The sequence below is a fragment of the Neodiprion lecontei genome, chromosome 3 (genome assembly GCF_021901455.1).
Source record: "Neodiprion lecontei isolate iyNeoLeco1 chromosome 3, iyNeoLeco1.1, whole genome shotgun sequence".
Classification (NCBI taxonomy): domain Eukaryota; kingdom Metazoa; phylum Arthropoda; class Insecta; order Hymenoptera; family Diprionidae; genus Neodiprion; species Neodiprion lecontei.
This window is the reverse complement of record NC_060262.1, coordinates 6041031-6170991: the sequence shown is the minus strand read 5'-3', so window position 1 is coordinate 6170991 and position 129961 is coordinate 6041031. Positions and strand designations below refer to the sequence as shown.

Below are 129961 nucleotides of genomic sequence, written 5' to 3'. Positions count from 1 at the left end.
CGTTTGTTTTGTTATTGGAATTAGGCGGTATTGACTTGAAATTATGCTAAAATCCTGACACCCCAAGGGCTGAAAGCTCGCAGTGCTCGCCTTTTGTCATGATTAATTCGGTGGCACCTCCTCCTCCCGAAACTTTTTTACTCTCGCATTTATTTGCAAACCTCAACCCCCCGCCGGATTAGATGAGCATTGGGGGCGTTTCAACGAGCTTACGGTAAACTTGACCGGATAAATATTTCATTTATGTTAAAATCGGTAAAATCAGATGCAGAGTATGAATCTGTGTGAATTAAACAAATTTACAAGAACTCAAGCCAACGATAATCAGCGTGTTAAAACTTTTCTATTCTCCTATCAATGAATTCACGCTCTTTTCTCGATTCGTATAAAAGGAAAGATGTCGCTTCAACGAATAATTGTATGAAATGCAATGTATTCGTTTAACTGTTCATAGTGCAGATTTCTCTCGATAAACTTTGACACAAGTCTCGCCATAACACGGCGACCGGAATTATTGCAAGAATCATTTCTCCATCCAAGAATTCCCCGATCAATGTTATCGCACATTCGCCGGCCCGTTCCAGCAATAACATAATTTGCACCGCAGAGCAAAGCTGTGGTCGCGATTCAATTGATCGCACGGGTTATCGCACATTATTTTTTATTGCCATTTGAGATAGAACGTTACCCATTTGTTGATGGTATAAACCACGAGACTGGGGATTGTGAAAAATTCTGCGATATATTGCAACGTTTGGAAATAGTCGAGGGTGATAGAAATGATGGAAAAACGAGCTTTCCATCGATAATAAAAGCGACACTCGATCAACGGCGTGCGGAATCGAAGCCATGCGGTTGTTCCGGTCAGGAAGTTGTAAGCATGGTAAAAGTTTCGATGGAGATTCTCATACGACCTCCTCTAACGCACTAAGTCAGTGATGAGAATTAATGAATAAATAATCCGACCGAATATTGCACGGCAACTTCCCATTTAGGCTGGCCAAACAAGCGGGAGGGCTGATCTCCTACCTCGTTTCGGTTGATAATATATAGGTGTAGTTTAACCGTCGTTGCCTGTTACACGCAGCGTTAAATGCCTGACTAGAAAACCGACCGGACGACGGTTGCCCGCATTGCACCAATTTGGCATTCACCAACTATACGTGGATTAATGTCTCAAGGGGGTTAAAAATTTTACTGGTGAAGATGAAATTGTGAACTTTCATTAGTGCATAAACATTCTTTGAAATAAACGGAAACCGATCAAGATATGTTGACGAAATGTGTGGAAATCATTGCGAATCACGTGAAATCACATGACAGCGGTGAAAGAATCGCGCGATAATTTAAATCGTTTTTTTAAATCTTGGCATGAGCGACAAACCGATTCTGTTCATTGACATTACACGGACTTCTTTCTTACCAAGTGATTTCATTGATTTCTAATTAATCCAGTGATTTCCATCGATTTTTAATGATTTCCCAGAGTTCCGCATGATTTCCAGTCCTGTTTTGTGATCGCGTTTGGTTTGGCCTAATTCGGAAGTGACTGAAATTGCCTAGAAAGCTCGGAAGATGTTTGAAATAAATGGGAATCACTTGGTAGACTGAAAACCATCAAATCTCAGACAGAGATGAATAGAAATCATTCGAAAGGTATGTTAATAAAATGTAATCATTCGTTCGATTTCCAAGTAAAAAATTACAATTCTCTCTTGTCCTGATGAAAAAAATACATTTGGTTTTCTTACGGTGAAAATTTGCGACATTTAAATTTACAGATACGACCACAGTTCGTTACGTTAACTCTCAGATCTGACAGCCTTGAACTTTTTCTCATCCAGAAGTTTGTGGAGAATAAAAATTGCAATCGACTAAAATTCCGATCGCAATTCCCGGTGCATTCTATATTTTTTCAGAACACTGTATCAGAGAAATATTTCCATTACCAGGTTCCGTCACGGTTTATACATACGAAAGACCGTCAATTCTACAGCGATGCAAAGTGCGAAGCCACTCAATTACGAAGCCGTGTCTGCTGCCGAGAGACTTGCGACGTGCATCGATGAAACGCAATTAAAAATATGAAAACACTCGGCGCTAATTGCAAAATGTCCTTAAAAGAGAAAAAAAAAAAAAAGAGAAAAATAAAACGAAGAGAAGAAATTGAATAATGTTAGATAAAAGAGGCAAAGAAATTGACGATTGAACTCCAAACTTGATGCATCGATCTAATTGGAAACGATAAATTTCACGAACGATCTTAATTTTTCACGCGAAAATATCGATACGAAGTGCGTTTGAAAAGCACGTAATTTTTCCCCCGTGAATTATCAAGGGGGGAAAAGCACGAAACGCGACCGGTTAACCACATAGCGAGGAGCAATTCGTTACTAATTGCTAAATGCTAATGCCTGCATAAATCTCACTCGTTCATTCACTCTTAACGCATTTTCCAAAGGACAATCAGCAGGCGGCATTGATGTCTGATGCATGTCGCGAAATCTGCATGCGGAAGGACGCGCCTATTTTACATCCGTCAGACAAACGCGAATAGTAATTAACTTTTCGCTCGATCTTTGTACCGATCACGCTCTCGCTGTAAATCCACAACCCTTTTCACTTAAACTGGTGAGGAGATCTCTCGAGCTCTATTCTTCACTTATCATCACCTTCGGCGATACGAGGAAAGGATTGATTTCGGTCGAAAATCACTTTTTCTAATTTCAACGGATCTTTACGTTTTCGTACCTATACAATCCGAAAAACACGTTCTTAGAAAATTTTCGTCCAAACGTCGGTCTGTTCGACAAACTCCCGCGATGATCTAGGAAAAGCTCGATAAAAAAATTTGGGACTTATCGAATAATCTGGAACAATCAAATAATGGACTTGAAAAATTGCCATGTCCATTTTAATTTGAACTTGCGGTTCTACCGGAAATTAATCGATTCTTAATATATCATCCACAAACTTATACTTTTCCTTCTCAATTACTTTCTGTAAATAATTCAACTAATTTTCTTATTTTCCATTTTTTTTACAAAAACTTTTTCACTTCCCTGCCAAGTCCTATTATTTTCGAAAGTTTTCGAAAGTTTGCCCGAAAGACGAAAAATTGTTTTTCCAGCTTGTTTTCTTTCTACAGCATCATCTTTGTTTTTTCTTGAAATTTTTCGACCCAGTGTGTTAAAAACATTATTTTTTCATGCGCCAACCAAGCGAGGGGAACAAAATTAGTTTTCCATCGTGTCCTTTGAATTTCTGTGCGTTGGAATAAAAAAGGGGTGTGCGTGTGAAGAAAAAAAAAAAAAAAGAAAGAAAAGATAAAGAAAAAAAATGAGAGGGATCGGAGTACCATTAAGAAAATCTAACTTTTGTTCGAAACAAACTATCTAGCACGTTATTTACTCTTCGTTAATACCGTGCGGATTTACCTCTGAGCCGCTCATTCCGAGTGCAACATCGCCCTCTTTATTGTGTCGCTAACTTCGTAGCGGAGTAGCGCGGTTCTTCCAGTTTGCGTGTGCATTTAAGTAATTGCTTTTGCATTCAACTTGATGAGGCCAGAGTGATTTGCTGAGACTGGGCTTGTACGATGTGAGCACGCAGTGGCTCTCGGGTGGTTTGTGCGGGGGTGATTCCGACTGCGAACGTCATCGCGTCCCAGAATTCCATGCGAAAGAGCTTTCGGCGGTACCGCGATCGAAAATGTTTGACGAAGGCATTCCGGGGTAGAATTTACTTCGGAAATAGAAAGCTTTTGCTTAAAAGTATTTGCACAAATTTCGGGGTAAACACTGTTCGGGATATTTCAACAACTGTTTACCGTTCTCTCAAGAGAAACTGAATGTACGTTTTACTTCCCAGGAGAATAACATCGTCGTTTCCGCAATTCGCTTGCGGATTTCGCGAGACTCTCACTGGACCTAATTTGCAGTCAAGTTTTCCTTTGAGTGACGAAAGATCATCAGCTGAGAGTGTGCACTGAGAGAAATTTTTATTTCCGGTTACCGCTCAGTCCTTAACTATTTTCATTTTTTACCACAATCGAAAAATATGGTTCTAGGTAGAAAATATAAATTAGTTTTGTAGCTGTTACCGGAAAGTTTAGTATCCGTTACTATTCTTTCTCATCACGATCACTGTTACTAGATTTTCTTGCAACTGTTGCGAGAATTTAATGCTTGTGCAAGAATAAATTGACGTTCAAGCTTTATTTGACGAAAAAAAGTAGAGTAAACCTCAGATACTGAAAAAACGATCGATAATAGCGCAAAATGTTTACGCGTATCTCGTTTTTCGTAATTCCAACAATATTGAACCAGTTTTTTTAACGATCTCTATTTTACTGAATTTTTACTACAACAAATGAAATTTATCTCGGTGTGGGTTGAAATGTTGAACACTCGGAAATTATACTGATAATTTTATTACCCAAATGGCCAACGCTCCGAATATTCGAAATTCCGAACGCGCGAATTTCCGTGTACGTAAAGCTCTGAAGTTTTGAAAATTCCAAACCAATAAAATTTTCCAAGTTTTGTGCTATTTTTATGGTTCCATAACGTCTTGTGCAACAGTTTTCTAAACAATTTCGAATCGTAAGTTGTTTTGAACCATAAAAAAATTCAATCATGAAACGTGATCGTTCGGAGTTGAAGCTATTAAAAACTGTAACCATTAGAAATTTTGACCTTCTCTGATGATAAATCTTAATATTGATTTCTCGAAACTCGAGTCGATATCCGAGGTATTCTCACCACCGGAATATCCCCAAAAAGACAATTATCGCACTTGCTGTGCAGAAGCAATTAAACTGATTGAAAAAAAAAATACCGATTATTATTTTTTCCATTACAGGTTTCACCCCCTGATGGGGTGGAAAATAGCTTCCCAAACAGCACTGGAAAACGGTTATAATTTTTTTCTCTCTTGAAGAGAGTCGCGGTCTTCCGGCTGTCGACGTTCAGTTGCGTTGAGGTTTATACCGGAGTCAATGGCTTGGAGTGAAGCGAAATGGGGGATGCGGTGTTTAGCCGGAGGCGAATGGCGTCCGCGGTGTCGTCGAGAATCGCGAAAAGGTGTTTCACTCCATCCCTCCTGGTCCGACAGGCGGAAAATTCGCCAGCCACAAGCGAGCGAGGAATCCGCAGGCAAAAAACAAGGCAATCTAAAAGTTCTTCTAAGAGAATACTTGCACGAGTAGACGACTTGAAAAATGTTCCGGGAGTTTTGTGAATAACTAAAACGACGTGACCAATTATTGAATCCGATCAGAGTTTGTCTTATCCAATAATACAACTTAGAGAGCGCTTCGTGCATACGTTTCTTTAAATTGAAATTGATTAATGAGTATCATTTCTTAATCACAATAATGTCAACCATTTCACTCGGTGACATGTTTTGCGGTGCCTGTGACATGGCAAAAATGGCTCAACCGATTTGCGTTAAATTTGAAAACAGTATTTCTGGAAATTCGATTTTTCACACAAATTGTACGACAATTCAAGATTACTGTCTTGAAATTTCAATTCAATTAGTTTAATAGTTGTTGAGATACAGTTGGGGTTGTAAAACATATCACCGAGGAAACGGTTGACGTTGTTGTCAAGATCAATGATTTCTATTAAACGTTTCTAGTGAAAAATTGTGTAAATGAATATTGATCCACATACTCTTGAATAAAATAAGTCCCGAATCAAATTGAATAATTTGTTATCACGGCCTAGATTCGCAAGATTCACCAACTTTCTTAACTATTCTATCGTAGACCTCGTTTTCCATTCTTGCGTAACCGCGTACTTCCGAAGGATTAATATGCATCTCGAAGCTGTCTTTAAGCAAAACAGTAAAATGAGAAGTCCCGTCAGCGACATCAGCAGAAACGTGAACAGCAGCTGCGTGAACTTATCTCGTTGCGAAAAATGTTCTCGCTGCACCTTTTGTTACACGTTCGAACGAAATTGCTGACACGAGAAAGACGCGGCAGCAGCACCACGGAGCTCGTGTACATTGCCCCCTTGGTAACCGGAGAAATGTTGGAGATAACGTCTTTAAGGCGAAGGTTATAGGTATAATTCGAGCCGACTAGACGGACCATCAATCACGTCATTCGGGGTGCTTTGCCCGGCACAGTTTGTACTTTTATACTCCCAATTTATCGCCCCGCGTATCCGTATCCGGTCATTGATTTACTGCGACATTGGACAAGGCTAATGATCCTATAATTTCGACACCGACGAGCACTGAGCGTCGTATGAGCTGCAATGTCGGTGATGGCACGTCGACCCTAAAAACGTACTTTCGGTACTTGCATAGACGGAGGTCCATTAGGGTGGTCCTCATTTAGAATGTCGACGAATTTATTCCCGATCATCCCACCAAATCAACTTTAAATAATTCAAAAACAATTCGCAATTTTTTCAGACTTTTATATCTACTGTAACCCGTGCCTGTAATAGGAACGATTTCACAATTTAAAATACACGTGTTTCGGACACGTTTTTAGTAAACATTTTACTGTAAGAGTAACAATGACACGATTTCAAATATTACTTACGATAGCCTGAATATCGAGTGAATTCGAATTATTTCTCGCCTTGTCGAAGATCATTTATCAACCGTCGATGCGTTTCTTCGATCTTTTCGATCTTCGGTAAGTGTCAACGCTTCGTTGAGTCTGATTCCTCTCGCCTCCAAGTGTCGCAGAATCAAATTTTTCCAGGCTGCAGAATCGCATGGAGACTTGTGCATTGGCTTGTTCCGCGTTTATTGAAATTTGCGACAATTGCAGGAGGGTGCCAAAGAGAGAGAAAGAGAGAGAAAGAGAGAGAGAGAGGGAAGAAGAAGAAGGGAATAGAAGTGGACTGCAATTACACTCGACGCGATGGGCGCGATTTGAATTCTGTGCTGAATTTCTTATACTTCGAGTTCTTTGTCTCGTTAATCGTGGACCCCTTTCTCCGTCCCCATAGCCACCCTCTTCCATCCCCTTCCGCCCCGTGACGGATTGAATTTCAAGACGTAGCTTTGGCCGGGGGACAAAACGAACAATAAACGGTTTTAATAAGTCCCGACAGTAAAATAGCGATTTGCCATTTTGCCTGCCATTTTATTACGGGATCGTGCCGGAATCGATCAATTCGTCTCGACGCGCTCGGGTGTTTTTCCAAATCCATCCGCGGTGATATTACAATCGAATTTACTCCCTCGGCGAGGCTGGGAGTCTCGAACCTCAACCTACACTCGATTCCTCTTGTGCTTAACCCACGTGGCCCACGCACACCTAAATGATTCGTATTCCGCGCATTTATACCTCGGTGCACCGCTCCGGGGATCGTAAAATGCAGCTTACGGGAACGAAGACACAACAGGGAGCTCGGATCGTGTTTTATTGCCGCTAGAGTTTTATCATCCACTCAACTTCCACGCTGATTTTGCCACGAACTCGGATCCCCGACCCTCGACTTGAGCTTCAAATCGATCTACGAAATTGTGCATAACATTGAATTCTCACCTGCGCAGATTATTCGCTAATTACTGGATCGCGTTCACACCTTCGTCATTCAAACCGTGCTAAATTGGCGCTAAGTCGAGTATGCGATTCGCTTCTTACACTCGCGGAAAGTAGGGTACCGATTGGTCGATCGATCACAGGCTTCTTTACGTCACACTAGTTTTAATCCAGACTCAGAACTAATTGTTTCTCGCGAAATTCAATGATCGTTTTTTTTTATGCATTTAATACGTTTTATAGTTCAAGATTTATATGGTATTTCAAGCCAAGTCTTATGCGAAAATTCTCCACTGAGAGAAATTTTTAATTCCTGTTACCGCTCAGTCCTTAACTATTTTCATTTTTTACCACAACCGATAAATATAGTTCTAGCAAGTGTTGCGAAAATTTAATGCTTGCGCAAGAATAAATTGACGTTAAAGCCTTGTTTAACTAAAAATGTAAAGTAAACCGAGCAAACTGATTTTGCGTTGCAATTATCAAAAAAGGATCGACAATAGCGCAAAATGATTACGCGTACCTCGTTTTTCGTAATCCCAACAATATTCAAGCAGTTTTTTTTAACGATACCTGTTTTATTGAATTTTTTTTTTAATTACCATTACAGATGAAATTTCTCTCAGTGCGTGTTCTTATTTCTTAAGTATAATCAATCAGAGCATAAAATTATGAAAAATCGAAGCGCTTCAAATTTTTCAATTATTTTCTGCATGGGACTGACTTTCTTATAAAATAGAAACATTTTTATGAAACATTTGTGCATAATAATGCGATAGAAATATAAATATCATTATATGTAATAACCGATAAAGATTGAATGCAAGCCACCAAAATATTTAAGAAAATTAAAAACCGTACAAATGAAATCTCGATAAAAATTTTGATTTCAACTACGGAGTTCATTTCGTGACTATTGACAAAAAATTTTTATACAAGCAATCAACCACTAGAGGTAAAAGTTTACAACTGAACGTAGAAGTTATCAGATTATCCTCCGGAACAATAGAGGGTGAAATTAACGAGCAGAGGTGAAGTAAAAAATGAGTGTTTCACGTAATACAGGGAACGTGTTATAAACATGAACCAACCGACGCGTTTTGCTCGAAACAAAACATCGGTCAAAAAGATTAACGCGATATCTCGTGGGCCATTAGTCAGATTAATAACTGAAAAATTTGGTACGCAAATTTCTGACTACACTTGGCGATGAACGGTCCGTGAATGACAATGTCAGAACCGTCGGCCTGTTTTTTTAACGTAAAACTCCAGATTTTCAAAAATCTCTTTTCATTCGTATTTTCAAATTATCGGAACACCTCCTCTCAGCTCGAGGCGCGGTGCTCTTTGCTTCGGCCTTGTTCTTCCCCCCTTTCATCCTTTCTTTCTCTCTCTAACAATTCCTCTGTCTACCTCTTCCTGCCTCCGAGGGTTTAACCACCGAGCGTATAACGTTCGCTGGAAAATTAGTGTTTCCGACTTCGATGCACATACAGGTATACCTTGTACACAACCGGAGTTGAATGCTGATTGAAAAACGCCGGGTGGATTCAGGACGCGGTTAAAAAGATTGAAGATTAATTTACCCCTCTGCAAGCCTATGCCTTATACCGTTATAAGTCATGTGATTCAAACGTCGTTGCAAATTGCAGAAATTAGAATTTCAATCCTGTCTCTCCCTCTCTCTCTCTCTCTCTCCCTCTCTCTCTATGGATCGATTCTACAGTCTAAGCAATTACACGTGTCGAGACAACGGGAAGCGTGCACCAGAAGCTCAAAAGCTCAGACCGGAGGTAAATTTGATTTGAAAAATAATACCTTGGCATATAGAAATGGTGATATACACGGCGAACTTCGATTAGCAACATCAACTTTTGTCTGATATATCGGTTTGAATTATGTCTGTTTTTAAATATCAAAAACGCAACGTTTGTTCAATTTTACCAAATAATAGCTGATATTGTTCGCGAATAAAATCCCTATGATCGGCCTGAAGGGATTTCCGAATCCTCAACTCTAAAATCAATACCAAAACCGGCAGATATTTACGTAAGAATCGGTAAAAGATTACAACCGACAAATTTTGCCTGTATCGAAAAACGCATCATCGATGTACAAAATTTTTTACTTCAAACAATTTATCGACAAGTAAATCTTGAACAAATGATTCTTTTCGATTCGCTTCTATGCGGTTGAAATTAACGATTCTCTTTATCGAGGAGAAGGACTTCGTATAAAACTGAACACATCGGTTTACGTTGAGTTTAGTCGATCATTTTTTTTATTTCTTCTCGCATATATGAGCAGATGTCGTGGTCTCATGCAGCCCCATTAGCCAGGCATGCCCCATGTCTGTACCTACGAGCCGTTTCCGCCTCCTAGTGAAAACATCCCCCAGACGGCACCATCCCCTAGACAAATAACGAAGCGTGCCAACCCGTGCACGTGCTTTTTTCCACCCCCCCTCCTTGTTTTTACTGATTCCTCGAGTGACAATCCCGTCGTGGTATATAAACCACTCATAACACGCTCTATAATCAAATCCATTCCCGCAATGCGTATTAAAAATTACACGGGGTTGTTTTCACTTCGTAATTCAGGGGTACACTGTACGTACAGTGCTGACGGAAAATTGGGGAGTTGGGATATAGAGTCTAAACTGATTCCAAAATCAGTAATCATCATGTTTTACACCGGTTTAAAATTAATCGTTCATAATTTTGTCCGGGTTGTTGTAATTTGAAATTTACTGGAAATGAATAGTCGATAAATTCGTATTATAACATTTATGAATTTAACTATAACGAGCAAGTTTAGACTGGCCGTGAGTGCAGATTCCAAGTTCACAAAACAAAAGTAATAATATTCGTGATTAACCCTTCGTTGACCGTCTATATTTTTACACACGCCGTTGGCTCCCTAGAAACGATTCGTTTAGGGCTGATTTTTTCAACCACTTAGGAGTGAGCAAAAATTCTAAAATAATGAGGTCACTAGTTTCACGTTTCTTTTTGATATTACGACAGTCAGAATAATGAAATATTTTTGGAGTCTGAAGCCACTTGCGAGATACCAAGGTACACTGAGAAAAATTTCACTTGTTACAGTAACTAGAAAAATTCAGTAAAACAGGTATCGTTAAAAAAACTGTTTGAATATTGTTGGGATTACGAAAAACGAGGTACGTGTAACCATTTTGCGCTATTGTCGATCCTTTTTTGGTTATTGCAACGCAAAATCAGTTTGTAAGGTTTACTCTACTTTTTTAGTTGAATAAGACTTTAACTTCATATTATTCTTGCAAATCCATTAAATTTTTGCAACAGTTATAAGACAATATAGTAACAGTGATCGTAATGAGAAAGAATAGTAATGGATACTACACTTTTCGGTAACAGCTAGAAAACTAATTTTCATTTTCTACCTAGAACTATATTTTTTGACTGTGGTAAAAAATGTAAATAGCTAAGGACTGAGCGGTAGCCGGAACTAAAAATTTCTTATAGTGTACATTTCGAATCGTCGAATTCAGTAGATTATTTTCTCTGTAAAAATGTGTCAATTTTCGAAGACGATTCATCGCAAACACGTTGTGGCAATTATTAGTAATGAATAAGAATTACCTTAAAAACACCATTGAGAACTCTGGCTTCAGTGTTTGGTTGGTTAGTCGAAGTCGTGCTTCGGTTCATCCGCAGGTCACTTCGGGCCGTTTTGCGTTTAGTCGCAGCTATCGTGGAAAACAACGCGTATCACTTTCACAAACGTCGAGTGAAACCACAGAAATTCACACATAAATTTTAATCGTTTGCATCGCGAATCCGAACAACGTGTAATCACCGCGCCGCGTCTACCGATCGACTGACTCTGAATCGACGCTGAATCGTCAGCCCTTATTTACCCAAGATCTCAAAGTCGCTTCGGACGCCTTGTTTCCAAAACAAATGGGTCGTGTCCCGAATAACCTGATACGCAGATTATCTAAGCTTGTGTTCCTAGAGTCGATTTTCGCGCTACTACGTCAATTTCTCACAGGTTGAAATCGGAACTGATTCGTTTCAGTTAAAAATTTGCCTATAGAAAGTGTCGAATGAAAATGAAACAAAGTGTTATTTTCTGTCACCTGTATTCTGACTTTCGGACGACGAAGAATAATTTGATCGAATTTTTATCAGAGAATTGATAAGTGTTTAGTGAAAATCTGTTAGTATGATTAACATGTTACAAGTCGTCCTACAAGTCAAGGTACAAGTTTTCGAGTCGTTCGTCCATGTTTACACTAGCTTCTGAAACCGTTCAGAGCTGTTTCTCTTCCATTAATTTCATCTTAAGTCACGAAATAAAAATCGCCCGTAAAAGCGATTTCAGCAATTGTTTTCACGCACGCTATTTCATCCAATCGCCCCGCTATTTCCATCCTCCTGAAAAATTTTCCGCTCAATTTGCAGCGGATGACCCGAAACCACCTCCTAAAAATTATCGGCGTTAAGGTAAGCGTCAAATTTCTTACCCCCGGGATCCCCGGCAGCGTTTTAGTCTCGTTTGAGCTCAAAACGTCTGACCTCAGCCTCCCTCCTTCGTCCCTCTTCTTTCCGTTGCACTGACGGATATATAACATTTCGTATTTCACCCATCCTTGGTCTGCGTTCAGGTCCATGCGACCCACGGACAATTATTCCGGCGTAAAGTTTTCTGCCAGGATGTGTTGACGGCTTGCAACTGGCCCTGTTGACAGCGAGATAATCCTCAGGATACCGTATATATCCTTGACGCTTCGGGTTTAACCACGATTCAGGCTTTCCCACGTGCAAAGCGGTTGAAACGTGTTTCGGAACATCTTCCGGGAATTTGGATTTCTCTGGGATGCACGAATATCGCAGCTTTGTAAATACAGCGGCAGGAATTTCATTCTTATTCAGGTTTGAACGGAGAGTGACAAAGTCTTTTTCCAACTAATATTTAGATAGTACAATTTTAATCTTTGAAAATATTATTATTCGTTTAATAGATAATTCTTTTTAAAGATCATCTCGAATACCGGTGGAAACTTGAGTCATTCTGAAACATGGTTGAGAGTTTTTTGTTTTCGAAGAAGAATATCCGCCGAAATTTTAGAAAAGGAGACGATAAAAAACTGAAGAGAGTTGACTGTGTGGAATTATGAATTTTCTTTAATTTATGATTGAAAACTATTTTTGAAATCATTGAAAAATTTACTCACCACTAAACGAAAACGTGTCTGTTATACCTGCCTAAGGATCCGTGAATATTTATTCGAGCTTCATTATTCGCCGTTCGATCGACGGCTAGTAAATACAAAATGTAATGATCAAATAAAAAAAGGATAAGAAAAAACCTGGCTCGATACAAAAAATGTGATATCCGAGTGTATCTATTAAGCTGTTTGGCTAAAGATAAAATTCCCCGTAGCCACATCTCAATCATTTCTTCCGAAGCCAATTATCCTACTCGTCAAATTTTTTACAACACCGATTCTAAAAAGTCGTCGATTATTTGTACTGAAATGCATTTTTTTTTTTTTTTTTTTTTTCCTCTTTTTAAAAAAACATTGCGCTGCAGGGCGCCAAGAGCTTACACCTCGTCTCCCGCGTCATCGTCACGTCGTAAAAGCTGTCCTGGTCCGGAACAGCATCAGCATCGGCATCAGCATCAGCAGTAGAAGCAAGAGGGAGGGGGGGGGGGGGGAGAGAGAGAGCCGGGTGTCATCTTGGAATAATATTGCCGTTCGTAGAGTTTGATGCCTTGAGATAATATTTTTCTAACAACGACAACGACGACGACGTGTTTCTGCCGGGATACAGGATCGCAGCACGTGGTCAGAACGAGCGTTCGGTTTCTGGTCAACAACCCTTCCTCGAGAATTAATCAATCTCTCTTGAGAACAATAGATCGTTGGCCTTTGAATCGTCAAAGTCTGTATCGCGCATCACAAGCCACCGCAACCCCGTTAATGGATTAACGTTCTAATGGACTTGGCTAACGGGAAGAAAGAAATCCCTCCAGGCACTGAGAAAAATTTCATTTTTTGTGGTAACTAGAAACATTCGGTAAGTGAGATAACGTTGAAAAAACTTTTTGAACATTGTTGGAATTACGAAAAACGAGGTACGCGTAAACATTTTGCGATATCGTCGATCCTTTTTTGGTTATTGCGACGCAAAATCAGTTTGCGTGGTTTACTCTACTTTTTTAGTCTAGTGAGGCTTTAACGTCAATTTATTGTTGCACAAGGATTAAATTTTCGCAACAATTGCAAGAAAATATAGCAACAGTGATCGTAATGAGAAAAAATAGTAACGGATACTAGACTTTCTGGTAACAGTTAGAAAACTAATTTTCATTTTGTACCTAAAACTATATTTTTCGATTTTAGTAAAAAATGAAAACAGTCATTACATTTTATGCGCAGAGAATCAGGTCGCCATGATGAATACTTCAGAAATTAAAATCGGAAAACAGAAAAGTGTTTACGTAGTTTCGCAGGTATTGATCCTCCGATGTTCCGACTGTCTATTCGTATGAAAGTCAATCAATTCTAGAAGGAAAATTATCAGGCTTGAATAATTCAAAAAAAAAGGGTTGACTGGTACTAGATTGGGTCGGAGAGTGCTCAAATCTCATTCTGACACAAACATTTATTAAATGGCAAAGCTCTTCGAACGGTTTTTTTCAATCTGTACCATAAATACAACCTTACATAACCTAACTTGACCCTATCTAATTATAAATATATCGCAGTGATTCCGTAATTAATTACCATCGCATCGAACAATATTCGGTGACTCAACTATATTCTTTCAATAACTTTGAATAGAACTTGAAAATATGTCATCCGCAGTGAAGATCATTGCCTCGAACTGCACGTACGATTCAACAATCCAATTTTGCACAAATATTCATATTACAGATAAAATGAATACAAATTTGATACGAATAATGCATACAATTATATTCGCTCACTTTGTCACTCTCTGTGAAAATCCATAAATTGAATCTTGTTTAGAGATTGAGATCTTGAATAACTTTGCCACGAATTGCCTGCCAAACTGTTACAAAGTAGTTCTTCGGGACAAAACGTTCAACACTAGACGAAAATTCACGTGACCGATGTTTCAAAAGTACAGACAACAATTCGGATTAGGACGAAATGAAAAAAAACTTACTAGATACGATTGCAAGTGACTTGATTGATTTTTTTCTTTTCCTTTACTTAATAGATACCGATTTACAAGGATTTACGAGGAAACTGTAAAACTTCCGAGTTCTCGTTTAAGAAAAATGCAATATTGAATCATAGCTAATTAGTCAACTTTTCAATCTTCAGGTATTTTTCACATTCTTGACTGCAATATTGGATTGAATTTTCTCTCTTTGCCGCAAAACAAGAAAAAAACAAAAAAAACTCCCAGTTATAACAAAGTTGAATAGTTCTTCTTTTTTTTTAAACTTGAATTCAGATCATTGTTCCTTTCGTTTCGTGACTTTCTTACATTTCATCGCTCGTGTAAATTTCTCAAACATCGATTTGCGGAGATTCTGTTTTTCAACTCTTAGAGCCAATACGACAAGCCTTCATATTTCACCATACTCGCAGATAAACTAATTCTACACTTATTCCTAAAAGCACCCTCAGATTCACTGTAAGCGAACTATTCGTTGTCGCATTCGTATTCTGCTTGTAATCGAGCTGAGAACATATCCGAGAAGTACAGCACCGTTTGAGCAGAGCGTGGAGTGAGGTGGAAAAGAAAAGAGGGCGGAAAAAACGCACGGAGAAGATGAGGAAGGAGAGGAAAAATTAACGTCTCAAAGAGAAGTAAAAAGGTTTCGGTGGGGCATATAACCATGGCGTTACGACGTAAAGTTACGTTTTGTTTTTTCTATACCCTACCAGCTCCACGAACCGTTGAGAATTATATCGCACGATTTACAACCCGCAAGCTCTATACTTAGAATTTGAAATGACAGTTTGGCTCGCGAGTTCGTTTTACACTCAGGGCTTCATACGAATGTGCAATGCGGTCCAATTTTTTCCCCTATAACCTGAGCTCGCGCGTTTCGCCGTGTAAAAATTGGAAAACTAAATTATTCACCGATAATGAAAATACTGGGAAAATTAAGTTGAAATAACGGGTTGAGAATAACGTCTAATAGCTGTGCCTGTTAATTTACAACTTCGTGATATTTAATTTTTAATCTGCTGAGATTCTTGAACAAGTGAAATATTGATCGAACATATCACACGGTGAATGTTTTTTAGATATGAATTATACAGGATGTTCACTATTGTAACAGTACAAATGTTTAAGATTAAGATTTTTCGTATTGGTTTTAAGTTCTAGCTTCAATCATGTACCGATCATGTAAATGAATAAATAAATAAATAAATAAATAACCGACTCCATTTTTCAATTCCTATTTCGCAACGTTTCGAAACAAAGCTTCTATATTATAAATTTAAGCTTTTGTTTTTAATTCCATATCGTTTTATATTTTTGTATTTTCCAAAGAGATAAGAGCTTAGCAAACCAATTATTCGATAAATATTCGAAGTACGATTATCTCGGCATAAAATTGATGAAAAGCATCGATATCAGGCCAACTGATCTCGTCAAGTTAAGCTCGAGTAATATTTTTACACAAGTATTCTCATAACTAGTGTTGTTTCGTCTCAAGTCATTTTTCTTTGCTAAGCTGGCAGCTTACTCATCCGTGTGACGAGCACACAACCATAAACGACGCACGCACCTCGTGTTGTTTGGTGCTTTTTCTATATATACACGTTTTTTTCTATTCCCCGTCTTTACACGAAGGCAACAACTGCAACTCTGACGACCGAGAGAGACTTTTTTCGCCGAGGAGATTGAATGTATTTATATGGAGCATTCCCCCGAGCGCTCAAAGTGACTGTGACTCCAAACATTTTTGATTGCCTCTTCCCGATGACAAACGTCCTCGTGAATCAGTCCGGCAACGTTTAGTGTTTTTTTATTTTTTATTTATTTTTTTTTTTCTTTAAACACATTCATCAACAATCAACAGCTGTTGACGACAGCCTGAGTATGTAAAAATGAACAGGCTCCCATTTCCTGATGAAATTACTCTACATTTTTTCTCTCTTTCAATAACTGAACCGGAAAGTTTTAATTTACGATTTGTTTCAGGGCTTTCGGAGCGTGTTTCAGAGAAAATTTCTGCGTTTTGATACAGATTTTAAACCCACGATTTAATAAACTACCGATAAAGGAATCAAAAAGGTTTCTGTTATAATCGCATTTACTCAGTCTTTGAAAAATTCACTTGAAGGAAATTGGTGCATTCTTGAAAAACCCATTGATTAAAACTTGATTAACAGGTTTAGTGCGATAAATAAAAATTTGACTTGCACGCTACATACCGACCACGTGTTGATACTCGAAGCGATTGTTGAAAAAATTTATAAAGCGGGTCACGTTGACACGGAATGACCCTTACAGACTCATAAATAAGGACAGATTACAGAGGAGAGGTTGACAGCCTCTGGCGAACGTAATTCATCTCAGCAGCGCCTGAAACCTGTACCCCAATATGAAAAACGTGTATCGCCGTGTGCATTTTAGCATTATGCGCAGACAATATGTAGTCGATGACGTGATCAAAAACCGTGCCAAGTCGTCCGTTGCTGAATCCCGAGCCTCGTTCACGGTTTCATTAAAATTCGATCCTCCTTCAGCAGGAGTTGCAGAGCCAGAGTTCAGCCGAACTAATCTCTATCCGAGAACAGCTGCGAGGGGTCATCGATTATTTACGTGGGATTAAACCATGTGACGAATAGATTTGATCCCGTGTTTGATACAGCAGCCGCGCCTTCCAAATTCCTCCCTGATCTGAAAACTGGTGTGAATTGATACGAATTTTTAATGTCGATCAATCGGACAAATGTTCTTGGCAATTAAGGAAGTGAATGAAAGATGTCTGTGAGTGCCATTTTTTTTTTTTTTTGGTTCTTTTTTTTATGCATAAACAATTTTTCTGGTTATAAAGTGTGCGTGTACCAAAGCCAAATTTTTTTCAAGAATTTTTTGTTTTTTCTAAATTACACTCACTAGCTTTTTTATATCTCCTCGTCAATTCATGTTCGTGAAATCAAATCGTGCGATGGAATCAAATTGTTTACATTTTATCACGTGCGAAAGTCAAAGAATGTCTGAAGGTGTGGACTTGATGTGTGTAAATTTTAAAAGAGATCTCATTTTAACAAATTGAAAAAGAGAAGTATTTTACATATGTCTACTACCTTGAAAGAGTAATTGAATATGAGATTTCAAATTTTTCAACTCAAAAATTTATGGTGGAAGAAAAAACGATGACAAATCGGTTGAATATGTACATAATTCGTTGAATTGAAGGTCTGGATTTCCTTAATAGCGAAAGGGATAGGAAAATTCGAAAATCACATAAATAGAAAGCGAATGGTAAGAGTGTGAAGATTTGAATTTTTTATATGTAATAATTAATCGCTTTTCTCGGTTCGAAATCATTTCTTTCTGAAATTTTTTTCTCGTCTTAGTTATTTCGTTACACTCTGCAATGAATTACACAGATACAAAGTCGTCTTTTAATTTAATATCGAGACATATGAGACTCGTATCATCGCGTTCGGTGTCAGGCGACGATAATGCGCACATCGTAAATCGTTTGAAACACAGATTACACGTTGTTCGTAATTAATACGGGCATTGAGTTATTGCAACATCGAAATGACCTTTGGCACCGGAGTGACGGATGATGACCGCGTTAAGCAGAACCTATAGCGTGATGGGGGGTGTATAATGTGAGAAGAAAGAGGTGGTGAAGAAAAGGAAGAAACGGTGAATGGAAGAGAGAGAGAGAGAGAGAGAGAGAGTAAAGAAGGATGGAAAGAAAAAACCGGAATAATAATGAAAGAAGATATCAGCTGGGAACCAATTTATTTTCAATTTTAATAAATATCATGAGGGGATCACGACCGTCATGGAAGATTAAAAACCGTAACGAGGTGTCTGCTTCAATTTCAATAAGAAATTTCAATGAAATTACAATTCACGATATTCCTTATTTCATCCGTTGTATTTTATTTCTCACGCTGAATTATCCTCTGATAATCGCTGTCCGGATAATAGATGATAATTGATATTCCAAAAACGACGCATGGCGACCAGGCATTTTACACTCCGTCATTAATTATCTAACACAACTTTTTTTAACGTCCCGCCGATTCTCGGCGTTCAGAGAACAGAAGAAATTGTTATTATCGTCGTAGAATAACGCTTTTGCTTTCACTTGACCTCAACGTCTTTATCGTCTAGAGTTATCTGCTAAATTGTTTGGAAAATTTATCAGGATCGTAATTCGAAGTCGGACACGACGAGTTGGCTCCGAAATTTTGCGCTTAATTTCACTCAAAACTGATTCAATTTTAAACAAACTCAACGACGTCCTCTTAGTTTTTTGAAAAACTCAATATCTTTCGTTCCGAAATTTAAATCCTATGAATAACTTGGGCCACTTTGATATCTCAACGTTACAAGTCGATGCATTGGAATTTGCTACACGTCGTATACTATTTTAATCGATTAAAACTGACGATTGAAGCTGCAAACAAATCTCCATGACAGAGTATTCTCGGTTGCTCATAGTCGATAAAATTTATCTAGGTCAGCCTAACTCAGAGTTTTTATAATCGTTCTGATTGATGTGAATGTATGTGAATTATTATATTTATAATAGAAAAACTAGCTCTGAAAGATCCGTTCGCGAGTTCAAAGCTTCAAGTTTTTGAAATCCGATTTAAAACGAGGAGGGTTTTTGTATACTACTGTGATTAAAAAATAAAATTCCGATTAATTTTTTTTCAATCTACTCTTACTTGCGTTTTTTTTTTTGTTCATCGATATACGCTTGTTGTTAGTAATAATCTGGATAAAAAGTGAGCGTAAATATCAAATGGCGAAAGGTAGGGAACGTGATTTTTTAGTTATTTCTTCTTTTTTTTTTTGCTTTCATTGCTTTTTTTGTTCGGTTCATCGCTTCTTTATACGGAATGAAGGCGTTTCTGCAACGTCGAGTATGGCTTGACATCCGCCGGTTCGGGAACTCTGGCGCCCGCGGGTAAACGAGGGTGTCTATTTACGAGCCACTAGGAGTGATAAATTAGTATTAAAATAAACGGCATGGAAGCGCGATAGCGATAACTACTCGAGTCGGAGTAAGATGCTGTGAGTTACCCAGATTCGAGATCTGCCCGATGCCCTAAAGGCTTCGGATCCGCGCCCGGAGATCATTCGTCATTGCTTCGTGGTAGACCACGCGGTCTGATAACGTCAAAACCGTCGTCGTCGCACCCCACTTCAAATTTCAAGATAAAGTTCAACCGGCTAAACGAACTTTCAACGCCTGACGCTGCGCTTTTTCCACACCAAGTGTTTCCGATCATCCGATTCATTTGCGTAATGTGAAATGGACGTATAAAAAGAAAATCAGACACGGTTATGTTACAGAAATTTTTCTCTACAAAACGCGAGCATATTTCACGCCGTTTTTTGCGCGTGTTTTCCGTTCACAAAGTGCCCGGCTCTATGACTGTAGATCGAGGCTGCGAATGCGCATGCGCGGATTTTGTGCGCGCATGCGCTGTCGCAAGAAAATTATACTTTATGCGACCCTAACCTCAATTTCGTGCTTCTCGAAAAAACTCGTAACATACTCTTGTTGTATAAAAAATCGTGTGTAACAAGGAGGCAACGGTCTTTTCGCCTTAACTTATGCTCGGCTCGAAAAAACCAAGTTCTTCTTGTAGCTACAAAATATATTATTTCCCGTTTGAAGTGACTACCATCGAATTTTAATTCTCCAAAAAGTATTCTTAGCACTGTGAGCTTTTTTTTTTGTAAATCGAACTTGAAATATCGATCAACATACTTTTTAGTGTACTCATTTTTATTATTTAATTATTTGCTTTATTTTTTATTTTATTTTATTTTTTTAAATTTTAATTACTAGAACGCGGAATGTACTGACGTAGAGTGATCGAACAAAATTTGAAGCCTGGCTAGCAAATACTTACAAAACAAACAATAAGTTAAAGCTGCAATGCAATTCGCTTTGGAAATTATGTAAATTTATGTATCTAGCATATTCTAATTTTTCAAGTTTATATTCCGTAACAAAAATAATGGCGTGAAATGTGTTTTTAGCACACAATTATTTAGCCAATTTAGAATAACAATTATATGCTTTTTGAAATGAAAATTTAAATTTTCATTCAACAATTTGTGAGTGCTAGTCGCATCTCACTTTGACATAAACCAACTTGAAAAAGTTTCTAACGTCTCATTGATGTCGAAATTTAAGACCAAATGCAAGAATCACAATATAAGTCATTAGAATCATTCTGAATATTTAACTCAAAGTAGTACTCGAAGTTTTTCAATTTCAAACTTGATTTATAAACTGACTGTGGTAAATCAATTAAATCTGAGTACGAAATCATTCATAAATTGTTGATTATCGTCTTTTATAGAAATTCTTGTTTGCACAAATCATTTTTATTTTATTTTTTTATCAAATTTTTAAACTTCTTTTAATAGATTCGTCAATACTCTGCATAATCCGCCACACAAAATTCGGAAATAATATATTTCATACAGTCTCTATAGAATCACTCAATAAAGTGTCCAAAAAAAAAAAAGACTAGAGATATTGTTATTATTGTGCGATTAATCGATCAACCATGGACTTCGGTTAGTCGGTTCTTCAAGGTGTTTTTTGGATAAACCTAGTAATAGAAAAACCAATTGATCGAATTTTTTTATTAACACAGTCATACGATAATCTATACGTTTTTAGACTCGCTGAATCCGAATCTAATGCCATAATTGCTCCATCACGCTCAGATTTTAATTGGTTCGTCGATTTCGAACATTTAAAAAATTTTCGATTCGCAAGTTAGAGTGGAATACCCCATACATTGCTCAAAATCTGGGGGTGATGGAGCAATTATGACACCGAATTCGGTTTCAGCATGTTTATAAAAACATGTAGGTGTGGTGGTCTAGTCTACCTGACAAAACACTTTCTTGCGTGCATTTATAATCAATCAATCACAGAGTCCCGTTAAAAACGTAAATCTCGATTTTTGGTCTCCGATCCCCCGCGGCTACGAGTCTATAAATAATTCCCAGCTGAATATATCCGTGCGAAAAGTGATTTCAACAACCCCGACAACGAGGTTCACGCACAATTCCCCAGACCGTGGATCATCACGTGGCGAAGGGGTGGAACGAGGGGGTTCGGGGGGCACGTACCCCGTGTGACGAGAGTGACACGCGTCGCATGCGTCGCCCTTTGCCGAGGGATCAGCCCCCCAGTGACTCTCAAAATTTTCCCCGAGATCCGGGAGTCCATAACCAGCTGCCAGCCCTCCGATTTAAATTAGATATCATTTCAACCCCTTCTCTCCTTCCTTCCTTCCATCCTTGATAAGTCCCGCATTCAGGATGTACGAATTTCACCAATACGTGGAATACATGTCCCAGTGCTCGGAACGCAGCTGACGATGTGCGTCGGTGGCAAAGGGGGACCTGCGTGTATGCAGGGGGCGAGTGTCGCCACCCGGGGGGATGGATCACCCTGCGGACATTTACTGTCAAAAATCACGGTACCCTGTGTCTGGTAATCCGCGGTAACGGAATACTTATCGTTCATCATTATCACCCACATGGCGCCACTCTGTATATCGAGGGGGCGTTGCTGCCCCCCGACGTGTTTGCGAGGAATCGATTTTTATAGGTTCTCACCCGCCATTTTTTACGGATAATGTTTTCCAATTATATTGTACTTACGTTCGCACAGCCAGGAGCGAATTTCTTTTGGATACGAGTTAGTTCTTCTCGTTTAAAAAGATGCGATGATCAGCTTTTACCGACTGAGTAAAACGTCACTTGTTTTGATTATTATCAAAACCGCTCGTCGTGTTTATGAGGAATCGATTTTTCTAGATTCTCACACGCTATTTTTTTGGGGCTAAAATTTTCCAATTAAATTGTGCTCACACCTACTCAGCCAGTAGTGAATTTCTTTTGGATACGAGTTAGTTCTTTTCGTTTAAAAAGATGCGATGGTCAGTTTTTACCGACTGAGTAAAACGTCACTTATTTTTACTATTAGCAAAGCTTTTAAGCAGCGCTGATACTGAAATCCCGCAGTCGGCGCAATTTTACAAAGAATGTCGAACGAAACTATAAGCACGTTAGAAATTGGTAACAGAAATTGAAATCATTGCAGGTCGGGTGGCCAAAAATCGATACATTGTAATAATTTCATCAAGAAATCTTCGTGAATTGAGTATTTATCAAATTTTTGTGTTAAGCTACCAAAATTTTTCTAAAACTTGAATTATAGAAAATATACTCGAATTATTATAAAGCTTAGATATCGATGCCTTGCTTCAAGTTGTTAAAGAATCATCGAAATTCTGGTAAATCTTTTCCATTTCACTGTCCTACGCCTTATTTTATTGAAAATACGATTTTTGACAGTCACCGGTACGCTTTTTCTTTTGTCATGTTCACATTGTAAAATATGTAGTTTATTTCACAACATTGGGCCGACATGCAAATTATTATTAACAAACTGAAAAAATAGTACAAAATAGTCTTCTGAATAAATTGAGCCATCGTAGAGTAAAATCGAACGAATCTATCAGATTTTTAACAACTTTTTCATGTATCAATTTTTATTTATAATTCCTTTATAACCTGTTTTTGTATTTTTGAAGAGATATTGATGGCTTACAAATACAATAATCTAACAAATACTCGATATGCGATAATCGATTAATAAAATAAAATGAATAAATATTATTGATTTTTGGCTAAAGAACCTCCTCAATCGTATGGCTGGCCAGAGATAAGAAACTAGATAATACCCACATCCATAAATTGAATTCGAACAACCAACAACTCGACTGAATAAGAAATCTATACGTTTTCCATAAATTACGTAAATATAATATAGATAAGTAAAAGTAATGGGAATAAAAGAGCAAGGGTCAGCGGAGATTTTACTTCACTTTCATAAATAAAATGTGTTTATGTTTATGAATACGCGGTAATTATCCCAAACATAGTATGTTACTATTAAAAGCATAAGTTTATCACAATTAAATATGAATAAGAAACGTTTTTCGATATGGTGCAAGAAAAAAGATTAAAACGGTTATAATGTTCGACAGAGGTATAAAAAATCCGAAACTCTTCCACGCCAAAATAGAATTAAAAAAAAAATCCAGTTCCCACATCACAGATATTGTAATTAAGAATATATCGATTTTACTAACTCGCTTTCTTGTCTGTCTATTTGTTTGCTTTTCTATTGACTACAAATTTTGCAATCGATTTTAAACTATACATATTCGAATAGAAATCAAGGTTTGTGCAGAATTAAATTCGACACAGTTTCAGTACAGGGAATATTTCAGTTAAATTGTCAGCAAATTATGCATCGTTAATTGATGAAAAATAAATAAATAAATAAATAAATAAAAAATATCGTAAGCCAGCCCGTTTCACTAGAAAATAATTTTCCACGGTTGAAAACGAAGGACGATAAATAACGCTCTCTACTCGTAAGACTTGGCAAAAAATTACTTACACCTAGAACGGAGACAAGGAGCAAGTTTTAGGGCTTCAAGGATGTTACGGATACGTGTAAAGCGAGGCTCTTACAGGAGGTTGGAATTAACGCCGTGAGCCGTGGCTGCCAGGTTAGCCTAATGAGGGAGTGACTAAGTGATCGTTATCTCTCCTCGCTAGACCAGCTCAACACAACTGTGAAATCGTAAACGTCCAACGCATGGTTTTGTTTATGGTGTTGATACCGGCCTCCGCTATACCAAATGTCATATAAATTCGAACTATTCTGAGTCACTTTACTCTTTTGCCGAAGTATCGCGCCCCGTGCGGCGTTTGTAATAACCGTAATAACGACGTTCGTAGAGCGGAAGTGTGAGAAAAATTTGAAAAAAAAAAATTCCGTTTCCAAAAAATTAAAAACAGTAAGAGAAAAAAAAAAAAAAACAACAACATCGAAAAATGTATGATCAACAGAGGCCTAAAAACAAATAAAAAAATAGACAAACTTACCTTGTCTATAATTATTCGCATGTATTGTTGCGGGGTTAGTTTTTCTTTTTTTGTAGAAGTGTGCAGTAAAATAATGACGCGCATGAATTAAATAATAATAAAATGTAATTAAAAAATCGTATACAATTTTGATTTCTGTATATATATAAAGTTAATCGATATTTTTTTTTTTCTTCTTCTTCTTTTTGTTCCTTTTTCTACTCCTTACGTTTTTCTTTATGCGCCACAGCACTACGTAAAATACACATGCTACAGTATCCACATACGTATACTAGCGCAATTACATACATATATAATTATCTTTAATCTGTGTTCGGTTTCGTTTTTTTTTTTTTTTTTTTTTTTTCAATCTTTTACTCGTCTTATTTTAATTCAAAAACTTCTGCAGCCTTGAAATTAAAAAATGATATATCACCATCAGTGCTGAAATAAAGAGTGTGATTATTTTACGAAAGATAAAGAATGTTGCTTTCGCGCCAAGCCGTAAACTGATAAAAACAATAATAATAAGAAATAAGAATAAGAAGAAACCAAGAATTGAACTTGGTAATAATAAAAATGATAATGATGATGATGTTGATCATAATAATAGTAGTAATGATAGTAGTAATAATAATAATAATATTAATAACAACTAAATAAAAATATAACTAACCGTCGCAAAAATAACAATGATAATAATAATAATAATAATAGCAGTAATAATAATAATTATTTTAAACCGTTTCTTTACACATAGTATTTTCGCTTTTTATTGACAATTATTATGACAAAAAGTGACTTACAAATATTTGTTATATTTTTTTGTTCCATACTCATATATACTATATATATATATATCTTTATATATATATATATAAACTTTTTCTCGATCAAAGTTCCCTTCTCATTGACTCGCACGCAGTATACATAATTCGGTAAAATGCAAAATCTGTAGATACAAGTATTGTTATTATTATTATTATTATTATTGTTGTTGCTGTTGTTGTTGTTGTTATTATTATATTTTTTTTACTTATAAATATATTATCATACGAACATTCTTCTTACCGAATAATATTACTCGATTTATTGTTGTTATTATTATTATTATTATTATTATTATAATCATTATTATTATTTTTGTAATAACTTTAGGTGATATGTGAGAATAAATTATCTTCCTTTTCTTTCTTCTTTCTTTATTTGTTAATCGTTTAATTGCGCATTACAAATTACACGTCGCTATATTAGTATAACGGTCGTTTGGCAGAGCAGTTTTTTCTTCACTATTTTTTTCCCTTTTTTTTTTTTTTTTTTTTTTTTTAATTCATGCGCATATAATAATTTGCGGCAAGTGTCGAGCAGTTATTTATATAGTATAAATTATGTACTAAGAGTCTCGTTAATAGAAATCACATTTGTGTGTCCATATAGATAATACGTATATATATATATATATATATATAAGTTTATGGTTTTTGAGTTATTTTCGAGGCGGTCACGTGTCTTTTAACGCGACGCAACGCAACGCAATTCAAAAAAAGATACGTATCTTATGAATTACGATTTTACGATTTTCAACGCGTGCAATTATCACTGTAAGTTTGCAATTTTATGTTAATGTTTTCTTGCGTTTAGTTTTTTTTCGCCCCCCCCCCCCCTCCCCCCCCCTTATCAAAGACTGCACGAATAACTTTTTTCTTCAAAAGTGCAGCTGCCGCTTTTGGTTTTGCAGTTATCGCGTTTTATCAGGTTTATTACGACTTGCTTTTACCCGGTGGTCTTTTTTTTTTCTCACTCGGGGGGGAAAATGTTATTTGTTATGACCTCGTGTTGTATATGTATGTGTGTGTGTGTATATATATATCGACTACCTACCACAGGTATTTTGAATACAATGTACATCGCGTTGTTTCTACAGCCGTTAAGTATTATGGAAACTGATAAAGAAAACGATGATGAAACAAGAAGACAAAAAACGGAAAGAGAATTACGAAAGAAAAAATAAAACAAAAAAACAGGGTATTCCGAAACGTGTAATATTTCGGATTCTCACGCTATGTTCATTTCAATTTTTTTACGTGAAAACAAACGAAAGAAAGATTAATATAATGGGGGGGGGGGGGGGGGGGGGATAGCACAGAACAAGAAAGATACGGGGTGTGGTAAAAAATTGAAAGACGGGGGACGATTTACCTTCGAATCAATTTTTTTGGACATATCGAAGGCGAGGATTATTCATTATACAGTTATAGACCGTAAAAATTACTCCGTATGAGAATGACGAATTAAATAAAAATAATAATGTAAACTAAATATTTTCATATCTTTTGTTCAACACTCCCAACGTCAACGTAATTTCCGATCGAACCGTCCATTCGGCAATGCGATTATATTATTATTTCACCTGTACATTCTAAATTCTACGATTTCGTATTTAATAATATATCATGTATATATGTATATATACATATAGTCAATATTCTTATTATTAATATGTACGTATAAGGATAATGATAATTTATTTACAATGATCTAAACCCTAATCGTGTGGTATGTACAATGGCATAATTATTATAATAATTATATATTAATAATAACTACTGTCGTAATTAGCATTTACCTCAATTATAATTCTCATTTCAATAGTTATCCAATTGTAAACGTTTTTTTCAAAATCGTTACAAATCACGACTATTCGACAACCTATTAACGGTCTCCAATTACTTTCACATACCTCTTCGTTGAGATGAGAAATTATTTTTTATGTCAAGTTTCCTTCATCTGTCATTATACACACATGTATATATAATATTGAAAAGCGATAACGGGCAAAAATGTTCGTTATAGTTTGTTTTTTTTTTTCCTTCTACCTTCAAACTTTTTTCAAACAACAAATTATACCGATCCGTCATCGTGGTTCGTTGCGAAATGTTCTAGACACGTAATTTCTAAGAGCGGGAATCGATGAAGATGAAAACGCGTTTTACAATGACGTAGAAAAATCTATAACTAATGTATTATTGGGTATATAATACGGTGATACATTATTAAATAGTGGATACCGGAAATACGTTGACGAGCGTCGCGAATCCTGCTGTATTATAGTTATATTTATTACGATTATTATTATTATTATGATTATTATTATTATCATTATTATTATTACTACTACTACTACCGCTATTTTTATGTTGTATTATGTATTGTTACAGCTATAATACGCTACGCTTATGTATAGATAAATAGACGAAACGACACACACACAGAGAGACGGACAGAAACGGACTCACGGAATGTCCGCAAACGTTATTACATACGTGAAAAGTGTAAAAGTTGAAAAAGGAGGGGAAGGGGAGGGGGTAGATATAGACAGAGAGAGAGAGGGAGAGAGAGAGAGAGAAAAAAGAGATGAAAGAATTATGTGGCGGGTTTACATAGTACATAGTAATATAATAGGAGAAGGAGCCTAGCGTCAAGACATATCTACTTCCGGTCGACGAGGCGTTTCAGTGTTCCAAGACGATCCAACTCACAATATAGTTTTCGTTTTCTTTCTTTTTTTATTTTGTTATTTTTAAAGAAAATAAAAAGAAAGAAAACGTTAACAATAAATAAACCATTCACGCCGACGACGCAAGATTTTTTCGGCTCTAGGCTCGTTCTAAGACACGGGATTTACGTATTTCGGCAAGCGCTGCAGGACCATCCTGTATAGCCAACTCTTATAGCTAGTCATGTATTTCTTTCTCCTCATTTTATATTGTTTAGGATTTATAATCGAATATGCTTCTACTTTTTATCGGTTCCTAAATTTTGAGCGCGCGGGAAATTACGGGGACCCAGAATATTTTATTTCAAATTTTGTTCATTTGGTGAACGAGAATTTTTACTTCACGGTCAACTTGGAAATTTCAAGATATTCGTACGATTCATAAAAATGTACAAAACGGAAACTTTAGTTCGATAATTTCAGGATTTTGGTACATTCAAGTCACTCCAAATCGGATTTTTTCGTGATATTTACACTTTGCAATCATTAATTTACTCTTATTTACCACTGGTTCACATCGAATGAGCAGTAAGATAGCGTATTTTCGAACGATTCGTATCAAACTCAGACACTGGTTCCTCCGGAAAATATCCACCGTGCAACAGAGTACCGAATGTCCATGAGCAACAGAGGTGAAGAAATATCTATCGATAATTTTATCTGAGACGTATCGGATGGCGGATAGTGAATAAAGACATTTTGGCAAAAGCTCTGACACTCACTCGAGGCTCTCGAGTAAATTTAGGTATTAAAATCAGACTAGCTGATTCACGTTTTGAACACAACTCCTCACCATCATCTTTCCAAGGTTTTCTCCATGTATGTACACGCGACATATGTTTCACATAAGCCTCAAACAGGCGGGCATTTTTTTTTTTTAATTTTCCAGGTGTTCGAAAAAAATATTTCGAATCGAAATCTCAAAAATATGCATTTTTCATTTCATCACTGCGTCCGATTGCGAGAAATGTATGAGAATAAAACTGCCGGAAAACAATTTTTGAAATGTGCAAAAATGAAAGTAGATATTCGTTGTGCAAAGACATTGTTGATACCGAATGTACAAATCTATCCATTGAACCGATAAACTTTATCGATAGTCTTTCAAACTTCAGATATATATAATCGTATTGTACCTACAATGATAAAAAGTGTCGTCATGAGAGGACAAAAAAAATTAACGGTCAGAATTGCGCTGTCTTCGAGTCAAATTTAAGTTTCTATAAAATAAATATATTAAGAAACGAAAAATCGAAAATGGATGATATCAGAGCTACAACAAAACGAAAGAAACCACCGTAACGAGACATTGTTCGATCTTTATCGTGTGAGATGCGAGAATTTCGGTGAAAAAATGTTTTTCTCAAACACCGTAATTTTTGAGACTGCCTTGCCAATAGAGAATCCCTTACGGTGATCCCGCTCCTCGTCTCACACCTCTGTGGCCTGATTGTAGGACGGTGTGAGAGCATGGGCCGGAGTGAGTGGTCCCATGGTGGACGCGAGTGACCTCCTCGAGTAAATGGTAGCTGCTGAATGGGGTGTGTGAGGAGCGGTGTGAGGAGTGTGAGGAGCGGTGTGGGAGGTGGGTGGTTGTTGGTGAGTCGAGGACGCGTGCCTCCTGGAGGCCGGGGCGAAGGGCTAAATGGGTCCGTAGTTGCTAAGCGCGGACGGTCTTTCCTGGTGCTCGCAACCCGCGGTGCTCATGTCGCCCCCCGCCGACTGGTGACGTCATACGTGCGAGAGGGGCGGCTGCTTGAGCACGTGGTGGTGAAGGTGGTGCTGAGAAGCGCTGGCTACGCTGCCGGGTGGGAGAAGAGCCCCGCCGGCGGGTGGTGGGGGGTACTGAGGCCCAGCGCGGCCGACACCCCCCTTGACGCCGGTGTTGCCGGGGCCCGATCCGAACAGTCTACGCCACAGCCGCCGCCAGGAGTCGAGGGTCTTCCCGCTCCATATCCATACACCGGAGGTGATGCCGACCGCAAGGGCCATGAAGTACTTGAGCATGAGAACCGAGTAGAGAGGTCGTGCCCGCGGCTGACAAGGGCAGGCCAGGGACCTTAACCACTCGTCCCTGAGGGTGGACTCGTATAGGTGACAGGCAAGGACCGCGCTAGCTGGCACGGTGTAAAGGACCGAGAAAACGCCGATGCGAATCATGAGCTTCTCGAGTTTGTCGGCCTTCGCGCCGGGCTGACGTTTCAGGACCGACCGGATCCGGAAGAGGCTGATGAACCCGGCCAGCAGGAAGCTCGTGCCCAATAGCAGATAGACGAGTAGCGGAGCCAGAATAAAGGTGCGAACGCCCTCCGGAGCGACGGTGCAAACTCCGGCGACCGGATCGCCGGCGACGCCGCCGGCCAGTAAGGCCCAAACGGTCTGGGCCGTCGGGGCGAGCCAGGCTGCGAGGTGGAAGTACTGGGAGTAGGAGGCGATCGCTTCGTTACCCCACTTGAGACCGGCGGCGAGGAACCAAGTGAACGCGAGTATGACCCACCAGACCGACGATGCCATACCGAAGAAGTATATCATCAGGAATACCGTGACGCAGGCGCCAGGGCCTTGGGCCCCGGACCTTAGTGCCGGACCCTCGCAAGCGATCTCCTCGTGCCCTAGGACGCTGCGTGCCAGGTAACCCAGCGACACGACGAAGTAACACGCCGAGAGAAAAACGATCGGCCGTTCAGGGTACTTGAAGCGTTGGGTGTCGATCAGGAAGGTGGTCACGGTCATGAGAGTGCTTGCGGCGCAAAGGCCGCTCCACAGTGCGAGCCAGACCGCCGCGAACCCGCGTTCCTCGTGGGTGAGAAACGCGCCGTGGCAGGGTAGGGCGCAGTCTGGGACCCCGGCAATGTCCTGCGGGAGTCCCAGACCCATCCCCACCCCCAGACTTGGCGCCCCCCCGACGGCCACGCTGCTTACCGCCCCGCCGACCCCCAGAGGTACGAGAGGTGCTCTGCATCGACACGCGCACTCCCTCGCCCTTTCCCCTGGGGGATTTTGGCAGTTTTTTTGATTTTTACCCGGCTTGCACCTCGGCGGCTGCGTCGGCCTCGACGGCTTCGTCGGCCGTGGTGGGGGCGGCATGGGGGCGCTGCTAGCGGCGCTGCTAGTGTGGTTGTCCTGTTCCATGCAGAGGTTCTCCGGGTCTCCGTGATTTGGCAACCGCTCGCAGGCCATCCGCTCCGGCCAGGAGAACCCGTACTGCTGCATCAGCGGTGCGCAGCCTGCTCTCGCCCTCTCGCAGACGCTTCTGCAGGCCGGAAGCGGCTTGGAGTACTCCGGCAGACAGATCGGCGTGTACATCGAGCAGAGGAAGAACTTGAGGTCCGGCGAGCACTTTATCTCGACCAGGGGCCAGAACTGATGGACCTCGAGGCCGGCCTCCTCCTGCGTGTCGTGGTTGAGCTCGTTCGGCATCGCGGTCAGGTTGTAACCGATCGACCTGCACATCGGTATCGTTATCTCCTCGCACCTTCCATTACCCGTTGAACCTCCGAGGCTCGAGTGGCCCCCGGAACTCGAAGAGCCAAGCCCCGATCCCGAGGGACTTCCGCTCGACGCGCCAATAGTTGAATCCGATTCCGCGCCCCAAAGGCTTCCCTGGAGGATAAGCAGCGCCACCAAAGCACCCGTCGTGCCTCGACAGGGACCCATCTTCACGGCGAAACCGCACTCCTTCAAAAGCCTGTCCGTTGCATCACTTCGGCCTGAAAGCAGAAAACGGTTGGAATTAAGCAGTGAGATTAAATGTGTAAATAAACCAGTCAATTTGGTGCAATGTATCTTTTTTTTTTCAACGGTACGAGGCTGCTGTAGCCGCCTGGTATATACTACAAATTGTGTGTATGCGTATGCTTCGACTGACGGGCGACAAGTCAAAATAAGAATTCGTCGGGGCAAACAACTTCTTGTGCATATAGCAGTGCAGGGACCGGATGTCGTTGCTGCCGCTGCCACCGCACCACCTTCGCATTTTCGACCTAGCAGCTATACAACCGCCGCCTCTGAAACCACTCGTGACACACGAGTGGTGCGAACAACGATTCTGGGAACCGAGAAGTCGGGAGTCGAAAAAATATCCTCTCTTTACTTGCTTTTTCTTTTTTTGTTCTTTCGTTTTCGTTCCGTTATAGTTCTTCTCGACGACTCGAGATGAACGACTAACGAGAATTACATTCTTATCTATGACTTATAGGTGATGACGGTTACCGTATATACACTTTTATTTATCGTCTTTTGTGTATTTACCAAAGCTGGAAGTATAACATCCACGAACAAATACCGATGAACGTAAAAGGTGATGAAGCTGACTGGTAATATAACATTCATTCAAAAAAGACACAAATCCATTACTCGTCGCTTGGTTTACAACCAGGTGTTTCACATGTACTCAAAATCAAACAGTATGTTCAACATAATGGTCTTCATTTCTGAGGACTGCTTCTACAGCTATATTACCGTGCAGTAACACCACTGATCCAAATAAAGAAAATGGACAATTGGTAAGAAATTCCAACTCATCCTGTATCGACAGCCTCGTCATACCGCAAGAAATACATGACGCATCATCGTCCAGAACGCGAGCTCATGATTTCCCCGGCAGTGATGCCTGCAAAAAAAAAACTGTGATCTTGTCTGTTCTCTTCTCACTGTTATTCAAGGTCCTGCGGATAAAGGATGTCGCGCATTACGCACCCTGCGACTAGCCGATTGGTGGTGGTGGTGGCCACTTGCCCATTGGTTATATTGACAATGACCGGATCGCGAGGTTGTAAAACGTTAGGACTGGCCCACAAACTCCGAGCTTTATCGGTTATATCGCAGAGCGACGCTGACAGAACCAGCACCAGCATTGGCAGTGGTAGTAGAAGCAGCATCGCAGCAGTCGCGGGTCTTATAATAGTCGTGGGGCAGGGGGCGTGGGGCAGGAGCGCCACGTGACCGGAGCAAAATGTTATTGTTGGAGGCCGTGTTAGTTTTAACGTTTGTTAACTGCTGCCTAATGTGGTGCTATTTATAGTTGTGGGAGGCGATGCATCGAAGGTGCTGCAGCGGTTCCATCCACACACGAACGAGTCGGGATCGACTCGAGGAAAGGAACAACACGAGCCTGCTGATGCTGCTGCTGCTGCTGCTGCTGCTGCTGCTGCTGCAGTCATACACCCACCGGAGCGTCGTGTGTGGTTTGATAGGCGAGCCGGATCTCCGGGATTCGAAAGATTCAGACGCAAAATACTCTCCCCACCCTGGCTCTCTTCTCCTCTTCTCACCGCTTATTTCGTTTCGATTCGTCTCATCTTCTTTCATTTCATCTCACCGCTGCAGGCATGAGGTGTTCAGTGAATCAGGGACTCAAGAGATCCAAACTGAATTCGAAATGTCCCCCGAACAGTTTGATTTTCCTGAAGATATTCACGTTACAAAATTTTCTCTGGTTAATCGGTGGATTTAAATTTGATCAACAACATGTAACATTCCAAATGGTAGTCAACGACACAATCCAATCGTGAACGCCGGGATGTGATAGTTTACTTACTGTGATCATTTCTGACCTTTGTATAATAGCAATGCGCACGAGGCAAATGAACACTATTGACAAACAAACAGAAATAAATGAATATTCATTATGGATCACGTGTTATTCCTGCTTCTTCAAGTCACAGTTGGTCCGTAAGGTTGAGTGATAATTTCTGAAGAGGGTATCATAAGCAGTCATATTTTGAATACTTTAGGTGCTAACACGTGCTACTTCCATTTCTCCGGCGATATCTTTGGTCATATTTATGCTGACGCGTTATTCCAGGAATGTTTTTACTCACTGCCAGTACACGCAACGAACCACGTCAAGACAAGAAGTGCAGCTCATTCGATAAAAGTATTTTACGATGGTTGTGCTTGTGATTGTTATTGGATTCGTTGTCTGCAATTTGAAATTACCTGAAATGCGAATTTGACGATCAAAGAAACCCTCGCAAAGTGTTCAACTCCATGAAAATCAAATCAAATCTTGATAAAGGTACTACCACGTTCCCCGATTCCCCTTGATGACGCGACGCGGTTGACTGATTCGTAGTCGAAACGTGACTCGAATTTGATGCGTGATTTTATCTACGTTCGTGGCTGGGTTCCAACACAGAACTTGAGGGCGTTCGATTCCTACCCGTCAATCAAACGAGTCCCAGTAATAGTGCGGGCGGGGGTTGGAGGGGCGAAGCAATTAGCGAGGGTGTCTCTTCTTCCCTGGCATACGCACCTCCTACCACCACCCCACGCAAACACGTGACTCACGCGGTGTCGAGGCGTCGGGGCAATGCGAAAGTCTCGTACACGGGCGAAAAGACCGGGTGGTTATGGATAGAGGGGGCTGATTTCGATACCCCCGAGGGACGGGATTTACGGATGGGAATTTTGTCCTCTCCCATGCGTAAGTCGCTCCGGCGGAGGGGGGGAACCCATCTAACCGTAATATTGAACAATTTTTCCTCGTTCGATTTGGCCTATCACCGACTCCCCGGAGGGTATACGTCTTCAGACGCACGGGTCAAGAATGACGGAGATGGATATTCGAGCCGGGGATCAGGTCAAAGATTGGTTTCCGAATGTGCAAAGACTCGTATTTTTGACGACGTATGAAGGATTTTAAAATACAGAAAAGATCGTCACCACAGAAAGAAATTCATTTTTTGTAGTTCATACTTGGGCTTCCTTGAGTTTCTTTCACCGATTGACGTCAGATTAAAATGGTAATTTTATACAAAAACATGAAAATATATGTATTGCCATACCAACTTTTATAACAATAAATAAGAATAAAAGGGCGACTTCTTCGAATACAGTAGAAGTAAAAGCTACACACGCTTCATGAATGTTAGGAACCAATAAAAGTTCCTGAGCTTACTGTATACGTAATGAATACCATGGTCACACAACCTGCAATCACGAACATGACGCGGTATCCCTATTTCTAAAAGATCGTCAATCATTTCGAAACGTCTTCAGAAGCCATAATATGAACTATTGCCTAAAACGAATCGTTTCACTCTGATGACCAATCGAGAATGTTGCGTGGCCTCGATTTGCAACTTGTCAGGACTTTCTGCAAGCCATCAATCGATCGGTACTAAAGCGGTTTAAGCACATTTCGCGAGTGTCTGGGTCATATAGGTGAAATCCCAAATGAATACTAAACTATTGATTTATCATTTTGTATCAATAGTGGACGTGGTCAGGGGTCGACCTCGGACAAAGCGTTAACTCGAGGGTATGCCTGAGAAAACCGCCCACCATGAACAACCTGGAGCTCGTTTGCACGGGTATATAACCTGCGACCGAGTGAGTCGATTCTCGTCCAACGGATGGAAGATGATTTAAATATTTACGATGGTCTGCAGAGTCATAAATTCAGCAGATATGAGCTGGGTATATTATATAGCCGTGGTACAGCAGCGGGACATTTGCACGGTCTGCAGGGTATTAATGTCGTTGAATTTTCAAATAAAAAGTGAAAAGTGAAATGAAAAATTCGCCTGACTGCAGACTCTAAGACCCCCGGCTGGGTTTCACGATAACTCGGTCCGCAGGACGCCGCAAGGATATTTGTGACCTCTTAGACCACCGAAATACCATGACGATAAATTCGCGAGAGTTGTCTCAAAAACGCGCAGCTTTTAACGTACCAGTATCAAACAATCAAATCATTCGACATTTTTAAGCGTAATCCAAGGCAAAAAAAAAAAAAATCCGCAAGGTAAGCGCACTTCAAATTTGATGTCCAGAAATTGAACATACATGTACGATTACGTAAAATAAACAGTTTCTCAAAGTCAAAGCTTGCACTGAGCAGTCCAAGTGTGATCTGCGGTTGGTTTATTTAGGCTTAAAAAAAAAAAAATGTTTCGTTGAAATAAATAAGGGCTTCTATGCGCACTGATACAGCAAGTAAATGTTTATCCCATCAGAATACGGAAGCTGTATGTTTAGAAATTAAACATATTCATACATACGTATACCTATTTGAATCAGAAGCACGACTAGTTTCATCTCTCTATATATTTCTCTTCGTATCAAAGAAAGTTTCCTCCGCGTTAAATGTTTGTTTATTATACATATCATTTCACGTATATACGTCAATATAACTATAATACATGAATTCAGATTACGTAGATTATGTAGCTAAAAGAATATTCAATGGAAATAAAAATCCAATGTGAATTTCAATGTCTTTTCTACCATTTTAAACGAATAACTGAGACAAAAAAAAAAATAGAAGACCGTTTTGAAAATAGATAAAGGTGATGAACTTTCATTAGAATGTCTACATATATACGAATATGATTGATATATTTCATTGCAAACCGCGAACAATAAACATTCACCAATCAACAACTAAGCTCATCGACGACCCATCCTAACCCGATGTCCCTGACCACTACCATGATCGAAAATTTAACCCACAGCAACTTCAAGAAGACTGAAGAGAATTATGGTACTTAATCCTAATCGACTAAGGCGACTACAAGGTAAACAGAGACAGCAGCGCAATCAGGACTTGAAAAAACACAAGAAGCGAAACGGCGATCGAGGGTAAAAGAACGACCACAAATACTGCAGTGGCAGAACCCGGTGTATCGCCGACGATGAATCAGTTTTAGCATCGCTGCTGCCAGGAATACGATGAGTCCGGAGAGAGAGAGAGAGAGAGAGAGAGACTGGCGTTGTTTGGGTTATGATATACTCCCCCGTGTAAATCACTCGACTCGTAATGGGTGTACACTCTGGGCCAAAAGCGAGTAGAGAGGTTGTTACTCTCCCTTTCCATTCGTTCCTTTCTCCCTCGTTGAAAAATATACGGTGGTCGGTTCGAGTCGGGGTGGCGCGACGATCGCTCAGTGAGATCGATTCGCGGATCGGTCGGTGTGTTGTCCAGTATTGTGTGAGTTCACGCCGTACCGAGCGAGGCGAACGACGCGCCACGCCAAGACTCGAATCGCCCGTTGCATAAATTATTGCCATGCGCACTATACCCGATATAACCTGTTCCCTCTTTTTCTTTCGGGAATTATTTACGTCCCTCTACGGTCAGCAACTCCGCTCGAAGAGGTGTCCCATGAAGTTTCCTGAACAAACTCCAGGTAGGCTGCATTTGCAGGCAGTAGCTTTCACGGTCCTACTCTCAAGAGTACTCAAGACTCGACTGGCTTAGCTTCGTGCCAGAGGTAGCCGGTAGTTTTCAGTGGTTCTCAACGTCGATCGGTGTTCCGTCGTTTGAATGAAAGAAACCATGTTCAAAGTCGATCGTCGGATCGCGAGCCATCTAAATCATTTTCCAGACACCGATTCAACTTGGATCATGAAAAAGTGACGCTCAAGATGCCTGGGTTGTTCTTCTCGGAGTTAATGCAAGAAGACAACGGCTGAGTTTGTTTGGAACGATGTTCACATGTCTTAAAGGTTACAAGTATTGTATGGGGTTCCGATCTTTGGACCTTAATTTCGATAAGTCGTTTTAGTACAATTTTGTTAGGTTACGAGTTATTTGAAAATAATCACGCTTTCAGACCGATGATAACAAGAAAACCCAGCTTTCAACGACAAGGTTCCAGTTTTCTGATTCTTTTGTTGCTGTTCACCCGACACCAATATCTACGGAATGACAATGGATCGAACATGGGAGATTGAGAATCGTGACTTGTCTCATGAATATTGTATATACAGTTTTTCAACTAATGATTAGATCATGTAAGGTGATCAGAAATCAACAAATCAGCTCTCTGGAAAGGTTCTGCGAGTTTGTCCCTAGTCTCATTGGAATTGGAAAACACTTCAGACGAACGAGAACATTTAAACCATTAGATAGTCATGCCAATTTTCTAGTAATCAAGAACTTTACTTCACTCCACAATCATTACCTTCAATTAAAATGGAATGAGTTTCGATTAAAGTAGAAAACATCGCAAGATTTAACTCAACGAAATGTAACTGAACAAATTCGTTAAAGTAAGCTCATCTCGCAAGATTCCCTCGTAAACCTGAGGACGGTCATCAATTCGGTCGAGGTGAACGTGCCAGCGACGAGATCCAGATAGGTTTTCACCCACACATGTACGATTACGAAAAATTCATGAGATATCGATCCGAGGCTAAGTCTGGGAGCCAGGAAGCCACACAGAGAGAAATTTCTAGTCGTGGGTACTAAAAAACGGTTCCTACCTAGTCTCAGTTTCAACAAGATAAGCAAAAAATATACTTCTATTTTCTCGACACAATTTTTCTTTATCACGATGACTCGCGCTACACTTTCTTGCAAATGTTGCAATAATTTGGTGCCTTGATGCGAAAATAAATTCGCGTTCTTACCTTATTTGACGGAAAAAATGTGTTAAATAATTAATGAGGTACCCCCTGGGGTAAAAAGTCTGTGCGCACCGGTTGTTCATGGGTCGTGCATACCGTTTCGGTGTGTAATCGACTAAACCAACACCATATAGTACCACACACGCGCAAGAGCTTCGCGGAGGTCCTTTTTTGGAGGATAATTGATCGCTGATTGGATGCGACGGGTGACCGGCACGAAATCGGGTCACCGAGCGTTGTACATCAGCAGCACAAAGCAGCGGCATGGTTCTTCTTCTGGATGGAAAATCTGGTCACGTATCCCAGGGCGAGATGGAATGGAAGCTGTGCAAGCATTGAGCGCTTGACTCGCGGTATTCTAAGGGGAGGCAATGAAATTTAATTCCCTCTTTTCTCACATGGTCATAATTTCTTTCCTATTTAAGTTCTAATTTCCGACAAATATTTAAAGAATTTCAGTGGTATAACCTGCACGTACATTATACGAGTTACATTGTACGTGCATCAATTACACGTTGTTCAAATACAGTGAAAATTTCTAATCACACTTCGTGAAACTCCTGGACTTTGGTTGATTGCTTTAATTTCAAAAGTCCTTGTTCGAGATTATTATCGATACGAAAAAGCTGCAGTGCTTCGAAATCATCAAACGACTTTGTACACCTTCGATCATCGATGCACTGAACGGATAATGAACCAACTACTGTTTTCATCCCCCAGATGTCTATTTTGAGTAAACCGATCGCACAGTCGAAGGCACAAAGCGATTTTGGTAACGCGACTTCGGTTCCGGATCTTTATCTAAATCCACGAAGCCGAAACCCCCGGTGGATAATTGCTCGGTCTGTTGTGCTCAAGGATGTATCGACCCGACCAAAGGTAGCCGCTGCCTCTGAAAGCGAATAAATTCTGTGCGGTAGGTATAAGAGCCGCCTGGTCGGACGGCACGAATAAACAACGAGATTCTCTGACCCTTGGTCCAGTTTCCCTTGGAACGGAAACAAATCTTTCCAGAGTCGGTCGAGCGTGGAACAAACCTTTCAACCGGAAGAAAGGAAGGACTTTGCAAGCTTGGGAAGTATGCACTAAGTATACAATTTTACGGCGCGATTTGCTCTTGGATTTGCATTATACAGTCACTAATTGGGGTCAACACGAGCTTTCGGGTGAAAAACGAGTACCGTTGACTAATTATAGAAATATAAGAGGTCCGTTTTCAGATTCTATCAATAAACCAAGAAAGACTGTCTTTTCAACTTCAATTATAACCTTCTAACTATTTAATTAATACATTGCTGAATATTATTACGTCACGTTAATTGTATTACAGGAGAATTTCTCTCTCGTTGAAAAGAGTGGGGTAAAGTGAATCGGTTAATTGATACGGAGAAAGAATCAATGAACAGATAGTTCATTTCATCAAGAAATAGGTATGCCATTTATTAGAGACGATATTCTTCAGTCTTATAAAATTATATGAATATTTCTGTCTTCAATCGAGAACTGAACCGTAAAATTAACACCAATACAACTTGATTCTAATAATTTTTATACACGAGAAATTTTTTTTGAATAAAATAATTATTGATATCCGTAGTAATGGGAATACAGCTACGCAAGAAATTTTGACATAGTTATATTAAGAGGGTGAAATGCTGAGACAGAACATTTGAGAGACGTGTCACACACGTAAAACGACCATAACCGTTGCGATTCGTATAACTTGCAGCAGAGGTGGATACCAGACGTGTCAAGGATTCCTTCAGCTCGCCGCATAAGGTAGTTCGATGTAATTAATTGCCGATGAATTATGGATTTACCACTTCATCATGCTACGGATGCGATTTTATTACCGCACGCAACCGCACAAACCGATTCCGCTTCGTTCTTACGAAATTGTCTTTCGCGTCCAATCTTTTCGAGAACCGTTTTCGCGAAATATTAATTAATGAACTTGACAGAGTTCCGAAAATATCGACGAGTAAAAATTGTATTGGTAGTTCTGAAATAAGTAGCGCACAGATTATTTTCGAGCAACAAAACATTTTGTGAAATAGTCGCATTTACTAGAGTCAATTTGGATAAAACCGATTGGATAGAAAAATGAATTCGATGTGTTTTAGTGACAAAGAAAATTTACAATTTACTCCAAAAGCAATTGATTAAACAATGCATGATCAACACCTTCTCACTTTGGCAAAGAGGAAACAGATTTCTCGCGATCCTTTGTACAAGGATTATAAGCTTTTAACTCCAATCCAAGAGCTCTGAATTGGAATAATGCTCCCACGAAAGATGAAAGTCGGTATTACAAATATTGTATTTGTTCTTTTTTAAATCATTTTACATCTGGCCACGAAGCACGATATATGATTTATTTATGAATTGGATCCTTAATCATAACAAGATTAATATCTGGTAAGGTATTCATTAAAATTCTCTCATTTATTCCCTCACTTACGACTAGCTACAGTTACTTCCAAAACGCATCAGTATTTCAACCCTGCACATAAAATGTCCATAAAAATTTTTCATCGCCACTCGAAATCACCCCAATGAAAAGAAGGTAACAAAAAAACAAAAAAAAAAATGTAAAAACGCGATAATTTCCTCCACCCCAAATCGAAATAAGCGTAATCCGGTAATATCGGTTTAAGGCATAATAATCAAGTGGGTTGGATTTCGGTTAAAAGGGTGATCGGCAGTTTGCCGTGGACCACCAGGTGGTTGAAAGCTCGGGTTGGTAGCGTCTTGATCCGGGTTCAGAGGACCTGACGCAGGTGCGTCTAATAACGAGCGGCGTCGCGTCGTCGGTCTAGCTCGCTAGGCTAGCAGGTAATTAATTAGTCAACGAAGCGGCGCAGCAGCAGCAGCAGCAGCAGCAACAGCAGAAGCTGAAGCCGGAATCGCGGGTTCCACGGACGGGGTTTTTATTACACCATCCAGACACGAGTCTGCGCCTCGCCGCGCCGGCTTGTTTGCTTTTCCAAAGCGGAAAGTGCGCTGCTGCTGCTGCTGCTGCCGCACAGTGAGCGCACCGTGCACAGAGAGAGAGAGAGAGAGAGAGAGAAAGAGGGAGAGAGAGAGGGAAGGAGAGAGGCGAGGTGGAGGAGAGAAACGGCCCTTGATGAACGAGCGCCGCGTAGCGGGGGCGGACACGGGTTCGTAAATCATCCCCAACCCTCGCCCTCGCTTTCTCTCTCTCTCTCTCTCTCTCTCTTTTCCTCTCGCGTTATCTCCGTCGGGGATCTCCCTGCCTCCCCTACCTGCGCCGCTGTATCAAGGAAGGCCACGAAGGCAAAAGGTCGGCCCGAGACTGGCCACCAGCGCCGCCGTGCGGGAAAGAGAGCAAAAACGGTCCCTATCGGCACCGAATGATCTGTCTTCGAGAAGCCCAACCCCCCTCTTCTCTCTTCCTTGCCGCAGCTGTAAGTCACGACCGTTTGGACACCGTCTGGTCCTTCAGGATCCCCTTTTTATCTCTCCACTGACAATGAGAGAAATTTTTAGTTCCGGTTACCGCTCGGTCCTTAACTATTTTCATTTTTTACCACAAACGAAAAATATTGTTCTAGGTAGAAAATGAAATTTAGTTTTCTAGCTGTTACCGGAAAGTCTGGTATCCGTTACTATTCTTTCTCATTACGATCACTGTTGCATCGACGATAGCGCAAAATGTTTACGCGTACCTCGTTTTTCGTAATTCCAACAATGTTGAAACAGTTTTTTTAACGATACCTGTTTTACTCAATTTTTCTAGTTACGAGATAATACAATTGAATTCATCACCTCTCTAATTTGTTTATTCGTTTGCTTTCTCGTCTTATTTCATATCGTTTTCAATTGCGAGTAAAACAATGTACACATTACGGAGCACTTTTATACGACATCTTGTCTTGAATTTTTCAAAGGTGTGAATTGCGTCGTATACTCAGATCGTTCACCGAGGTCGTTAGTGGGTGGCTACGGATATTATGTGAGTATGTGGTTCTCTGTACGCACATGCATAATTTCTATGGGTATGGGTGGGACCGAAGGGACACGTTGGGCGTACGAGGTACATGCAGGGTTTCGATGGCCTGCTGCATGCAGGCGCTTTTATCTACGGGAGACAACCGAGGCCTGACAGCTACGTGATGCATCGACGGTCATCGACATTGGCGCGGAAGTCGAGGTCCGTAATAGAAGTATAACGTTGAAGGAGGAGTTGAAAAAACGGGTAGGAAAATTTCGAACGCGAAATTCAAGTGGTGGAGGAAGAAACGTAAGATTATTCGCACACTGAACGGACTTTCAGAGTAATTAGTGGAAAAACAAATTCAAACAATTCGACTATGCATGTTTTAAGCGGAAAGGAAAACCTTTGATCAGTAAATGGGTAATGAAAATTGAGTGTAAGGATTTCAAAAACTCATTTTATTACTGGATTGATCATCAGAAATGGAGAACAACTAGATTTTGCATAATAATAAACGGAATGATAAGAATTGTTTAACGTACGACAGATTTGTGGAAAGCTGCAAAGTAGAGAGAGATATTATTTTGACAGAGATATAACTTTGATTTAAAAGAAATGTTAGGGTGGCCACAAATTTTTGGTGAAAAAAAAAATCTTTGACATTTCCAAGTTTTCCAGAACCTAAAACTTAGTTTTTCCTGACATTTTCTCAGTTCTAGCATGTTACTAAAATCTAAATCGTTAAGTTTATCAACTTTACATTCGGTTCAAAGTCAATTCTCAATTCTGAAAACGTAAAACAAGTAAATTTGCTATCTCAAAAATTCGTTTCTAGTTCCCAAGAAAGAAAACCGATATTTTTAGTTTCTCCCATAACCATAACAAAAATTCCCTTACATTTCTAGCTTTTCCATGTATCCGACCGCCATGTAATTTACATTGAAAGAATAGTTTTGGAAAATGTAATGTTGACATATTTTTTTCTCCTTCACGTTTTCGACTAATTTAATTCATCTCCTTATTTTACTTCATTAATGATTTAAATACTTCGAACGGTCTTTAAACTAACCATAGAGAAAATACCATAGTCGTGTATTTACTCGTCCCGAGATGAATCTCTCTCGACTGTTTTTTGTTTTCAAGAATCGTAAAATTTGCTTAAGATAATTGAAGAGAACGGGGCGGGGAAGAATAGAGTTAAAAGACGAGAATGAAAAAGAACAGCAGCAGCAGCAACGCATGGTTATACAAAAGAGAATAAATAAGATTTCCCGTGCATGCGAAGTGGCCGACAAGTAGGCACACGTACGATACGTATAGAGTAGGCGCATACTCCTCGAGAACAAGTTTTTTTGTCATTCGCTTCGAATGAGGAGGAGGAGGAGGAGGAGGAGGAGAACAAGGAGAAAGTCAAGAAGAGGAAGGTAAGGCAAAAACCGGCCACTTCCTTAAACGCCTGATAGAATAATGACCAACTTGTTCAGCCTTCTGATCTCCGGATATAAATGAGATCCGCCGATCGATCGATCCTTCTACCTTGAGATCTATTAACGGCACTTCCATTCAACTCCCGTTACGTTCTTCATTCTCAAAATCCTTTAAGTGTTCTCTTGTCCAAGAACTAAATCAACTCACTGTTGACGTAACTTTCAATGAAATGGACTTTAAAGAAATTCGGTTCGTTGAATAAATGTTTCTTACAATTGTATTATGTGTTTACTTGATTGTACGAATATTGCCAAATAGGTCGTTAAAATGTATTTGCGTCATTGCGACATCGACCTGTCAAAGATTATTCTGTGTAACTTAATTACAGTGCACTCACATAATGATCAGGAATAACATTTCATACATAAAATTTTCGTACGTATTTAATTATAATCGTTGGTTTTTGTTGATCAAGTTTACAGTCAGGAACATATACTCGCTCGATTTTTTTTTTATTTACTTTTCAACGTTAAATCTAGTTGATAGACGATAAAACACCGAGACATGTGTTTTTATGTCTCGTACTTGAAACCGAAAGTATTGATATTATGTCGTAAATTTTTTGTTATTCCGCCAAGTATTTTATTACAAATTTTAAGTCAGGGAAAGAAGAAAAAAAAACTGAAAACTTGAAAGGAAATTCAACTCTCAAGCATATAGTCTGTTTTTGGATTACAATCGACACAAAAACCGGAAAAAACTAATTATCCTAAAATCTATTTTGATGCTTATTTGGAAAACTTGATTTATGCGCATCCATTATAACTTTCGTCGCCTTCAACCTTGTCAGAAGTCGGTCTTCGCTGCAACCCGCAGTGTATAATTACAAGTTTCGGGAATGTTGGATGATTGATGAAGAGTAGGGTGCAAAAATTTCCGCTACGGATACGGAGGAAGAGGGTTAATTTCTCGAGTCTTGGGTATCGATTTCCAGGTTCAAGCTGCTGCGAGATTTCGTGGAAAATATTACACGGACAATTTAGCACAGGTTAAATCCAGCTGCGTCCGTGCAACTCGAAGGGTAAGTATTACCGACAGAGATTTTTCTCACAGTTCACGCGATTGGCCGACGCCTCGATTCTCAGCCAATCGCGTACCGCGACACAAGTAGATTGCATAAATCTCGATCGGTAAAACTACATTCTGCATTGCAGAATGTTAAATAAAGAAGTTTCATGGATAATATATTTCCTTTTTCTTCGTATTTAAAAATGATTGGGTCATATTTCTCGATTTCAGTTAAAAATGATAATCATGCAATAATTACATCCGATTAAATTTCGCTAATTCCGATATCACAGTGCAATTTTCAACCAGTTGTACTTGCTTTAACTTTACTTTACATAAAAAAAGAAAAAAAAAAAATTAAGCAATCTGAGATGAAAAGAGTAATTTGTAAAATTTCCACGAAATGAATCCGGTGTATCGAATGGTGCGAACGCCTTTGCGGATCGGCCTGCAGTCGGATTGGGTAAATTCCGTTTCGCAATCAGCGGTAAGAAGTGATCTCGTTCGTTCGCGGATGGATCGGAACTCGAAGGCCTCTCTGTAGCGGAGCAGCTCACGGGTAGGTACGTTTAAGGCAATGATCGATCAGCGGCGTTGTTTCAGCCGTTGCACATCTGTTATATAGCTATAGTTTTATAATAATGTATATATATATTTATATATATATCCCGCTACTAATGCTCTATGTACCCATGGGCGTGTTTTCACCCACTGGCTCAACAATTCCTACCAGACCTACGATCGTTGAGCACCAAACCTCGGGGAGATATGACGCAAAGTGAACGGCTTTCACCTACGCCGAACCTCAATTATCAATAATACGCATAGGCGTGGCACGCAGATAGTACTGCACTGCAACTTCGCCTCGTTCTGACTCGATCTTTCCGCTTCTCCTGTTCATGCTTGTTTCCTCGTTATTTACTTGCACTTTTTTCTTTCCATATTATAAAATTCCTTTCCTATTCCCAGACCAAAACGAAAAAATGAAGAAGAGAATAAGAATTTAAAGAAAAAAAAAAAAAAACTGCACGTGCCAATTTTATTATTATTATTTTTTTTTTCTCATACAAGAGCAAATTTTTTTCTTATAATACATTGGCCTCAGCAAACATATATTATATAGTGTAACGTTCTTGGACGTTACAAAAATAAATATGGATCCGTGAGTTTAATTATGAAACCAAAATCAAAAGCGTTAATAATATGTTGAGAAAAAGCTTTAATTGCAGGGTACGTGTTTCTGGTTTTAAGTCTGAAACGAGACTGTTTTTACAACAATGTTGGTTGACGCAGCAACCTTATTCTTTTCAAAGACATAAGAGGTTTATAAACGTCTTTTATCTATGATGACTACTAGATCATTGAAAGGAGGCAAGGCGGGTGAATTCACCCTTTAGCGCTACTATGTAGAGTTCCGTTCGTTGCATAGAAAAATTATTGTCTCCCGCCAACCGTCAGAATTGGATTTCTTACGTGTTAATCAAATGGGAATTACAAGATCTCGGTGCGGCACGTCTTAAAAAAATCGCACGGCGATTTCCTTTCACGAGGTTCAATATTATGTTATAAACTATGATTTCATGAAGCTGGAGATCGAAAAAAAACATAGTTTTCTTTTTTTTTTTTGAGGCAGTCTAATATACATGTATATATATACCAACACCGGAGTTAATTAAATGAACTTCACGCGTTCATTTAATTTCATTCATGAAACGTCAGGACGATAGTAAGAGAATTTCAAAAATAGAACCGCGTGCGAGGTCCGTGACTTTTTTCGCACCGCATTTGCAAAACGTAACGCGAGTTACACGTTCTCGGGATTGCACGTGCAGATGATGAGGGTTCCACGGTTTATTCGCGTCACAGTAACAGCGTTATAGCCGGCGAGTGCGGCAGCAGTGCGGAATTACACTGGTAATAAGGAAAATGCATCGTGCATGCTGCGCCTACGCGGATCAGCACGCGTTTATTTATATACTTTGTGCAATCGCCGCGAGAAAATACGCTGAGAAAAATATGATTTGTTACAGTAACTAGAAAAAATTTGAAAAAATGTGAAAAATCGATTTGTACAGAGATGCAAAAAGAGTAGCAAGATCAGAATGTGGAATGTCAAAATGTAGGATCGGATACAGATTCTAGATTTTACCGATCTATGTTTTGATATTTCTCTAGTTTCAATTTTTTGTACTTGGACTTTCTACATTTTGATAATTCTACGAATTGGATTTTAACGTCTTTGAAAATTTCATATTTTCGTCCTACTATGAATCGGTCATTCTAGTTTCTTACCCCCACCCAAACGGAAATGTATAACCGTATAGCCAGAAAATCTTGTACTCCTTTTTTTCTACTTTTTTTGTCTGGTATAACACATGTACTATATTTTCTCGCTACTATAATTGCTATGTAGTAAATTGATGCTATTGGGAATTATTGAAAATAAAAACAAAAAAAAAAAAATGGTGTTAACCCTTTGAGTCATAGTAGTAATTATTGTTAACACCTATTGTACATCCATTATTTGTATATTTAGAAAACTTTTCTATATATTTCTTGGTAGATAGTGTACTAATAGGGTTCTCAATACTCGAGAGTAATTATTGCGATATAATGTAAATTGACATTGTTAGAAACAAATTGATTGAAAAAAAAAAAAACATGAAAATTGAAGAAACAATTGCTTTCCGAGAAAATTAACCCTCTACACATATGTACACGTTTTACATAAATTATAAGTTTTTAGGGTCACTGATCGTGAATCTGAAATCGGAATTATAAAGTTTCAAGATGGTGGATCCAATATGGCGGAAGAAAAATTCAAATTCGATCGTATCCGGAGAATAAAAACTCTGTCTAAGGGTTCTTGAGATCGCTGATTACGAATCTGAAATCAGATTTAAAAAATTCAGTATGCCGAGAATCCATTCAGCGACCCCAAAAATCCGTACATAGTATTTTTTTGACCGGATTCGATGTAATTTCAAATTTTCGTCCACCATATTAGATCCACCATCTTGAATTTTTTAAATCTAATTTCACATTCGTAATTACTGTTATTCAAAGGGTCAACTTTGCTATTCACTATAAAAAATAATTGTTTCTAATTACTGATTGTATACACCAAAGTTTCAACTTCAATACAATTTAAACCGTTAATTGTAATGATTCTACTTATATTTTTTTCACAGAATTTTCTCTCTTAACAGCTCCGAAAAATAACAAATATAAAAAATTAAAATAATTGGTATTGCAATCGAATAATTCGGACATTACAAGTGTAGGTACGTTGAAAGTTAGGTAGATGTCAGAGTATAAGAGGTTCGATTCTGAGAATCGTACGTGTGATTAACTGAATTATTTTTAACGAGTCAACGTGCAAATGCCAGGGAAAGAAGGGCGAGGGTGAAGGGAGGGAGTTGAGCCCGTATTACACTTGAAGCGAAATGCGTCAAGGGTATAATCCGGTAGCTACACGGTTACAAGATGGCTTTTTTTACCTTGGATTTAATTCTTTTTTCTACTTCCCTTTCCGCAAGTATCATGTAAACGGGGAATTCAAACAGGAGGATACTTTACGCGTTAATAATATAATGGACAGCCTGTTAAAACCGCACGCTCGTGAACTTACAATTAAGTAGATTCGCGACGTTCCGTTTCTCACATAAGTTGACACATGTAACTGCGATGTAAGGATTCTATTTTTTCGTATCTCATACATTTTATACCTTTTCATTTTGTGTATTAATAATACAGCTTTAATGTATACAAGTCTGAATATTGTACCCAGAATCAGTTTCGAATTTTTAATTCGTAAACCAAAGGAAAAAAAAAATTTTTAGGAATGTTTATTATTGTTATAATATAATTCACAAATTTTATATACTGATAATTTAATAACGCTCGTAATCAAGAGGGAAATAACTCGAGATTTGATTGGCAGAATAATTTTTTTAGTTGCATTAATCGAAATTAATTCGTGTAATTTAAACAATTTTTTTTTATTTCAAATTAATTTTTTAATTCAGAGAAATGTTTTAATTGAACTAGTGTAATTTATTCCAATTCATGAATTTCAATTTTTCTCTCGATAATTCTCGATCGTTCGCTCTAATTCGATTCAAATTGAAGGGAGTCTTAAAATATTTCAATTCCTCCTTTTTTATTTTCTGTTGATTCAACTTCATGTTTTAATTTGATTTTTTTTTCTCTCTGCGAATAAATAATTCTGGCATCAATCCAAACTGATTCAAATCCAATTTGACTTAATTTTCCATAATTCATTCATTTCTCAGTAATTTATCATTATTTGAGAGTTAGTATTTAATAATTCAGTTAACTCTCGATGAATCAATTGAATTATAATTGATTCACAAACTTATTGACACGTCAATTCACCGAATTATTTTTCCCCTCGGCTCGAATGCAATATTTGAACACTCTCAATTTTATCATATTAAATACATTGTATTTATTCTATTGCGTTTAGTGTGTAAAAATGTAAAAATTTGTACCATTCGATCAGTCAACAATGGAATTAAACAACCGTACATTTGATATCAAGTATATAAATCTCACTCATTCTGACTGCAGTAAAAATTTATAACTTATAATAAATTATAAGATTTGTATTGTGTAATAAAACGGCGCGTCTACAATTGTCACGTTTTGTTTTTCATAAGTCTTCAGCAGCGATTCCAACTTCCCAGTTCATAAACGTATGTATACAAAATTTGACATAAGTTTCTTTAAAACAAATAAAATAATGCAGTGAGAAACAATTTCGTGAAAAATTTGAAAAATTGAGAAACGATTATTTCCATTCATTCATTTATTTAACCGTGTTTTTCCCCCTTTGTTTCGTTTTTTTTAATTTCGTTCTCGACTGCACGAAAACGAGACGAAAATAATTCGCTGAAACCGTTCCTCCACTGTACATATATTGTGCACGTATAATCGTTATTATTTTAACCTGGCGTGACGACGACGCGAGGCTTCAGGTGTCGAAGACCGCGAAAACGGGAATAAATATATATATAAGGCATTCCACACCAAGCCAACCTACGTCTGACCTTCACCAACGGCGACTTTTGTTATTTAAAATTGTTTTTTCAATCAGAGTGTACAAAAAGAACGCCTTTCGTCGAGTTTTAGATTTCTCGAACATCGGATTCGATTTTTACTGCTCCCCAAAAAACGAAAATCAAATTTTCGAATAATTAGCCCCAATCGATTGACTTTAAATTTTTGTCATACATTCTCTGTTAAATAACAAAAATTTCGAGACCAAGATGAAAGCGGACAAACTTTTGGCTTGGAAGCTACAGGCAAAACAAGTAACCGAGAAGTGAAACAAAAAAAAGAAAATAAACAAACGAATAAAATTTAAATCTGTATTTATTTTACTTTCATTATCGTCTGTAAAAATTTTCGTATTTTAACAAAGAATTTGGAAAAAAAAAATGTGAAGTCAATCGATTGGGCCTATGCATTCGAAAATTGGAGTCACGCGTTTTTGGAAGCAGTAAAAAATCGAGGTGCAAGATGTTTTTTATTTTTGTTCACTCCACGACATATTTAAAAATAAGGAATAAAAAAAAAATTATTTTTTTACATCGCTAACGGTGTTGATGATACATAGATCAGTGCGGGGTGGAATGCCTTATACATAATATATCTGCGTGACTCCCGTGCAATTGTAAAAGTCCGCAAGGCGATAACTCGCTTCACCGTGATATATATATATTATACATATGCACGCAGCGCATCTCACAGATATACATATAATATAATCGCGTTTGCGCTGCTGCACTGTCTGGAGGATAATTCTTGTTCGTCTAAACCGAAGCGAGAAGCAGTCGAAAAATAAGACCAGAAATTTTTTTTTTTTAAATCATGAAAAAGAAAAGAAACAAGAAAAAAATGAACAAGAAAAAGAAAAGAACCTTTAAGATAGCGCGCGAGAAGTGAACGCGGCACGAACGACGCGATAACGCCACGTCCAAATAATATGACTAGTTTGAAACTGCGTGTGTGTGCATTTATACATGTATATATAATACGGCCATCACGATGATGCGTGTATTAGGTTTACGAGTGCATTTTAGGTGTCAAGTGCGTCACGTACACTTGGGGACAATGAATCTCACGACAGCTAATTTTTTTACACCAGCGCAAAACGGTAACGCATACCTCGTTTTTCGTAATTCCCAACGATATTGAAACAGTTTTTTTTTTCAACGATATCGGTTTTACTCAATTCTTCCAGTTACTCAATCAATTGAAATTTTTCTCAGCGATCGACACGTCAACAAGTATTCTAAGGTTAGATTCGACGGTCATTGGTTATGTTGTTCTTTATTGAGATTGAGTTTGTTTCGCGCTCGGCCGACTGTGGCGCTGCAGGTTTCTCGGTGTTGCCAACGTAACTGTCTGGTGTAAAAAATTACCCGTCTCAGATTCATTGTCCCCGAGTGTACATACAGTGAGAATTAACCAAAGCCGCAAATGACAATGCGAGTGACACTGTCCATGCACCACGTGCGTTATACACATGTGGGTTTATATATATATATATGTATATGTATGTATATGAACGTATCTCGTTCTCCTGCAACTTATTCCTCTCCTCCTCTTCCTCCTCTTCGCATTCCATACACGCCTCAGTACCGTTAAACATTACAGCTCGAATGCGAACTCGCACTTGCATTCTCAAATCGACACGAGCATTGCGTGCAAAGTGCAATTGGCGCGAGTGTGAACATACATATGCATGTGTGTTTAGTATAGTTGTTATTTTGGTAATTAATAAATAAACGTAATTGACGTGTTATATGTGGAATAAAAATTGGCGGAAATCCTAAATATGTCCGATAAGTTTAACACGTCTCAGCAAGCAGTCGACTTTTTGTACAGAAAAATGCATATATGTATTCGAACATTATTTTTTTTTTTTATTTTGTTTTCAAGAAAATTGCTTGTTACTTTAAAAATATATCGGGGTTAGTTCGGAAAATTTTCGATACTGAAATTCCCTGACTTTTCCACTTATATTCGAAAAAAGTGATCGTATGTCTAAGAAAAATACGAGAAAATTCCTATGTTATATATCATATGGAACAGCTCGGGTCGTTGAAATTCGTCGGGGAAATATTGAAGGGAATTAAATTACGACGACAGTCTGGGCGAGATGTTGCAGCAAGTTGAGGTGTTCTGCTCAACGTGACAGAACGTAGGTGTATAAATCCCGCATCGCTGGTCCAGAATTAAACGTGTAAATTCTCGGAAACCAGATGCATTCGATGAATGCTTACTTATTCAGTCGCTGGAAAGCAACCGGGGTTCGTTGCCGTTTGCCTGGAGGCCTTGCACACGAAGCAAGGAGGAGGTAAAACGCAGACGTCTCTCCTCTCCACTCCTCTCTCTCTCTCCCCCCTTTCTCTTTCCATCTGCGTTACTTCCTCCCCCGCAAATCCCATAATAACAATAATTAGCAATTTCTTTGACCCAATTGAGCAGTTTTATCACTCCAACAACGAGTAGAAACGACGCGTTCGTTGCAATAACAATGATAGTATTGTTTTTTACGATTATTGAGTCAGTGACATACGGTATGCGTAAATTGCAGATAGTTGGTTGGAAAATGGGGGGGGAGAAATAAAGGAAAGGAAACTAAACGAGAGTGGGGTATGTATTTAATTAAACACGAGAAGAATGCGAACGCGAGTTTTAAAAACACCGCGGTATAAATGTGACAAGATCTTCGCTGCTCGTTACATCAGCTGAGCGTATAAATTTGCAGTTACACCTATTACGACACTTATTTGCATTGTAATGTCGTTCGTAAGCTGAATTAACCGCACCCAGAAACATCATCGTTTACTTTGATGTTACAAATGTATGCATGTATTTTTATCGAACGATTTTACAGTGTCGTACATGCGGCTTGCGAGATTTACGTTGCGTAATATGTTGAACGATCTAATGAAATGGAATTTCGTTTGGAATGTGCAATGATTTTGATCAATTTTTCGTAGCAACTCGCATTTCGTTGAGATCGTGTGCGTGTGTGTGTGTGTTTGTGTATATATTATATATATAATTGTTTAATACAATAAGGAAAATTTGGTTCATTTGATTCGAGATTTTAGAAAATATGTTGCAGCGATTCGAATTTATACATTACCTTAATTTATGAGAAATTTGAAAAACAGAAACAGAACTAGTACCTACATCAATTTTAGAACTTGGATTAATCATCACACTGATAATACATAGGAAACAAATTTTAATGTAAATTGCCAACGTACGCAAAATGTGTACGTTTGAATTTTCAAAGAGCATAAGCATTAAATTCCGATCGTTCTTTGAAGAATCAACTTTCCGAGCCAATAAAAAAATGCTTCTCAAGCCTTTCCGAGCAGCTACCTCAATTATTTGAGATTCTAACCTCGAAAATTCGTATCAACTACATCGCGGGCAAAAACAGAAAACTCGGGATGGCCAGCCTACACGAACAGCCGATAAAACTCGCGCATGCGCGGTTGATTTTCAAGTTTCAACATATCATCCCGGTACATAGAAAAATACCAAACCTACAAATAAATTTCTTTTTTTTTTCGATGGTACTAAAAAAAAGTGAAAAAAACTATGGCGACGCTATTTTTTCACAGAATCAGTGCATTTCGTATTGTGAAATACACGCGGCGTAACATTACATGTAACACATGTGGATATACCGGGTGTCCCAATTTAAAATACGCATCACGTTTTCAGCCGAATTAACGTTTCAATTGGAAAATGTGTCCTACAAAAGTTGTTCGGTTCAAAGGGGGACACACGAAGATTTTTTTTTTGTTTTTTTGGTCCAGCATCACAGTTGGCGATGCTGTGGAGGACGGACCAGTTTTTTCAAATGTAATCATGCATTTTTCTTTCAACTAAAATATTCTTTATTCAAAAATCTACAATTTTCTCGAACATTTTTTTTTCCAAACGAATAGTTCGTGAGATGGAACAAAAAAAAACAAATATTTTATTACTCCAAACTTTATTACTCCAAATAGTATATACTATTTATATTCTATATATATATATATATATATATATATATATATATATATATATATATATATATATATATATATATATATATATATATATATATATATATATATATATATATATATATATATATGTATAAATTGATATAGGTAATGAGAATTATGAACGAAGTTCAAATTTTATTGCTTTAAAAGGGTTAGAAGAGCCGGAGAGATAAAGCGATCAGTAGCCTGCAGGCACGGTTGTTGATTAGTCGCCACGTGTTGGTGCGAGTTAACGTGATGATACACACGATGCTGGCTGGCATAGGTATGCCTATTCCTTCGGTGTTGGTTTTACACCCGATAAGATAACGCGTGATGGATGTTGCTATGACAATGAATCAAAGATGTCTAGATGATGTTCGTTAGACTTTTATTTATTCATTCATTCCTTTTCTTTGGTGTGAAAAGTACGCGGTTGGAACAGTTTTTCAACTTTTGCTCGCATTTGGACGGATTATTTAATTTTCTAACGCGTGAACGAAAATTGTTGATTTTGACAAGTGTTCGTAGTCTTGTAAACGTGAATTTGTACACTAATAAAAACGTTTCTCGTCGTCAGCCGTGTGAAGAAAATGAGGAAAATTATTAATTTTCGACAATTGCTCGAGTATTTTTGTTCATTGAAATCGATGTTTCCTTGAAATTGCTTTATAATTGATAATAACAATGCATTTTTAGTGTATAGACGTTTATTTATATCTCAGTATCGAATTTTTTTCCACTCTAATCAGTGACACAGTTTCGAGTCAATTAAAAACTGTCTTTTCTTTTCTCTTTTGTTTCGTCGTATATTGGCAATCGTTTCGTCGTCCTGTACCAGCAGAGTTTTCAAATATGTATCACGATACATTGTAACTTGTACACACAGTTGCATGTGCATAAGCATATGTACCGAACAATAAATAACGAAAAATAAATATACCTGAGTATGTATGTATGTACAAAAGAATAAAAACAAACTACGTAACGCGTGTATAGAATTTAAAATGAGAAGCCCTAGAAACAGAGATAGATAAAGAGAAAGAGAGAAAAAAATTTAGTTGATTGATTGAAAATTGTCGATCAAAGATTCTTCGGCGATGGTATCAGCCGAGATCATCGCAGCTCGTCAAAAGTTGCGTAACTCGAATCTTGAATAAACAACGATCGAAGATGAATGGAGCCTAAAATTTCGGAAACGGTGGAATTCTTCGTGTTTTTGCCAAATATCGAAGTCCACGTATTTCAAACGCAAAAAAGGTTTCAACAGTCTCATTCCTTACGCAATTTCAACCAAAAGCGCTACAAAAAATTTTCATTCGATGCAGAAATAAAGAATTGGCACGAATTATACGAAATCGCAAAAGTAAATTCGTAGAATTCAATTCAGCGCAGATTCCTACAACTTCAAATGATCTTTGTTACTTCGTAAAACCCCAAAAACCGTGGAGTAACAATAAGTTTCGGCCATTGTCGTCGAATTTTGACAGTTTTGTTCGATTTTACATCCAAACTATCCAATGCCGACATCAGGTTCCTCATCGGAGAGCCGAAAATTCCCCGAGTAACAAAATTCCGGCCTGAGTGTTAAAAATTGAAAAATGTGTGAACGAAAGGGGATTAAAACGAAGTGACAGTCGTCTCTTTCATCTCCTGCCTTTCCTTCGGACGTACTATTCAGGCGGGTAATTTATAAACAACGGCTATGCCACTCGGAAATAGACCCTCAATTAACGACTGCAGTCCCGGTCTTACACACACGGTGAGTAAGTAATTCACGCCTCCTCGCATCATCCTCGCGGCATAAACGGGGTCCGGTGATATATCCCCCCATTCGGCAGGCGTCGGCGACGATGGCTCTCCTAATCCGACCATACAAATTGCTTATTTACGCCAAATACGTGCGTCCGGGTTTGCCCCCTGCCCTTCGGCCCTAGTGAATCAAACTTCAGGGCACACGCAGAGCTCTACGCATGCAACTACGTGCGTAACCGCGTTGTAAACAACACCCGATACGCGGAGCTCGAGGAATTTATAACCGCGAGATCAAGTCCTCGTCCCATAGCCCAGATTTTTTTTTTTAACTTTGGGGGGGGGGGGGGGGGGGGTTAGAAGTCTAAATCTCGATTTTCGGAAAAATCCCGCAATTGCGTTCGCCGCCGTCTTGATTTAAAGTTCAAGTTTTTCGTTTTTCTGAAATAACTCGTTAATTTTTGCTCTAAAGTTGTAAATTACTTCCAACCACCACCCTTCCCCCCCAAAGTTTAAAAAAAAAAAAAAAAATCACTCCGCGTAATTACTTCCATTTGAATGTCTATCTCTACTGGACTACTGGTCTGTCTGTCTGAAATGGCTGCAGGAAATATCGCAATAAGCGTACCGTGTACTCTGATTACGATGGTGTAATTCAATTCGATTATTATCGGCGCTCTTTCTCTCTCTTTTCAAGACATGTTCGTTGTTGTTAAGACAAATGGTGTCAACCTTGTCAAAGAAGTTGATGGAATTGATTTTAGAACACTTGGTGAATCAGGTTCATCGATATTGTCGAAGGAATGATAGTTCGAAGTCGGGTACCACTTCAAGTTGTATTAATCGTGAGGCTGAAGTTAGCAACGTTAACGCAACGACAAATTCAGGAAAAATTTAGAACGACTTTCAAGGTATTGGCTTTGCAAAATAAGAGTAGGTACATTTTATTTGTCACGGTTCACTGAGTTTCAGACATTGTTGAAGGTTCGAAGTAACCATTTTTAACAAACGTATGCGTCGTTACAGTAACGTTACTAACTTCAGCCTCGTTATTAATCATCAAATCAACTCCACGCAATAAACATACCCTGTACTCCAATAATAATAGTGTCATTCAATTCGACGATTGGCAGCTCTCTTTCACAAAAAGTAACTTCAAGTTGTACGACATCTCTCGAGTGGTTTGATTCAACGTACATATGACAGTCGTTTCAATTCAGAATTGAATCATATACCTATTACTTGTACGTAATCGTGTGAAGGAGTGATTTGAATTCGTTTAATCGACTCCGCTAAACATCAATGCGCATCGGATAATGTTCATAGGTTTGACTTGAACATGTTCGAATTGGTTTGTTTAATAAATTTGTATTGATTTTAATTCCTCAAGTCGTATAACTTGAAGTTGCGGATAGTCGTAATACCTATGTCATACCTTAAAATAACTTGAAACCGTATCAGCGAGTTTTTTTTTCAAGGCGCGTCAAGTGCCCGAATAAATAAAAGAAGCGATTTTAAATCACATCACGTATCTTATAACAAGTCATTGAAATTCGTGTAGTGAAAATGTCTATTAGGGTGACCTGAATTCGCTTCAAGTGTTATTCTTAAGTCGTATGATTTCAATAAATCACTTCTAGTTTAACACAAAATTGCACACCGTCGTTCCATTTCATAATAATATTAATATAGTCAGCCACTCGATATTCATGACTGCGTTCAATAAATCGAAACTAAAAAAAAAACAGAAGTCTGACAACGTGTGCAGAGTCCAGTTTCTCTGTATCATCTCCGTGATCGTGCGATCGTATTTTATTAATCCCTTCCTTTTCACGAGGTTGAAGCAAGTAACGTCAACGTCACGAAACATCGGAAAGAAATTCATTGTTTTACAATTTTAGAACAACTTTCACGGAGTTGAATTTCGTACCAAATTCCAGAAAATTCGAACGGTCCGAAGTGAAGTTTTTTTATGATGCTGAATTTGGTAAAGTTATTGCAACGATTAACGTTTCGAAAAATCTTTTCTTTCACAATTGCAGGAATGCCTGAGATTCAGCGAATCACAATAAGTCAAAACTTATGCTTATTTGAAAAACTGAACAACTTCAAAGTCACTATAAACTTGAAAATAGTAATTTTTCCCTCCAATGTTTCGTCGGGTCAACGTTGCTAACTTCAATCACGTTTCTTTTCGGCGTAACAATTTCTGCGATTCACGCCCGCGCGCATAAAAAATTTCGCTATACCAAGTGATAAAACGGTTTATTTATGTCCATAAACGATGCGAGACATTTTCTTCGCCTGAAAATAAATAAGCTTGTACGTATAGCATAATGCCGTGACGTGTGCGTGACCGTAGAAAAGACCACATGTTATAAGCTGTATGTTAATTTTGTTTCGCAAGCAGAACAGCGAGAGGCGTTGGGCATTGAGAATATAAAGCGGCATGCGGAAAGGCGAGAAGGGGGAAGGGGGGGGGGGGAGAAGGAATAATCGAGAGGCAGTATATCTTTGACAATTAACGAACAAACAAACACACCATCAGGCATCACCGATTGGCGGTGTTATCGACGAATACAACCTGAGCGTGTCTGGAATCTTAAATTTAGGCTGCTGACTCGTCAGCTGGCAAGATACGGTTATTTACGTGTGTAGCTGTACGTGATAGATATTGCGGTCCGTTTTTATTTTCATCTTCGCGGGATGTAAGATCACCCGAGAATCGCAAAAAGACGCGCCCGGTGCCGTTCTCACATTTCGCATACTTCGTGTCATGCCGATTGTCATATAGTGTCAAGTTTTCGGGTGAATATTAAAAACGTAGAAGGATCGGAAGATAGAAAAATCGTCGCGATCAATTTTGGCACACTTCTCGACCGTCTGCTTCGAATAAAGTAACCACAGGAATCCGTGTTACAACGAATTGTGTCTATTAACGAATGATAGACTTTTACATTTCTTCACGGTGAGCGTATCGTTATGAACCGACGCCGTCGGCCATAGAATGTTTGTTGTTTAGAGAGGACATCTCGTAAACATGTTTGTCTAACTTGTCAACCGGACCTTTGCCTAACTATTTTATATTCAGGTTACAACGCAATGCCGAACTTTGAAAGACGGGAGAAAAAACTAGTCTATACGACATTTCAAAATTTGGATATCTTAAGATTATACCGATTCATCTATATTTTGACTTTTATATACTTAGATCTATTCAATTTTTGTCGACGTTCTATAAAACGGGTTTCTGCGTTTCTTGTTACATATTTTTACCCCTAGCTAATTTTTCGCGTTTATATTTTTCAGCATTCTGCGACGCTGAGAAAAGAATATGCGTACATCGATCGCACAAATGAGTCGTTATATCTGGAGCGATAAGCGTTGAAATTAGAACGGAAAGGGGTCCTCGCATTGCAATCGCTGCTGCAAGGTCGCCGGAAATCAATCACGCGGAGTGTTGAGACTGTGGTCCGATAATTTCGCAGATTTCGTCGTATCGGTAAAGATATTTATAAAATATGATCAAGACCACCCGGCTCGATGCGATCAATCTCGTGTAATTCACAATGATCGATAATAGCTACGGGTGTCATCGTTCTTTTTATCATCGCTCATTGAGATGAGTTCCAGTTACGAATTCGAATCTTATCTGCCGTGAATAGTTTCCACATTACGATCAAGTATAATCACTGATCGTCAAATTAGCGAAATTCTTCATGAAAATACGCATATTGGGAACGGTTTTTTGAAACGCAGGAATTGCGCTGTGTGAAATTGAAACTCGAGAACTTTTAGACAGTTTTAAGAACGTCGATAGAAAATTTTTGTCGGCTTGTACCGATGATGAGTATGATTAAAGGTAAGGGTGCATTTTTTGCACCAATTTCATGTAATTAACAAGTTACAGAGTCAGGATACGAGGCCTGATTATATGTAAATTATTACGTCGTAAATCAGTCTTCGTTCTTGCACGACATTGTGGTTAAAAAGTATCGACCGGCAGAAAAGGTGGAACTTAATTGCTGCTCGTCTCGTCCTCGTCGTTATTATAACCGCGAAAATAAAGGAATGATTTTAATTTTTTAAACTAAAATCTGTACAATAAAGCGATTTCAATTAAATAATAAAAAATTAAACCGTTTGTTCGAACTGTGATTGATTGAGGAATATATTGTACATGTACGAGAATCCGAGGAATGAAAAAGCAATCATCCAATTTCGTCGAATAACGATTAAATTCGAAAAAGAAATTTATAAAAAGTTCATGAAAAAAATTCTACTGTATAATTTTTGTACTCCATGGCGAGTGGGATAGAATTAAGAGCGTGGCGTGTAATTCTCGATATGAGAAGAAAGTGTAATGTAGTTTGACCAAGATTGATGACCTGACACCGGAGTGGAGAGCCTTCGCGTTTGTCACACGAGAGCTGAAGGATGAATGATCGAAGCTATCACGTGCGGCGGTTGTGGTTCCAATTCGGCGGTTGATTTGAATTTCGAACGAAAATCGAAACGGCGTAAGAGTTTGAAATTCAGAAAAACGGGTGAAAACAAGAGAACAAAAAAAAAAAATGGACAGAACGCACGGCGAATAGAGAATACAGTTGTCGTATAAAAACCCTTGACGTGTTGCGCGAGGTTGTAATATTCGTAAGATTAAAATAATTGAGAATTGTCAAAGAATCTCACCTTAATTTATCGTGTGGTTGCCGGTGCCGTAGGTGAGCACTGGCGTACGCTAAGCACAGAGTGTAAATTGCGGGGTTGTTTAAACAGGTTTTGTGTTGTTGAAGAAAATTAATCCATTATCACGCACGTTTATCAAAATAGAATAATAAACAGGGTTATGTGGGGTTGAGTTTTAAAACTTGCCGGGATGCTTTTTAGAACCCGCACCGCGGGCGGCGGGAGATTTTAAACGTACACAGGCACTAAATCAGGTTCATAAATGCGTCTTCTCCTCTCTCTCTCCTTCTCACTCCCTTATCCGAAATCCACGGTGAGTCAGGGGCTTCCCCGCGAGTTTAAATATTTTGATTATCCGTCCCGTGCGCCGCTAGTTCGCGCCGCGCCGCGCAGCCTCGGGTTCCGAAAAACACACTTCTCAAACAACCGCGAAACAACCGAACGACGCCACCGCTGCTGCTGCCTCTCTTACGGTCGCGCACGCACTGAAGCCTCCAGCCAGCCGTCTCCGGTGCCGAACCACGGCCACGGATCGACCGGCCTGCTAGGAGAGGAGAGGGAGTGGGAGAGACGCCCGTGCGACGGAGCGACGCTCGCCGTACGCCCGTGACGTCACGGGGCGTCGTGCACGCCAGTCGCCAGCGTCGAGATAACAAGACAGCCGTCATTTTAATTTGTAATTCCGTATTCAGTCTGCCATCGTCTATCCCCCTCCCTCTCACTCTCTCTCTCTCTCTCCCTCTCGGCAAGCCTACCTGCACGTCATGTACGTACTTCTACCCTCCTTCTTTCCATCCACCATACATGCTTTTCCCTGCACGGTTATAGTAATGCAGAAGCGGCGCCGCTGTTTTCTCGTTTTTAGTTTTCTTACTTTTCTCGGCTTGTGTGTGTGTGTGTTTGTGTGGGTATTTTTTTTCTTCATCGTTTCATTTTTACCCTCTCCTTTTGATTTCTCATCACTCAGCCATGTTGTTTTTTATTTATTTTTTATTTTGTTTCTCGAACGAAAATAAAACTTTTCATAGCCACAGTACTGTACACTCACATCGTAGGTAGCATTGACTCCGCAGGTGTGTTTGTGTATTATGTACGCTTTCGTGCCTCAATTTTGAAAGCAATTAATTTCATACATACTTATTGGGTACGTAAGCCCGTACTCTGCAAGACCGACGACCTATTTATTGACACTACAACTCGTTTTAGTCAACCTATCGTTTATCGACCGGAGTGCAGTATTCTTATAAATATTTGTTTGAAATCTTTGAAATATTTTCTAAATGTATTTTTTTCTCAATATTAAGGAGATCTGAATGAGAATGATGGAAAAAAAACAGAAATTCACGACGATGAAATCTTCTGCAATATTTTGAAATTTGATTAAATTCTTTGAACATTAAATCCAAATAATTACTACCTACACACATGATCGCTTATTTTTTTGATGTAAGGTTTTCACTCTAGTTTCAAAGGTTACAAACGTTAACGCTGGTCGAGAAAAAAGTGAAAAAAAAGTAAGAAGAAAAAAACATCGAATCATTTTGACTATGTGCGTAAATTAAAATTGTGTTCCAAGATAGATGTGAAAGTTATTGGTTTGCCGAATTAGGAACGGCTGTACGTGTACCCGAGGCATTTAAAAAAAAAAAAAAAAACACAACCCGCGATTTGCGAATCAAAAGATTGTACGCCAAGTACGTAAAAGTGCTTCTAGACTATATTCATCTTCGATGGAATTGTTGAAATCGTATAAGTTGGACACTTTCACCAAACGCAAATACGAGTCATTATCCTTTCAGCCTTTCGGGTCAGCCGAAGCGGCTTTCTTAAATCACGCAGATGATAAACACTAAACAGGCCTCCTTACAGCACAAGGCCCCCCGCATTACATATCTACATGGCGTGCGCGGGAAGATTTTTACTTTAGACTATTCTTCGATACTTTTTGTCTCTCCGGGTTGAACAAACGAGAAAAAAATCCGACTCACTGTTAAAACGAGAAAGAGAAATGGAGAGATAGACAGATAGATAGAAAAAAAAATACGAGAAAACATAAAACGAAATAGAATAAAAGGCGGCCCTCGTACATGCAGCACACTCGAGACACCAAATAAACAAATTTCTAATCGAAACCTGCAGGCCGGGCGGCAGTTACAGACCGTTTCTTTCACCCTGCGCCCGCCTCGAGAGGGACAAAAAACATCCAACCCTCGACCAGCCTCCTCCTCGACTATCCTCCGAGCCATCGGACAAATATTTGGGCCCTCGCGCCAGGGGGTAGTTTTCCTGGTGACCCGAAGCCAGATGACTTGATCTCTGGTTAGGTAGTCGGCCTAGTCTGACCGACGAAGCTGTCTCCTGATGGAATTGTTTCCACTTTAGAGTCCCGCAAATAGGACTCGGCTATACATCACCCGGAGCTGCAGGATTGCGGACGAGGAGTTTGGTAGATACGCAACCCATTGTCATGCATGCCTCGTCATGTGAGGTCCACCCTTGGACTTGGCACCCTTCTTGGCGATATACCGCAGAGCCGTTCCGGACGTTCCGGAAAGTCGACAGTTTTCAACCATCGCTTTGATCACGAATGGCCAGAAAACTCCGAAGCCCGACCGACGACGCGTCGTCGAATCTCAATTTGTATACTAATTGGTAGGCACAAGTCACACTGACCAAACGTCAAAAAAAAAAAATGCGTTTCAACAAAAATGTATGAAAAGATTAATCTACATGGTTGATAAAGCGAGGGCAAGAAATATTAAAATCGGATCAAAAACACGAGATCTTAATCATACTTGAACTTCCAACTATGAAACCTTTTATAAAATTGTCGATATTTATGTTAGCTCTGTGCTCCTCAAATTTGTTCACAGTAAAAATTCATTTCTAACACATAGAGATGTTATTTCATTCGTGTTCACTTATCATTGTGCAAATAACTGTTTTTTCTGTTCTCCTATCTTTTGATTCAGTCCTGTTCGTAATTAACGAGTGAAGCTGAAGTTGACCAAGTTGCGAGTTGTTCAAAATAACCATCTCGAACATAGAAATACATTTGTTGATAAGTTTGAAGTTTCATTTTTCCCATAATGAAATACATCGGGATTACCAATTACGATACCGAACGCCTGGCGAGATGAAATAAATTGTCTGTAAGCTGGTTCTCGACGGTTTTACATTTTTTCCCTCATTCGTTTCCCTTTTTCTTTGTCGTTTTTTTTTTTTTTATTTCTCATACAAGCTTTTTGACGCCCGTCTACATGCGAAAACTCGGCCGGAGATTGGATAGATCCAGAGATTAATTGGCAAAGTTTCGAGACTCCGAGAGTTGGTTATCGGTACAGTGCAGCTGGCGTGCGGCGTCTACCTGCAGTGAGTATTTTATACATTGCGTTAGGTGCAGTCTGTACGAAAATTATGTACAGTATAATAATTCCACACTCTCTCAACGACCGTATAGTATAGTGACTCCGAGCTGTGAGGGAGAGAAGCCACGCATTGTTTGCGGTACCGTACCAAGTCAAGTTCTGGGTTGTTAATGTAACGCATCTACTGGTGGTGGAACCTGCCGAGTAACGACCCGGAAATACACGGTGAAACAATTTGTGGGGTCGGAATTGCAACTTTGGAAGGTTGGAACTAAAGGTGCGACGAAAACATCCGGAAACCATTTTTTGGAAGAGTTGATTCTGCGACACCTTCAACTTCTACCCAACTGATCAACTGGAAAGGCTGTTGCACCTCAGTCACATAGACAAGTTAAAGACGATTTCACGAGACTTTCTGAAGTCACAAATTGGATTTCATGGGTTTTCCACAAATTTGAAGGATCATCAAGATGAATTTTCACGGGACTTATACGGGTTTCAAAGAGCCTAGCGAGACTCCAAACACCTCATTCAGAGGTTCGTAATGGACGATGAACGTGTACGAAATGCAAGATCGATTTTAAACGCGTATTAATTTCTGAAGCAAAGAATTTCAACACAGTGAAAACACTGCGATGTAATATATTTGACAGAAATTATTTCTCCACAACGGATACCATGAACGGAAAGTAAATTGAATACTGTATTATACACGTTGTAGTAGCTAATGCGGAAACTGGTCGAGGAGTGAGGGAAGAGGGGCTGCAAAGCCGAGCCCCTCATCCGAGTCTCTCTATTGTTGGGTCACGGTTGACATTCAGGGCATCCAGAGGGCTGGAGGGCAGACCCAACGAGCCCAAGACCCCGGGGAGTGCCACCCTGGGCCACAAAAGGCAGTCCTGAAATGTCCCCGCAACACCGACACTGTGCAGGGCGACGACGCCACCGAAGCGAAACCTGCGCCTTAGAAATCCGTCGGAACCAATTTATCTTAAGAAGCTGCTAAGCTAACTCGATTTTCTACAACGGCGGGGGCAAATTGCGAGGTATCCAATGTTCCCATGTCTGTAGCGAATTTCATCCGACCTCTCTAACAGTATAAAAATTATCTGCATTTACGAATTAATTTTATTTCATCCAGCAATTAGGGGAACGGTTTGAGCTCACTTTGACAAATGGACAACAATTTGGGTTGTAGGTTGCAGTCGGTACGTCACGTAATTATTTCCCAACAAATTGAGTTATACGTTCCCGACAAAGAATGAAAATTTAATGATTCGAACAAGGATTTACGGCTTCTGAAACTGAACTCACAATTCACTGTCAACTGCAGGAATCAGACATCGTTTCAGAATTCAGACGGGATCATAAACTGAAAAGATTGATTGACATTCCGCATTTCGGCTAATATTTTAACTCCAATATTTTCTCCAGAAATATGTATATGGATACAGTTATTTGGAATTTCGCAATAATAATAATAAATAATTTGCAAATTCGACTGTCACTACTACTTTATATTTTGCTTATAAGAATCGTGAAAATAACATTAAATAAGAAAAAAAAACATCAGTTTAATAATTAACTCTTATTTTAAAAATTGATGTTCACGTTTAAATCACACCCTAACCTCAAAATTAATTAATTCCTATTATCAATTCATCCTTGGTTCGGATCAGCTCGGCAATTTTCGGTAAAAGATGCAAATGACGGTAACGTGTGCGTGCGACTTGCACGGTATACCTGTCAGTCAATCAATCGTCAACTTTTAGCCACAGAGATGTGGCCTAAGATTTAAAAATGTATATTCGCATTCGCATTCGCATTCGCGACTACTTAAAAATTTACATTCGTTAGACCACTAGTGGAAATGCAGCTGCAGAGGTTCTTCCAATCGCCTCGGTCTGATCCAGAATTTGACAAATCAATGTCGACGAATTCTTGGCACCGGGAATGGCAGTCTTGGCCTTTGGTATGCCTGGCGTTGCGGCGTTGCTCGCCTGGCCCGGTGGTCGGAGCCGGAGAGATAACGCACCCGTTTGGAACGCCGGTGTGTGCACGCACCCACCAAGCACATGCGGAACACCTAGTCACATCAGTGTAGATACTGTCTCAGCGATAGATGGATGGCATTGTTATCAAGCCGGGGGAAACACGGTGCGATTCGCTCCGACTGGTTGCTTCCTACTATCCGGAGGCATCCGAAAACACGATATCTCTATACGCTATGCACGTCTCTCACACCGATCGGTTCTACGAATTCCTGGAATCGATCGCAACTTCGATGCAACGCGATGTTCGTGAATTTCGGAAGGACGGAAGGGAGGAGGAGAGAGCTTGAAGGAAAAATAATACGACCGCACTGGAAACACACAAGTTGAAAAATATAAAAAAAAAGAAAAAAATTGAAAAGTGAAAGAACACGGCAGTCTTACGAGAATGTACCTCGGGACTCTCTGTTCGAGGTCTCAAGTCCCCTGCTGGGCGAGCCTTTGACTGCTGGACGGTCCTTCCAAGTCCCATCGTAAAGGAGCCTATTTTACGCTTGCCTTTTTCCTCATTAGGGACAAAAGGACTTCCGTCCATGGATATCGTCGGGTGGGTATGGTCGACCCACCCATCCAGCTAGTTGACGTTTCACAGAAGTTTGCAAACATACGAGCCACTTTCTCTCCTCCCCCCCCCTTATTTTTACCCTAATTTGTCATTTTTATACGACTCGTACGACCTTCGAAAACTTTACACTCGTCGGAGCTCGTCAGGAATTGAAACTGTTTTTTATATGTTTCATTCATGTGTACGTCCAAGCTGAATTCCAAAAGATTCGGGGAAAATACCGTACATACTGTGTCACTCTGACAGTGGTTGTATTTTTTGAATGGAGAAACCGTCGCTGCACAGCCCTTGGGTCTTGAACCGTTTATTATCGCTACTCCGTTTTTCTATTACTCTGTATACACAGAATGAAACGGATAAGAGCGAAACTTGTCCGCGGTAGAATCACCGATGCGATAACGAATACTTTTTGTCCCGGATTCCCAAATTTTTTGTTCGACATAAATTCGGTGATTCGTCACTGATTTTCTCACACAGTGAATATTTCGTCGCCAAATTTTTGTAAATGAACAGGTTTTTGACTATCAACGCTATTCTTCAGCGACATAAACAAAGTCCTCTTCTTTTCCACAAGTCCTATTTACAGTTGGATACCATGCATCTGGCTGTTCCTACCTTTTTAGGTTCATTACCACGTGTTTGTAAGCCTGCATCGCATGTCGACTGAATTAGAAACACTTTACCAGCAAACAGTACAGCAAATTAGTGTCCCTACATTTAACAGGTTGACCTGATGTTACATTAACTTAATATGTATGGAATAAATGCACCTGACTCGTTACATTTACTTTAAAAAAGGGGAGAAGAGTCTTTGAACCGTATGCAATGCTGCACGAGCATGTCTCAGCGAAATCGTTTTACTACACGGACTCATCACAACAATCGTGACTATGGACTATCCTTTGAAGTCAGCAATCATCCAAGGTCTACAGGATTTGTAAGCAGTTTTGTAGGATCAGGATCAGCCCCTAGAATGCTCAGATTTTAGAGGTTTTAGTCAATCTGAAGTGTTTAAAAAAGATCTTTCTATCAGAGGAAATGCAGGCTTACATCGTAAGTGCGGCACGGTAAGAATTATTCTCACATCAATTTGTTTGTAACAATAATTTGAAATCTTAAAATCTCACTAGATCATCTATCGATTTTTATTCTTGCAATTTGAGTGATCTGTAATTTTTCGAGATCGGATTACGCGAAGCTCCTAACCCGCAAAATTTGAAACGGGATCACAAAAAAATATTTTTCTCGACCATACCTACAGGGTGAAATTTGAAGCGTGTGAAAAATCGGTGATGGCAAGTATGTGAAAAAAATGTGGAAACGGTGTAGCGACACGCGCCCGGAGTAGTAAAATGAGGTAGGACAAGGTACAAGGTAAAATGGTTGGTAGGGTGTTTTTATTAAGATCGCGGATGCGCCAGCACTCAGCTGTCAAGGAGCAGGAAGCCTTCTGTAAATCAGGGGACAAAAGAAAAATAAATCTCGACGCCTAGGATGCATTCCTGGGTGCAGCAGGACTGCACAGTGTTCGGTCTTCATCGCTGCTCTGACGCAGCGTCAGCAGCAGTGAAACAGCGAGGCATCTTACACCCGGCAGCGTAACACGATCCAAAAGATCTTGAAATAAGATTTAATAAATGGTGAGGCACCAGGGACGATACGTGGGACGGGTACCTGTAGATATTTCCAGGACTCAAATTACTCGCATTGAAAAAAGCGTGGTACCATGTGTCACTTTTTAATATATTGGCGTTGGGTCCGCGGCGTGACGCCGACGCAAAAGGCGTCGATTTTCTTTCCGGAATAACGTCGCGAGGGATGAGGAACCTTACCAAGGAAATAACGCAACTTTTCTCCCGCGCTTTATTATTTCCTCACTTGGTGCTCGTCCGCGCTTTGACCCTGTAACCGAACACGAAAATCCTCCTCTTCAAATGCGGTCAAAGAACACTCTGCAGGGCTAAAACAAAATCCGACCGTGGCAGGTATAACGATTTTTATCTGACCCCCCCGGAGAAATGTTATTCGAGAAGGTTTGACTGCGATCGCTGATAGAGGGTGGCCGTCGAGTCAGTCGTTCACTTATTCACAGCCGTGTGTGCGTGTGTGTGTGTGACTGTGTAATAATAAAGTTGTAACTTCTCCATAAATTTGAGAAAATATGGGCACCCTTCCGTCGCTGAGACTTCCATTCGCCATAAAATTGTAGACGGTCATAACGTTGAAATTTACCACAACGTGTTGCTCCTACTCGCTGCGTTCTCACCCGAAACCCGTCTGCGGTAAACCCGCGCACGTATGAATACCCATAAATATATAGTATGATTGAATCGAGACTCGCGTATAAAATAACTTGTATGAATAAAATACATTTATACCGCTCGCTGCACTCTCGCAATAATGGAAAAAATTCCAGAGAGGCGTTAGTATCTTTTACCGTGAAGGAAGTTTACGTTTCAAAGGTGAGCCACGAGCATCGTCACAAATCGACAACTGTTTCAGTCAACTTGTCAATTTGACCTAACGTATCGGTATTGATGATCGTCTGCTTTGAATACCATCGACGATAAAAGGAAACGAAAACTTTGTAAACCGTTTCCGTTACAATTCATATTTCCCTATCAGATTCTAGTCAATTTATAAAAACTGTGATGGTGGTTTGTTCATCATTTCGTAATATTGATTGGTCATTCTAGATTTGCTAATTTCAGCTTATGGAAGCTCCAAGCGATTGCCAAAAATTGATAATTACTTAAATCGGGTTGTTAATATTGCCTCAGATACTACGAATTCAACATCGTTGACATCATATTCGAAATCAGCGACCCTGAAAACCCCAGGATACCAATTTTCATGCAAATCGAATGAACTTTTGTTGGGGCGTTTCAGGCGCAGACTCCCAATTTTTCGCCTGGGCAACAAAGTAGTGAAATCTATAGCAGGTGTTGGTCAATCGATTCAATTTTCTGTCATTCATGGTCAGATCGTGGGAGAATAATTCCTAATTAGCTAATTCAGAATTGACGATTACCTCTACTAACAACTTTATACGATGGAATGCGTCCTTTTCTAAACGCGTTAGCGTAATCGTAACTCGCAGACTTGGTAAAAATTGAAAACCAAATGCCAGAGAAGTAGCGCTGGGAGAATGTTCATACTCTTCCGATGTATGATATTCTTTAGACGTGATTATTCTCTTAAAGAAATTCTCGCCACTTGACCCTGAGGATAAATAAACCTTCGTGAAGAGAGTTGTTCCACAGATTCTTTTGCAGTTAGCTCATCCTGGCATGAGCGAAGTGAATTCATTGTCATTCTTATTCGTCGCGGCTTCCTCGTTAGAGGCATAATCAGTGCCCCTTAAATAAGATCTCCTGATCCATGAGTCGCGATGATAAACCAGATTGCGGGTTAACTTACACGCGCGCACACATAACCATTCTATTTACTCTGTAAGAGGCATCTTGGTTTCCTTCGAGGCGCAGCTCGCATGACGTCGCGCGTAATCCCGGCAAATCAAGAGGCTTAAGAGATGGAAGCCCTGAAAAAGTATCCACAGGTTCTCGTCCGTCTTCCACAGCAAGCTCTCATTTTCTCTCTCACTGGGCAGGCCTTGCCACAGTCCTTCATCATCGGACCAGTCAAGACCTGCTTTTAAGCTCACCGCTCATATTATACTACCGCAAGCCACTTCTGGACGACGCTACGGATTGAGATCCTGATCACAACAACTGGGTGACACGTTGGAGATTAGAAAAAACCTGACAAGTAGCATTAAGACGAGGAAGAGGAACTCGGGAAAAGTGGGTCCGTGCTGATGGATTCGAACAAGTCCGATCTTCAGAGGCGATCTTCGGATCGTAATACAATTTCCACTCGCCAGGAATCCTAATTCCTAATTCTCGAAACGAGGTTGATGGTCCCTGTCAAGAGATCGGTTGATCTACAGACTCGGACTACTTCCAAACACGCTAACGAAACGAATTCACTGGCTGATCGAAACGGAACCGAACCATTAAACAGTGCGTTGAATAAGAAAAGAGACACTGTTATCTCAAATGGTCTATGTGCGTTCAGAGGTTCTCTGAATATTCTTTTCACTCTTTTACTGACAATTTAGGTTTTCCTTCGGGCCGATGACCCTGAAGTGCGGTCCCTCGGACGGATAAACGGAATAAATATTCGAGTGAAGAAGGGGATTGCGCGGTAGGAGGATAAGAGTTTCCCCCGGCAGTGGCATGTGAACAACACCGCAGGTATGAAAACATCTCGTATAAGGTTCGTGAACGAGGGTAGAATCCGAAATTTGTTTGGCCACTTTCGGTCCGTGCTCGTACCGTTTCGAACGTAACCGATGTGCAGCTGGTTCGAATGGCTTGCACCCACGGTGACCATCGGGCAGTTGCAGCAGCTCTCCCGCACACCATAGATCAAAGATAGAACTTCGAAGCGTTCTTCCGAATGGTATTTGAATATAAAAATATGCCACGAATTAAAATAACACTGTGAAGGTACTCGTGAATGCTACGTGACGCGCCGTGTTCTCAACCCTAAATAATTCATGTGGGATCATGTTGGCTCTTCGAGGCTCATCGGAGGAGTCCGACTTCGATCAACCGCGGGGTGTTCGGCTCAAGAGGTTTCTCCGACGAACCGCTTCTTCGTTGAGTCATTCGAGACGCCGGCTCATCCACTCTGAGGTCCCAGAATCCCGAAGGAGACGAGAGAGAGAGAGGGAGAGAGAATTTTATTGATAAGACTGAGGACTCAAGGTCATTGATAGTTCAGGCAATCGTAAAAATAAAAGATATACCGAATGTTTGGAGATTATGGTTGCCCGGATTGTAAAAAGCGAGTCGCTTCGCACGTTTACAAAGTAAAGACGTGCTCATACCATAAGTCGAAATTTAAAAATGCAACAAAGTGAAACCTCAATAAAAAATAATAATACAGTCAACAATAATTTAAATAAAGTAAAACTTATGCTAATTGGTATTTACGATAGTTAAAAAATGAAAATAAAAAAAGGGAGAGAGTGAGAGACGTTTCAAAATAGCTCGATGCTCTTGCGCGCGGATTATAAACTCAACCCCATGAGTATTGACGCGATTTTAATGAATGTTTGCTCTTTTCTTGTTCCAATCAAGTTGCGGCGCGTTCGCTGGTACGGAATTTTGTCGGCGCCCTCTCGTTCGTTGTGAAAACAAATTTTGGCCGGAGTTTGCTGAAACGCAGCATCAACACTTGCGCTCGAGCTCTGACGGTTCGCAAGTGCGCCATGGCGGCACGCAACTTAGATCCTTCTCGTACGTATGTAATATATACGATGAATTAATTAAAATCCTTCGACGAACAAAGGAAACCAATCTGAATGCTGAATTGAACGCGCGTAATCGTGAAACTCGGGGCGCTTGAAAAAGTTTTCCTCTTTTCTTTCTTATTTTCTCCCCTTCATTTTCTTTCCGTTTCTTTTTCTTTTGATTTTTTTTTTTTTCATCCTTTTCTTTTTCAATTTAACTTAACGAGGTACACGGAAGCCTTTAAAATCGACTCTTATTCTCAGACAGAGTGGAATCATATTCCTTTTTGTTCTTTCATATATACTCCCTGCACTTTACTTAACATTCTCTGATGAGATCAACGCTATTTCTGAAGATTGAAAACTGAGCTTACAATCCGAGACGAATTATTTCTAATAGCCGGTCCGTAGTCGTTCGAAATTCGATTCAACATCGAAATACGGAGCACTGGTCGTCGGATTGACCGATGATTCGATTTCAGGTCATTTGGTATCTATAATTGAACGCAAACAGCTCTTTGACAAGATAAAAACGTTACTCGACCGATCTTTTTTCTTTCTTCAAAGACCTTTCGTTTTTTAAATTCCACCAAATTTACAAGATGTTAAATTTGCTTTTTATCTCTTAAGACAAGTAAGGTGCATAAATTTTGTTTAATTAAGCATAAATTTGTGAACGAAGAGCCTGGTATTGATGTCGCTGGCACGAATCAGAGTTGAAAATGAAGAGTGATGAAGAAATCATAGCGTAATCTGAATCCAGGCAGCTGGCGTTATTCGAACGAACCGCAGCCGTACAGCTTAAGAAGCTGAAAAGATGTACGACTGCAATTAGCAAGATTATTAATTATTTTCATTTAAAACCATGCGAACGAATGTGTAATTTGGCGTGAAAGAAATTACGGTTACTCGTATTTGATGCTAATGTATGCAAATTATGTCCGGGTTGAAGTCCATATGCATGATAATAAGACCGAAATATACGGGAATAAAACTATCCACAAAAAATTCGACATAAAAAAAAAAAGAGGGAAAGAGAGAGAGAGAGAGAAAAAAAAAGAAGGGTGCGATCTCAGCGTTTTCGGCAGGCGTGAATCCCAGGATATATATATATATACAAGGAATCGTCGTCTACATTGGCGACAAGCCCGGTAATTCGTCGTCGGTCGGTTGTTTTAGATTTACGCAGGTACTTTACGACGATCGGACTTCGTTCCCGAGAATTCGAGGGCTTGGCTTAAATCTTGATTTTCTGGTTTGTCCCTGAGCATCGTTGGTCCGCCGGAGGACGTTGCAGCAGCAGAAGCAGCGCCATCGGCATCGGTGCACCGGCTCGTAGAAATTTTATTGGGAGAAAACAAAAACTGTATAAATTTTGTATCCTACACGGTATATCGCATGACACTTTATTCACGTCTTGAATTTCACACCTTAATCTCCCTTCGCCTCCTTCGTGCTTGTTTTTTTTTTTTTTTTCTTCTCTCTTTCTCTCTCTTTCTACCTCTCTCTGTGTCTCACTCTCTCTCTCTCTCTCTCTCTCTCTGTGTTTCGGAATATTTAATTAATCCGCTGATTAGCTCCGCCGTTTTATATATCCTCGCCCTCTTCTCTCACAGGCAGAGGATTTATCGCCTCGACGAATAACGAAGAAAAGTAAATTGAAAACACAAGCGCAGCCGGTCTGCTGAGTTCGTTAGCCAAAGATGTTTCACAATCTCGGGGACACACTCCACGATATTATCCGTATACGCACGTATAATATTATAACGCATGATGAACAAGAGGTGTGCGTGCGTTCAACACAACTCCGTAATACCGCAGCACGTATCTTGGATCTCTCGAAACGTTCAACACATTCATCAGAGTCCGAATAAGATTCTTGTCACATAGTTTGTCCAAAGTATTGTAGAATAAAACAAAAAGAGAAGACGAAGAGGTAAAAAAACAAAAAAAAAAAAAAAATAAAAAATATATAAATAATACAGATTTTAATAAGGTACTAATAATTCTGCCACAAAACGAACGGCTACGTCGATATCGTTATTCAAAATAGGAACAATGAAAGCATTGTCGAAAAAGAAACGAGACGAGTGAATTCCCAATTAGATTTCTAGGTTTTTTTTTTTTCTCTTTTTTTAAACCAGTGACTGACTTGGACGGGTAATTTTTGGCAATGATTCAAGGCAAATACCTGCACAAGTAGTACATAACGATTGGTGATTGATTATTCATCCGGAGGCGTTTACGGACCCGTTCTCAAACGTGCGGACGCAAATCTTTACCAGGACGTACTTTCGACTCGGTGGAATTTTTATACTTGTGTCGTTTTTTTTCTTTGATGAAGTTATAAATTAAACGGTAGGTATACGCATTTGAGTGTCGTCGAGACTCTGGACGAGGAACTCGGCTCCTCTCTTGGATGGATATTATAATGTGTTAATCCGTAAATAGAATCCACTTGTGTTGAACGGATCGGACGAATAAGTACGGGATGACAGAACGACGCCTCGGCGTCTTGTTTCGAAGCGCGATACAGCGGTTTTGACCCACATGAAATTCAATTTATGCATGATTCATGAGCCTCGCCACGCCTTGAGAAACGACGCGTTCTCTGTTCACGCCAGTCATGTTTTACGTGTCTCGATCGTACTCGATTATCTCGAGAAAAGGGACCATTATTCAAAGGTTATGAGTTACATGCGATAAAGAATCTGGAAGGTCGTTCGGACTTGCCGGTAAAAAGTCCCTAGTAAGATGGTGGTTGTTTTTTTTTTGTACCAATCAAGTTTAGAATCAAGAAAAATCACTGTAGATGCATTTATCGGTCTGCTAGTAATCTTTGTTATGAATTAGAATAAGTCAAGATAACCGAATTAATACTGGTAATGTATTCGCGGTAAAAATCATGACCATTGGTGGTTTCGTTGAATTGATTTTTCACCCTAGAAGTCGAAACACAAAAGTTCCCTAGCTTAAGTCTGGTTCTTTTTCACCAATTGAGGTTAGAATCATTGAAACTGCTTTTGTGGAAGCAAATAATGTTTATTAACAACCAGAATAAGATAACATGAGTAAATTCACATTACTAAATGTATAATATATATATATTCGTTTCTGTAAATTGATTTTTCCAACGCAAAAACCGAATTTGAAAGCAAAAATTCCCTAGCTTGAGTTTGGTTCTTTTTGATGAATTGATGTTGTGAAACAATAAAGGAACGAGTTTGTAGAATTTTTGGCTTTATTTGAATGGTTTCTATACGTCCATTCACCAGTTATAGCAATAAAAACTCACGATTAGTTTGTTGCTTTTTACAATAAATTTTCAAACCAATATTAAACATTTTAATTCCTTCGATTCAATGATTTTCAAAATGATATGTAATAATGGTACAGTGTTCGATTTGCCAATGATTTAAACGAAATGTAAAGTAGAACGAGCGGAAAAAAAGAAAAAAAAAATACACAAACGTGCCAAACATTTTGGCGTTAAATTTGGATTCTGTGTTAAGAGATATTCTGTTTAGAACAACGCGCAGTTCCATTTCGGATGGTCGAACAAAAGATATTCTTGTCGATCTGCGTGATGCATCGATTCACAAGATTGATTTGATTGATTTATTTCGCGTTATTTCGGCTCGTAGTAAGAACCGAGTTTGAACAGAATTGTACAATTCGCCGTTGCGTAAGCTGGTAGATTTTCACACCTGTAGTAAAGTTTAATTACATTCTAACATAAAATTAATCGACGTTGTAGCACCTGCCGCATGCTTCTTTTCCTAATTAGCATACCTAATTACTGTATAAATCTGCGAATGTGTTCATTCGGTCAATAAAAGCCCAGCCTCTTTGGCGCTCATTCGACTTTATAATCTGAAATTGTGTTTTTTCACGACAAAGTTTTTATTTTCTCGCTTCGTCGAAACGGCAAAGACTCGGAGCAAAATATTTAAATGTGCGATAAATCTCGACTTTTAAGTCTGACATTGATTATTTTTTTTCCCCAGAACTTGCAGATTCTTAATAGCCGTGTTGCATAAAGTATGCCTATAAAACGAATTAAAATCCGATTCTGGGTATAATTTACATCGCGTTAAAGGGAAGAAAGAGAATGAAATAAATACATGTTTTTTACGTTACGGAGAAATTCGTCCGTTGCGTAATTCGCTACTGCCAAGAACACGTGCCTGTACGAGAGTATCAAAGGAAAGTCAACCATCGATTTTGATTTCTGGTCGCTAATGAACTGCGTTTCTTTTTCACAATCGTTTCGAACGCGTCTTCCGAGTCGCGTTTAGCCATAAAGTCAATTGTTATTCCGCTTACATTTCACAGGGGTCTGTAAATCAACGTCTGCAGTCTTTCCGGGCGCGTGTTTCGCGCTGCATCCGTTAATAGGCGTGCCCTGTCTCCCGGCTCGTCAATCCTTGTCGCCGTGATTTATTGACTCCGGGTATATAAACCCCTTCGTCGATCATTTACTCGGAATAAACCATATTCACAATACGATCATGTCTTACACTTATTTCCCCCGCTTCTGCACAATCGCGATTATCCAAAGCATTAACTCCTACTCTTCTTCCACCGAGAACAAGAGACGAAGAGATTTCGAGTTCTTAATCGGATCTGAAAGAGCTTTCAGGACTCGGGGCTGAGTTTACGAATTTCATTCCCTTATTCTGTTTTCCGTAAGCTTTAAACAGCTCCTCGCGTTCTTTTCGGAGTCTGTGTATTTTCTTCTTAAGAATACCAGCAGCCGTGTGAAATACCTGAGAGATACAGCGTTATTGTTTAATTGCAATGAGCTTTCGAAGTGCACAAAATATCGACTTTGAATAATCGAACCAAGTATTCAAAGACTCGTTCATCATTTAGCTTCCTTGATGATTTTTCTCGATTTCGTAAAATGATGCTATAAATATGTACGGTTACTAACTATCGATTTTGTTAAAAAGATTTTCGGCATTCTCGAATTCACTTATGAGACGCATAGATTCAAAATTCGTAATCGTTTAGTTCACCTGATTCTCTGCGTTTATTACTTTCAATTTCATGTCCGAATTTACAGACTAGTCGTCACTCGATTGAAACTATGTGTGCAATACGTAACCAGTCCCAATTACAGTTTCCAACTCTCTTTGTGATCCCAGAAAAGAAATCAGTTTCCGTAACATCGTGTGCACGAAAAAACGGAGTGTAAATAATCGAGCCGCACGTACCAAATCCGTAATCAGGCTGAAGGAATTCGGTGCGGGTTAAATTTAAAAAGCTGAAAAAAAAGTACGCGTCTGAATTCAGCCAAAGTAAACGGGCGCGGATTTATCGTGAGCCTGAGATTTGCTCGTGTGCATGAAACGCAGGATACGCGAATCTCCGTTATCTTTGGCAACGGGATCCGAAGGTAGGGCGTGAGATATCAGCCATGCTTTTAACATCTTGCAGATGACTAAACTCCGGCACGCGTTCCATTTCGAGCTTGCAAGCATATTCATCGTATGGCCGTAGGGACTTTAAACAATAGCCTTTATCGTCTAGCAGTGAATGCATATTCGGTTTCCGCTTTCTAGACGCCGTATACCAACGCTCTGCGCATCTCGGATGAGAGTCACTGTGAAATCAGTCATCATAACTCACCCAGCATGAACCAACCGGCGGACACGGACCTCACGAGGACCGCGGTTGGACTTCTCTCCTCCTCTTGGATCTCCTTTTATTTTACTTGCTCACCGTTTCTTTTGCCTTTTTACCATTCTGTTTTGGTACCATGCTCAATTTCCGTCTGGTCCTTTTGGACCGATGGGCACTCCCAGAATCCGGGAGACTACTGCGAGGTCCTCCGCTGATCGAGGAACGGTGATAGATCCACCTTAGCGCTCATCAATCGTTGGAATTTGATCACTCGCGATAAGCAGTCATAAGCCACGGGGTCACGGCGTTTCATGGGTGGAATAAAACCGAATTTCACTTCAGCGTTGCCCGTCACAAGTCCCGATAGCCATCGTCTGGGCCCCGGAGCCACACGGTGGCTATTGGATTAATTGGATGTTATATTCCTAACCACCGGGATGTTGGAGACCATGTTACCATCCGCGCAGAGACCTGGATCTGGATAGAACGGATCTGGCTATATGTTTGACGAAACCGAGGCCGAATTCTTCCCTCGTTTATTTTCACATCCGCACGAATTGTTTTCCCAGCCTCCCAGCAACGTACGTGGCAAAGCCCGGCACCAGAAACAGCAATTCATCGATTCGGTATCCGGTGCAGAGAGAACGAGCCAAGCATCGTTTCGGACACCGTTTACAGATATCGGAGTCTTTTACAAGGTATAGATTAAAGGATGAAAACATTCCTCAACTTTTTTACCGCAACGTTCGCTCGTCACTGTCATCGTTTGGTGGTTCCATTACCTGAGAACGGTTGTAAAACCACTGAAAGCTGTCTGAGCTTGATTTCAAATCGATTATTGTTCCACGATCCAACTTTTATGCGCTTTAAGATCACACTGTCTCACTGCTATAATGACCTTCCGATAGAACCGTGAAGAAACCCTTCCGAATGATGTTTTAACCTTTTGATGGAGAGTCATCATTTTGTCCACTAGGTAGAAATTCAGTCTGTAATGCGGTGTGATCAAACTTTCACTTACGATTCTACCCTCCATTAAGAGAAGGTCACCATTCGCGCGGAAGTTTTCTAAACGATTGTTCCCAAGTGCCGAATGTCCGACCATGTCAATTTCAACGAAATATTTATTCCAACAGTGAAGTTGCGACGAAGTAAGCGTACATGGACGATGATCGCACGAAGGTGTCGAGGCAACGCGTAAAAGTGTAAAACCTTAACAAGGGTGATCTAGGATTACATTCTACGAGCGACACTAGCGGGGCTTCCTTCACACCTCACATCCCCTTAATGCACACCCGAGACGGTCAATGGTGTAGAACCTTGGGCTGGAATCGAAGGATGACCGAGGGAAAATGGAGAATCGCGCGAGGATGCGCGAAGTATTTTGCATGGAATCCATAATTTACACCATAAGGTCATTTCATTGGGTCCAACAAGCCGGTGACTGCCGGAGGCGCGTGCGTTTAACGGGGCCTCGGATGACATGGATTTTGGGTCTGTCGGCCCGTGCTTTCCGAACGAGTCCGAGGACGAGAACGGCGGAGATGAAGAAGACGAACCAGGCGTAATGGCGCGTGCCGCAAGGATTTCACGGCACGTTAACTCGCCTTGCTTCCATTATCTCTCACGGCTTCCTTTCGCCGACTCTTTGTGCTCCTGTCCTCCTAGACGGACGTCTTCGTCTCTGTTCTATTCGTTTCACTTTCTCATCTCGTAATCAGCTATGCTGTCTCAGAAAACAGGTGGACGGGTGAACAAAAAAAAAAAGGTAACGCTTTTCGTTCTTCTATCCTCATTGATCCTCCGACACGATGGTAATCAGGCCAGGTTGAGGCGACGATGAATGTTGACGGTGCCTCTTTTAGCAGAATACAAGTCGATCAATTGAAGAAATCGTATAGCTCGAGGTGTGTTAATTCGTCAGAATTGTAACCAACGACACGCGAAAGGCTTCCTAGCCATAACAGAGATGCCAAAGTCAAGTGAAGACCTGACCTCAATCATGGTTAGCCTTCCTAAAGGAGCCAAAAGTGATTACTCAACGACAATTTGTCAAGTTGATTCTTCAGCCGTCTATCTGGCACTGGGATCTGGGTTGTCATTCAAATCCCCCGCCGCGGAAAAGAAAATTAAGCCAATTCATTAAAAACGTTGTGAAAAATAATCAGTGGATTTACCTTGTGGCAAGATGACGTCAGAATGATCTTCAGACTCGACAGGTCTCCAACGATGTCAGGAGATACTCGATATTATCGAAATGATATACGGACGGTGAGAGGAAAAGGATGACCAGACGGTAGCATCACGGACCCTGACAAGTGAACGGGGCATGAAACAGCACCAGAGGCGGACAATGAAGTCGCGGGACGTACGTTTATTATTTTCTTACTTGCAGCGACAGCGCCTGCGGAGAAGGCTGTCCCATGAAACACTAGCGGACAATGCGATACGCGATGGGCATATAAATAACGCTAATTTATATCCGTGACCAAGATACCCATCGCGTTGTACGAAGTTACCAGCGAGCAGCGGGGGGCTTCGAACCAAGCCTTGGGGGCATCGGCGCCGTTCAATTTGACGATTATTTAGTCCTTTCAGCGGAGAATATCGTCGTTTCAAATTTTAATTGTTTCCCATTAGGGTGTCGCTCCGGCTATTCATACAATCGCCTTCTTGAATGCCGTATGAAGCGAGGCCGAGGGAAGAGGAAGACCGTTGAAGCACACACGAGAGAGAGAGAGAGAGAGAGAGAGAGAGAGAGAAACGGGGTGGGGGAAAAAAAACTACTATTTAACACAGGTTACGTGATCTGAGACACCAATTTCAATGTGCCCACTTTTGGTAAAAGGCTCCGCACAAAAAGTTGACACTTGAACGAATCTTCGTCAGAGTAAACGGTCTGGGTAATTATCAGCTTTTCGGTACTATTTCACGGTATTTTTTATTTTTTGTTTTTTCTTTTTTTTTTTTATTCTCATCGCTGTTTCGCACCAGCGTCAAATTTTGGCAACATCTTAAGCAGGAGGTGCAAGCCTTGTAGCTTTTGTCGTGGGAGGGAGAAACCTCCTCAGCATTTTTAGAGCCGGATTATCCTCAGCTGAACTCTAATGTATTGGCAAGGCGTTTAATCGCATTAGGGGTAAAAAGAAAATAACCTAATCCGCTTTCAGGATAGGCGAGATCCGTGAAAAAGTGAGTCTGACAGTATTTGACGCGTCAATCGCGCTAACCACCTGGAAGACGAGGGTAGTATACCTACACGTACATAACGGGGACCCTTTGTTGCTCACTTCAAAGTCCCCCTCCACCTTCCTCAACGCCGAACAGCCCAGAGCAAAGATCAAGTGAGAAGATTCCTAGGAAGCGGCTAAAATTTCAGGACGAAATGTGTATTCTGTACGGGGCGTTCCGCGTCAATTCGAACTTCGTCGTCTTCGTTCTCTTCCCAATTTAATCGGCGTGTTCTAGTACGCTGAGAAAAATTTCATTTGTTACGGTAATTAGAAAAATTGAGTGAAACGGGTATCGTTAAAAAAACTGTTTGAATATTGTTGGAATTACGAAAAACGAGATACGCCTAACCATTTTGCGATATCGTCGATCCTTTCTCGGTTATTGCAACGCAAAATCAGTTTCTGAGGTTTACTTTACTTTTTTATTTAAATAAGGCCTTAACGTCAATTTATTGTTGCACAAGCATGAAATTTTCGCAACAGTTGCAAAAAAATATGGTAATAGTGATCGTAATGAGAAAGAATAGTAACGTATACTAGACTTTGCTGGTAACGACGACAGAACTAATTTTCATTTTCTACCTAGAACTATATTTTTCGATTGTGGTAAAAAATGAAAATAGTTAAGGACTGAGCGGTAACCAGAACTAAAAATTTCTCTCAGTGTAAGATCGTTGTGCATAACGATGTGCACGAATTTTTGATATTCATCCGACTGCTTGAATTAATTAACAAATCATCGTGTTGCTGAATCATACTTATAAATTGTTCAGAGCGAAAGTTTTCTTCTTGTTGTATGGCTATTAAACACGTTATTCATTGTTTAGGAACGGGAATCCTAAGATTGGAATTTTCCCCCCGCTTTTTTTCATTTTCTTGTAATGATAAATCCATTGCATTCCGAATAAAATGAAATCAGAAACTGAACTGAAAAATTAAATTAACAGGTATAAATTGATCGAATAATCGAAAATTACTGTTATCCAGTTGACTCTTTTCCAGACAAATAATTTTTAGAAACTCGGATATAACAATGATCCGAGAAATGCTGCGATCGCGTTTTAGAGACCAGAAAAGCTTCGAAAAAAGAGGAATAAAAAGGATGACATCCTAGACGTTAAGAGTTGAATATTGATCATGTTGGCATGGAATGGCGCCTAAGAATTCGTGTAAAACAATACGTGCACGTGTAGATAAAAATCAGAGATCGACCCGTAAGCCAGTAACAGTAAAATCTGCCAACGTCTCCGTTCAACCAAAGCTCTTCTTCTTCTTCTTCGTTTCCTCTTTCTTCGTCTCTTCTACTCTTTCCGAGTCGTCTGTTCTTCACAGCTCATTGATTCCAAGACGCAAAGTCTTACGAGGCTGGTCACGAAACATTCCCTATCTTGTCGCACGGTCGTCAATGTACGTAGCATTCTGTTTTCGTTTTTCTATTACCCTTTTTTTTTCATTGTCTATGAAGACAAACTGCAGCGATAGCAATCGATACATATTTTATTTACGTACCGACTGTTCGTTTTTTTTTTTTGTTTATTTTTTTTTCTCCTCTATTATCGTTATTTTTCTCATGCTCGATGTCCCAAACATCGTTCGTGTCTTCCGACACGTGAATAACAACGACGAGAAATTTTTCCACGCGGAGGTGACGCGGCAGGAATTTTTTTCCTCCCAATTCTACGCAGGGCGACTCTTCGGCCAAGGGCCAAAGCAACGCCTGGCTCTTTTGATTTCAATAGAAATCAGTGTCTTTCATTTTATCAAGAAGGCGAGTAAATCCACGCGGGATTCCGTCTCCACCTGCGGCTATATAGCTTCAGACCTTGTACGGATGCCGATGGTATTTCGACAGATACGATAGCTGCATACGAAACGTCGATTTTCGGTTCACACATGTGCCAGGTCCATGTGTGCGTGAATCCTAGATCATGCACGTTTCTAGCCAGCCGTTCCGAGTCGAAAACGGTGCCAAGCGAAACAGGTGAAATTTGCATAAAAATACAGAAATGAGACGAGAGGTATAAAAGGTAAAAATCAAACGAAGAAACAGATTAAAAGAAAACAGCGAAGAGTACCGGGAACCGTTTCAATATTTCCTCTATATCGTGAACGATTCAAAGGACCGAGGAGAAGAGGGACCTGGACAAAGAGGCTTAGAAACGGCGTCGGCGTCGTCTAAAACCAGGCGAGGCGTCGGTTTAACGAGGAGAATTTAAACGCCCGCGGTTGGGAAGTAGTAGAAGTGGAAGAGTTGAAGAGGAACGAAAATAATAACAATCGTGTGAAAAAACAAAGTCTGAACAAATAAAAAAAAAATACCGAATAATTACTACCGCGGGTATATTGCAGAGATTTTATAATAGCCAGGAATAAATTTCAGAAACTGTAATGAAATGCGCTCTGGCAAATGTGTATAAAAACACGTCTCGCTCGCTTTGAAGAAAATTTTTTTATTTTTTTTTTTTTTTCTAACCAACCCGCCGCTGATTTGACGCAGCTTTTATTCATCGTTTCAGCATTTGATTTCTAGTGCGAAAAAATGGAACGTTTCTGTTCTTCTAGCTCAAATTTTAGCGCTGTTGATGATGGAAAAATGAATCGTACGTTCGGAGTCAAAGTATATAATAATTGTAGAATATAGTTTTTATAAGATTTGTTTGAAAAAATGTTGCGAATATTGATGCATAGAGGATTAAATTCGGGTCTAGGTAACGATCGAATTAATATGATTTCTTTTAATTAGTTTTCGGTATGAATTTTCAAAGGTAATATCACACGTGTTAATTTCATTCAGCAGAGGCATAGAAACGAGAAATATTGAGACTGATAAAATCGCTACGAGTCTGATTTAATCTATAAAAGCTTTTTAATTATCCAGTATCATCAGAAGCAGAAAAGCAGCAACACGAAATTTTTTTCACAAAATTTTTTCATCGGATTTTACTTTTCATCTTTCACTACTAAAATTCTATTCACCGTGAATGTTTGCAAAATCAACGAGACGTCTTCTTATCGATCTAGCCAGCATTCCAAGGTTTTAAAAAATAATCAATTTTCGGCAAATTAACCAACATTTTTACCGAACTTTTGTACATAGCCTCAATTTTTCCTCCATATATTAAGTTGAAAAAATGCAGTAAATTCTCCTTCCAATCTTACAGCAAACATGACAAGTTCGCGTGGCGAATCTTATAAAAGCTCCCAGTTATTAAATGGTTGAGAAATTCCAATCACGAAAGCAATAGAATACCTTCAGTATTATTTTCCGCCTGTAATTCTTCCACGATATAAAAACGTATATATATGTAGGTCCGTATCTTCGTACACAAAAGCTCGCGTGTACAGAGAACGTTAGACTGTACAAACAAACGCTTTGATTGCAGTAAAGATTTGCCAAGTTCCACAGCCGGGAACGTCTTGAAATAAGATTCGAGCAATTTTTTCCATTACTGGAGGGCGGAAGTAAATGCCGTAGGAATATATAGTTGCCTGCAATTAAAACCGCAACAAGGACGATTGATTTCCAAAAATTGCGCCTCGTGACGCCCGAATTATTTCGGGACTGTGATTCTCCCTTCGTTGCGAGTCCCGATTTTATTTCGAAGACACGAAAGCCGAGAGATGGAAAAAAGAGAAAACAGCGAGGATTACCTGAGATAAAGAAGAAACTAGGGCTTAATTCCTGCGACCGATTGGAAACCGTTCCACATGCTTGACACCTGATTCAAAGGGCTAATTTCACCCATTAGCTTATCAGGCGATCGTAAGTGACGGACACTAATCCAGCAGCACCTGCAGCGTGGATCCTGATCCACAACCCTCTTAACGACACCGCAACACCGATACATTCCTTTTTTTTTACATCGCTACTTTTCAACGGATGCGGAAGAAAAAATGTCTTCGAAGCGGGTAAATTTTTGGGGTTTGTCTTGTGCTTGAAGAGATGTTTTTTTTTTCTTCATACAAGATGAGACCCATTCGGTCTGAATAAATAGAAATGACGAAGTTTACGGCCGATTGGTGAAACGGACAGTTCAACTCTGTCGCTTTATAATGATATAATACAGGTCATAACGCCAAGGTAGATTTTTTGGTGTGGGGTTGAAGTTTCGAAAGATCCTTAATTCCGGATTATCCGGTGGCGAAACTTGAAGTGAGAAATCAAATTTTTGCGAAACAACAAAGTTTCGAATGGTCGGAAAGCCGATGGCTTAAAAGTTCCGAAATGCAGGATGCCGAAAATTCAAGTTACGATAGAGCAAAGTTCCGAAAAGTAAAGATCCCATAGAGCAACAAGTTTCTATGGAGTAAAATTCCGAAAATTAAAATATACTCGCGCAGCGTAGTTTACTCAACGTTTGGTTGTGAAAAATTAGAAAAACCGAAAATAAAAATTACCAGGATTCCGAACGTAAAAATATCCAAAATCCAAAACAAAGAAAGATCAAACTGCTGAAATTCCTCCAAGCCAGAAATTCACAGAACTGAAAATCTTCGATCATTCGGAATTTCTATGTTGCAGATTTTTTAAATTTCTCATTTTGGCACTTTCGGAATTTTTTCGTTGCGGAAGTTTCGGACGATTCGAAACTTTGATGTTTCGTCAAACTTCCATTCACTTTGAATTCTGCCACGGAAAAGTTCGGAATTTGGTATTTTCGGAACTTGTAAAATTCGGTATTTCAACTCCGCCCCCATTTCCCCCGGTGAATGTATAATAATAAAAAGAGCTTCGGAATATGAGAGAAGGATGGTGAATTTCTCGAGAGCAATGAGGGGTCCTCTTATTCGGAAAACCGAGGTGGAAAAGTGGGAATATAAAGGAGAGAAGAAAGCGCGGCCATAACTTAGCCGCTTCCTTTTATATTTGAAATAATTTTATCTTCCCCTCGGTATATTCGAAGTTTTTGAGTCCGCGGTGCACGGAATCGGCTCTATTAATTCTACACCTCGAGCCTTGGCTCTTCGACGGTTTTATTAAACCTCCCCGCTTTTCTCGTTTTACATGAATTCCATTAGAATCTCGCGAATGCCGGACGATCGAAGCTCGTGTTTTCGAGCAAAGTTCTATCGATTAACACCGGTTTTCACGAAGCGCAGCGTTTTCCGGCGCACGTTGCGTGTCCGACGGTGCAACCCCATGCTCACGGGGCAGCCAGTCATTCCCCATTGCACGAACAACCGAGGGGATATTTGGGGTTGCGAAGAATGGTTCGGCGGTGCAAAAAGCACCGAAGACCCGTCCGCCTATTGTCCGCTTAATGTTCGCCTCTTTTGATCGTCAACACACTTGCCGTTCGTTCTATATTATACATTATCGAGATTTTCAAGAACCATAGAACGAACCGACCAGCTGCGCAAAGGTGAAGAAAGCCCGGATTTTACCGGCTTACCAATCTCAATACGTCTCGAGAATATCGAAGGTAATAAAAACAGGCTTTCATCGTTCGCGTAAATCACTTCAGATATTTAAAAATAATTTCGTTACAGCTATACTGCATGTTTTTATTCGGTTAAATAATTTCACACGAACACTGTCGAAACGATTGCTCAGTTGTTTGCTAACTGAACAATGAATCTCTGAATACATAATTTGCAGCAATGATAATTTTTAAACTGTCTTACAAGATTTGACACATTTTTGTTTACTTCGTAAAATCAACCCTTTTTCAGCTCACGGTTATCGGTTGAGGAAATTAAAATTGCAAGAGATCCTGTTTTTTGTTTCTTTGTTAATTATTGCGTGTTTGAATAGCTGACGAAAAAGTGATTAGCTCGTATTTTATTCTTCTTCCAATTGCGCCAAAATTTAATCTCATTCCTACAACGAATTAGAGTAAAAAAAAAAAAAAATATATATATATACATATATATATATATATATATATATTAAATTAAACGGCCTGGAAAAATTGCAGTTGCTTGTTTTGAACAAAAAAAAAAACAATCCAGTCACTTTAACAAATGTATTGATTATATCAAAATTCGAGATGGAAGTTTAGCACAAAAGCTACGACAGGATAATTTTCACTGAAACGAACATCTTCAGTCATCAGCTTTTCAATGTTCGAAAAGTATAAGGTATGTCGATAATGTATACATGTACAATAAACTTTCATTTCAGATGAAGATAAACGTATAAGGTAGTAATAAATATGCATAATACACACGTGGCGTATGGTATAAACCCTATATTTCTCTCCTTCTCTCTTTCCCTCTCTTTGTACGGATGCAGAGAAACGAATGTAAGTTTGTTAAACCGATCCCACGCACACCTGATCCCCAGGTGAACAACGTCCATATGTACATACAATGCATTCCACGCCAAATCGACCAGGGTCTGGTCCTCGACCTCCTGAACTTAGTCAGCCATTTGTAATATTGTTCTACCAATTCTAAAAATTAGTCAATTTTTTTATCAAATTTTGTAAAAATAAATTTTCCAGAGTTGTGATTTTTGAAAGTCAAAATGTCTCTTGACATAATATAAACGTCAGACGAAATTCTCAAAATCTTGTGTCAGATATAAAAATTTTCAAGCTTAGACCCGAAGTGGTTCGACATGATCGCTTTACTCTTTTTTGGGTCAATAAACAAAAAAGTTAAAAGTAGTCTAAAGAAATAGTCAGTCTATCGTGGATTGCTATTTGAAAATTTTTATGAACGGATTTTAATTTTTCAAGTTAAAAAAATCGCAAATAATTAATTAGTTTTTGAAAACCCGAAAAATTTCTTAAACTTTTGCAACCTACAAAAGACTTGTAATTGCTTCGAATTTTTTCTTTTCAATTTTTCTTCACAAACGGCTCAAAAAAAGTAGAAGAAAAATCGGGGCCCGTTCTAGACCGGACTTAAAAATTTTGGTATCCGACACACGATTTTTAAGTATTTTTGTGGTTTTCAAAAATCACGATTAAAACAAATTTGCTTAAAGAAATATGAAACGAAGTATCCAAGTACTTTTAGCGTTGGAAAAACAACATGAAAATTCGCGGACCAAGTCCTACGGGTCGGGAGTCGAACCCCGGTCGATTTGGCGCGGAATGCCTCATATGCATAATTTGCACGCAACGTACGTAGGCAGGATAGGATGAGATACATGGTTACACGTTGTACGTGCATACAGAGACGCGTGTAAATACATTTGCACAACGCATCATCGGGCAAATATTTGCAAGGCCAAATTCAGAAGTGATTTACGATCCGTGGCGAGCAGGTTTCGCTGGAGCGAGTTTCCCAATAAACATTGCTGGTAAATAAATCGTAAGAAATACGTCGAAAAATAACGTTGTATATAGTTGAATAATCGTTCAGCACATACGTTTTTTCTCGTGAAAAATGTCCGCCCTGATATAGGTTTTTTCTACTGCGCTCATCAACGTTTTCTGTTAGTGATTATGATCCGGATATTCCACGGTTGAAGTAAACGTCGAAATTACGGTTTTCAGAAACGTAATGAAACAAGTATGAAAGAACGCAATTTAAATGTTAACGTAGACGTTTAATATATACCTGTTATAGCCACCATTTTTCGTGGTTCAAACACGTTTAATAAGCGTGTTCATTGGAAAATTTTTTTCATAATAATACACGTACTTAATGTGTGTTGATTTAACGTAAAAACGATATCCGTAAACAATTATTATACGTTTAATTGAATACACTTAATCGAATATCACGCGGTTCCGATAAACGTGTAACAACCAACTTGAGAATATGTTTTCGGTATAATTTTTCATGTACTATATTAATACACAAGCTGTTAAAAGCTTCTTGTATGGTCAATATGGACTTATCTCAGGGGTTAGATGATACAGCAACGCTCACATTCTTAGCTATTTCAGTAATGGTAACTTGCACCAATTAAATGATATTAATTATTTTACATCCACACCTATGTATTCTTATGAGAAATACAGGACAACTAAATGAGATAAAGCACACACCTTTGCGAAACATGATATATATTTATTATAAGGTACTTTCATCCAAGGCAACAATGACAATAGTTACATTGCACACGTATCGAAATATCCGCTTTAACAATGTATCCGAAACATAACAGTAGTTTTTTATATACCAGTTTGTCTGTATCGTTGATGCGGACATTTTATTATGCCAACGATGTAACTGTGTGAATGTTGACTGGGATGTATAAATAAACATACAGTCTTTTACATATACGCATACCTCAATTGTACAGATGTACTCACAAGAGTATAGAAGTATAGCAAATAGTAAAATTAAGTAAACATGAACAAACAAAAACTTATATCCGATACAAGAGGTTTGATAACAAATAAAACATGAAACAAAATAATCATACAATGATTATACCCTAACGAGGAAAATTGTTAACTTTCATCTCGGGACTAGGTAAAAAATCACAATCCTGACAAAGTAAAATAATAAAAAGTATTGGCACATTATTTCAAAAAAGAACACAGACGCTATAGAAAGCGTTGTCTAGGTACGCAGTACGCATAAGTTTTAATTATTATTCGACCGCAGCTGGAGCATTCACTTCCTCGATATCACTGCTAATCCGTCAAATACCTGAAAATACATAGTATTTAACACCTGTATTCTAGGTAGAATAATCTTTATGTGCCATTTCAACGTTCTCTCAACGTGTCTTGACAGGTCTATTATATATCATTTCAACCACTGTGTGTTTATTGGGAAAAGATGCAGCCACTAAATGATCGTTCATTCGTACATGATACGTATGTGTTAGCGATCTATTTCACTGGATAACCTTATAAAAGAAAAACGATGCCTGCACAAGTAAGAATGAAGCTAACAATAAATATCTGCGGCTTCTATTTGCAATCAGTATATATTCCATACCATAGACATGCTTCTTATAGCATTATCTACAAGCAATTCTATTGTGCCTACATCCTTTCGGCGACGTTCAAAAGCAAGTACGACGCAATCACAAAGTATTTGTTTCTTCTTTTTATTGTCAGGTTATTTACGCCTGTATTGTCATTTTCGTCTGTATTGAATCATCGTGATAAATTTTTCCAAATAGAAAATACATTTGTACTTACCAGCTTATGAAGGCTCACATAAACACGGACGTGCACTGACCTCGGAAGTTGGTCAAATTAGACTGATTCACTGATCGCGTGAGCTGAGAGCCTTCGCGAACGGCGGTGGGGGGGGGGGCATTCTGGCGCGTCGTCCTCGGCTCTCAGCGTGCAGGAACCGTACGAGTTACAACACGCTGACCTAGCGAGCCAATCAGAGGCAGAAGAAGAGGCGCGAGTATTTCACGCTCGGACATTCTCGATTCTTCGCGACCGCTTGTCGTTTGATACATGCGCTCATTATACGTATATGTAACATCCATGGTACACGAGCTTCATCTACGGCCACTCGCTTTCCTAGCATGGGTTATTCCAATATATACATTATGGTATAGGAAAACGTATGTTTTACAATTAATAAAGACGCCGCGAAGGGATGCACTTATATGCTCAACTACGTAATTTCTTGGTGACCTTTGTAAAAAAATCTGTTCATCGATTTTTCAACTTTTTTTCCTATGTTAGGGAATTAACAATAACACAAGGAAAAGAATTTGAAAAAATGGAGGTAACATATTGTTCTACTTTACAATATTACGTAGAATAAAATTATCACTTCTAGTGTTATGTCACCTGAATTTTTTCATATTTTTGATGATACTTACTAGTTTATCGAATGAAAAAAAAGATTGGAAATCGAATGACCAGTTGTTTACAAAATTTAAGGTAATCAGAAGAACGTGCTGAGGAGGATAACAAAACGTTGAATTTTAGTCACTGCTAACATGAGAAAAACTTGAATATAATGATTATAGTTCCAAATTCAAACATCGCAATATGTAAGTAAATGATGTAAAAGTTGATTCCTGCCCTCACTATGTTGAAAAGGGTAGTATTCTTGGATATGAAGGTCAGAAAGGTACGAAACAAATCTTGTTTACGTTTCGGCCCGAGTAGGTATATAATTCTGTGTATCGATATGACAAGTCTATGTACGACGTAATTTTCACGTATTACATGTGATCAGTAGATCAAAAGTGTATTGACTTAATTATTAAACAATTAATGAGAACATATTGGCAAGGTATGGTAACTATACGAAACGTTAAACTTGTGTTACTGGTGAAGGAATAAAATATGTATATTAGCTGTTCATGAGACTAGAAATATAATGGATTTTACCACACGTTTATACTACGGATCTCGCTTACCACAATAAAACGTTGATGATGGAACGCAGAAATTTTGTATTTTAATACCTACAAATATACCGATTTTTAACGAATTTAAATTGACAATTGAGCTAGTAAACAAAACGTTGATTATTAGTCTAGAAACCGTTGTTTAAATGTTGTAGAAAAGCAGTGAATTAAACGTTAAACTTGTGTTACCGGTGAAGGAATAAAACATGTATATTAACTGTTCATAAGACTAGAAATATAAACGGTTTTACCACACGTTTATACTACGAATCTCGCTTACCACAACAAAACGTTGACGATGAAACGTAGAAAATTTGTATTTTAATATCTATAAATATACCGGTTTTTAACGAATTTAAATTAGCAATTGAACTAGTAAACAAAACGTTGATTATTAGTCTAGAAACCGTTGTTTAAATGTACGTGTAATGAAAATCGTATAATATTTGTGGAGAGACAACGATTAATATTTTACTGAAAAATTACCGTATATCGAACACGGTAATATTTTCTACCTATACCATAATTATACGACCTTAACGTTTCTTCAACCACATTTTAACCGGCTCATGTTTACTGGGTTCGTGCCTCCGGTTGTAAATTTGCTCAGCCCTTGGCAAAGTTCCTTATCTTGGTAACCCGCGGAACTCCAAGCGCGCATATAACGCGGTGTACGCGTACGTATGACTGAACGTAAATTTGTAAACTCCGAGGTTTGCTCGGCAGTCGCTTATGGGCACCTAGACGGGCGTCTAGACGACACATCGATCTGTCACGTCTACATTGGCTATTTCGCGTCAAACGAATCACTCTCCGACTCCCGCTTAGGGTAGTTTTCAATTTTACGGGTTCAACGGTCCGAAAGAAAAGGGGTGCCGAATTTTCTTCGCTCAGACCATTTTAGTTACAGCGAGAAATTCATCGATACATTGAGCGAAATTTTTAGTTCCGGTTACCGCTCAGTCCTTGACTATTTTCATTTTTTGAAACCTTGTTTGACTAAAAAAGTATAGTGAACCGAACAAACTGATTTTGCGTTGCAATTACCAAAAAAGGATCGACGATAGCGCAAAATGGTTAGGCGTACCTCGTTTTTCGTAATTCCAACAATATTCGAACAGTATTTTTTTAACGATACCTGTTTCACTCAATTTTCCTAGTTACTGTAACAAATGTAATTTTTCTCAGTGTATATCTGGGATGGCAAACTTACAGTGTCGCTGTTTGTTCTTAAGTTGAAAAAAGAACTTACAAATTTCACTGTAAATGTATCACGGTTAATAAACTTACGTGCGGAAAGTTTCGATAATACATCGATTTTTAAATCATGTTCTGCAGAAACTTCAGTTTCAGCTTTAGTTTCATTATTGTACGAGTTCTGTGTCGAGTGACGTCATAACTGGTCGAGTCATCGAACTCGTGAACTTCTCAAGATTACGAGAGACGGAAATTGCGCGCAACGCTAGTTTCGAAGAACTTTTGTTACGGAAAACCCGAGAAAGAGGTATTTTTAAATTAATTTATGAGATGCGATATATCTTCGAATTTAGGCTAAAATTTGTACGCATTTTTTTAAAAGTCTAGTACGGTATTTTTAAAATGGTTGAACAATAAATTTCATTGGTACGAATTGAAACGTTAACTTGATTTTGGTAGTGACAAGTAATTATTATTGTTCTAAAATTGATTAGTATTTTCTTGAGAAAATGGATTAGTAGTAAAAATAGATTCCGAGTGCAGACGACTATTACGACTGACCGAGTCATACATTTTCAAAAAAATTTTGGACATATTCTGCTACTTCAAATAACTAAAATAATCTATTTGCATGAAAAATAACCATATAAAAAAAGTGATATAAAAAATATTCCAGAATTGTAACGACTCACGAATTTGAATGCTTAGAAATTCGTGTGTGATTTTATCTGAATAATATGAATAGAATTATTGAGAAAAATTGAATTTTTGTACCGAAAAGAAATTAGAGAGTAAAATTTCAGCCGATTCCAGTGGATTTAACCCGGATCTCGTGTGTCTTGTGCAATTTATGAACAAACCACGCGTGTGTTTATCGTTGCTAAACACGCTCTCCCGAACCAAATAGCATCATGGGAAAAAGGCGTATCTGACAGATCGGAGCGTTTTGTCCCCCCAGCTTGTAACACTACGCGTCGACAGAGTCATTTCGTTATCTTTATAGCCAGCACTTCCGCTTCATCGATTCTCTGCAGCTCTCCGAGTGCACACGCCTTGACGTGGCTGTTGCAGAAACATGAATGGAGCCTTGTCCAATTATACAAGTGGGTAATAAGCTGTCAGAACTAGAAAAATTGACGTTGGAGGTTTAAATTTTTCCAAAGTTGACGCGAGCTTCAACGATTTTGGAATCTGATTTAACGAAGGTTTATTGCTCGAGAAATTTTTTGCATCTTCTTATTCATCCGATAAATTTCACGGAACTTCATCCGAAGTTTCAAGAATGATCGATTTTTGAAAAGGTGTAATTGCGACTTGATTACCGGAATTCATAGAGCATTGAAAATGTCATTGGAATGTTTTCCTAACGACGACTCGATTTGACTCAGAAATTTACAGATTTTCCGGAATTGATAATAAACCCACGCCATTGGAAATAGTACGTCTTATTTATTTAAATCGGTACAGTATAATTTCTCAACAAAATAGACAGAATAATTAATTCAAAGCTCATATGTATGTTCGCAATTTAAAAAGTTTTGTGAAATCATTGATCTATCCAATTCTTGCTTATTTGTCCAAATTAGCATAGGGTCATTAAGATCGGTGAGATAATTTTTCTAGAGTTAAGAGTAACAAATTTTTTCGTCCTCAAAATAATGAGAACAAATCAAATCGAACATATTGCAATCGGTAAAAGTTATATCATCAAGTTGAAGGGCAAATTCATTACTTTTTTCAAACAAGCGTTTTTCACCTTGATTGACGGAAAATCTGAACTGTTGGCGAGTAAAAAAAAAACGAATCCGCGAGAGAGAGAGATTGAGAGATAAGAGGAAAAAATATCGACAAAGAATCGCCCCCACCCGCAATTTTTTCGGTATAATTAAACTTGGCGAAATAATGTGTCAGAAGTTGGAATTCGAGATAATTGACACTGGGGCTGCGGCGCCTCGGTACTCGACTCTCACCCCGTGGTTCTGGAGAGTTTGAGCGAGCGTGGCGGTGGAACAGGGCGAGATCGACCCTTCATTTCCGCTCGTCACTCAGCGTCGCGACGCCGGGAACAACCCCAACGGCTTGTGAGTTTGGGGGAGACGGAGTGACGCGCAGCGCCGCGCTGCGGATGAATTGCGAATAGAAGCGTTCAGCCAAAAGATTCCCGGGCTCTAGCTTCCCGCTCTTTCCCGCGGCGCGCGCATAACTTGAGGTTATGATTAGGTACTTGTTAATTTTGATGAATCTCTCTGAAGCGATTCGTTATTAGGTTTGTGTACGCCCTCGCGATTTTCAAATAGTAATTTATTCACACGGCACGTGACGCAGCTGTGCCAGCTTATTTTGCGGTGATTCGTTTCAGACTGGGGGGATCCTCGTGCTTTGGAAACAGCTTCATTTTCGGTTTGGAAACGATCGTTTGTCATAGGAAAGTTAAATTTTAAACGAGTGCGGATCATTTAAAGACGGAACTTTTACTCGGTATGTACTCGCATAGGCTGCGGATAAAATGGCCGACATTTTTGTTGACAAATTCGACATACAATTCAGCTTTCCCGTTTAGCAAGAATTGTTACCGGTCAATGGATAATGAAAAACGAATTCAATTGAGAAAAAAGTAGATTGATAAGCGTTATCAAGTTAATATGTACTACAAATTGTAATCCATTTGATGTAGATGTTATTAATTTAAACAAAAAATCATGCAACCAGTCTTAATTGTATACACGAAAGAAAAAAAATGTCTTCAAAATTTCACGCAGATGTCAAATGCAGAATTGATAAGAATATAAATATTTAGTAATTTAATACATTCGTGAGATGAATCATAAAACAAGCTGACAACATTTTTTCACAATTCTCACAGTTGTCGCACTCGATGAATTTTTGGGGATAAATAATGTAACGATTTTCAAGTAATCAATTATTCGTAATTAAGCATCCGCTACTCGGATCAGGTCAAACCCTTTAATCCAAGCGAATGTTCTCAAAATTCTATAACCGTTCAGCGGCGCAAGAAAGGGCGGGAGATTCAAAAAACACAAGCGCAGCAGCCCCGATTCGGTTCTCAAAAAAGGGCGGGAAATTCAAAAAATACAAATGCAGCAGCCCCGATTCGGTCCGCAGGAAGTGATGACCGATATTTATTTACATGTTGTATGTTTCACCTCTGAGATTGACGGCAGTTAAGTGGAGGCAGAGGTATTTCAGCTCGGTTACGTTCGCGTCGATAAGGTAATAACATCCTCAACGCGTTTATCGATCGAGACCAAAAAGCACACCTCGCATAATTTGGCTCCGTCAGCAGCGCTAATTTGCTGACACTTCGCGATTTTTGGGGCTTCCTGGCTGCCACGCGCTGTAATCTCGCGGGAAAAAAGTTGACAGACCCTGTTTGCGGAATGCTTTCATCTTTCTCACTTGCGAAGTTTCCACCCGCGCCTCGCATATTTTCACCATTTTTTTGCCAAGCCTCAGGCTCTTCGTCGGGTAAAAACAATGCGTTAGATAAAAATAAAAGAATATAGCTTTTATACGTCTACTGAACATATTTCGTCACTCGTTTATAATTGGTATTTTCTTATATCGAATGCCACAGAAATTACTACCTCATCTTTTTAGACGAAATTCAGCCAAGTAATAAAGCAATCGATTCATCTAATTGCAAGACTTGAAAATTAGCAAAGTTCAAAATTTTCAGCCACTCAAGCTTCTGAAAATTTTTACGATTCCGAAAATCTTTGACGAATATTAGCAGAAAAACTGGCGTGTGCGAATTCTTTGACATTCACGCTGTTTTGTAGTCTTTCAGAATTGAGTTTCAATGACGTTATTCAAATTAGCAAACGTTTATGACAACTTGAAGATTGATATTTTTTTCAATTGAAAAACCAATTGTTCTCACTGGTCCTTGATGCTGCGACCAATTATATAATAAATTCCACGAGCTAGGATAATTCACTGATGCTATGTTGAGATTTTATGAAATTTGATATTAATTAAGCTAAAAAACGTAAGAAGTCTTTGAAGTTAAATCATTTTGTTGTTCGACTGCGAAATCTGGATTGTGTGAACTCGCCGGTGTTTTATAAAGGTCTTTATTAGAGTTCGAATTCCGAGAAACTTGGAAGTGTCAAAAATCGATAAAAATAGCAGCGGAATATTGCAAAAATACAGATTGTCATCACGTATAGTAACACCTCAGTCATATGTGAATGTTGATTTTTTTCTTACGTTAAAAATTAACGATTCGAAACCTGTTCGAATCCCGAGCGATAAAAGCTCTTCAACACATTGAACAATTCGCGTCAGATTTCAGCTTTACAACAGACAACAATCGTACTGAATCCAGTTTCTAGACAATTGAAAAAATTCGTGAAAATTCCACTTTTCCTGACTATTACACACGACGCTCTAATTTAGCTTCATTTTCAAGAATGACTTCTCACTTCTCACGGATTGTCAGAATATGCTGGAACAGTTTCTCCGTGGAAGAAACGTGGGTGGACAAAAGTTCTCCTGAATCGTCTGTTGAACAAGGACTTTATTAAGGATCGTTGGTGAACGAAATGTCCTTTTGTCATCTTGACACGGAGTTTTGGTTAATTAAGGTGAGATGAGGCTGGTCCTGGCCAACTTTAACGCAAAGGTGACACGAAGACGTGAATAATTTCCGAGTCACAAGTTGAGTTTTGGTTCATTAAATCCACGGATCTGTCAGTCGCTATTACCCACGCATTCACCGACATCTGGTTCTTGGCGAGCTCGACAATGACCACAAACGACGCATTATTTGGCCGCGACAAACGCTCGCATTCAACGCGACCGAAATAAAATTCACCTACCACTCGAAACGGAGAATATTATAAAATAAACATGTCTCCGTTGTAATGAAAATTGACAACAACGAAAAAAAAAAAAGAAGAGAACGAATAAAACGAAAGCAATACTTTCCGAGCCACACATTACGAACGTTCGCTTTTACAGGTTATGATGTACGCAACCGTCGGACAAAAGCGCGGGAATTTCGGATCGCGAAATACTCATTTTCTCCACATTGTAAGAATCTTTAATTCCTCAACTTCTCCAAGCAGAGAATATTGTAAAATAAACATGTCTCCGTTGTAATGAAAATTGACACAAAAAAAAAGAGAGAAAGAAAAAAATTAACACAATATTTAACGAACCACATATCACGAATATCCGCTTTTAGAGGTTATGATATACAAGCGTCGGACAAAAGCGCGGGAACTTCGAATCGCGAAATATTCTTTTTCTTCACGTTGTAAAAATCTTCAACTCCTCTACGGAAGCTGTTGAGTACCTGGATTACACACGATATACGCAACCTGTTGAGACGCACACAATATAATGTTTACGACAAAATATACACAGCCGCGTTAGGTGACAGGCCGAATCTTTCCATACCTGATTGCTGCCAGATTAGATTATGCTAATCCTCTCGTAGCTCGGCGATAAGACCAGTGCAAATCTTGCCTCGATGCAGGGTATGTAAAGGTGTGAATCTATATTTGTAAGCAATATATACGCATATATGTAATACATATATTATCTATCAGCTGATTACGCCCCGGGCCACTGCAGATATCCAAAACTCATATCTCTCCACCAGCAGTGATTATTTTCAGTCTAGTCAGTCCCGCGCAACAGTAACTATAAAATTCGCCTAATCACCGTAGCTGAAAAACTTCACTGTACGTTGTTCTTAACTTTTTTCCAAATCACGGTGTTGACTTTTTTTTTTTTTGTTTTGTTTTTAAGACAATATTTTCAACAGTCACGATCGATTATTTATCACCTCTTAGCGTATCACTGTCATCATTAACAAAAATTCATCGACGAACCGCATGCGGGGATTTCGTCCCCTGCTACCACGGAAAAGAATGAATTAAAAAAAAGAAACCGCACAACTTCACTCCGACTGCAGCGTTTTGGTCCCTGTGCAAATCATGAGTGAAGGGATGAACAGCGGATGGAAACACGGAGTAAGAGTTTCTCCGTGGCCTTTTTCCTTGAGGAAAAAGTGCAAGCTTTTAAGAATATATATCTCGCGGACGAGAAAGGGGTCGTCGTGTCTCTTGCTCAACGGTGCGGTTCGACGGTTCGACGGTTCGACGGTTTCACCGTTGTAACCACACTGCAGACGGTGCTGCTGCCTGTTCTCGAGACGCGTCAGCAATGCCTCGTCCTGGCCGACGTACCCGCTTTTATCAATGCTCACCGATTCGCGGGTCTCCCTTCGTGTGTTGGTGACTAACCGTCGGAGGTCTCCGATGTCGAGAGTCCGGCCTCTCGGAACCCCTGATAACGCGCACACGCGCAACGCGCCCGCGACGCAGCCTCGTTCGGCAACCCGGCATGCAGCCACAGGTATAACGACCCTCGTTTTTGCCAAAATTGAAGATTTTCTCTGTTCTCAAAACTCAAAGTCTCTCCCGCCGTCGATTTTCCAGTGATCTCGGAAGAGCTAACGATTTTGGTACGTTAAATTCGGTTATGCCGATGTACGTTTTTAAATTTGGCGCCATTTCTTGTTCCGAAAGCTTACGATTGATTGACTGACGGGTACACCGTGCGAGTACCACCCACGCATTATCGCCGTTTATATCTTATTCCGGAAATTTCCGAGCTGATCCGAACCACGTCGATTGTTTGTTTGATTATTTAACCACAAATTGACAGAGGAAACAAATTAATTTTGAGGTTAGAGTGTGATTCAAACGTGAAAACATACTTTTATAATAAAAGTTCATTTTCAAATTAATGTTTTTTCGCTTATTTAATGTTATTTTCATACTTTTTATAAGCAAAATATGAAGTGTTTGTGACAATAACATTTGAAAAATAATCGTACGATTTTTGCGAATGCGAATGTCAAGAAATATGCTAATATTCGTTACATCACTAGTTTCTATTACGCAGATTGTGGAGATTGGATTGCCAAGAATTGACACTTCTTATTCATTTTATTACTAGATAGTTGTGCATCGAGTATTTGTCAAATTATTGCGTTCTTGTGCTACGATAATTCATTTGAAGAGACAAAAGTAGAAAATAGTCAAATTGTACAGAAAGTTTAGGATATCGATTATTCATTTCAGATTGCCTCGAAACTGTTGATAATTTTTTTTTATTCAGAAGAATATACCTCTTAGAAAGTCGCTCGAACAAATTTTTGTTGCTCTTGTCATCGGTCAATTTAATATTTTCATTCGTTGATCATATTCAGCATCGGTGCGACAACGATAACGAGAACGTTAGTTTAAAAAAATTTATTACTTTTTTGGTATCGTTCAAGCTTTGAGCCGAGAAAAAAATATTGAAGGAACAATTTTCTCAAATCGTTTCACCTGTGACCTGTGCTTATTAATGATCGTAACAGCTTGATTCGAAATAAAGCAAATTCGTTGAACGTGTTTCATACAGTAATGAAAAGATGCAGTATTCATCCATTCCTGATTTTGACTACCATTTTGATTCGGAAATAATCTAGCATGATTATAATATTCAAACGAGCTTGATGAAAAATGATTGTAAACAAAAATGTTGACAAAACCTTCACGATCGATTTTTTTTTTTTAGATCAACTGATCGCAACGTTTTCTGGTTCAGTGAGTGGGATGTCAAATGGAAAGAACGTGTTTCAAACGCAGCATTGAAAATTTATTCAAAAAAAATGTGCAAAAAGGATGATTAATTAAAGTATATAAGAAAGACGAGTAGTTATTAGTCGAGAAGTAAATTTGAAACAGGTTCCACTCGCGTATACTATTACAGTCGTAAAAATTTGATGACCGTTGGATAATTAATTTTCTATAAAATGTGTTTCGATCAAGAGAAGGAATAACTGCACACTCAATGCGCGAGGGGAAGTTACATTTAAACCACCGTGCAGTTAGGCCGTTATACGTATTACCGGAGTAGTTTGACGATGTGGTATAAAGTATAATTCCGTTCAAGCAGCGAGGATGGGCGAAGGGGTATTTGCGTGTGAATTTACAAGGCAATAAATGTCGAGAGGTGAAAATACACGTTAAATATTTAACCGGCTCTTAAGAGGTTACAAAAATGTTTGCAGGCTACTCTCATTAACCAAACAACCGGCGATCCTTATCTGCCGCCGCGCAACGACTGCGGAGTCGTTTAATCACGTCTCAGCTCTGCAATTACATACCCACATGCGTGCATATGAGTATATCACAAACTGCGTGCAGCAGATAAATGCAACCGCGCAAAAAGTAGCCCAAAGATTGAGCAACTCCCTCCTAACAGTTGAACAATTTCCACTGCATTTTCCAGCCAACGCAAACTCTCGGAAGTTTTTTCTCATTGTCGTTATTGTTTATTTTTATTTTTTACTCTTTTTATCACCGTGGTCATGAATTTCTGCACTTATCGTTCTGTTACTCTAACGTTTCTTGTGTCAATTTACTTTGCAGGCGGTGTTATTACTTGCTGTCCTGCTTTTGTAAAGGAAACGATGGTTGACAGTCGGTAAGTTTAGATGTCAGGCCGATCGTAGCTCTGAAATTTTTTTTGAACAATTTTTTTTACCGAGATTATGTCTACTTGATTACTTTAACACTGGTTGTTATCTTCGTACCGTCGAAAGAAAAGGAATCTGAGAAACTGCATTTTTTTTTCATTTCAATTAAATATTCAAAATCATGAAATTTGAACGTTTAAAATTTTGTATTCTGCCACCACTATACTCGACGTTGAAACGAGACATGAATTTTCAATTTCCACAAAACCTGCGACACATTTGCAACTTCGAAATCGCCAATGAGCTATTATAAAAACATTTCGTCCAATTCGTCCAATGTCAATTCAGTCGTTGAACAATAATCACGATATAATTCATCTGGAATGGAGGCTACTATAAACAGTTTTTCCAGTATCGTAAATAATTTCCAGACTCATCAAAAGTACAAATAAAAGCATGAAATGTTTGGTTAAAATTCTTCCTTTGGGTATAAGGCAAATTTGAATTTGAAAATTATAAAGAAAAGTAAACAATACGACGATTGCGATCTTGTTCATTACTGGGAGAAATGTTCCCAGCTAAATCTCATAATATACGTATAAGTATATCCTCGCATCTGTGTGTCTTTGAAGAACGGGCAGAGTGCTGATTAGGTTGAGTCAAGTTTGGTTAGGTTAGGTTAGGTATGGTAACACAGGTAAACGCCCGAAATTTATGATCCCGGGAATAATTGCTTTGGCATAACTGGGCGTGGGGTTGAATACAACGCCCCAATTATGTCCCATCCACGCTTAATCTACCCCCATATTTTACACCGCATATTATTCAGACAAAAGCCTCTCTATTTATACGTGCTCGCGTATACATATGAATATGTGTTAATAATCTACGCATTATGTAATACACCGACACACACACAGACACACGCACACGCGTGTATTCGTATGCAACGCGCTTTCCATACACACTAGGCAAAATCTCATGAAGGGTAGGCATCACCAGCCAAATTTCTGGTAGGCTTTGCCTTTGAATCATGAATCATGCGTTACACCTTACGAGGTTTAATCGGTATAATATGGCGTATTTTAGACATGGTTGTGAAATGGACGATTAGCTACGGAAACGGTCATAAAATTTGTCCAAACTATAGCAGCAGGTCTTTTTTCTATTTTTGGATAGACTGGTTTCACTTTTGATATCCCAGAGCACAACACTCAGGTGGATACCAATATTTTTTTACGAGCTAAACGCAACTGGTTTTCAGTTTGGTATGATCAGACCGACGAAAATGATTGAGCGAATCTTTTATTTACCTAGTCAAATTTTCGTAAAGATAACTGCACAGTCTAACGATAAGACGAAGTGTCTATGGCGACTTGGCGGTTATATATGTTGAATTTTCGCGACGAAAATAGAGACTCGAGATATAGGACGCGACGCGATGGGCGCCGAGGAATGAGATCTCGCCCCAACAGATCTCTGCCGTAAAATTGACCAGATGTCCTTGCAAAAACAGTCAATGTAATTAAGATATTAATAAACCGACCGCGAGCGGATACGTGTCCCGCTTATGAATAATATACTCCGTGATAAATATAGGTGACATATTACAACTGCAGAAGCAAATCAATGAAGCGAAACAATAATCGTCATTCGAAAGCTGCAACGAGGTACTTGAGCATATCGATCTCCTCGCCACTTGGGAAATGATTGACTAGATTCAGTTCACGTTCCAATAAACGCAAAATTGCGACTGCATACAGCGTCTTGAAAAGTCGTGTTATGATTTTTTAAGCTACCGATTGACGTTCACCGACTCTTTCGATGACACTTACAAGAATCTCGGAAACTTTTCTGACGTGCTTTGAATCGCTTTAACGAAATGGGCCAGACCAACGAGTCTGGGCTCGAAGCCAGAGGGAGTGTACCGCTGGTTGAGCAGAAACAGGGTTGAAAATTTTTCCTGGTGAATCAGACGGCAGGAAACGAATGGCGGAGTTGCAGGAAGGACTGACAGATAGAGACAGCCGACACAGTGACTAGACTGCCAAGTTAAGTAAGGTACTTTTGGTGAAGGTATAATTCATTTGGTATCGCGTTCGAAATGTTTTTCGTCGTGGTCCCAGGTCAGGCCATTATCGGGGCGAAGTTATGACCGCCATTACCATTAGTCTGTAATATAGTAGGCATTTTACTTCCCACTAAACAGATATCAACCCGCATCTTCGAGGGCTCACAAATTCTATCGTGTGCGCAGCACCCAGATCAGCGCGGTGAACGTTATCGGCCGTTCGGCTCTGGACTTACGACTACGAAGTACTTTATGTACACGTACAGTCAAGCTCGGGTGCGCTACTAGAAGTGAAGTTTGGAAGTGGGTGCGGAATGAGTCTTTGGAGGGAAACGTGAGAGGGTACAACTTTCTGGATGAAAAGTTAATTGCCATTTCTCTTCAAATGAACTCGACTCGATTCGGAAACGTTGGGTTTGAAAGTCATCCATCTGGGGCTTTCGAGTGTCACAGTCAGCAGGTGGGTTTCGTTACTCCAGTGTCTCTTCCACCTTCTCTTTGTAAAGACTATCATTGAGGCTTTTGAGAACGGTATAAAGTTGGCTCCTCAGACATGGTCAAACCGGAGGAGGAACGCGTCTCTTTGGTCTTCTGTTTCATTTTGCGACTAGGCACTCAACGGCTTCAAGTCCGCACTTTGTTCCGGATGGGGCACGTAGAGCGTCATCAACCTGCAGCGCGCTTATGCATTGGCTGGTTTCGCGTAGTGATGGGAAAAAATGCGAGATTCGTCATGACGGGTGAGTGGAGAGCCAATTAGGTACTGTACCGTTGTCAACCCGATGCGAGGGATTCGCTAAAAGAATTAATTCAACGGTCACTTCGAACGCGGAAGGACCGCTTTTGATTCCTGTGTCTTTGGCTCGCTGCATAAAAAACGAACCGAATGACTCTTCTCGTCGTTCTTTGTGGTTCGACTCTTCAGGGCCTTGCGGCTGAAGGCTGAGCCTGAAATGGAAACCCCGCGCCCGCTCTTCTCTGGCTAATCAACCAAAAAGAACCGTGCCCCGGTGTCTCTTCAGCTCTTGGTTCTTCTCCTCTGTTCCTACGCCGCGGTAAGCCTGATGGCGTATGCAGAAAACACCGTTCAAAGTGGCTACTCATATTGTCGGGGAGTACCCCTTCAGCTCGGCTTTGATGACGAGGAGTTAATTAGCTCGTATCATACTTTGTGACATCCCGAATGAGCCAGCAACAAAGGCAGAGTATGTTATTCGCCACTCTGCCGTTCAGCTGCGTATGTGTGCGTGGTGGCCATCGATGCATCGATGTACCTGCACCAAGCGATAGTGCATCCGGATTCGAGGCCCCAAGCGGATTCGCAAGATTGACAATGAAGGAACAGGCTTCGTCTCGACCATTTGAAGAGTCTTTAGAAAGTGATTTCCGATCAACCGAGAACCGAACTCACGGAATGAGGAAAAAATGTCGAGCAATTGATTTCAGAGGGTAATATTATAGCGGCTGGGTAGTTAAGTGGGTGGGTACGGAAGCCGGAGGCGAAGGACTAAGTTCCTGGAGATGTCTTGAAGCTTGAAGGGAAGTAGCCTTCAAAGAACCGGCTATCCGAAGAACATTCCACAAAGCGCTATTTTATTTGGTCTCAGATCAGAGATGCTTTAATACCCTCTTTACCGTAGAATCGTCAAAGATTCCCGACTTCCTTCAGTAGGTACAGCGTGCTGTTTGGGGTGGGTTTTTTTCTTTCTTACCGCCCCAATAGAAATCTCATGGTAAACAAGAAGTCTTTTCGCAGTCTCACGTGATCTGGACAAAAGAGAAGGCTCATCACTAGAGAACACTGCATGTAAGAAGGATATGCGGTGTGACTATTACAGACTACGATTTCATGTCAATCCAACGCAATATGCACATATTGAATATTCAGTTCGACTGAAAATTTTTTCTATAATAATCCGGACCAGCCAATTCCGGTCACTTTTGAGTTCACCATTGTTTACAGCGTGCCTATTTCGCGAGAAGCAAAGCTCCGGCATCGAGCTTTCTCAAGACTTTGACGGCAAAAGCCTTTAAAGCGCAACTCTTGAAATCGCGGTACATGCGGAGGTTTGTTTGCGAGAGGGAACCGGGCCTATATTCAGGGTGGTGGAGCCGGGTCTCTGCTGAAGAGATGTTTTTCGATCCACCACGTCTGCCGGTGGGAAAGGATGCCGCGGCGGCACACGGTGTCAGAGAAGATTTGCAACCCCCGGAGGTATTCTTTCACCCGTCGAGAACTACGGTCACGGTTTTTCACCCAGCTGGTGCAACGTCGCACGTACGTGGGTAGGTAGGTAGGTACGTGCAAAAGCTCGCGGTGGTGATATTCGAGCAACAGCCGCACCGTGTGCAGTATAGTATGCGAGCCCGCCTACTCCCGATGAATTCTTTGATGCACACTGTAATTAGTTGGTGGCAGAGGCCAACCGGGAGATGAGAGCAAAAATGTTTGAGTGGCGATCAAAGTGCGACTCTGCCTTGAACCGGGCGGCTGGGGGCGGATGGATACCCACTGCCACTGCAGCTACGGCTCGAGTCGGGGCTGGGGGTGGACCAAGAGGACGCCTGTGTCGCCCCCGCTCACTACCGTGTTCCGGCGAGCTGGAGGTGGATGACGTGAAGAGGATGGCGTGGCGAGGAAGTCAACGGCGTAGCGACCCCAGGGACGGATGTCTTCCGCTCAGCCGTGAAGGATCAGCGTTTGTTTCCTCTTCTGGAATTGGACTGCGAGTTCGACGACGAGCAGTTTTTGATAGTGTCCATTTCGCTTCTCCGTCTTCGTTCTGGCTCTTCTTCTACTTCTTCTTTTTCTTCCTTTTTTCAATCACGTATTTGCGTCTTCGATCATCCGCTACGCCAGTGGAGGAGGCCGAGGGCGCCATGACGCGTCGAGTGCGCCACTCCGCACCCTCAAAGCAGCCGCCGTCGTGACGCTCGCCCTACAACCTCGAGCTCAGTCCCCGTCATCCCGACAAAGACGCGTGCACACGGAATTTAATGCATTCGAGAAAGGCAACGGATAAACACCAAACACGCGAAATCCCTTGGGCAAAGTAACGAGCGATATAGGTATACGTACTGGAGAGACCAGACTCTTGCATTTTTACGTCGAAGAGAAGCCTGCCGGCGGGGAATCGTTCTCCGTTTAGAGTCTCGTCGATGCGCTTTCACAAAGGACTGAACGATATTTCAAATTCGTTGTGCGAATTTGGTCAGAAAATAGATGACATAACGGTATTGTTCCAGATTGCATCGCGCCTTGCTTGGTAAAAATTTGATCACAAATAACTTGAGAATTCATAAAGTGTGTTTAAAATTGACATCAAACTACTGTAATGCGATTCTTGTCTCTTTTCCATTAACAGTATTTTTTGATAGATTTCTGATTTCACTCCTCGCAAATACAAGGCCAATCCGAATCAGTTAGTTTTGGAAGAACCCGGTTTTCGGATCACTCGTAGCCTGATCTCGAGGTTGCGCGGATTGAAACTGTAAATACAAAACGGTGGGCCAAAGTCGAGAACGAAGAGAGACCTAAGAGAGAATTAAAATCTACTGAATATTCTATGAGGGCCAGTTGCTTCGGTACAACCCTATTCATACCTTCAATTTCAAAAGTAGTTACTTCATCTGCTGCTTCAAAACTGAACAAATACTAGCATAAATTGTGCGGGTTACACTGTTTTCGGAATCTTCACGGAGTATTTAGGATGAGTAAGTTTTGAGGCAACAATCTAAAGGTCACATGCCTAATCAATGATTCTAGAAATTTGTAAGAACCAACCTTCACCAGAAATGGATGGTTTGTTGCATAGTCAATATTTCATAAATGATTAATATTAGTACGCATCGTCAAACTCGACTTGAAATAAAAAAGAACGAAAAAAGACAACATTCATATTTTGAAAATGTGCTTCCAAATGCTTGTTAAATGTTTAAAATCTTGAGTCTGACGGGGGAATTTTTGGATGGTGAGTTTATGACGTCAGGAAAACGGGGAAGCCTCTGGCGAGGGTTACGTGACGAGGGGAGCTTGGATGCACGCTATTCGTCCACAACATCTGCCACGCATAGTTGGCGTAATTGTTTCTCTGATACGCGTATACGGATACATTGTAATCCTCTACACGGTGATACGCGAGCATGGAAGCCTACCCCACCTTTCGCAAGCGAAAACAAAAAAAAAAAAAACAAAGACAAAGTGAATTTAGACACCAATTAAAAATTTTCAACCATTTTTTATACCGGATTGAGGCTCAGTTTAACTTGTACTAGGTATGTTAATCAGATCTCTCGTAATTTATCATTTGTAACGGTCAATTTATAAACTGGGTATACTGCAAATATAACTCTGATAATATGTTGAAAAGACACTGCAAATGTTTCCGTGTACAATTGCAACATGAAGTTGTCACGGCGCAGAACTTGGGATCCATTCCACTAAACATTGGACGGATCCATTGACGATTTCAGATTTGCAACAGAAACTTATCTCATGATGTGGAAATTGGGATAGTAGAGTTTACTGGTTATTGAAACATGGTCCAACATCTTATCAAGTACTCGCTATGCTGTTCTCGTCAGCTCTACTGCACTGAGAGAAATTTTTAGTTCCGGTTACCGCTCAGTCCTTAACTATTTTCATTGTTTACTACAATCGAAGAATATAGTTGTAGGTACAAAATGAAAATTAGATTTGTAGCCGTTATCAGAAAGTCTAGTATCCGTTACTATTCTTTCTCATTAAGATCACTGTTATTATATTCTCTTGTAACTGTTGGGAAAATTTAATGCGTGTGCAACAATATATTGACGTTAAAGCCTTAGTTAACTAAGAAAGTACAGTAAACCGAAAAAACAGATTTTGCGTTGCAATTACCAAAAAAAGGATCGATAATAGGGCGAAATGTTTACGCGTACCTCGTTTTTCGTAATTCCAACAATTTCTAAATAGTTTTTTTAACGATACCTGTTTTACTCAATTTTTCTAGTTACTGTAACAAATAAAATTTTTCTCATTGTTTAACAGATTGGTAAGAGTCTGAGACCCAAAGTCGTATGACTGCATATCTTGGTCCATGGTGTCCATTGGCAGGGGAAGTAAAATCGTTTGAGCAGAGTCCGATGTATGAAGTAACAGAGTCCACGCGGGGTGGGCTTCCAGTAGAGTCCCTCTCCTTTCTCTCCTTTCTCTCCTATCACTCAAGCCGAGCCCCCTTAAACTATTGATTGACGTCCGGGTGACAGATTTTGCTGGCCACACACCCCTTTAACTACAAGCTACACGATACAGTTTGCCACGCCTGGCAGACGTACGATGGATGCATAGTTCCTCTCTTTTGTCATGCTGATATTGGCCGAGCAGTGGCTGTCAACCGAAAATTTTCGGCCAGAGGCTGCGAGTCCTCGTTCGCGGAGTTTATATCGTACCAGAGCGGTAAAAAACCCCTGAGAGCAGTAAAAGGTCGGTGATTCGCCGGCGAGAATACGCAGCACCATAAGCGATATCAAACCAAATGAAATTCTACCCGGTGAATTTTATCGACGCTTCGAACGCGATTCACCGTATTAATTTCCCCTCTCCCACCCTCGACTCTTTCTCTCACTCTTTTCAGAAGCGACGAAGAGAGTAAGAAGGAGGGACCGGGAATGAGAATGGTATCTACGGAGAGACGTATGTCTCTGCGACTTGAACGAAGATAAGAAACGTGCCTCGCACCAGAGATGGAAGAATCGGAAGATGTATTGTCGACGCTTCAACGGCCAACCCTTCAAACCCCCGATAAGGAATGTTTTAGTTAGGAGAAAGGTTACCGTAATCGTTTCAATTATTTTCAATATTAATTCAGTCCTTGTTTCAGCCGTGATCCTCCGCTCTGCACAGGCTTCTTCTTAACGTCGCGTCAACTTAACAGGGCACATCCGTCTTCCCTCTTAGAAATTCAAGCCGTTTCCCACCGTCGGAACAGCGGGAGTAAATTTACGATCAAGATCAAGGATCGCGTCCCGTCGAAATTGGCCTTTTGCATACCTCAAGGATGGCTTGCAAAAATAATTCCGACTCACTTATGAAGTCTTAATAGACACGATCGTAACATTCGGATGGTATTACGGTGAAGTTTTTGATTCTGTTTCGTTAAACAATGAAAATAGAGACCAAGAACCAAGTACCTCTTAATAACGTGACAAACTGTTTCAGTATCATTTCATTTCGACTGATTTTCAGAGAAGAGAAAAAAATATTACTGGTAAAGTTTTGACAAAAGTTTTTACAGAGTCGCTTCGATTCCGTGGATGTTTATTAGAGTCTGTAGTGTACTACCAATTTTTGTCACATTCTCATTAAAAACAGTGATCATCGATGTACCATACGAAACAACTTGTGAAGTCGATGGGTTTTCTCGTTCAGTTTAAATTGATGACGCATTGAAAAGTTCCCAATTCCGTACCCGTCTTAGAATTGCAACTTTCTTCAAATTTAACCATCAGACCATCGCGAGGACTCGACGAATCATGAATAATCGACATTATACTCGAGTCATTCATTAGCCGCTAGGGTATTTCTTCACTTCTGGAAAAAGTAGGATTATGAAAATATTCTACGCTAGTGGATCGTATTAAGAAGTAGTCGAAGGGCTAACGCGACGACCGACACACGTGTTCCTGAATCACTTTCGGTATGCGTGTGTTTAAGACGAGAGAGAAAGAGAGCGTCACGAAGCAACGTCTCTTTCTTATTCCCCTGGTCCTCTTTCTCCCTCCTTCATTTTTCTCAATAGCCTCACTCTCTCATACCTATTTTTATATTTATTTCACTTTATTTTTTCCACCGGTAGCCTGGTTTCGGATCGAGCATGCCTCGGACTTTCTGTCGCGCGGCGTTATACAGCGCAGGTGATAACGACGATAAGAGCCAGTTAGTTTCAGTGTGGACTTTCTGGCCCAATTCCGATAACGATGAAATCACTTCCACGCATTGGGATTAGAAACCATAAATTCAACACGTCGCTCTTATTTTCACGCACCTTAACGTCAGCCTGCCTTTATATCCCGTACGAAATTTGTGGCCAGGTTGGTTGTTTCAATTAAAACCTGTTCTAAAATTACCTCCAACAGTTATTGGCACTCGAGTAAAACACACGATCTGTAAACTCTGCCCAACTTCTCGATCTATAAGTGGAATTCCTCCTTTCCAGAACGGCTTCTCCTCCGCAGTACCGAGGACAGAAAATCACGAAGATGCTATATTTATGTGTCTAAATACGCTGCACTAAATTCAGGTGAAAAGTTTATCCGGAAGGCATCCCCGAAAAAATAAGGTTGACTCACAACGTTCGGTACAAGGCGGCCCGAGTTCTCGTTCGGCATAGTTTCTGGGTATTTCCTCGGTTTATTTACCCACCTAGCTAGCGTCTTATAACGAGTCAGTAATTATCAGCTAGGATATAATTTCAATTAATGCAGACCGGGACGTGGATGGCTCGGTACCTGGCGGCGGCCACTTAAAACTAACGCAAGCGTGGTAAGTTTAACGTCCACTTGTGCGGTTAAATATTATGTCGGAGAAGCTGCCGCGGTGGTCGAGCGATGAATACCTGCTTACCTGGCGCAAGGAATATTACCACAGCGTTAAGTCAGCTCGCTAATAATCACCTCGTTGGAGGTGTACAGAGAGAGGTACGGTGGTACACAAAACTGGCTTCTTCGTAAAATGGAATATAGAAGACCGCTACTGAATAAACGATTCGATCATGAATAAATGAATGGAGTATAAATAAATTAAATTCAAAGTAAAATAGAAGAAGACGTGCGTGGTGATATTTTTTTTTTCTTTCTCTCTTCTTTTTTCTACAATTTCTCATATTTACGTTAAATTTATTCATCGACAAATACAAACTCCTACCCTTTCATAAGCGTTACGACTGTACAGGTTTATAACTTGCCCAACTTCAAGTTGTGCGACTTGTCCGATGCACGGTAGCTCATGTGTGCTTAGCTGTGGATACATAGTTGCGTTATGCTCCGAACCCTGCACTGCGTTCCAGTGGTTGCCTTCTCGAGGAAATTTGACAAAGGGCGAGGGGCAATGGGGCGCGGGGAGTATCGTTTATTATACGATTATTTTGAGCTACGTTTGACAGACGGCGGACTTTTTGTGAGGAACCTGCTGGTGATGCATGTCGGGGCGATGCTGTCGTCCTCGTACCCGCGTCCGCAGGCCCTCGAACTCTCTAAATGGGCCTAAATTTGGAAAACAAACATGTCTACGTACCATTTGACGTGACAAAACAAGCCACCAGCCAACAGGGATCAACCCTCGCTTCCTATATACACTTTGCTCTGCGCCTCCTCCACCTTGACACCGTTTTTCTTACCGAGAGAGGAAAAAAATCCATCGACAAAGTCTTACAGCAGATTGTCAACGACCTTGTACAAATTTGAAGCGACCTCGAGAGTCTCGTTGATTGTTATAAGTGAGCGGGAATTTCAAGTCGATCACATTGTCGGTCACGGTTGTATCAATTCATGGCTCGATTTATAGAAACTGACAATTTTTGTATGGTTTTAAACAAAAAAAAAAGTTTAATCTTGAATTCGAAAACGTTATTTCATCCATTTCATTGGAAATTTACATGAAATAAAATTTCTTTCATCAATTTTGGAGAAATTTATCGATCGGTTTATCGGGATGTGTTACGAAACTTCTACAACTCTCGCTACTTTACGTTATAAAAAATTGTAATCACCTATGAGGTTAAAAATTTACGATTCGCAGAATTTGTGATGAATTTTCAAATCGTTTACGAAATAAAAAAAAAAGCTTATTTGAATATGCTCGAAATGAACAAAATCTGTTTGAATATGAAGATGTATAAATTACTACAAAAATTCATCTACTCGTGGAGACATCTCATCTCAAATCGATCTCGAATGTGACACAAGACGTTTGAAATCTGACTTTATAACCTCAACTCCAAGATCATTTATTGCTCTGATAACAATCGACGTCGCAGACGTAAAAATACTTTCTGGCATTTCGCTGTGAATCGTCATAGCGGCACGTTTCTGAGTTCATTGATGACTCGTGCGCATTTAGCTTAATGGAATTGTGAACGAAAATTTAAGTATTTTGAACGGCGCCAGGCGGTGTATAAACGCCATTAAACGTCATCCGTCTCCGCGAGACGATGCAGTAAAAATTCGTCTAGACGTTGGTACAGCCAAGAACTGAGTCGTCGAAGAGAAAATTTGAAAAGCAGCAATCAGGAGACGGTGGCGGAGAGCCATAGAAACTCCCAATCCTCTGTCAAAGTCAGCAAAAAGTACAAGGTGACAACACGTGTTTGTCTGGTAACCTTTGACCGATCGTCAATGTCTCGTTCGAGTCGCTTCGCGGGCCTCGGAGGCGTCATGGAAGTTGATTGGCCCAGTTGAAGAGGTAATTGAAGATGTGACAACGGGTGGACGTGCCGGAATCATGTCACACGTCAAATAAATGCTGGATAACTGTCATTGGGACCAAAGCGGCCAATTACGTCTTCATATCGTTCCGGTCACCCCAACTTTCTCAGTACAAGCGAATGCTGCTGCTGCTACTGCCGCTGCTGACTGCATACGAGCAACTGACAGGTTTGGTAAGTGACCAGAATTAGGCACCGGCCATTTCGATGGTTTTGATTCTGGGTCTCAGGCTGACTCTTCGATTCCCGTTCCGCCTACGAGCCGCGGGTCAGCCGGTCACGTTTCACACCAATTTGTTCTGCTGGATGTCGTTCGGTACTTCTCACAGAATCTGTTGACGACTCATTCGTAACAAACTTTTCCAGTCATTCTGACAATGAGGCCGGATATTATATCGAATGTCATCGGTTTGACTGATCAAAATTCCAATTTTTTTAAATGTTCGAGAGGTCAGGATACATGCTAGCAGGTTTTTATTCTTGAAAGTTCAAAACTTGACAAAATGATGACTTTAACTGGGTTTCGGACAGCTTGCCTAATCTGTCAGGAAAATCATCTGAAGATATAATAAATCAAGACCAGTATTTAGAATTTTTATCCTTAGGAAATGTGGAACATTTGAACATTTCACTCCTAGGATCACTTAATATTCTGGTACCAGCTAACTATTTTAAAGTTTGAACCTGTAGAAATCTTGATCCTTGGAAAATTCAAAATGGTTGGAATTTAAATTATTCGAACCGATCGTAAGGATATTCGCGGAATGAATGATAACTCTGGATTACGACCATTTCGGGCAGTTTTTAAATCACACTTAAAATTTCCTTCGTCTGCAGGTGGTTTTGTGGTGAAGAAACGACACCAGAATACCGATAACGAAAATAGAAGAGAAAAAAACGGAAGAAGGACGTGATAGAGAGATAAAAAAAAAAAACTGTTTTGTGTGTCTAATTTATTCCGAGGCATGATTTTCTCCGTAATTACCAAAGGCGCCCCGAGTAAACACTAATTTGAATAGTGTTGCAACCGGTCTAAGTGCTTCTGGACACAAGTTTCGTCTAGGGTGGGGAGGTTGCAGTGACGTTTAACTCTTGCGTGACAACTTCAGCGACAGCATCAGCGGCAAAATGAGCAGATAAAGCGCGGTTTCGTCGCGGAGGCTACCGGAGAAAATTAAAATAAACATTACCAACACCGTGGCTATTTCGTCGTACGTGGTTCATTGTCAAAGTGAGAAACCTGGCGACGACAACTCCAGTAGTGGAGGTATACACATGGTAGGTATTTGTCGTGGGAGATCGTACCTTCGTTTATCTCACATAATCCACAGCCCCGCAGGCACTTGAGCCAACTTCCTGTTCTCCGAAATTCATACCAGGTACCATAATTTATGATAAAACTTGAAAATCAGGCTGTTAAAACGTCGGTTTTGGTGCTCGTGACGTCCTTCTTTTTCTCTCATTGTAAGTGCAAACGAAGCGAGATGTTCCGCGAGAAAAAGCCATGTGCGCAAACAGCTTAGAGGCATCCCCTGATCAGGCATCGCAACCCCAGCCAACGGTACTTAGGGTGAGACACGTATTAATCGCTTGTTCCGGGCTTTCAGCTTTCATTGACCGTATCCTATTACAGCATGCTTTCAGGGCGGTAAACACAATCGGAAGAATATAGTGTGTCTGCTGTTCGACGACTCTTTGATTCCCTTCAAGCATGCGATGGTCGAGACGCTTTGTTTTTAGCTTGTGTAAGGCTTCCCAGTTTTCCACGTTCATAACCGTTCCGAAGTTCGAAACTAAGATGTCCGGTTACGAAACTCGATAGTGTATAGGAGGAAGCGAGGAATAAGCAACCATACCGTCATCTCTTCACTGACAAGAAACATCAGTTTGGTGTCCTTTCCAATTTCGTTGAAACTCGTGTACCTACGTTGCAGTTAATGAAAATAGAAACGGCTCCCAAGTGTGGAAATTGGATGTGGTGGTTTTTCAGTTTCAGATAGAAGCGCTTGATGTATTTGAATGAAACCAACGCTAAAACGTTCCATTCATTAATAAAAACTGTTCAGCGTTGGTTTCGTTCGAATACATCAAGCGCGTCAAGAAATTACCCCGTAGGGTGCCCATATTTGGGGGTAGGGGGTTTGTTTTCAACACCTTCGAACCGTTTTTTCGTCAACAAAAAATACGTATCTTTTGGTTTTCAATGTTCCACAACGTACGTGAGTTGTAATACAATCAGAGGGAAACACCAAACTGACGTTCATTGTGAATGGAAGAAGCAGCAAAGGCCACAGAGATGCATCGGCCTCCTTCTCCATGGCGGAGAATTGATACTGTCTGAAGCTTGTAAGTCAGTATCGCACGTATTATACCCCGTGCGGTGATAATTTCCAATAAGCACGTCAATGGGTTGACGGTGATGAGTTAAAGTCTTGCAGTACCAACCATCCTCTACCGCTCGTGTAAGTTAAGCTCCAAGGGTGTGGTTTACGAGCGTTTAACGAGTTGTTTATTGCCGTCATAACAGCACGGGCAAGTCAGAGTTGCCGGTCGACGGCGTCGCGACGCCCTAGGCTGCACGCCAACCCAGCAGCTACCGCCCATCCCGTCGCGTCGGCATGGGACGAGCACGTGGCGCTCTTTGGCGACAGTTTTAGAGATGGCCAGATATATAGAGCACACGATAACCGTTGTAGACACATACGTGATGCTACGTCGAGGCTCTTTTTTCCCGCCGGAAACTCACGACAGGCTTTAAAAGACCGTTGCGTTTCCTACTTCATCCATCGATCAGCCCGGACCTCGAGCCTCGATCCTGGCATGTTAATCAGGGTTCGCTTTACGGAGTCAACGAGTCGCACTTATTCATCCGGTAAATAAAGTCCGAGATAATTTACAAACAGTCGAGGAGTTGGGAACTCCAAGTATGGTGAACGGATGGACATCCGAAGTCCGATGAAAGGTCCTTGAAGTTTACTCGGGTCTTTGGAGAATCATGAAAACTGGAAGAGTTCGATGACATTTCTTCATGAATCCAGCCATCAAGTTTCGTGGAAATTTTATGAAATTTCAGTGGACGTTAATGTATCCTAATCACTTTGAAATCTTCTCAAGGCGCGTGGAATGTGTTGAAGTACTAATGAGCTTCTTGAAAATTGACGAAATCCCATGTAACGTATTTGACACCTCTTAACATTCAGTGCAATTCGTAAAATCCCTCAAAGTCTCACGAAACCTTTGATATCTAGTATAACGTATAAAGCTTCACGAAATCCTTTACAGTTTCGTCGATTTTCACGAAGTCTCGGATGAAATTTTTCAAGCTTTGAAAAGTCCAGTTTTTACAATGTTTCGAAGCATAATGACTGACTGGATGTTTCGCCGCGGGTTTCAAGGACAATCAAACGTGAACGACCCAATGGCCACAAATGTTACAGACCCAGATACAACCCCATCCCGATTTTTGGTTCCCTCGATATTGTAAGTCATCAAAAATCTGTGTTTACTTCAAAGATTCTGCTTTTTTTTCCGAAGCGTTCAATCATGCTTAACGGCTCTAGCTTCGAGTCCGGATAGTCGGTCCGGAGTCCGTACTGTACTAAACTTATTCCAGAGTATCTCGGCCGCGGTTGTGTGGCGATGATGATTATGCATAAACTTGGTGGGTGGCCGAGCGGAGGCGCGTAAGCAAACAGTGCGAGTCAAGTTTCGAGGAGCACGGAGGAGGCCTGGATATAAGTTGAAGCCTCATCCGAGTGGGCCCTGCTTCCTTCTTCACCTTCATCATCTTCCTCTGGTTCTTCCCTTCTCGTTCCCTCCCGCATCCCTCGGAAGAGCGGCGCTCGGCAGTGAGTGAGAGATTTACCGTTCTGGTGAGTAATCCGGTATTTGTTTGCAGCCGGGGGCACAACGCAACGGGGCGAGTGGCAGACGGCGGGAAGACGTCATCCAGGACCGGGATACGCGAGAAGGATGCCCTTCGTTGGGCAAAAAGGGTCTCGTAATTTCCTGTCTCCTCGTTCAAGTTTAAATGGAAACAGACCGGCTTCTTCGCCGGCTTTTCACCCCCCCCGCCCCGACTGACGCTAAAAGGAAAGTTCTGGGAAAAATTCGCGGGGGATGCGTACAGCGAAGAGGCTGAGATTACAGGGGACCGAAAGCTAGCGATTTTGAAACAAAAATGAAGAGTCAACGTTCGTTCGATCATCCGTCATCTCTGCTGTCTAATCGAAGCGTTGCTAGATCAAGAAACAGTTTAAAACAAAGGTTCAACAAGTGGCAGTTGAAGCCACTCATCCAGTGTAACTTCGTTCAAACATCTAGTCTCACTTAATGGAGGAAAAAGAAATTAAGATTTCAAAATCACGTATTTTAACTAAAAATAAAGACGATGTTCAATAATGTTAGGCAAGAAATATTGCTTTAGTTCAAGTTTGATCTGAACAAAATAATCGGTTGTCATTCTTAAAGCTTTGTTTCCAATCTCATTCGGTCTGAAAAATGTCGCGTTGCTCAAAAAATTTTGTAATCGCAAAGTGGAACCCATTTTTTTTTGAAGACTTTTTACGTTATGCCATTTCGTAATGATTTAAAGCGATGATTACTTGTTTCAAAATGGTTATGATTAAGTTGGAAGATGTAGTGACCGAGTTATCCGCAAGGTAACTTTGACCATCGAATAAAATAATTTTTTCTCAAGCGAAATCCTGTTCTTTCATCTCGGTGCTTTCAACCCTCTGAGTTTCCGGTTTCTCTTTTGAAATTAGAACGTCCTCGAAGAGACGTTTCAGGTGGACATTCATGCTGCAGTATTCCATTACACGCTTCGAACACTGAATCCTCGACAAGATCAGAGAAACAGAATTCTCGAACCCTCGAAAATATTCTCCTCGATCAAGACGGAAAAGGGATCGACAATGAACGAGTATCCGGAAGTAATCGCGAATCGTGCACATAGCAGGCATAACGGGACGATGAAATTCGAATGGTTATTCTTACTCGGTTTCATTTCACGGAGGGATGAGGAGCGGATTGAAATTTTGAATTTTAACAGATTCGAAAGTGACAAATTTCGAATTTTTTTTGCTGGCGAAACTTGGAGTGAAGAAATAAAACTTTGCGAAATATCAAATTTTCGAATGGTCCGAAACCCGACGCCCAAAATTCCGAAAGTGCGAAGATCAGAAAATTTAAAAATCTGGTAAAAAAATCAAAATTCCGAATGATCAAAAATTATCTGCTCTGTGAATTTCTGGTTTCGTGAAATTTCACCACTTTGATCTTTCTTTGTTTTGGATTTTTTACGTTTGAAATCCCGTTCGTTCTGTTTTTTTACACCCACTCGTCGAGTAAACTATGCTGTATGAGTATATTTTAATATTCGGAATTTTACTCTGTCGAAACTTGAATTTTCTGAATCTTGCATTTCGTAACTTTGAGCCGTCGGGTTTGCGACCATACGAAACACTTTGTGGTTTCGTAAAAGTTTGATTTTTTTGCTTCAAGTTTCGACACCGAATAACTCGAAATTTGGCAATTTCGTAACTTTTAAAATTCGGAACTTCAACCCGTCCCAGGAATGAATCGGTAAAAAGACAAACGGGAGGTTTTAACCCGTTGCGTTTCACTATCGTGCTTCTGAGTCTTCCTCCTCATATCCTCGTCGTTGGGTCCTTCAGCCTCGCACACAGAGGAAGAAGCGAGACACAGGCGTGTTTTGACAAGACGCAGAGATAGCCGAAGGAATATCCGACTTGTTCCTGTATTATACATTATACACGTCTAGCCACCGCTGGAAGCCGGGCTAGCTAACCGTTTACAACTCGTGAAAACCGCGCCGAGAGCCCTAACCAAACATTTACAATCTTGGAGGGAACCTGGTTACAAATAGTCCTAGAGAGAGAAAGTTCTCCTACACGTATATGTACAAATTATTCAACAGGACTTCTTTACACTAACCTCGATTCCGGAGAAGTCAGGCCTCGGATACCGCCTACAACTAAAGCCCTGAGGATGCTTCATGTCAAGTTACGTTGCCCGACCAACAATCACTGACAATGAGCCGTGGATTATTTTCTACTTTTTACCTATGCTATTCAATTCCTTCTCTTATCTCACAATCCGTTGTACAATTTTCTGCTTTCAATGGTTCTCTGATCTCAGAAATCGTCGCGAAGTTTATGATTCGTTATTGAAATAAAGTTAAATTCAATACTAGAAAGGCAAACTTGAATAACGATATCTTTTTAAACGAAATTTAATCGATGCAATCTCTCATTTATTGCAATTTCATTCGCTTTGGTTTGTTCAATTCAACGTCGATGAAAATCAAAATTCTCGAATCACATTAAAAACTGAAGGAACAGCTCGTCAAGAGATCTTGTTGCACTTGTTTAATCGCGAGCAAATGCATTAGCAAATGCTAAAAGGAGAGAGAGAAGTTGAAGTTTATTAATAATGTACTAAGAAACCTTCCAAAGCAGAGGTCCACGTTAGTCCAGGCTGTTACCAGTCTTACAAATTACAGCTCAACCAAGACCATAAGAATAATAATAAACACATGTCAGTATTCACAAAAATGTGTACGTATGTACAACAAAAATTATAAAACGCGGTACAATTAAAGTGTTTCAGGATCTATAAAAGCGTTAAAAAAGTAGAGAAAATGAAGAACAAATAAATAAATAAAAATGTATAGATGTAATATATTCTCACAGTCGTTACCGAGGGGTTGCTCAGTCAGGAAATCATTGAACCATTTTACAAAAAATCAGGTAGGCAATCGCTAGGAATCGCTGGAAATCTCATTGATTCAGGCGTTACGAAAATCGTGAAATCACAAGAAATCGATTCCTTTCGGAAATCGATGAACCACGGAATAAGCGAGTGAGCAGCCTCTCGGTCGTTACGCTTTACCATGAAACATACGCGCGAAGATATAATCGAGAGAGACAGAGGAGAGAGAGAGAGAGAGAGAAAGAGAGATGGAGATAGAGTGACAGGGCACCGTACTTCAACTTTATTGATTTCAACGTGATACTGGAAAAGGCAGCCACAGGGGGATTCGTGGCTGCGTGTCTTGCGACACATTTGTATACGCTATGGGGTCCATAAATTAAAGACGACTCACACAAAGCTGGCTTAAGCCGTGCGTGCTCACACAAAACTGTCATCTTGAGGTACCCGCGAGCCCCGTGAATATAATTGTGGTAAGACGGAAGTGCCCAATACGGATTATGTATTACAACCGGCGGTCTAATCGATTTTCTCGTTAACGTTGCGAATCGTAGATATGTCTAAAATTGTGAAACGTACAATTCAACTAATTGCAAGGATTTCCGCGATTCATTTTTATAAGACGTGCAGAAAACGAGAGGCTGGATTTAACGGCGCTGACGGTAACTCAACTTGAGGGGTGAAAAATCACTGTTTCACAATTTTACAGTGACTGAGGTAGTTAAGTTTTCAAAATAATAATACATTGTTCGTTATTATGATTTAGCGCATCGTTAGAGAATCTTAAAATCGTAAGATAACGATTTTTTTCCGAAACATGAATCGTTACAATAACGTTACCAACTTCATCTTCCTAAAAAAAAAAAAAAAAAAAAACTCCAAAATCTCGTCCGCTCAATTTTTCCTTCAATTCTGCGACTCTCGAAGCTTTTCGCTCACCTGTTGCAGATCGATATAATTCTTCGGCCCTCCTGTAATTGAGATCAGCCCTAAAGACACCCTTAGGATTTATACGCTTTCCCCTCTGCCGACCGCTGAGAGTCTCATTAGAAAATCAACCATTTGCGTATCTGAAAATTTCCCCACTGCGATTATACATTTTTTTTTTCTCCTTCCATTAGGTCGTTGGGTTTTTTTTTCACTTGCAGCGGATTCGCACCGTTATTGTTATCGTTTTTACAGCGAAAAGGGTCGCAGTTTTAAATCCTCTAACTTTACACTCAAGTTTCTGTACGCAAATTTCCCTACATTTCCAGACTCGTGGCTTTGAATTCTTCTTCGTATTATATAAAGGGTCGATGATCGATGCTGATATTGTTTTATTGTGAACCTCTATAACCCTTATCGACAAAACTGAATCGATGATACTTTTACCACGAAAAAATTACAATATATTTTGCTGATTTGTTAAATCGTACAAAAACTTGGCAGACTGCATAATCTAAATGTGATTTTTGTATCGAATACTGATTTTGTGTCAAAAGGCGAATCAGAAGAACGAAAAATGAAATATTCAGTAAGAGACTTGCTTTTATCTGGGTCTAAAATGTTGTGAATTCGAGCCACGTGATGTGTACTGCTTCCGGTGAGTCAAATTCACCGGCGAATCAATATTATCGCTCGTTTTCTCGGAATTAGGAAGGGTGTAGCCAATAAGTTTTGCCAACACCGAAACGTAATTGGATGGAAAATAATTAAAAAGTTAACTACACGTCTTTTATCAACAGACGTTTTTCTTTCTCCTTATTTTTTTACGCAACAATGAATTCCGGACATTTGATGTTCTACACTTTTTATCGAATTGAATTATGTTTAACTATAACGTTAAAAACTGCTTTAACAAATATTTACGGACAGAAATTCTACAACACAAAATGTTGTTGTCTTTGAAATTCCCGTGTTTGAATTACACATTAAATTTCATCAATTGCCTGAGAATGGATAATAATTTTGTCCCGAAAAATTGTTAGCTGAAGTTTCCGAGAAGCTTAAGAATGGTGGCGAAGAAATTTTTTTTATCTTCAAATTAATCGGAAATAAATAATAATTGGGTGCAATTATAAGAAGTGCCCGAAAATAAAAAAATGATTATCCACAATTTCTGTCTCTCGATTTTGTTCCTATTATTCTTAAAAATGAAACGTTATAAAAGTTCGATGGATGTACTTAAACAAATTCACCCCAATATAATATTTACGATCAGCCCTTGTCCCAGAATCATTCATTGTCCTAATATCGATTTCGCCCCTAATTACCTGTCGAAAAATAAAAGCAGTCCTGATTCTCGGAAGCGAGGAGTGATTTTGAGGACCCTCGATCCTACCGTCACAGGGGAGTAATTATCTCAATCACGCAAAACAGTCAGTCAGTAATTCGTAGTTGTCCGAGGAACAAAAACCCCGATGTGTATATGGGAAATTCCATGGAAACCCAACCGACGTCTAATCCCCACCATTTTTGATGTTGTTTAAAAAAATTTCTGCGATCATTTCGACTCTGAAGCAGTACCTTCAATTTTTTCAGATTTCTCATACAACTGGATAATTATTCGTAAATATTAAGGTTGATTTTGAAAAGGATCTTTTTTGTAATTCTCAAAAACTGTATTTTCTTTCCAAACATTTCAAGACCGGCCAGATTTTTTTCACCACTTTTCTTTTTTCTCTAAGTACTTTTAATTTTATTCTATCAAGTAAAACATTGCTTAAACGGTCTAAAAATTCTCAAAAAATTCTCAAAACTTCTACTTTTCACTTAGACTATTTCTGATGGTTCTGGTTTCATTATGAAGATGATAAAACAAGGTAAATGAGCCAAAGAAACAAACAAGAATTGCTGGATAATGAAACCGGTCTAGAAATTGTCTAATTGTAAGTAAAAAATAGAAAATTTGAGAATTTTTCGGGAATTTTCAGACAATTCGAACAATGTTTTAGTTTACCGAAAATATTTGTAGTGCTGAAAAAAAAGGGAAGAAATCAGCCCATCATGAACCCGGTTTTGAAATGTTTCAAATAGAAAATACAGTTTGTGAGAATTTTTTCATATAATCAGAAAAGGTCCTTTTCAAAATAATGTTAAATATTTATAAATAATCGAGCAGTTGAATAAAAAATCTGAAAAAATTCAGAGTACTGTTTCAGAACTGGAACAAGTGGAGAACATTTTTTAAACAAAGTCAGAAATGGCGTGGGTCAGACGTCGGTTGGATTCCCATGGAATTTCCCATATACATGTATATGTACAGTGTTTTTACCTTTATTCGCTTGCGTACAAGGAAATCGAAACGGGAGAAATGGGGGTTATAGGTAGGGGGTGGTCGAATCTGATGTAATTTATTCACAACACCGCGCAAAGCCAAACAAACGTGCATTGTATTGCATAATAGGTCAATATTTGCAGAGAGCAAACGAAACGCGCGAGTCTGCAGCTACGAAACATCCCCCCCCCCCCCCCCCCCCTTGCACCACGAACGCCGGGACGATACTCGGCTCTTTTTTACCTCCGCTTCCTTTCTTTTTCAATTATAACCCCTTCGCGTAATTACATGTCCTGATTTATACTTGCGGTGGGAAGAACAGTCTCTACGATTTCGAAATTCGAAGGCCAGGGATGAGGGTGTTCCAAAATTTTAAAAGTCTGATTTTGAATTTGGTTCGAAGGATCGGTTTTAGACTGTTCAAAATGTCGCTTAGTTAAATATGTTTAGGTAGTGTAAACCAAAACAAGTACTCGAAAACTTGTACAAGTACAAGTAAAATTGATTTTCCTGAGATATAACGTGTCTTTTATCTTCATTTTCTTCCCGCAGAATTCAACATTCGATAACGAATAAAATAATTTAGTAATCTGAAGATTCCGTTTCGCATAATCGAATCGGAGATGCATAAAACATCAACTATATGAGATATCTTCAGCGATATAAATATATGTATATTACACGTTTCAACCAACCCAATAAAAGACGAGTGAATAATTGTCAACAAAACAATTCAAGACGTTAAAACGACAAAGCTGCAATTAAATAAATGTAAATTAAAGTGAGAGACTGTTTAAAAATGAATGAAGAGAAAGAGAATATTTAAACAGGAATAATACCAGGATGCTGGTGTTTTTTACTGCCCTAGATTAATTTTCCATCCAAAAACTTATCGACTCTCCGCCAGGAGAAGAATTTTCTTCGAGAGACTGTTTAGTTTTCAAAATTTGGCGTGCAAGTTAGAATAGCTCGTTATGCGATTAGTGTAAAAAATGAAAAAAATTTCTCAGCATTCAGACCTCAGGGAACGCTTTCGCACGCAGTGAAGAAGACACTTTGCGTTTTGCCGCAAAACGTTTTCGCAGATTAAAAAAAAAAAAAAGACTCTTTGGACTAACTATCGGAACAACCCGAATATACAACATCTCAGAGGTCCAATATGCATTATCAAATTCGATGAAAGTTGAGAACACGGTGAGCCCGAATTTCCCGTTCCTTTTCCTTTTCCTCTTGCTCTCGCTCTCTTAGCAGAAACCCGGCATCGATCGAGCCGCGGCACTTTCTTCTTACCACGTTTCCAAACGCCGAACGAGGGTGGCAAAGATATCCGAGGACGGTATTGCGCCCGCATCAGGGGTAGTTGGCAGTAGCAACCGAATCTATGGAAGGGCCGTCCTTTCCCTTCAAGGAAACGAATCCACCCCAACATCGTCTTGATAAAAAGTTCCGATGTGCGAAAAAACTGTGCAAAGTATATCAACCAGCAATGTTATTTGCGCCGATGACGATGAACACGAACGAAACAACACCCCTACGTACTGTTCCGGGACAATCTCCAGAAATTTGAAAATCAACCACGCATGCGCGAGTTTTATCGGCCTATGATACCCAAAATAAGCCCAAAAGCATCAAAACCGGATCAAAAACACCAGAATTCAATAATTTTGAACGTTCTCATGATAAAACGATTTTTCAAATTATTGATATTTGAGCTTGTGTTGTTCGGATTTGTTCAGATTCATTTCTGTCAACTAACACTGGCGCAAATAACATATCTTGAGATTTCTTCGAACGGTTTTTTCTCTCATCCTAACTTTTGATTCGGACGGTAGAGCCGATAGATCCTTAAGAAGCGTCCTGCTGGGGACTCTCTTTCCCTCTACGTGTTTTTTTTTTTCTCCTCATCTTTTCCCATCTCGTCGTCGTCTTAAAATCTCAAGGTATGTAAGGTTACTCGCGACGAGATAAAAATTCATCAACGACCGTGCAGAAAACATCAAACTCCACAGAGTGCGGAGGTTTGGAAAGTTCGCGTTGATGTTGTTTCGTCAACGGCGAGCTGCAGTTGCGTGAGTCCAGCCTGGCAGCCGAATTCACCCCTCGGTTAGCCCTGTCCACCTGTGTTTGTGTTTCCTACACGTAGATGCGATCCGCGCACGCAGACGTCGACGGTCGTCAGGGCGCAAGGGAGGTCGAGAGGGTGGCCTGTCACTGGGTGATGGATGATTTTACCAGGTTGCGATCAATTCGCTCACCGCATGGGGAAACCCTCGCAGCTATACGATGTCTTACGAGTTACTAGAGGGTGTATAAAACTCGAGGTTACATTATACGGAATGAATTCCATACGACCGAGTCGTCCGTTGTCTTCGAAAATTTAACGCGCATGCGCCGCGTTACGAGAGCCACTGTTTGACAGGGTGACCAACCGTCATAAAACTAACCTCAAAAATTTTCACATTTTTCATCGGCATTTGTGCTCAATACAGATGACTGTCAACATTTTTTAGGTTAGAGACAGTTGGCTGCCCTGACGAACAACCGCTCTATCGCGTTGCAGCGCATGCGCATTAAATTCTAGCGAAAAACGGATCATGCTACAGTTGTTGAGAATTTAATCAGTAGACATACGGTATATATGTAATATAATGTAATGTAAGCTAGTGGGTGTGAAAAATTCATAAGGTTAAATCCAGCGGCGTAAGCGAAACGAAACCGCAACGTTAGGGAAAAATCATTATTTTGCCATTTCAGAATTACTTTGAACAACTTAAAAATGTAAAAATACATATATGAGTATGGGCGATGCTTTATATTAAGATTTGGTGAATTTCAGATACTTAAAAAAAGTTATAAGCTGACAGTTTTTTCATCAACATCGTGCGCATCGCTACAATAACGTCGCTACTTTTAATCTCTTCACAAACATCTCGAAGTAGATCGTGTTGCGGTATACAAACTGTCTATAACTCTCTGTCTCCGGGCGCTAGGGCGCAGTTTTTATACGAATATATCGGGAAGTTATATACGAAACGTTCTAAAACGTCATAGCAGTCATAAATTTACGTATTTTCCTCAATTTTTTACCTTTAATTAAGAATCTGAATTCAGCTTTAAAACATTTTCAGCAAGTCTCATTTTTTCTGTATAAATCAAGTTCCAAATTTTAACGTGAGAATTCATAATTTTAATGTTCTCTTGAGAGGTTATAATTACAGGAACGGAATTTGGAAAACGAGACGTGCCAAATATATTTTGCGTTATTCTGTTTTAAATTTGAGCTTCAAAATTTTAGATGACACTTGCGCTTCTATTTATAATGGACATAAATCAGGAAAGAGAAAAACGAAAATGCTCAAGTCGTACTTCAGCTAATAGACAGCGTATATAAATGTGTGAATTCGACTGGGGTCAAACACGTGACGGATTATTTAAATACTCCTCAGCAATTCTTTGCCTTCTGCAGCTGAAAATACGAATAAAATAAGCGATAACGATATTTGACTTATCGTTTCCCGATTTATAAATAAGCGATCAATCGATGCGTCCATTTTGGCGCGATATATTCGTATCGCTGCAGGAATCGTAAAGATGTTGGTCATAACAACATCGTAAGTCTCAAGATAATCGCATTTTTCGAATGTTCTTAGGGAACTAACGATTACCGAAGAATTCATTCAATCTTTCATTTCAAAATTAGATTGATGAGCTTTCGAAACGAGAAGAAGGATCGTAAATTTCAAACTTGGAAATGCTTGTTATTGAAAATTTTTCGCTGTCAAGATACAGCTTGATAAATTGTAAAGCCGTGACTAATAGAAGAAAATACTAATTTCCGAGTGGACGAAAAATTCTCACTCACATTTCTCGTAAACGAATTCAGATGCAGAAATCGTTGTTGGAATATTATAATTCAAAAATTGAAAATTCCTTGCGCAACAACTTCTGCGTGATTATGTATCTTCAATGACCAAAATTGCAACAAAAGTTCTTCTATTTTTCTGTTCGTCTATAAAGGTACCGTCGATTTCCTAAACCGAGAGAAATTCTTTGTTGTTACTGTTTTTTTTTTTCTCTCTTTCTCAACTATCTTCAATCTTTACCTCAAAAATCGAAAAATAAACTTCTAAATACATGAAATAAGAATGAAACCATCATTTTTTTACAACTATTGCGATAATTCGATATTGGTGCAAGAATAAATTAATTCTAAAGTTTTATTTAGCTGTAAAAAATAAAGCAAACTTAACGAGTAGATTTAATACTGTGCTATATAATCACTTGTACAAAATTTTCCTGTAATTCCGATAAGGTTTGGACCATAATTACAAAGATCTACATTTAACTAGAATATTTGAAAGCAACTGTGAAGAATTGAACGAAAAATTTTCGACTAAAAAAAAAAAAAAAGAAAACATTGTTCGCATTTCTGAAGGTAAAATGCAGGAAGTGAGGGGAAAGAGGCGGCAGCCTTGTCGAATCCCCCGCGATTCCGAGTCCCGCGCCTAATTTGCATGGCAAATTCGAATCAGCCTAGCCTCAAACTACGATATATTACAGTTCGAGGGTTGAGAGAGGGTGGCGAAGGCAGCTTCGCGCGGTAATTGCAACAGCCCCGTAGTCGAACAACTGCGTTAATTTAAATTGCCCGACTAGCAATTTTGCATACTATAATAACACGCTGCCCGCAAATATCGCTCCTTTCCGATTTTCCGCACTTTTTCGCCTTCCCTAGTTTGCGAAATTTCCTTATCACTCGTGCGGCTCCTGTTTCGAATTGAAAAATTTTCCAAATTTTCCAAACAATCACCAAAAGCAATAGTTTCAGATTTGCAATAATTACCGCATTGCAGTATTCGACAATAAAAACCACCTTACCACGTCTTGGTGTAAGCGTATCGATTTTCGATTAGGTTAATCTACTCGGAACTCTACGCGAGTTTCGGACACGCTTTGAGTTTTCTTCCGCCCCCCCCCTCAAACCTCGACACGAAGGCTCTTCGCGGTCGGCTAATTTTCGACTACGGCCAAATTCCCGTTCTTATATCGCTCTCCTCAATTCCCCGGAGTTCGATTAAACGGTTCAAGTTTACGCGTCGGATTAGCCCGTTCACTTTTCCCTTCATCCCGGCAGTGTTTCTATTTCTATCGCCAATTAGAACCATCCGGTAGAAAACTCGCTCCGGATATCCGTTCTTCCGGTGTTGGAGAGGAATTATTTTGCGAAAAGCCCAGTTTATCCACGGAACGAATTCACCCTGACACTCCTTTTGTTTACAGTGGGAATTATCGTGCTTTTGCGAAAGCGTATAATACACAATATATACGTATTTGCACAGGCTGTGAAAAGAATTCAACATCGTAAGTTTAATCATGAAAATTGGCTGACCGTGGATGAAGCAGAAATTCGTGACACCGGAGGATCTGCAGATGAATTTTCCCGAACAGGTACAGAATATTTCGTCAACAGAACAACACTTTCGACACTTTTAGACGACCTCACTGCTTCCCCCGGACTGAACCGCGACTTCCGGTGATGATTTTCTTTTTTTTTTTTTTTTTGTTTTTTTTATCACCGTTATCACAGCGGAACACACCGATTAACCGAGGTGGATATGGGTTAACCTTGAAAGAGCCGGTTGCAACAATACGGGAAAGTGTTTTGGGAGGCATGCATCGCGACGACGTCAACGACGCCCGGCGTCGGCTGTTGGAAATACGGAAATCGATAAGCCCTGCACATGCGTGATGGGTTCGCTACACGGGGTGAGATCAGAAGGGTTCCCAGACGTCGCTTGGAAAGAGAGCTAAAGGTCTCAAAGTAATAGGAAATTTCTCGCTTTTTTTTACATTTTTTTTACATTTTTCTTTTTTTTTCCCAACCCTCTTTTTTTCATCCTCCGCCAGTCTTTGCACCTTGCATTTGCTGCGCCGATGTTTATTCGCTGGCTAGTGCCTCTTATCTTTCACCGATCTAAAACCATCCTCGAAACTACCTTCCTATTTTGCGAATAAAGCTATAAAACGGATCATATATTCCCGCTTCATTCACTCCGATTCATCGTTTTTTCTTCTCTCTTCTCGTTTCGTCGGAGCAATCTAGCCTTCTATTTATCGCCTCTAATTTTGCGATTTCTGTGATATATAATACGGAAATATAACGTAGAGTGGTTCGATAAAATTGAACGAAATTGATAATTTCCTCAAAACTCTTCTTGGGTCACATTTTGAAACGACGCAGCCGTGAATCGGTAACCTGAATACATGAAATATTGACACATTTCGATGTATTATATTTCATCACCACTTATACATAAGTTGGGACTTGATTTGGAATTCGAATTTTGGTCGTTCTTTCTTGCGATGGCCGGCGAAATTTGTAAAAGGAGAAATCTTGATCGTTAAATAATTGGGAAATTTTTTTTTCTTGCGACTACTTACAACTAATTCAAGGCTTTAACACTATTTCAATATAACAATTTCGAAATAGTATACGTACTCGTATAAAGTGAACGTTTCAACCAAGTACTAAAAATTTCGGAATTTCTTTTTCGACATTAATAAATACGCAATTTGAAAACATGATAAAATTTAACTCTTTGGTTTTGTACAGCTGTAATCGCTTGTTGGATTTCGTCGGATTGAATCCTTTTCATACTTGTGAAAATACCGTAATATAGCAACAGAATTTACGGTACGGTTAGCAATTGATATATATCATCCTCGGATTTAACCCAACCGATGAAAACGGTCCAGTTTACGACTTCGTCCTAACCGAAAATCATTTACCCCTAAATCGATCGACGTTTATTCAATAAAGGATAAATTTCACTCGCGTACTGGATAAATTCGAGCGATTTGCTCTTGCTCGGTCAATTTTTAAGCCTCACTTTCTCGTCCCGTTCGCGTTTGTGGTCTGGTATTATTTTTACTTTCGAGTCAAGGCTCACGCAACGCTTGAAAGATGATAAAATGTAATCCTGAAGGGCGTTCTAGGACGAGTGATGTAATTTTACGGCTGTTTCGCAATTCATGGACGGGGGTCCTGGCCTCTCCTGTGGGCAAGGAACTAACGGGGGAGGATTTCCTGGCTATGCTATAGAGGGATGGGGGTAGGCCCATGGTGTCATGGCAACACCCGTGGACACCGAAACTCTACGGTGCATTCCTAGCATCAATTCCGAGCTCTGAACCATTTCTCCTGGATGCACCATGTTTTTTTTTTTTTGTGTCTTGCAGACACTCCAAAGTCCGGAACACTATAAATCAATATATTTTTGAAGACAGTCATTTTTATTGCGATGAAATTCAAAGTATTCAAAGAATATTTTCGAGACAGCGGTAACAATTGGTTTTTTCTTTTTTCTTTTTTGAAGTAACTAAAATTGTTTTACTTCTTCTTCACGCTCTTGACGAGTAAAAAAAATTTCACCGGTTAAAAATCTTATCTGATACTTACACTGAGAAAAAAAATTGCGATCGGATACAGCTAATTAATAAGTAATTTGATTTTCCTCGATAGCATTTTTAAAATTACTTTTAAAAAAAGGGCAATTACCAAAGTCATGTGCGATTGCATTTTGCTATTTTTTTTTTTTTTTTCAATTTCTAGGTATACTTCATCACGAGTCAAGCGAAATATTATCTTTTTCCAGTCTGTTGTACAGTACCTCAACTTCGTTCAAAACGGGAAAAGAAAACACGCGATCGAGTGCCTTTTTCCTGAACCACTGATAGATTAATTAATTATTTCAGCACAAACAATAATATTTGTGAAACAACA

The 129961-nt window shown here is 39.8% G+C and overlaps 1 protein-coding gene across 3 annotated transcripts; it reads right to left on the bottom strand.

Annotated features, from left to right (window-relative positions):
- Positions 1-25021: 25021 nt before the first annotated feature.
- Positions 25022-127704, bottom strand: LOC107220232 (frizzled-2). 3 transcript variants are annotated; one of them, XM_046735469.1, is made up of 2 exons: positions 127568-127704; positions 25022-31944 (listed from the first exon to the last, which is right to left on the bottom strand). In XM_046735469.1, the coding sequence occupies exon 2, from the start codon at positions 31889-31891 to the stop codon at positions 29966-29968; it is 1926 nt and encodes a 641-aa protein (XP_046591425.1). In that variant the 5' UTR covers positions 31892-31944; positions 127568-127704; the 3' UTR covers positions 25022-29965. The 3 variants fall into 3 exon arrangements, with proteins under 3 accessions (XP_046591425.1, XP_046591426.1, XP_015514221.1); XM_046735470.1 differs by lacking the exon at positions 127568-127704 and adding an exon at positions 97574-97900; XM_015658735.2 differs by lacking the exon at positions 127568-127704 and adding an exon at positions 60575-61066.
- Between the last annotated feature and the right edge of the window lie 2257 nt (positions 127705-129961).

Coding starts and splice junctions, on each gene's coding strand:
- LOC107220232 (XM_046735469.1), bottom strand. CDS start 31,891: ATGGGTCCCTGTCGAGGCACGACGGGTGCTTTGGTGGCGCTGCTTATC.